The following is a 144,179-nucleotide window of genomic DNA, read 5'->3' as shown; positions in this document are numbered from 1 at the left end:
TTTTATTGACATGATTATTAATTATTTATTTATTTTTTTTTATAAGATTAATTTAAAACAAAGTAAGAATTAACTAGGTTTTGAAATTAGACGGTCGTAAAAGTCCTAGCTGAAATATCGATATCTTTTTACCCAACTATATCGATTTAGTTATTCATCACTCACTTGAATTATTTTTTTTTAAATTGATCAAGCTGGCTTAGAATATAATTATTTAAAATCATTACAGTTTAAATAATTTTTTTTTTATTAATGACTCGTTTTCATGAAGCAAATCCGAACGAGTCATTTTTAAACAAAAAAAAAAAGTAATAAATAAAACAAAAAGTATATTAGTTTTTATTTTTTTCGTATTTCGTTTATTTTTGGCCCAGGTTTACTTTAATTGCAAGTTTGGCTTGCTGCTTTAAGCTGCTCTGAGCATATATTTATTTACCATAACTTAAATCTTGGTATTTCTGCTCTAAATTCTCCACTACAGATCAAGTCGAAAACATGGTAATTGCATACTCCGAGCAATAACCCAATCTTGGCATGAATAGTTAGGGAATTCAAAAGCTCAACAATGAGTACTTGAATCTTTATTTTATTATTCACTTATCCCTTTTAATCAGACGAATGAAGAACAATTGAATGCTTCGCTGTATATATATGTATGCTTCAGCGGATTATTGACACAAAAGCACGTTACACCTCTTATTACATTAAGCAGTTATAACAGATGATTGATATCTTTACGTCTGAATATATTTAGTTGAATTCATTCGCAGATTTTAAAAATTCAAATAATGTGTCAGATTTCTGTCTGATCTTAAAATATTACTTGGACAAAATCTAATATGAATTTTCGGTCGACAAAAGGCACGATGCTTAATCTTTAATTTGTTTAACTCTTTATTTTCAATTTATAAAACGTCTTTTATCTTTAATAAATTTTATTTAAAAATATTATATTTTTAATTAATAAAAATTAAAATAAACTTACGTTACTGAATGAGCAGCAATTTCATGGCCTTCATTCCAAAGATACTGGACATCTCTGTAATTAGTGTATTGATGGCTTACATAAAACGTTCCTCTTATAGGACACCCATTTGGATTTTTTCGCTTGTCATTGAAAAACTCTATAATCAATCAATCAAATAAAATATTCATAAAATCACAATAATCATATAAATAAAACTTACTACTATAAAAATCAAAATTTTCTGCATTAACAGCGTCATTAAACGTTATCATTATCATTTGTGGCACTTCAGTATGTGTTAAATTATTCGGTATCCGTTTACCGTCTTGAGAACACCAACAATCTGGTAAATAACATTTTTGTGGATTGCAATTTGTCGCGGAATTTTTATCCGGGCCCCCATCTAAAAGTAAATTCATACCCTGTCATTTATTATTTTTAAATAATTAATATTCAATAAATTAAATTCGGGCTATTGGAAAAAAAATTTACCACACCAGCCTTCATCGGAACCATCGGTGCAATCAACACTTCCGTCACAAAAATATGAATTAGGAAGACAAGTACCGTCACCACAAGCTAGTGTGTTATCTTTACAGTCTCCTTTTTCTAATAATGGCTTAGGTGGTTGGTGTTCTGTAAAATTTGAATTTTATTTTAAAATAATTGATGGTAATTAGACTAATTAAATTATTTAAATCATGTCATCATCTTTATCAATGCTTTTATGTTGAATTAAATTAAATTATATACTTTTATATACCTGACGTTACATCGCAATTGTCTACATTGGCTTTGAAGTCGCATATCTGTCTCGTAACATCGAATAGAAGACCCTCTGAGCATTTAAACTCAAATACTTCATTGTCTGTAAATTTGATTGCGTATTTTTTAGTATTGAATAATATACATGTATATGTATGTATGTATGTATGTATGTATGTATGTATGTATTTATATACGAGAAAGTCTTTTGACAAACAATCGTGAGAAATTTCCTACGCTTAAATTATAATGACACCAAAAGAAAAGTAAAATTTTATAACAAATAAAGTTTTAGTTTCGCAATAAATAAAAAATGAACATTAGATACAATTAAACATATATTTACCTAAACATAAATAATATTTGGCACATTCATTTGGTGACCATACATTGTGAGCTAATGTATTTGGATTTCTATAAAATTTACTGTCCTCAATACACGGCACATCGATGGATGACCCGAGTGCTATTAAAAAAAATAATAATTATAAATAATAAATAGAGAAAGTGATCAATTGATTATATTTAAATATATTGCTTTGAATTATTTGTCCACTTAAAAATAAAACACGCGAGAAAATACTTTTACTTAAAACTCGTAACTGTTTATAAAGTTTATGCATAAAAAAATATAAAAAATATATAATCTATAGTAATATAAAATAAAACAGGAACAAAAATTGTGATTGTGAGAGAAACGTTTTGCACATGGAATTTATTTTCACTTGCGTATAAGAAAGGAAGTGAAACTTCCGGTTCTGCTGGACCTTTCCCTTATGATAAATTTATTATATTGTAGATAAATTGATGACAATAAAATTGATACAATTTTATAAATATATATGTACACTAATCGACTGGTGTATATTTATATATATTGAGTAGTCTTACCCGTTATGATGATCGATAAGATTATAAATACAGAGTCACATATCCAAGATCTCATGATGGATAAAAAAGTACGTCAAAGAGATTGTGTTCGTCTCTCGCGGCTCACACTTTCAAACTGATTCTTCCTCCCACCAAACAGTATACCTTATAGGTATGCTTATACGAGTCTGTTTCTGTTCGGCTTCTTTCGTTCTCAGCAGCTATTATTATATTACTCAAATACAATATACACTGAGTAGGGTATTTTCCAGCCACTGGCTAATTTCACTTGTAGCCTATTGGAGAAATTTAGATCAGCATCGACATTACATGTTTGAGGCTTCATTGATTTATACCAGGCTGATGACTTAGAATTACTGATTTTTAAATTTTATATTGTTATTAATATTAATGCGAGTCATTTGGGATCATGGATATCATTATCAAACATTTAACAAATAGATTCATTGTAATTATTCTTTATTATAATTTTTGTCAATAAAAATATAATATTTTTTTAATAATACGTTTATTTTTAAACTTAACAAAACGTGTAAATAATTTAATAAAAAATATTAATTTGCCCTGTAGTTTTTATTAAAAATAAGTATAAAGTAATAAATAGTTACTATAATATTTATCGTATATTGTAAAATGATATACGTTAATTGAATTAAATATGATATGAAAATTCTTGATTAAAAAACAGCCGAATATCTATACTAATAACATAAAACTTTCCCCCAATAAAAGTAAATTTAATTCACAAGTTAAAAACTAATTATAGGATAAATAATAATTATTATAATATTTATCTTAAACTGAAAAAAGAAAAAAAACGAAAGTTAATTTTTACTTTGAATTTTGAAGTTTTATAACAAATCACTCTGTGTTACAAAGTGAGACTAGAATTCTCATTAGCAAAGAAATTTCAGACATACGAGTATATAGAAAATAAAAACTGTTTTTTTTTTTAAATTAAGTTTTTTTCACATTTTAATAGTGATGTTGGATTTAGTTAATTATTTTCAAAGATTAAAAAAAAACGATCGTATAGTACCCTCCGTGCTTTCGCGTTTGAGGTATGCAAAACATATATGAAATCCAAATAAAGTCAGTTTTACGCTAGCAACCAAAGGGTTAATTCTTCAAAAGAATGAAAATCAAGTGTAATTGAACTAAAAACCATTGAAGGATTCATAATTAAAAAATATTTTAAATCTGTATCAATTATAAGGGAATTTAATAATAAAATGATATGAAGCGAAGTATATTTAATTTGTAACTGTTTTAATTAATTGAATACATCACAAATCAAGTATGTAAAAAAATCAATACTTATTTCATACTCTCCTTCTATGACAATTAGCTTTCAATTAAATTTCATGAATCTTTTGTGTTGTAGTTTATGTGATGCATGTAAAAAATTCCTATAATTATAAATAAAAAAAAATACTTTTTTCTATTTATTGTACATAATTTGAAAATGTATAATATATTGTATAAATGTGTAACATAATTTTTATTAACTATTTTTGAAAAATTTTATTACTTTCTTAAAATAAAAAAACTGCAAGCTAAAATGTTTTTTCTCTATACTTATTGGCAAATAGATGGTAATTAAGAAAAAAAAATAGTTTTTAGATCAAAATTTTTTGATGATCATCTAGTCTGATGATCTCTCTTTCGTTTTTTCAAGTTGGGGCTATATTAGTAGTATAGATAATAGGCTGTTCTGAAATATTTGTCATTCAGTATCTAATGACTTTTGTTGTTTAAATATATATTGTTGATGATTTTATCATCAAATCATTGAATTTAGGGCATGAACACTTTTGATTATTATTATCACGTAAAGTTTAATATATAACTAATTCCACTAAATGTAGATATCTTTTTAAATCATTAATATCACAATACCTCAGATTAATTAAATACGTTAAAATTTTTGTTTGTATACACGGAGAAAAATTTACGGCAATGACTGCAATATATTTTGGTGTACAATATATATACTACCATATTACTATATGGTTTATCATAATTTAATGACCATACGATACAGTAACTTTTACCATAATTATAGGAATTATTCTCATAGTTATCATGATTTTCTTTCCGTGTACCCGGAGGAAAAAAAATAGTTACTTTTCCTATGTTAGAATAGTATCGATGGTTACCTGACAGTTGTCCGAGGTCAGTTGTCTTCGGTTCAACGGTCGTGTCACCAGTAACGATTACTATGTAGATGTAGAAATTTAAGACAAGATAGTAAAATTTCCTGTTGAAATATAGTAAAAAATACTGTTTTACATGAAAATTTTCCTATATTACATAAGAATTTGAATATATTGACATAGGAAAAGTTACTATGCTAACACAGTAATTTTTTAAGTATTTGGTAACGAATCTAGTTAAAATGGTAATTGTTCAAAAAATTAATAATTATTTGGATTAATGTATAATTATCTCTGAATTATTTAATTTTCGGCAGTGGCAAATTTTGTAATTATAATTATTTTCGGGTTCTGTAATTCGAAATTAGTCTTCCTTTACATTATAATTATTGAAGTTATCATTAAAAAAAAAAAAAGAAATATTAATATGATAAATACTAGTATTATCAAGATGGTAAATGTTACAATCTGTGGATGATTTATACAATCATCAAGATAGTATTCACTCGAACGCGAAGCGGAGAGGTTGTGCTTTATAACAGACTTTAATGTATATTTTGATATTATTATAAATAATTTATGTATTTTTGACCGAGAACATCTTACCATTTCGCCAACATCACATTTTTATATATATATATTTCAAATGTATAGTATAATATTATTATAGATAATTTATATATTTCTGTTTTTAAGAACTTTTACTACTTTCGTAAAATCACATTTTTTTGAATATATATGTAGCTATATATGAGTAGTTGTATATATATATATATATATATATATATATATATATATATATATATATATATTATAAAGAGATATTAGACATATATAGATTATAAAGAGATATAGACATATATAGATTATAAGCTCATATTTTTGTAACATATATATTATTTTGAAAATTTTATAAGCGATAAATACATACCTAGGCTTATGGTGATGTCTCGGTCATAAGAAATAAACCATCAAACTTATGCAATATCTTTTATTTTATAGACTTATCCAAAAAATTCGAGAAACAAATACTTTTACAAATTTTTTAATGATATTTTGAAGGCTATATCTTCGTGAGAAACAGCCCTATCGAAACAATAAAAAAAATCTGGGCGTCGGTTGGCCCTGGGGGCCAGCCCTAAAACTTCCCGCTGTTTTCGAGCTCAAGTAGCTCGAAAACATTAGTGTGAATATATTTTTGAGCTCGAAAATGCTATTACATGCAATTGTTATTAATGAGCTTTTCAAGCTCCAACAAGTTATATTCTACGCTAGAGTTTGAAATTTAAGAATCGAAAATCATTAATGAAGAAGCGGTTTTTAAATTTTTATTCCCGATTGTGTTCAGTAAAATAAATGTGAGGCAGAAATCAATGTCAGTGAACAAAATCAAGATTTTAATGAATTTTTTTGTCTCCGTATTTATTGTTTTGATAGAGCTACTTTTCACCATTATACAAAAGCCATCCAATTATCATCAAAAAATTTCCCGGGTCGAAATATTTGGTCTGATTTTAGTCTAACTGCACTGCATTTGGACTAATTGGTCTGTATTTGAACTAGTTGATCTGTTTTTGATCTGTTGTTTTAAAAAACAATTGGGATACAGAAGGACAAAACTAGATTAATTCTGGAACTTAGAAAAATTTTGATTCTAAAATTGTGCAAGGACAAAACTAGATTAAATCGTGGACTCAATATTATTGTGGAATAATATTTAACGAAAGTAGTAAAATTGCCGTTAAAATCTCAACAAAAATTTTTCCAATTCACTGAATAAAGTCGAAATATATTCTGACATTAAGAACTGTGTCGAAATATTCCTCTGTGATATTGTAATACGAAATAGCAACAGCACGTTTTAAATATCAAGAAAATTTAAATAATCCTCTATACCTAGATGTTCCCGAATCACTTTCCATGAGCAGTAAGTTTAATTGAACTTTATTCATTCTTGTTATTTTTAATAAATCATGTAGTAATTAATTTTGTCCATAAATGGAAATATTAATTTTTTTTTAAATTATTTTTTTAATTCAAATTTATTACTTTTTGTTTTTATTATTTATCATTATAAAATAAAAATTTTAATCTGTTTTTCATTGAATATAGATCAAAATCAGACTAAAAATAATAAACAGAAAAAGTCGGATTTTGATCTAGATTAGAATAAAAACAGACTAAAAATAATTGACGGAAAAAGTCTGATTTTGATCTAGATAAGAATAAAAACAGACTAAAAATTATTGAAAATAAATCAGAAAATAGTCTAAATAAGGAATAGTAAGTGCAAAACCAGATTAAAATTCACATATTAATTAAATATAAATAAAAAATAAAATTGAATAAAAATATATATTTTTATTCAATTTTATTTTTTATTTATATTTAATTAATATGTGAATTTTAATCTGGTTTTGCACTTACTATTCCTTATTTAGACTATTTTCAGACTTATTTTCATTAATTTTTGGTCTGTTTTTGTTCTAATCTAGATCAAAATTAGACTTTTTCTGTCAATTATTTTTAGTCTGTTTTTGTTCTAATCTAGATCAAAATCAGACTTTTTCTGTCAATTATTTTTAGTCTGATTTTGCTTTAATCTAGATCAAAATCAGACTTTTTCTGTCAATTATTTTTAGTCTGATTTTGCTTTAATCTAGATCAAAATCAGACTTTTTCTGTCTATTATTTTTAGTCTGGTTTTGATGGTCTTTAGATCAAAAACACTTTTTTTTTTAATGAAATAATAATAATAATAATGCTAATAAATCATTAATTATATTTCTTATCTCATGACCCATACTCAATAGAAGCCAATCAACGATTTCCAAAATATTGCTCCGAGAATTCTTCCAAAAATCGTCACACTCTATGCCGACTTCAGTAAGCTCAGAATAGAGAAAAAAGGTTTACCATAAGGAATCAGGAATCATCACAGAAAAATAAAAATTAATTAACATTATTAATTAATTTATTTTTGAACAATAATAACGTAACAAATTGAAAAAATTACTTATTTTGAAACAATAAAAAATTAATATAGAAAAATCTTAATTAATAACTTTTTGTTATAAACAATATTGAAATCCTACTTATTAAGATGGTGGATTTTGATGATTGTAAGGAAAATTTTCATAGTATATTTTTCCGTTACTAGGACCGTTTTGTTGATATGAATAGTGATTTTCGGAATAATATGAGGGGTGGCTATCAGAAAACGTTTGTCGAGGTTGATTATGAATATTATGATGAGCACTTGAAGATGGTGTAACTGATGGTTGATACCGAGTGTATGAATTGGAGAGAGGAGTTGGTAATGATTGATGTTGAACGTATGGATCTGAATAGACAGGTCTGACTGTTGATGAGTACTGGCTGTGTGGATTTGAGTAAGGTCCAGGTGTTGATGAGTACTGACTGTGTGCATTTGAATAAGTGGATGTGACTGTAGATGAGATAGTTGGTTTGACTGTTGGTTGATACTGATCATTTGGATTTGAGTTAGCATGTGTGACTGTTTGTGTGGTACTTGGTGTGATTGTTGATTGATACTGGCTGTGTGGATTTGAGTAAGGTCCAGGTGTTGATGAGTACTGACTGTGTGCATTTGAATAAGTGGATGTGACTGTAGATGAGATAGTTGGTTTGACTGTTGTTTGATACTGAACATTTGGATTTGAGTTAGCATGTGTGACTGTTTGTGTGGTACTTGGTGTGATTGTTGATTGATACTGGCTGTGTGGATTTGAGTAAGGTCCAGGTGTTGATGAGTACTGACTGTGTGCATTTGAATAAGTGGATGTGACTGTAGATGAGATAGTTGGTTTGACTGTTGTTTGATACTGAACATTTGGATTTGAGTTAGCATGTGTGACTGTTTGTGTGGTACTTGGTGTGATTGTTGATTGATACTGGAAGTGTGGATTTGAGTAAGGTCCAGGTATTGATGAGTACTGACTGTGTGCATTTGAATAAGTGGATGGGACTGTAGATGAGATAGTCGATTTAACTGTTGGATCATACTGGATATTTGGATTTGAATAAGTAGTTGTGGATGTTGTTTGATATTGAATGTTCGGATTAAAGTTACCAAGTGTGACTGTTGATGTGAAAGTTGGTGTGATTGTTGATGAGTAGTGAACGTCTGGATCTGAGTAAGGAGCTGTGATTGTAGATGTGACTTTCGTTCGGTACTGCAGGACTGAATTGGAGTATGAAGGTGTGTTCATTCGTGTCGATGGTGGTGTGACTAATCGTGTGAATGTTGATGCGGCTGTTGTTTCGCATTGCATGGCAAGATCGGAGTAAGGTGTTACACTCCGTGTTATAGTTGGTGTATTCGTTCGAATGAATGTTGACTTGACTTCTCGTGTGAATTCTGAAGAGACTTTAGGTTCTTCATCAACTATTACCAAGTCTGTTGATAAAATTGATTTAGGTGATGATGATAAGGAACGTGGTAAAGTTCGAGTAGGAGATAGATTAGCAAAATCAAATTTTCCTGGATCTTCTGAGTATTCACCGGATTCCATTTCATCGACTTCGTTTTTTTCGTCTAACGGGACTATTGTTTTATTGAAGATTAACTTTCTGTTGGAAAACACCTTATTCATGGCTGAATTAAAAGCCGATGCATTTATTTTAGTTTCCATTTTTTGATTTACTAAATCTAAAATAAAACGATTAAATTAATATTATTTATTTAAGTAAACAGAAATTTAAAATGTTTGGAAATGATAAATTTTTACCGAAAAGTGATCGCCAAATTTTTGGGTGAAGTTTTAAATTGCCCCGAAAGCCTTTAACGGACATAAATTTGCAGTTATCACCAAACATTTGCACTAAAATATTGCTTATCAATTTTTTCCAATCACCATCTTGCTCGAAGAGAAGATCAATGCTAGTAAAAAGCGATTTACTCATAAAACAGCCTGAGTTAGGATATATTTCTACCTATAAAAAAAAAGATAAATTAATATTTAAGCATGCCATATTTGGTTTTAATATTTTAAACATTAAAGAGATTGAATTTATAAAAATATTTTATATTTTATACCTTCTCGGCAGAATTAGTTAAAACTTCTTTAGTTAGCTGTGAAATAAATTTTATTAAAATAAATCTTAACAATAATATTTGTTTGAAAGAATGTATCATACTTTTGACATTTTCTGAACAATATTCCCCCGTTCTGATTTCAAGGAATACTCCATTGATGCTAAAATAAATTTTTGGAAGGCCAAATTCTCAGTTGTAACTAAAACAATAATAGGAAATAAGTATAGATCTATTGTAGTTTAATCTATAAACGGAAAACAATAGGCGCTGCAACAGAACGCAGTCCTGTGGGAGCAACAGGAAAAATTCTGTGGGAGCAACAGGACAAAATCCTGTTGTAGCAACAGAATTTTCATGTGACAGCAACAGAAAAAATCCTGTTGCAGCAACTGGATAATTCCTGTGGGAGCAACAGGAGCAAAAAAAAAACAAATATACAAACCACCAGGAATGAAACAGACATTTTTTGATGATACCATATCTAATATTTCATCGTCTTCATTATTTTCATCATTAAGACTTGAATCTATTTCGCGAGATTTTAATTTTATTGATGTAGTTTTGTCTTCAATAAGTTCACTTGATAATTGACGTTTATTAATACTTTTTTTGGTCTCTCCTTTACATACTCTGATGTTAGCCGTTTTCGTTCCAGTCCTACCTATTTTACTTACGTTTGTTTTTGATTTTATTTTTTTTTCCGGAACTGAATCGTCTATTAAAAATGATTTGTTTTTAATAATTTCTTCTTCACGTTTTTTTTCCACGCTTCTTTTCCGATTTATCTCTTCTTTCTTTTCTTCTATTAAAGCTACTCTTTGAGCTAATATTTTTTTAGAGAATGCTTTTTTAGTGCGATCTATCACTTCTCCTGTCTCTTCATCGACTTCCAACTCATCCAGTTCCTTTTTATCATCTGTAAAATATTTTTATAGAAGAAAATTGTTATGGTAATCTTTACATTTTTTTTAGAGAAAAGAAATTAAATTCTATCTACTAAATAAATAAAGCTAAACAGAACTTACTGCTCATACGAATTAGTTGGGCATCAAGATGCAGCGTTTTATTTTTATTTTCTTGATATTTTAATCGCACTGTTGCTCCTTCATAACGAGATGCTACTGGAATTTTTGTAGTTTCTAATGTTTGGATATTTTTGGATTTTATCCAATAAACTAAAGTAAACTTTTTTGACATTTTAGTTGAAATTAAACTTTATGAATTGAATATTATAAATGTTAAGTCAAATTATTTAAAAACCAACTGTCAAATTTTAATCGACTGTCAACTTTTCGGACGTAAAAAACAACGCGCGTAATAACATTATTACATATAAACAAATAAATAAATATATAAATATATATATATATATATATATATATATATATATATATATTTGTAGTCTTCTTGTTTATACACATTCTAACCCACATGTTTTAGTGAGAGTAAATGTAGCAGTCATCAGAGAAATTTAAAATTTTAAATAAATAGAGTAAATAATTCAAAAAATAATATTTATAAAAAGGGCACTTGTTAATTTTTTTATTTTTTGAATGCGATGTCTGCTAGATTCACACTCATCATGTTTTAACGGATTATTAATTTAATAAAAATGCGGAAAAGATTCAACGAGCTTACTGAAAGTGCAAAAAATAAATTTATTAAACGTATAAAAGTATTAGACGCTAAAAAATCATGTGGACTTAATATCACCGAACTAACACCGAGAGGACAAAATGTAACTGCATTTAGGCATCGTGAAAACAGGTAAGGCCATTGCATTATGACTTCGATATCTTGTTACAGATTGGTTTCTGCTATATATATATATATATATATATATATATATATATATATATATATATATATATAACTCACAAAAGTACTCAAGAATTTTTTTTACAGAATTCTAGACGACACTGAACTTCCGTCTACGTCAAAAGAAAATGATGTTCAAGTAGTGATTGAGGAGCCAACGGACGAAACTCTATCTGATGGAATGCTAATGGTCGATGATAATTTAAATCTAGAAAAAGACATTCATTATCTTAATTTAGGGGTTAATAACTATCAAGAAACAATAGAACAAGAAGGCGGAGACGATAAAGATGACCACAACTATGACGATAATGGAGATAATAACAGAGCTGATGAAGAAAAAGAAGAAGACGACAGCGGTGATGACGAAGACGACGACGGTGATGACGACGACGATGAAGAAGAAGAAGACGACGGTGATGACGACGACGACGACGATGAAGAAGAAGAAGAAGAAGAAGGAGAAGAAGATGACGGTGAAGGAGACGAAGAAAGAAGAGATATTAGAAATGATAATTTATATAACAATAATGATTTAAATTATGAAGATGAATCGTACGAACGACCTGTTTACGAAGGTTCGCCGATAACAGTTGCTGAGAGTATGATGGTTATGATGAGCTTAGCCATGAAACATAATCTTTCTGACTCATGTATTGATGATATTTTTGAAGCCATAAGTTTACACTGTCCAAAACAAAATTTACGAAAAATTAATTTGTATTATTATAAAAAATTTTTCAGACAAGGGGATTCCACACAAAAACGATATTTTTGTCCCACGTGTACTTCTCCACTAAAAAAACAGTCGGACATTTGTGCCGTTTGTAAAAAGAAAATGAAAGCTCGATATTTCGTAACTCTTTCTATAGTAGAACAAACTCAGATGATTTTGAATAGACCTGATAATTATAATGCTATTTTTCAAAATTGCAATCAAAATGAAATTAACCCGAATATTCTTAAAGACTTATCTGACGGCCTTGTATACCGAAAACAACAGGAATATTTTTCAGACTTAGGTGCATTATCTTATACCTGGAATACTGATGGTGTACCGGTATTCAAGAGTTCGCAAGTTTCTGTATGGCCATTTTATTTACGGATAAATGAATTGCCATATGAGATGAGGATTCGCAGAGAAAATATTATTCTCGCTGGGTTATGGTTCGGGAATGATAAGCCGATACCTAATTTATTTCTTAAAGCGTTTAAACCGGAATTAAATATTTTATTTAAAGGAATTAACATAAAATTAACTTGTAGTGATCGAGTAATTTTCATTAGAGCTATATTATTATGTGGTACATGCGATTTACCGGCAAAATATTCCTTTTTAAATTTTCAACAATATAACGGAAATTATGGCTGTTCAATATGTAAAATTAAGACCGAAAAAACAAAGCTCCCAACCGGTAAATTTGTTCGTGTCTATCGGCATCAGTCAATCTTGAATTATCGAACTTTGGAAGAAACTTTAAATTTCGCCGAGCAGGCTGTGGAAAATAAAAACGACCCAAAAGTTCCAAAGCGTTTACATGTGATTAAAGGAGTGAAAGGCCCTAGTACTCTCAATAAATTAATGCCTAATTACGTTATTGGCACAGGCATTGATTCTATGCATGCTCTATATGAAGGTGTCACGAAGAAGCTAATTTTTTTATGGGTAGATCCATCTTTTAGTGATAGCCCTTTTTCTCTTCGCCCAGTTCTTGATGTGATTGATAAGGAAATCCTGAAAATAAAGGCCCCAAACTTTGTCCATCGTCAACCAAGAGAATTATCTAAATATAAATCATGGAAAGCATCTGAGTTAAAGGCTTGGTGTCATCAATACTCTGCAGTCGTTCTATCTACGGTAATGCGGCCAGAGTATTATAACCACTATTTATTATTTGTTTACGCAATATCTTTATTAAATAAAGATGTGGTTTTGTCTAAAGAAGTTGACATTGCTGGAGAATTGCTGGATAAATTTGTTGACAATTTCGAAATTTTATATGGAGTAAGATTTGCGAGTATCAACCTTCATCAGCTTCGTCATTTACTGAATGACGTCAGAAATTTTGGACCACTATGGGTAAATGATTGTTTTCCATTTGAAGATATGAACGGAAAAATAGTCAGTAGTGTGAATGGAACAACAAATATTGAAACGCAAATCATGAGTGGACACTGGCAATATTTAAAATTTCACACCAAAGCTCAAGCTTTACCAGAAGGATCCATGCAAAATTTCATTCTACGTCGTAAAAAGCAATATAAAATTTGCGAAACTTTTAACAGTGCTCAAAGCATCGGTGCGTACAAAATTTATAACCCGGTAAATGATTCAGCTGTACAAACTTTCGTAAATAATTTTAATAATACTACAACGCTAAGAAAATACTTTCGGTTAATGAAAGATGGCTTATTATATACTTCTGAATTATATAGTCGATCATTACGGACAATTTCATCATTCGTTCAATACCGATCAGCAGAGACATACAAGTTTGCTCAAATTCGTTACTTTGTTAAAGTTTCTCATTGTCGTTGTCAGTCCAATCAGTGCTTATGTGAAGGAACACATTTCGCGGTAATAAATTGTATAGACATTAAAAATAATATTAAATTCACATTTGAAGGTCATGATTTTAAACTTCCGTATTTATATGAGTGTCACATTACAAACAAGATATCGTCCATTCCTGTAGAAAATTTGATAAGTGTATGTTTTTGCATATACAATGATGATAAATTATTTTTAGGGTTTCGAGTTAATAGTCGTCAACGTGAATAAATAAAATCACGTAAGAGTACTGATAAATATCTGTAAATATTTTCTTTTATTTGTTAAAAAAAAAATATATTGATTAAATAAATATTTAAACTTAACAAAAATGAAAAACTGGTATTAAATTATAATTTATATTAATTAATTTTAATTTATTATGTTTTAATTCGTTAATTAAAAATTATTTCAATGCCCTCTACGCTCACTTCTATTTTGTAGAAATGAATTTTCTACGGAAAATTCAAGGTTATCACTAAGTCTAACACTTAATTTCAATAAATCTTATTGTTAATACGAAAAAATTCTAACACGACTAGTTACTGTCCACCACTCGACTAAGTTGTGTGTTAGAAAAAAATAGCTGAGTACACGACTTGTTCGTGTGTTTACAGTAACAGTTCATGTTCAAAGTTTTCCGTGCATATATTTACGCTTGCATAGTAATACTAACTTTTTAAAAAATTTACGTCAGTACGATTTTTAATTAAAAACTAAAAATATTTTATTATTTAACAGCTCCGTATCTTTTCTTCTCTCCAGTCTCTAAAAATAAATTAGCGACATCCACTAGTAAATAGTAAATATTCACTAACTTAGTTTTAGAGAGTATCCTTTTGGCAGTCGATTTTCGTTAAACTCATTTTTGTTACAACCTTCCACCTCTTATTATTGTTTACAAAACTCAGTTAGGAGATGACTGTATAGTATGTAAAACATCTGCTAAATTTTAAGTTTGTAATCTTATGATTTCCGAGGGTGAGTGATAAGTAAGTGAATAGTACGCAAAATAAGATTAATCCGGGAACTTATAATATTTTTTATAAATATTGCCCATAAATAAAAATATTACAAGTTCACGATTTAATCTAGTTTTGTCCTTGCAAATTTTTTGAACTAAAATTTTTCTAAGTTCCTGAATTAATCTAGTTTTGTCTTTCTATCATGTTCAGGATTAATCTAGTTTTGTCCTGGTATAAAACATTAGATCAAAAACAGCTTAAAAATTTCTACAATAGTTCAAAAACAGATTAACTAGTTCAAATACAGACCAATCAGACCAAATACAGTTCAGTTAGATTAAAATCAGATCAAATTTTTCGACCCGGGTAACTTAAAATTTTTAGTTGATTAAAAACAGATCAAATTTTTCGACCCGGGTTAAACGTCAATATAATGTAAATCGCTATCATCACTACTATTAGGTTGATCATCCCCATCGGAACGATCACGCAGTCTTAAATATTTACGCAGTGTGAAATAATAACACCGTTTTAGGTATGCTTCTACATAGGGGAATATATAATACGTAATAAAAAACATAGATATGATGAAAGCAAAGCCTACAATCATTTTGAATTATACTTCTCTTGTAATAACAAGAGTAACTGAATATATGATTTTTTCCAAATTACTTGCCACGGAAAAAACAAGTATCAAAAAAATTAATACTAATGGTAATACATCTGTAGATGATACATAATAAAAATAGCAATCAAAATAATAATCAAAATCATAGCAGTATTAATGAAGAGTTGAAAAACTAATAATAATTTAATTCGATTTATTTCCATACTGAAATAATAAAAATTACTAAAGTAAATAAAAATTAAATTCTTAAGATAGTAACAATAAAATATTTTTGTTACACTGTAAAAAATCACCGGGGTAAGTCCAAGCAGTGTAGGTGTTAAAATCAGCGGTGGTAAATTTTAACACCAAAAGCGGTGTAAAAATAACGCCGCCGCCGGTGTAGATATTTTTTACGGGTGTTAAAATATTATATTTTGTAAATATTTTTACGTTATCGATCACTATACTTGTTAATAAATGATATTTTTAATTAATATTTATAAAGACCTGACGTTTTTGATGTTTTTTTATTTTTAAAGTTAATACTCCAAGCAATCGCAGTTTACCCCGCTTTTACACCGATTACCCTGCTTTTACACCGATATTACTCTGCTTTTACACTGGTTACCCCGCTTTCACACTGGTTACCCCACTTTAACACCGGTGTAATTTTATTTTTACACCACGCGGAATTAGAATGAGACCTTTTTTTTTTTTTCTTTCTAGTCGAAGTAGTAAGAATATATTTTTGATATGAACATTAGTATTTCTTTCAAATTATAAGCAACCAGAATTATAAATAAATAGATTAATACTAAATTAACACCAGTTTCCGCCATTAAATTCATGTTTTTAACGATAAAGTAAACCTTTCTTCGTTTTTGATGGTATACGATCTGTAAAAAAGTTTTTATGTAGCTTGATGTAATTAAACGAAGTATATCTATAAGAAGGCCGGGCAAAATAGGACATATTAGAAATAAATGATGAAAATTATATACCACATACAATATTCTTTGTACAGTTTCTGTGCAATCATGTCACACCGTGCAACGGGATATTCCAACTAGTTCGCAATTTCGGGTACTTTTTTTTTCATATTTTTAGAAAATATGAAAATCATCAAAATACTTGAACTTTTAGTTTTTCCTGTTCGATAAGTTTCCAACTAAACTAAAAAAAAAGAAACTGTAATAAAATTAACAGATATAAAGTATCCTGTAATCAAAAAAATGTTTTGAAAAAAAAAAAAAAAATTATTTTCGTTTAGCTATGACGTCATGCGAGTTAAGTAATGAAAATAAATTTTTAGACGTTTTTAAAATTCCTCATTATTAAAAATCAAAATTTTTGACTTTTGTCATTTACTCTATTAAGTGTCCTATCGTACCCCGGCCTCCTCTGTATTTTCAATAAATATATGGATGCATATCTTTTTTTTCTGATACTCACGACTACTAGCTTTCCGTAAACAATTAGTTGAAGTATCCTTTTTTATCGCAATATACAATAAACATTGATAAGGCTATTAGTATAATAAGAACACCTCCGATAATTAATGTTGCTTTTGAGTCCTCGCTCAGCAACGCCATTACTATGTGTTATACTGAATTACGGATAAAACAAATTTCTATCTTCTGGTGAATTTTTTAATTTGAAGGATGCCGAATTTTCCACTTGGTATAATAGTTTTAAAAAGTATTGCTCAGCGTTACTCGCATTGGCAGTAAGATAACTTTGGCAGTTGGTGTAGCCTTGTTTTAAATAAATAACTATATTAATTACATTTTTTGCTGATACGGCTGACTAATTGTTTCATTAATTAAGTAAATAAATAAATATGTAATAAAATTAATTTATTTATACTAAGATCTCGATAAAATGATATACACTGGTGACAAAAATTAAGGGATATAAAAAAAATTATAATTTTTTTAGTGATTTTTAACATGCTGAAACTCGGTGAAAAATGGTCGTAGAGTAAAAAAAAAATAAAAAAGCTAATTGTAGCCTCAAGTTTCACGTTTTCAGATCTAGACTTAAATTTTTTTTATCATGCACGGTTTCGCAATAATTTTAAGAAAACCGACGAAAAAAAACATTTCCAAATTTTTGCTCGTCTTCCAACAAGTCCATGGGCTTCAATAATTTTTTTTGATAATCTGATCTTATGACTTTTTTAGGAAATTTTATGCCCTTTAATTCGCCGGCCTAAAAAAGTCTCTACAATGATTTCGCGCTGAATTATAATTTCAAGAAAACAAAATTTTTCAGGAAACTCAAAAAACATTTTTCTGGAAACACTTGCCATTGAAATGATAAATAAATAATTGAAGAAAATAATGTTAGCGTCCCCAAAAAATATTCAAACAAGAAGAATTCAATTTTTTAATTGAAACTACTTAAAAAAATGATTAAAAGTTGATTGACTTATGTGGGGTTTTTCAACCAAACGGAAGAAAAAGTTATAAAATCATTGTTATTTTTTATTTTTTCCACTCAAATAATTTATTAAACTGATAAAATAAAGTATATAATATGTAAACCCCCATTAAAAAAAATTTATAAAAAAAATATATTTTAAAATATAAAATAAATACATTTTTTATACAAAAAAAAATATATTAAAAATACATAAAAAATATATATAAAATATGTAGAAAAAATATATATATTCAATACCTAACTTCTACCTGATTTTCTTATATATTTTATACATTTTAAATATATTAAAAATATATCTTAGAATATATAAAAATACATGTATAAAAATATATTTTTTTTATATTTAAAAATATAAAAAAAATATAGGTTTGGTAATATAAAAAAATATATTAGTAATTTATTTTAAATTTGTCAAAAATATAATTATAGAAAAATATTAAAAAGTTATATTAAAAATATATTTTTTATATAAAATTTTTATATTTCTTTTTCTGTGTTGTTAATTAACTTGAAAATATATTTTTTATATAATTTTTTTAATATTTTCTCTACCTAGGTTTTTTGTTGAATTAAAAATATATTTTTTATGCAAATTTTTTATATTTTTATAATTATATTTTTTATAGATTTAAAATATATAAAATATATACGAAAATCGTCCAAAAGTTTGCTATTTAAAATATTTTTTTTATACATGTTTTATATATATTTATATATTTTTTATGTATTTTTTATATATTTTCTTACATAAAAAATGTTTTTTTTTTATATTTTAACATATATTTTTTTTATAAATTTTTTTCATGGGGGTATAAACTCTGAAACTCAGAAATAACAAAAAATAATAATTAATTTGAGTATTTTAATTAGTCATATTATTATTTTTTTTTTCCAAAAAACGCGCGAATTTTAAATAAAGCAGAAAAAATTATTTCTATAAAACTAAAACTGCATATGCTTATTTGAAAAACCCCATCATAAGTCATTGACTTGTAGGGTTTCTCGATAAAATGAAATTTCTGTCACTCCGTTAATTGTTTTTTAAACACTGATTTGATGTATATTTTTATTAATTTCTATGGAGGGACACCCAAAGAACCCAAAAATGCAACAACATAACTTTGAATATTTTCAATAAAATTGAAAAAAAAAAAAAAAGAATCACACAATATTCTTTACAAACAGATTTAAGTTGTAATATCACTTAATCTATCGAATAAAAGTAAAAGAAAAAAATAAGTAGATAAATTCAGCGGCAAAACGAAATTTCCTTGTAAGATCATACACCTGAAGAGCTTAAATCTTATGTAAGAGCTTATTTGAAGATATAAAAAAAAAAAAAAATTATTGACGAAGCATAAAATCCATTAATGCAAATAGAGAAAATCATTTTTGTGATTAATACCCGTACATTTGAAATGTTTTTTCATTAATATAACAACAATAAATTCATTAAAGTAGGCAAGAAAAAAACGTAAAAAAAAATTTATAATTTGAAGTTACCTCATTTGCCAGCAATTTTCATGTGACGAAAAAAAAAAATTCTTATTTTATAAATTTCTCTTTAAACTTCTGCAACTCTATTTCTTATAATTAAATGAAATAATATTGTGTGATAAATAAATATTTTAACATAATAATATAAATGTATACTCAATAGAAACTCGTTTATGAAGTTCAAATTTAAATTACATTTATTATCTAATTAATTTTTATTTGTGTGCTATCACTTTTTTATTGTAATTTAAAATAATTGTAATAAGATAATAATTGTTGTACTTAAATATTTTATACTCACTTGTGGATAGTGGCGATTGTATTTGTTGTGCTTCGATCGAATTTGGTCAGGAAGTCTTTTATCACTTGAGGTGTAAACTGAACTGACTACCGGGCTGCTCTTCAACAAGTGTATATATATCCGAAAACGTTCATTGCCCCCACCTAGATTGCGTACTCGAACAGAAGAAGCATGCGTTGTAGCAGAGTAGGGTAAAAGACCTGATACTCCATGTATTTACATATCTATATTTAGTAAAATTTAGTAAATATAGATATACAAATCCATAAATGATCGAGTACTAGTTCCCTGATCGGGTATGGGTTTCGTACCTCACTCGAGTTGTCACATAACAATCTCCAATAGGGAAAAACGGAGCAAAATGACCTAATTCAACAAGTAGTTAAATTTTTATTTTCGAAAAAGTGTGAAAAATTTTCGGATGAAATGCGGAACGGATGACTGTATTTATTTAATTTCCTCAGGGGTGCCGGGGTATCTGAAGAAAGGGTGGAATGATGAAAGATGGAACAGGGTAGCAAGATTTAGACTAGGAGATAAGCTTAGAGGAGGTAGATATTGGGAGAATGGGGATAAAAAGCTGTGTGTTATGTGTGGGAGAGGTGAGGAGAGTTGGGAGCAAGTGTGGGAGTTTCGCACTGAGGTCGGGACAGAAAGGGGTTGGCAGGAGATGAGGAAGGAGGTGTTGGGGAAGGAGGTTCAAAGGGAGGATTGGTTGAAAAGAATAGAAAACTTGAGAGGGGTAAGTGAGAATAGGAGGGAGGGGTAAAATCATGAAGCGGAAACGCAGGTCATGGTATGAATGTGATCGATGGAGGTATGCGTGGGAATCCGGAGAAGGCGATTTTTTTTTTTGGCCAGCGTGGCTTTTCTTTTTTCGCTAAAATGTATAGAGTGGTAAAGTAATGTAAGTAGTATGTAAGAAATAGGTTTTTAAGGAATATGTATCCCTATTTTTTGGGAATAAACATTTATATTATTATTATGCAATTCCCTCGGAGTAAAATTCACTCCGAAATCACTCGGCTAAAAAAAACTCCCTATTTACTCCGTATACGGAGGGATTTTTTCTAAAACTTCAGAACTCTAAGTGACGGAGTAAATTTCGATTTTTATAAAATTCGTAATCACTCCCGATTTTTACACTGAAAAAAATAATCGGTAGCAGCTACCGATTAGCAATCGAAAAAATATATATCCGGGAATATATGCTGGCAAAATAGCATACATACGACAATACTGAAGATAAAAGCCAGATATATACTACTTTGCCGGAATATATATTTTTTCGTGCGGGTGTGTAAATTAATACTTAAGATGACAAACATCGATGGATAGCTTAAAAGAGTTTATCAAAAACGCGTCTTCGGCCTACAGGTTTGAATCGTGGGTAGGGTAAAATTATTTGTTTGTAAAAAAAAATATTGTGAAGATCCAACATGTTTAATGTTTTTATAACAAAATCAAATTAAGTTCTTAGTATTAAAAAAGTAAATAAAGTTGCTACTCACCCACTCGTCGAACCCTATAATAAGTTATAATTATTAACTAATTAGTTCTAGTTATTCGATACCTGGAGAGGTCAAGTATTCGCTAATGATTTATTTGTTAGCTGTTCTACATGGATACCTTTTGATCCGTTACTACAATGAGCTTAAAAGCTGTACATTTAGATGTAAAACAAGTTGCTTACAATCAATTAATTTTCATTAAATTAATAATCTGCTTTTAAGCTTAACATCTTACTGAAAATTATTTTTAATAAAATTATGTATATTGTGCGATACTCTATATGTTATTTTTGTAATAAATCTTGACGTCATTGATAAATTAAAAAAAAAAAAAAATTTATTTGCTATGCGCACAATTTAAAATATGGAATAGAATAAACTCAAAAAATATACTACAAAAAAGTACTTGATAATTTTAAATAAAATATTGTTTTAGGTTGACTCTTAATATGTAGTCCTATTGTGACATAAATAGTTTGAATTAAATTTAAATGACAGACAGTGAATCGAAATCTAAAAAAAATTAAATTACTTTAGTAATTAAATTAAAACCTGATTTAAATTTTTCTATTCTTTCCGCTTTTCCATTTCTTGTAAATTAAAGAAAAAATAATTATTCTTCAATAAGTTTCAATATTATGTTACAATTTTAAATTAATTTAAAATAAATTACAGTATCGTACATTCTTACTTTATCAGCTGCACATTCTTTTTCAATTTATTGTTACTAAACAAACAATGTTATTTTCATTACTCGGCAGTCATCTTCTTCTTTTGTCAGTACAAAAAAAACAGGTACTCGATTTTTAATAAAATGTCGATAAATAATATTGAAGAACTGAGGAATTCTTATAGTAGCTTTGATATAATCTTACAGTCATTAATTATAGTAGAGGTAATACCATGATCCTGTCAACAAAATACGATAAATTTTTAATCATTTTCTTTTCTTTTTATAGAACCAATGAGCACTTGAGAAAAATAATAATTTTTTTGCTCATTGTTTCAAGTAAAAAATGCATCAAATCGAAGTCAAATTGATAAAATATACCGACCGTTTATATTGATTTTATTTTTTCGTGGTTTCATTTTAACATGAAGATTCGCTTCTTTTATTCTTTTAGTTTCGTAGTCTTCCATTTTTTTCAATTCGCGTGCTGTCTTGATTGAAGCTATAAAATAATTTTTATGTTTAAAAATAATACTGCTGTGAAGTTGGATTAAGTTGATATAATTGTCATAATAAAATAAAAAAATGTTCATCTTGCCTGCTATATTTGGATATTTTAAACTGTAGTTTAATTTTGGGGTTTTATTTTCTATTTCATCACAAATTTTCTCCCATATGAATAAACCAGACTCATGTGATTTACGCCCTTTACACTGTTGTTCGTTTCCCTCTCTAGTGAGTTTAGAAGGGAAACACTTCCTGACGAAGCGTATTAATCTAGTGACATTCAACTGAATAAAATCCATAATCAGTGATATATTTTGATTCCTGAGAAACCACCTCTTTTGATAGCTCCTTTAATATGACAACTTTTCGAAACTAAAAAAAAAGTTAGATGTATTACTTTAAAGGGAAAGTTTTCATGAATGAAAAATTTTTTTTTCACGTCTGAGAAAATTAATTTACTATATAATTCCGTAAAAAAAAAAAAAATGATTCTCTAAATTAGTTTAAAAGTCTCACCAAAGTTAAAGAAAACAAATTTCGCTTCATTATTTTATTTTCGATGTGAAAGATAGTAATGATCGTAATTTAATATTATTATTTCCTCTAAAAAAAAGAACGTCACCAGACCTCTTTCTCACACGCAGAAAAATGAACAGGGCTATCTTTGTTGCACTCATAGGGTAAATGAGAATTTTAATAGTATATTACACTACAAGGGCAGAAAGTTGAAGATTCCTACACTGCGCGTCACTCGGCTTCACCTCGGGCATCAGACGTGCAGTTCAAGGCTCTCCAACTTTCTGTCCGTGTAGTGTATACTATTTTTCTTTATGCCCGAACGAAAGTACGTTGACTAATCAAAGATGTATAAATTACATAACTACGTTTTAGCTTGTATTGATGCCTGCCTCGACAAAAAAAATTATCATTACACATGGTTAAAAGAAATAATTATGATTCTAAAGTTAATAGACACTTAACAATTTACGGTTTTTTTTTTTTTTAAATCAATTACAAAAAAATAAAACTAAAAATATGCACTTGTAGAAAATAAAAAAAAACTGTAGACTCAACTTTTTAAATTATTTTTTTTATTCATAATTTATCGTTTAAAAAAAATCAAACAATTACTAGACGTCAGCTAACTTCAGTATCATAAATAATTCCTAATTTTTTTTTTTTTTTTTTTCAAATTATTAAATTTATTAAGAATAATTTTTTAGTTTTTATTAATCTTTAGTAAATTTTACTTTTTAAAAAATAGAGACATATAAAATTTAAAATTAATTGTAAACAAGTTTTGAGGTTATCAATGCGAGCGAGAGTGTCAGCAAATCTTGTCAAAGTGACGATAGTATACGTATAACCAGTAACAGTTGCGCCAATGCGTGCAGAAAACTCTTTCGTCCCGCTATTGCTTTCTTTCGGCTTGCTGTTATAAATGACGCGCGAGTAATCCCAGCACGGCACGAATGTTAGATTTTCTGCCGTGAACTCGAGGCCGAACGTACGTAGAAAAATTTTTTTTTTGCATCTTACACTTAAAAAAAGTTATTTCCACCGTTATTATTCAATCGAATAATATTTTTATCAGTCAGAGATATCAGTTTCTATTACTTGAGTTATTATTTTTTTTTATCTGAAGCTAAATTGTACTTTAAATGAATAAGATATTGAATTACAAGTACCATTAAAACCGCTTGATATTTTCTAAACGATTTATCATTTGTACAATTACTTTAACGACTATAATAAAAATTAATTGTATAAAATAAATATAATATATTTTAAGTGGAACTAGTTATTTTTTTATACATTTAAATTTGACTAACTTTGATAAGAAAAAAATTTCATATAAGAGTCGAAATTGTTCTGTTAAATATTTCTTTCAATTATAGTATTATCAATCACTGATAATGATTGAGCTTTCATACGTGGACTTAAGGGTGGGCAGTACTAACCGAATTTTCAAATTTACCTTTTCTAATTACGTTTTGAATAATTACGTCACTCGAATGGTGAAAACCTTCCGAAAAAGTTTGTCTCACAGATTTTTTCGGAAGCTATAAAAATTTCCATAATAACAATTGATCAATAAATTAAAAAAAAATCAAAATTCAAAAATTCGTTTAGTACGGCCCAGCCTTAATCATCTACGGAGGCATAATGCTTTAGTCTGCCCTACTCGTCTGTTTTACTACTATGATTAGTAATCATTATTGATTACTATTCAGGAATACACAGTTAAATTTTCTAAGGTAAATGTGACTACATTTCTCAAGCTAACTGACCGGTCTATTTAAAAAACATTATTTCAATTATAAATATGAAAAAATAATTCTCACAATGATTTTAGATTTCCAGAGTTAAAATAATAATCTCCCCTTTTAAACATCACATTTGCTGCGTTGAATACAAATGCGTATTTACTCTAACAAGCTTTGAACTCGGGTAGGGAGAAGTGGAATGGGGTTTAGCGTCATTGTTTAACTACATTTCGACCTACTGAGCCTGTAAAAGTTGTAAATGTTACTTTTTTAAGGCATTAATTTTGTGAGTTAAAAAGGGGATTAAAGCTTGGAATCGGATTATTAAAAAATTTTTATAAAACTATTGTCTTCCATAAAATAATCAGCAAGATTTAAACCGTTGAACCTTAGGAAAGATTAAAAGGTTGAAAAAAAGTTCATATAAAGTAAAAAAATATTTATTTTTTAGAATTCAATTTATAGCATCAGAAAAGTAAATGATTTTCAATAATAAATAATTTTTTTTATTTACTCTCCAGGCTTATTTATAAATAAAAATCTACACTTAGAGGAAAAAACTATTGCTCAAAATAAAATTTTATTGACTCAAAAATTATTTTCAAATGATTTTTTTGATAAGTGATATATTTTGTACAAGAATAATTTCTTAAAAAAAAAAAAAAACATAAAACTCCATTTTACAGCTCCAGAAAGTTCTGCTAATTATTAAACATTAATGAAACAAAATATTATTTGTATCGTTTTGATAAATTTTTGAGACAAGAAAAAAAATAATATACATATTTTTGATAATTGTTAAAAGTGCATGTTTTCGGCTTGAGAAATATTTTCAGAAACAGTATTTTTTTTAGCATCTAAAGATCAATAAAAAATGGATCGCATGATGTTAAAAAAAAGCAAGAATAACTTTGCGTTAAAACAGAGGAACGCGGCCATCCCAAAATTTTTAGTAAAAGCTTTTAGTTTGGCTACTTCATCTCACTAGAGCAGGAGAGTATGACTGATCCTTTGAATTCAACTCCAAGTTTTAATCCCTTTTTCAATCTACAAAACCCACGCGTTAAAAAGTAACATTTACAGCTTTGACAGGTTTACTATGTCGAAATGTAAGTTACGCAAAATCCCACTACATGCCGCGCTATAGCGTAAAGCTCATTAGCGTGAAAATGATTTTGGGTTTAATGCAGCAAAAATCGACATAAATGAAGTCGTAGTTTTGGAAGCTCAAAAGCCATTTATAATTTTGAGTCTACTTTAAATAAAAAGTAGTTAAAAGAAAAAAAAGGTGTATTGCTTATATCAAGGATATAATCCATACTTACTTAATTATATTTATTTTATGAAGTCACTGTTCACTATCAGTTCTTCTTTGTAGACACACTATTAGCTCGAACAATACTTGTTCAGTGTTGAATATATTATTATTAATATAACTATTTTTATTATAACAAATATTAAGATTCTAATTAAAATTATTTTTTTTTTTTAAATTTATCTAATTCTCTATTAATATAATAATACACAATTACGCATCGACTAAGTTCTTATAAGAACGCGATGTCAATATAGATAAGAGTGTTTCTGCGAATGCTGCCATGATTCAAGCTGACAAATCTTCCCACTGTAATGTCAACAATAAGAAGGGTTGAAACTTGCGCAGAGAATTTATCAGTGACGCGGCTTCGACAATTCAAGGTTAATTAAATCACCACAGCATTTTGCCACCTTATATTTTATTTGAAACGTATTTTAGCACTTTTTAGTTTGTTTAATATACAATACTTATATTCTTGTTGTCTCCTGTAAAGAGCAAATGCGCTTATAAAATTTACGTGTCACAATAATATTTTCAATTTATTCAATTGAAAGTATAACAATAAAAATTGAATTTATAAAAAATATTTTTATTTAAAAAAATCTGAAAATTCCCCGGTTGAAATAAATCTATCAATTTAATCAAAGTTTTATCAGAATCGAATCAGTTAGGTAATAATATGTTTATAGAAATATATATCATTGTATCAATTTGGTAAAAATAAATTTTATCGGACGTACATTTTTTTATAATTACTCAAATATTTTTTATTTTTTAAATCACAGAGAGTCATAACTATCCATTGTAAATTTTATAGGGTGAAATTTTTCACATGCTGAAGTTTTTGTTAAATGATACAAAGGCATTTTTAATATTATTCATATATGTTTATTTTCACAATAATATTTTTTAAATTTGTATACATATATTGAACATCTATTCCAACTGCATAGAATCGATAATAATCTTAACCCTTCGTTGGTCGTGCTTCACTGCCCGCTTTCATTGGTCGCGTCGTGGGGAATCGCCGTGATTCGACATTTATTGTTTCATATATAATTAATATAAATAATTATAACTTTAGACACTCTTCTAATGTATGTTAAATAGATCAAATAAGGAATAGCTGAATTGTTGAAAGCTAAAAAAAATTATTTTTTTTTATGTTATTGTTGAATTGTGTCCATGACATGTACTCGATAATTTTTAATCTCAGGAATTTGGATGAGATCGAATAAAAGAATTAAATAATTAATTATTTTAAGGTTTCGTCAATTGTATTTTGACTTCATCAGTAAAACTTAATGCATACAGAATTTGTGTTAAATTTTGATGATATAAAGTCAAAATACAATTGACGAAACGTTCAAATAATTAATTATTTAATTCTTTTATTCAACCTGGACCAAATCCTTGAGACTAAAAATTATTTTTTTATGTTACAAAATAAAGAAAAAAAGCGGGGAATCGCTCAAAGCGGGACCAACGAAGGGTTAAATATTTATGATTTTTCTTTATCCTCATATTTTGATATCAAAATTTTTTAAATCCTTTACTTCACGTGACTAAAAATAGAATGATTAATTCGGTCTTCTACATATTTCTAACAAGAGATCGGATCCAAAAATTGGCAAAATTAACTTGTTAATTGATTGACCAAATGGAACTTAATCATCAATAGTTTCAATTAATTAAAAAGTTTTTAATATTTTTAAATATATATAAATAATAATTTTGATGAAAAATAATTAAAAAATAATAATTTTTTTTATTTTTATTATTTTTAAAGCCCTGATACCTATACAATCTAATCAGTGCGATGTTGCGTTATCGTCACACTATAGAGAATATTTGATAGCGTTCATAGATTCGTCTATATGTAACACATACATTCTATGTATCAAAGCGGTTAGAGTATATACTTAACCGACGATTCTACATTACAAGATAATTAACGCCAGTTCTCTGTGCATATCTGGTTATCGTAACTTTCCGTAGGCATCAGTGCGTAGTACCTTAATGGAGTTAATTAAATTAAACAAGTTTTATTAAGTAGTTATTATATAGATGTTTTCATGATACATCAGGTACATATAAATGTTTAAATTATCTGGTATATTTGATAGCACGGAAATTATAATATAATTGTATTGATACGTGAATCTAGAATTCAATATTTGTATGAACGATAAAGGGTATGGCATAGAATAACAATTTTATCAAATTAATTGAAATAAAAAAGAGCAATCAACTTCCGATTGTTTTTGATTTTTAACTTTATTTACATACATGGTAACGCTTATTCATAAATAAACGTGAAGCAATATGAATGTATATTTACATTCTTTTAAATCAATACTAAAATAACATATAACAAATTGAAAAATATTCCTCTACTAATTACTTACAATTGTAGTTTAATAAAAAAAAATTTTTTTTTAAAATTAATATCCTGTTTATCCAAACTTTCAAATGTTACCAAATTTATAATTCAATTTTTCTAACTTTGGTATAATATAATACATTTGAAATGTATTTATGCTGTAAAAAATCTTTAAATACTAATTAAGATCAAGTTAAATATCTATAATATACTAATTTATTTTTTATCCAATACTCAAAGTACTTTCATACTTAAAATTCTTGACAATACTAGTCAAATATAAAATATAACTCAGTATAAATTGTTATATTCAATTATCCAGATTTAATTAAATTAAAATATATGTCTATAAAAAATATATGTCATTTTCAAAAATAAGTTAAAGAACCATTAGAATAATAAATATGATAAAAAATTATGTAATCATTTTTTCAAACTTATTTGTACGATTAATTTTTCCGTTAATATAAATTGAAAAGTATAAAAAATTGTAATAATGCAGCTGCGTGTATGCGTATGCCCTTCATTACCTAGTTTACTAAAGCGGGTAATCAGAAAATCCATTATTTAGTCGTAATATTGGGCTTTAGGTCACAGTATAAGGTTTATATTAAATAGACGCGTTTAAAGTAATGAGTACATAAATTGAATCATGCGACAGAAACCTTTGACTTTAGCTTCACAATATACTTTACTGCAATTTACATTTAATAGCAATCTCATCTTTGCATATAGTGTTTTACATTAAATATCACATTCTATACTTGTATTGCCTCCCCCAAACATATCGGTCCGTAAATGAATCATTGTTCAGCTACAATAGTGTAATTAATACTTCATTTGTAAGCTTAAATATTAATTTCAAGAAAATGAGTTATGCCTTATGAATTAGAAGTTATTAGAAGACTAAGCTGCAAAACTAAGTTTGTTTATTTTTTGTTAAATTTTCGATATCATCAAATTGTTAGAAAAGATGCTTTAAAAAATCAAGTATTACAGTGAAAATTAAAGCTCATCGTTCAAATTTTGAGATACTTTTTACAGAATTGAGTTATCATTTTCGGTTCAAAAGTTATTTTAGGATAAAGCCAGAAAATTAATTTTCATGAAATTCAAAAAAAATTTCAAACATTAACTACTTCTAAACTAATCGACCGACTGGGCTCATCTTCGAACTTGATCAAAGTAATCGTCCAATAAATAAGTGTATAACATGTCATTAAGATATATATATAGATACATATATAAACTTTTGAGCGGATGGTATTTTTTGACTCAACGAGGTAAAATAAGACATATGGTGACAAAATTCTGTGATAATTCAATCATGAGACCCATTGCAATCGGCCGATTTCTAAAGAAATCTACCTAAAAATCCACGAGCGAAGAAAAATTAAATTTATGAATGACAAAAAATGACTATATTGTAAGCTATTCAGAACATTTTTTAAAGCATATATTTAAAGGTATTTTTTCTACTTAATAATTTGTCCTAATTTTTATCCTGGGTTTGATCAAGAATACTATCACCATTTTCCTGTTCCTTATTGTCCTCTATAGTCTTGATCGCTGCAAAAAGAGAATTTTTATATTTTAAATATTTTATTATGGATTATGAAATAATGTAAAATAACTAACACTAAATTTATAAGTTTTAAATGAATTATTTTAAAACAATATATTCTATTTACTCGAGGTGCAATGAAATGATAATGAATGATAAACAAAAAATTTGTTCAGATTTTTTTTTTTCAATTCGCCGCCGACGAATTGTTTGTTAATTTTAATAATACTTAGTGCTATATGTAGTAAAGATAAAACGTGATAATTATAATCAATCAAGCCGATATTTAGAGTTAAATCAAAGAAAAAAAAAATAAGCAACTACTCATACTAAATACATATCAAAATTGAAATGAATATTTAATTTATCTGAGAAGCTATGAGATCTTCAAATGTATTGAGAATTTCTTGATATTCTCGCAGTCCAATTGATTGAATATCATCAGATGTAGAATCTTCAGTGTTGAAATATCCTTTTAACTTTTACTTAAAAAAAATTGTCGAAAAAATTTTTCGTATCACGTTTATTAAAAATTTTGAAAATATTTAGTTTTTGCGATAATAAAAAAATCAATCGAAGTTTTTTCTGAACAGTATATGAATGGATGATATAATATATGAGTATTTATTTTTATGATAAATATAATTTTGTTTTTGAGAAATCAGTATCTTATTATTATGATGTGATTGGCTAGTTTTATTAAAAAATATTCTATTAATTAGTCATTACCATTATCACTTTCTGTACTCGAATCAGCAAAATGTAAGCTTGAGCTATCGGATGAGTTAGCTTGTTGATCAAATTCTAAGAGTGGCTCTTCATCATATTCTTCAATAGTTGCTAAGAATTTTTTCTCGGCGTCCAGCATATCCTGATGGTTTGATGAATCAGGTACAGTCAAATATTTCATTTTTTTTTCTGCATTACCACTCGCAAATAATGACTCTGTTAAAACATCCTCCGATATTAATGGTGAATTGTCACTGAAATTGGATGATCTTTCACTGAATGGAGATTCTGAGCTAATATCTGCATAATAGGATTGTGAACTCGGAGTTGTATTTTCTGAGAATAGAGATATACTGTCTGGATTTTCATTCGGTCCAAAAATACGTATTTCAAGATTAAGTTGAAAATTTCGGGAATTTAATTCACTTTTGTCGTTCGTAGCCATTTTCTGTGATGTACAAAATTTTAACCGATTAATTGGTTTATGTAAATTTAAATTACAACACAAAGGTGCAAGAGTGACGCTCGATCTATTTTAGTCAGTAATACTATCTTGTTCCGGTTTTTTACAAACAAAAAAAAAAAAGAATTTTTCAATAACTATCATGTTTTATTCTATATTTGAATGAAACTGTAGAAAAAAATCAAATCATTAATTTTACAACCGTATTTTTGGTAAGTGTAAATAAATGAAGCCTCACTTTAGCACTTTTTACCAAAATCATTATTGAAACAGTTCTTAAAACAGTTTTTTTAATACAGTATATTTAAATAGGTTTGTTCTTTAGAAATTTAATAGCCAAAGGAAAATAAAATAAATTTTATGATCACTAAAATAAATTTTGAATGAAAACCAACTTGAAAATAACAAAGTTATAAACTTTTAATGCTTTTAACTTATTACTTAAATTTTTACAATTTGATTTAGAAATATATATATATATATATATATATATATATATATATATAATACTGAAATATATTTTGCTTGCAAAATAAAATTTTTTATCATATAAAATATTTTGTCTTTTCTCGCGCAAAAGAATTCTTATAATAAATTTTTTTTCTCTTCTCTCAAGCTCTCACATATTAGGTTTGGCAATAGAATTTCTAATTATCCCACACGTGTGCAGCAACCCGAGAAACCTATCACTTGCTGCGTTGAAGGTATATCAATAGAAGTATGACACTGAACCCAGAAACAAGAGACCTCCGGCCCTCGACTCCTCATCACCCGTCGCAAGCCACCGCGTTTTAACTATTATATCGCGTGCCAAAAGGTAAAAAGGCGTATTGCTACAGGTTAGTAGGGAATTATACTGAAAGGACGTATAAAAAATTTTATTTTGCCATTAGCTTTGAAATTTTTCGAAACGCAAAGATCTGCAAAAAAAAAATTTGGGCATCCTTGAGCTGAAAGGGCGTATCTCAAGACATACGCCCTTTTACCTTTTGAAAAGTAGTGCCTAAAGGTAAAAGGGCGCATAAAAAAAAATTCTAGTTTTAATACAAAATACTGACAAATAATTTCACAAGACAAGTTAGATGAAAAAACACTCCTCCTACACTTTTTTTTTTAATTTATTAAAAATAAAATAACTGAAAAAAAAATAAAATCAAAATATCAAATTTTCAATTGAATAAAAAATTTTCATAACGACTATAAAAAATAAAAATTTATTGACTTTTTCTTTAATCAGTGTTTTGGATTATGGATCCGTCATGAATCAGAATATATGAAAAAAAAAAAAAAAAAAAAAAAAAAAAAAATCCAAAGTACGTGCGACAGACACGGAGGAAGAGGGTATAGGAATCGTACCTAAATGAACCGGTTATTTCTGCTTTTTTTTTTTTTCAATTTAGTATAAGAATTTTAAAATACTATTATAAACTCTAATAATTAACTGTGAAATAAAATAACATTCATACAATTTGCAGCACTTTTTTTTTTTTTTTTATTTTTTTTTATTTTTAGACTTCGGCTAAGCTTTTTAATAAATTTTTTAGAAAAAAAATTTATACGCCCTTTTACCTTTGGGAAAACAATATGTGATTTTCAAGCGTAGAAAATGTTTACTAATCAATTGGCGATGAAAAAAAAATTTATGCGCCCTTTTACCTTTGCAAAGGTAAAAGGGCGCATACATTGGTATACGCCCTTTTACTTTTTGGCACGCGATATATATACATATATATGTACATATACCCTCTAGCTGCTATGGCTCACTCGTATCCTATCTTTTATACGACTCTCAAGAGCTTGTACGCATTCTAACTTTTCTCGACATACCAGAGTAAAAGACCAGTGTCGACTCGAAATTGAAGGATTGTCATGTTTTATGATCCGTCTTGACGTAACACGATCTCGATTTTTATTAAATAATAAAACAATTTGTTAGTTTTATCTAACAACGGAATTTCAGTTAAATTTGTTATGGATGAACGTTATGCTTCCTTTGGTATTTAATTACTAATGTTTAGCTTAGTTTCAGTTTCAAGCTGTTGAATCACTCTCTCTTAAATATATAGAGAAATACACTGGTGCAACAGGTACATATTTCAATTTAATAACCGAATATATTAAATTTAAATAGCTAATTATTATTTATTTTATCATCGATACAATATAAATATAAAAATATTGCATCGTTAGAATAAAATAATTTGTATCATAGATGACTTGCCAAATATTCACAACATTTTTTATTTTTTTCACTCTTCACTTTCAGAGAAAATAGATACATTGCAACCGGTTCGGGAAAATTTTTTTATTCATTTTTTATGTTTCCAATAATATATTTTATACATTTTTGAATTCAATGAAATTATAAGATAACTTTTTTATTTGTACAGAAAAAATTTTGTCAATTTTATTTAAAAAAAAAAAAAATCTCAATTATCGGTATCCGCGTATTTCAATTTTGTTTCATAAAAAATAACGAACAAAATATTATACAATAGGTATTATTAAATTTCAAAGTATTATACTCTCAATTATTTATTATTGATTTTAAAGTGACATGTAATGTGAATGTATTAGCACATACATATAAACTGCCCTTAGAAAATAAAAGTTTTCCTGAAGCTTTTGCGCCCGTATCACTGTAAATTGGAGTGTTTTAATTCAAAACACGTAAGTGTTTTATTGTCACTTAAACACATGGTAATCCCTTTCCGAACGTTTGGCTGTGTTTCAAAATTGATTAAAATGTATTCAAACGGCAATAAAACACTTGAGTTATACGCGGTTTTGTAGTGTAATCATTTATATATGTTAAATACTTGCATATTAATACGATTGTATTTGATTTATGATAATTTAAATTAATACTGATTTTGGTTTATAATTTGAATTACGATAATTCATATTTTTTACTTGTAGGACTGTGGTATTTATTTTCAAGTGGTTTCTCTGGTATTTTCCCTTTGTAAATCAATTCAATTTAATTTTATTTAATTACTTTAATGTAATTAATATTTGAGCTGAGTTTTTTTTTTATCTTTTGGAGAATTATGAATTATTATTGACAATTTACTAAAAGCACTTACTCTGTTGAGTAATTCATGTGCTTATAAATATTAATATTAATCTGTAAAGACGTTAACTATATTTGATACACTCATGATAAGATTATCGATTATACATATCATGAACTTGTTAGTAATTGACTAACAAGCGTACTAGCTTTAATTGATGTACAAGAAAAGTACTAAAATTCTATAAGTGCATTAATTAAAAGTTTACAAAACAAAAAAAAATGAATTTCTACTTATTTGAAAAGGAAGGGACTCCCTTATTAAGTTAAGAACAATAATACAACATCAACCAGTCATCATAGTCGAGAGTTAAGTAGGCTTACCCCTCGAACTTGGTAATTGCCAGGCGCCACTTTCAACAGTTGATAACCGCTAATGGCCCCGGCAGTTAAAAAGCGATTATAAGTAAATAAAACAAAATAAAACAAAAAAAAAAATACATCTATATACTCAGTAATTGAGTCACTTACATATTATGTTAGTAAAATCTTCCGGGCTTGAATTTAAAATATTAATTTATGATGATTTCGATCGAAACATGCGATATTTTTTTCCTCTCCAACTCAAGATTCTATAGTATTGTCTTGTTGCTTTCCTTTTATAATAATTGCATAGATCTGTTATGGCATAAATTGTTTAAATTAATTGAAACGAAATGTAAATTAAATTCTAAAAAAAAAAATTTTTAACATGATCACAAAATAGTTTAGTAACCACCTGATAAACTTTTATTTTTACGAGGAAAGTCGGAATCGTTTGAAAAAGAATTCAAAAGTTTTTTTGTTTCGTTAGTTGGTAATGGAATTTCATCTGATGGTGAGTTCATTAACGAAAAATAATAATCATAATCCTCAATCGACTTAATTTCTGATGAAGATACAGTATCATCGGTATGGGATGACGAAGGATTATAATAATTTGTCATCGACATTAAGTTATTCAATTTTTTAAAAATATCAGCTTATAAATATTGTATCGTATCTAAAAGTAAAAATTACATATATTAAGATATTTTTAAAAAAAGCTTAATATTTTTATTTTCCCGCTGTACAGAGTTAAATTTAAAAAAAAAATCAAGTTATTGGTTTTAATCTGATTTATATATTTTTGTAGAGAATTTAACGCTCTACAAAAAAGTCTCTTATCATTTTTCGATAAATCCATTTGTTCAAAAGTTATTGGAGCTCGAAGTAAAGTTAGAGATCTTTTTACTTTTCCGGCGAAACTATCAGACTTATCACAAAATGTTGTAGAATCTTTTTTGTTGACAATTTTAGTCTCTACAAATTATTGTCAGTAAAATTTTTTCAAATTCCACATTGTTTTCTATTTATTTTTATTTTAATTACAAGCTCTTAAAAAAGTGGTTCTGATCGATTTCAAGAGCTCGACATAACCGTTGTCGAAAGAATTAAAAAAATTGTTTTTTTTTAGTATTTTCAAAATTTCTCAAAAACGACTCGATAAATCAATATCAAAATCTAATCAGCTGTAGAACTCAATAAAACGCGTCGATTGCCACTTTAAACATCTCAGTGGCTCAATTCGTTCGAGACTTCGAGAGATGTCGTTGGAGAAAAAATGGTAAAAAACGTTTTTTTCGAAAAGAAAGGCATACAAAAGTATTTTTGAGAAATAAAAGTTTATCAGGTGGTTACTAAACTATTTTGTGATCATGTTAAAAATTTTTTTTTTTAGAATTTAATTTACATTTCGTTTCAATTAATTTAAACAATTTATGCCATAACAGATCTATGCAATTATTATAAAAGGAAAGCAACAAGACAATACTATAGAATCTTGAGTTGGAGAGGAAAAAAATATCGCATGTTTCGATCGAAATCATCATAAATTAATATTTTAAATTCAAGCCCGGAAGATTTTACTAACATAATATGTAAGTGACTCAATTACTGAGTATATAGATGTATTTTTTTTTTTGTTTTATTTTGTTTTATTTACTTATAATCGCTTTTTAACTGCCGGGGCCATTAGCGGTTATCAACTGTTGAAAGTGGCGCCTGGCAATTACCAAGTTCGAGGGGTAAGCCTACTTAACTCTCGACTATGATGACTGGTTGATGTTGTATTATTGTTCTTAACTTAATAAGGGAGTCCCTTCCTTTTCAAATAAGTAGAAATTCATTTTTTTTTGTTTTGTAAACTTTTAATTAATGCACTTATAGAATTTTAGTACTTTTCTTGTACATCAATTAAAGCTAGTACGCTTGTTAGTCAATTACTAACAAGTTCATGATATGTATAATCGATAATCTTATCATGAGTGTATCAAATATAGTTAACGTCTTTACAGATTAATATTAATATTTATAAGCACATGAATTACTCAACAGAGTAAGTGCTTTTAGTAAATTGTCAATAATAATTCATAATTCTCCAAAAGATAAAAAAAAAACTCAGCTCAAATATTAATTACATTAAAGTAATTAAATAAAATTAAATTGAATTGATTTACAAAGGGAAAATACCAGAGAAACCACTTGAAAATAAATACCACAGTCCTACAAGTAAAAAATATGAATTATCGTAATTCAAATTATAAACCAAAATCAGTATTAATTTAAATTATCATAAATCAAATACAATCGTATTAATATGCAAGTATTTAACATATATAAATGATTACACTACAAAACCGCGTATAACTCAAGTGTTTTATTGCCGTTTGAATACATTTTAATCACTTTTGAAACACAGCCAAACGTTCGGAAAGGGTCTACCATGTGTTTAAGTGACAATAAAACACTTACGTGTTTTGAATTAACACACTCCAATTTACAGTGATACGGGCGCAAAAGCTTCAGGAAAACTTTTATTTTCCGAGGGCAGTTTATATGTATGTGCTAATACATTCAATGTCACTTCAAAATCAATAATAAATAATTGAGAGTATAATACTTTGAAATTTGATAATACCTATTGTATATAATATTTTATTCGTTATTTTTTATGAAACAAAATTGAAATACGCGGATACCGATAATTGAGATTTTTTTTTTTTTTTTTTAAATAAAATTGACAAAAATTTTTCTGTACAAATAAAAAAGTTATCTTATAATTTCATTGAATTCAAAAATGTATAGAATATATTATTGGAAACATAAAAAAATTAATAAAAAAATTTTCCCGAACCGGTTGCAATGTAACTATTTTCTCTGAAAGTGAAGAGTGAAAAAAATAAAAAATGTTGTGAATATTTGACAAGTTATCTATGATGCAAATTATTTTATTCTAACGATGCAATATTTTTACATTTATATTGTATTGATGATAAAATAAATAATAATTAGCTATTTAAATTTAATATATTCGGTAATTAAATTGAAATATGTACCTGTTGCACCAGTGTATTTCTCTATATATTCAAGAGAGAGTGATTCAGCAGCTGGAAACTGAAACTAAGCTAAACATTAGTAATTAAATACCAAAGGAAGCATAACGTTCATCCATAACAAATTTAACTGAAATTCCGTTGTTAGATAAAACTAACAAATTGTTTTATTATTTAATAAAAATCGAGATCGTGTTACGTCAAGACGGATCATAAAACATGACAATCCTTCAATTTCGAGTCGACACTGAAGTCTTTTACTCTGGTATGTCGAGAAAAGTTAGAATACGTACAAGCTCTTGAGAGTCGTATAAAAGACAGGATACGAGTGAGCCATAGCAGCTAGAGGGTATATATAATAATATATATACATATATATGTATATATATAATAGTTAAAACGCGGTGGCTTGCGACGGGTGATGAGGAGTCGTGGGCCGGGGGTCTCTTGTTTCTGGGTTCAATGTTATACTTCTATTGATATACTTTCAACGCAGCAGGTGATAGGTTTCTCGGGTTGCTGCACACGTGTTGGATAATTAGAAATTCTATTTCCAAAACTTATATGTGAGAACTTGAGAGAAGATAAAAAAAATTTATTATAAGAATTCTTTTGCGCGAGAAAAGACAAAATATTTTATATGATAAAAAAAAATTTTATTTTGCCAGCAAAATATATTTTAGCGTTATCTTGACGTAACAATCGATACGAGAAATTATAATTATTATAGTATTATATATATATATATATATATATATAATACTATAATAATTATAATTTAAATTTCTGATGAAGATACAGTATCATCGGTATGGGATGACGAAGGATTATAATAATTTGTCATCGACATTAAGTTATTCAATTTTTTAAAAATATCAGCTTATAAATATTGTATCGTATCTAAAAGTAAAAATTACATATATTAAGATATTTTTAAAAAAAGCTTAATATTTTTATTTTCCCGCTGTACAGAGTTAAATTTAAAAAAAAAATCAAGTTATTGGTTTTAATCTGATTTATATATTTTTGTAGAGAATTTAACGCTCTACAAAAAAGTCTCTTATCATTTTTCGATAAATCCATTTGTTCAAAAGTTATTGGAGCTCGAAGTAAAGTTAGAGATCTTTTTACTTTTCCGGCGAAACTATCAGACTTATCACAAAATGTTGTAGAATCTTTTTTGTTGACAATTTTAGTCTCTACAAATTATTGTCAGTAAAATTTTTTCAAATTCCACATTGTTTTCTATTTATTTTTATTTTAATTACAAGCTCTTAAAAAAGTGGTTCTGATCGATTTCAAGAGCTCGACATAACCGTTGTCGAAAGAATTAAAAAAATTGTTTTTTTTTAGTATTTTCAAAATTTCTCAAAAACGACTCGATAAATCAATATCAAAATCTAATCAGCTGTAGAACTCAATAAAACGCGTCGATTGCCACTTTAAACATCTCAGTGGCTCAATTCGTTCGAGACTTCGAGAGATGTCGTTGGAGAAAAAATGGTAAAAAACGTTTTTTTCGAAAAGAAAGGCATACAAAAGTATTTTTGAGCTCGAAAGCGCATTCACGACGATTTTTTCGAGTTCAAGTAGTTCGAAAACTACGGGAAGTTTTTGGGGCTGGCCCGCAGGGTCCACTGACAGACCGATTTTTAATAGACTTTTTCGTCGCACACATTTTTTTCTCAGTTGACCGTATTTTTCTGAAGTGTAAAGGTAAGACTAACAAGACCACCTTGTAACCGAAATTATAAAATTTAAATATTATCACGTAATGAAAATAGTTATTAATAACTATTTTCATTACGTGGTACTCAAAATTTTTCATTTTTGCTAAAAAATTTTATTAAGCAGTATCTTCAATTCAATACCTCGTTATATTTTTAATTGTCAAAAAATCTACCGTATGAAGTTCATCACAAATTTAAAAAAAATAATGTAACGTTTTGGGTTAATTTTAGTTCGTTTAATTTTATTAGTTGATTAAATAATAAGAATTGAATATTGTCCAGGTGGACATCATGAGAAAGTCGATAGATTTCTCTGTGATGTTACTGTTCAACTCTTATAGATTTTTTAAATTTTATTTGAAAGGTTTTAAATTTAATGAAACATTAAATTAGAAATCAGTTGGTTACTGGACGGAAGTCTAGGGCCTTAGTGCCCTTAGTTGTTCATCGGCTGACTGTTATGCATTCGCATACAGATCCAGTACAAAAAAATATAAAATTATTAATTGACTAAGGTCGGACTGGGGTTACCCGAGCGAACGTCGTCGGGGCTACGGGCCATGACGATGTTTGCGGAATAAGTTTATCTGTTTTAGTTACTCTATTGAAGAATTTTTCTTCATCACAGTGACCAAAGTTTTATTATATATTACTACAAACATTAGTTATAATTTTTTTTTTTTTAATTAGAAACTCGAGGGGAATGTCACAATAATTATTATAAAAAAAATTATTAAAAAAAATTTTTTATTAATGAATTAATTCGTACTATAGTTTTTTTTTTTTTTTTTCATGATAAATCAATGCTTTTACTAAAAAATATTATATAAGTTCATTTTTACCTTTTTTATGGTGATCTGCCAGAATGAAGGATGAATTTCAAAATTATTCAATTAGTTTGTTGATCAGACTTTGCTCGGCGCTTTTTACTATCTTTATCGATAGTCTCTGAAAAAAATTTTATGTGAGAAGTCAAAGTATTATTTTAATCAATTTTTTGGAAAAATATACCTACGTGTATTCTGTTTTTTTATCATTCTGACGCTTTTTAATTACAAATATAGCAAACAATATGATATACACCAACATTATAATTATATTGAATAACTAATATTAAAGAAACTATTGTTAATCTTATCGACTTTAAATTTTAAGGAGTAATTAAACAATCTATAACTGTAATTTGATTATAATTTTTTTACTAAACAAATTCAATGCTATCTTTCAAATTTTAAAACTTTTTACTCTAGTCACTGGTGTATTTATTAGCCAACTGTTGAATGATCTTTCCTGCTTTCATTGTTAACCCAGCGTTTGAGCATCCGACAGAAGTGGCGTAGGCATGACAAAACTAAACGTACGGAAATTTCTAAAGTACAAGTGAGACAACAACAAAAGCAGGAGGAACGATGGGGTAAACGCTTGCGCAGAAAGTATCGCAACTAAATCTGAATTTTTTTTTTACTGACGTAATGCACTACACTGTCAAAAATTTGCGGAGTATACGCAGATTAAATCTGGAGTAAATTCGAAGTAAACGCAGGGGGAATTATTGTTTATTCATTTAATCCCCTTGGAGTAAAATTATCTCCTAACAAAGGGAGTTTATTTGAATATTAACCCTTTCCCGGTTGACCTCGATCCTTACTCTCAATTTGAGTCGCATGTCTTCGTTTTAAAGCGAGAGGGCGCCAGCCTGTTGAGAAAAGAAGGGGCAGAAAAAATATTAGAGGGAAAAGCATGCATGCACTACTACGATTAAACCGTTACTCACACAGCCTTAACAACGAACTTTTATTGGCGCTACCCCCGTAGAGCTCACACCGATACATTTCGATACACACTTTCAAAAAAGGATTAAAGATCCCAGGATCCTACCCGTGGACAGTTTTTATTTTTTAAACTTATATTAGTTACCACAAAATAATTTTTTAAAAACCGATACATGGATGACATTTTGATATAATTAAAATTTATGTATATACTTATTTTTTTCTATAAAATAATTTCAGAATTAACTGCTTCAAATAGTTACTTTTTTTTAACTAAAATGACTCGTTAATTTTTTAAATTTAGCACTTGTAAATTAAAAATGTTAGTCCAAAGCTTAAAGTACATGAAAATAGAAATAAAAAATAACCATAAAAAAATGAAATAATCTCATAGATCACCACCGGTTATGGTGCTATTCAAAAATAGGTACACAGAAAAAAAAATTTCTTGGCGCGAGAAATATTTTGCAGTATGAATTGAAAACAAAAATTTTTTAAGACCAAAAAAAAATTTCTTAAAACAAGTAAAAACTTCTTGGGGTGGGTAAAAATTTTTTGCGTCAAGAAATTTTTTTTTCTGTGTAGTCAAAGCAGCTCAAGAATATCTCATTTCATTGAAAATTATTAAACGTAGAGAAACTATACAACCGGTACGGAATAAGCCCATAAAGTCAGATTATAACTCTACATATATTTTTAATAATGGATAAAGGAAAGCTTTCCATCATTTACATTATGTGCTCTATAGAGCATTCATTGAAGGAATACATTACAAGGAGATAAAAAAAGTATAAAATATACTTGTTGAATTTAAAGAGAAAAATTATTTATGACAGACAGTAAACGTCGGATACTTCAAAATAATATGAAGAATGAAGTTATCGTAAAGTGATCATTTTATTACGTGTCACGGCTTAATTTGCTTGCTTCAACGGGAATTCCTTCGTCAATCAATGAAGAAAAGCATCATAGTATTTTAAATTCAACATTTGCAAATTTAAAACGTTGATAGATATATAAGATATTTTATATAAAAAAGTTATAACTATTGATCTCAAAAGAAATAAACATTTTGATCAATAGTAAAATGCATTGCTTACAATAATGATCAAAGTCATGATTACGAAAATTTTATAGCGATTGAAGAACGATCGTAACCAAAATCAGATTAATCAGTAAATCCAAAATAATTCGAAGGATTAGTCCTAATGTACAGGAGTGGTAGGAATCTTCCATAATCATATCAAATGCTCTTCGTTAGCTTTACTATTCGAGTTTACGATTTAATTGATAATGCTTATGGCTATATATAGCCATGAAGGGATAGATATTTACTTAAGTTTATTCAGTATTTAAAAGAAAACATTAGAGATGAAAAATTAATACAAATACAGATTTGTATATTTTTAATAACAATGTATTTATTTTAATGATAACAAAAATTTTTATAATTATAATTTCGTGGAAAGTAATTGTTTAAATAATTGCTTTTAAATCCTTCATTTTATTGATTTACATCATAGTCATCTGCATGCTTTATTTCCGCAACTTCAGTTTTAAGAAGACTTGCTACTTTTGACTCTTTCGCACGTACATGGACGAATGATAATATCCTTGTTGCACTTGTACAGTAAATAAAAACGTCGTCTACGTTTTCCTCTTCATTTAGTGTTTGGAGTTTTTCATTGAGAGAAGAAGTTTAGACAGAAATAATTGAAAGCGCATCTTAATGAATTAATTAATTGCGTAGTTATGTATGTAGAGTAGCTTTTGATTTAATATGATTGTATAGAAATTGAATTAAATTCAGTAGGACAAATACCATGAGGTAGAATTAAATTACCAAGCTCTTATAAATGTCGGTAGTCTGAGTACTCTGTGTAATTTTACTTACCCAGCTTACTGAAAAACATTAAATTATAATTGATATTGAGTACATGTTCGAGACTTTGTAAATTGATGTCAGGCTGATGATGCAGAGTTCTTTATTCTTTTTATTTATTTTCTTCTTTTATGGACGAAAATTTTAAATTCATGATTGTACAAGATGAGCATACATTCTATAAAATACAAACAATTAAATATTTATTATTTGTTCACATTTATAACTATATAAATTTATAACACTTTTTAAAATTTTTAATATTATTTATGTTATTATATTACGTTTTTAGACAAATAAATTTATATTAATCTCATGAGAAATTTATTATAATCCCGACTAGAAATTACTTCGGGAATACCCAGAGTATATATCTGGACCCTATTGGGTTCCAAGGAGGCATTCCCAATAGGGAAATTTCTATGAGGGCCCAATCAGTTCCCAATTGGGAAATCCTCAGAAATAATTCATTAATTTGTAATTAGTTTTTCCCATTCAGGCTCTGTGTGGGACCTAATTGGGAATTCCCAAAACAACAGTAAAAATTTTTAACCAGTTTTTCCCAATTGGGATCTGCATTGGGCCTCAATGGGAAAACCCAAGATAAAAAGTAAAAGTTTTGGTCAGTTATTCCCAATTGGGCTCTGCATTGGACCTCAACGGGAAAGCCCAAGATAAAAAGAAAAAGTTTTGGTCAGTTTTTCCCGATTGGGATCTTCATTGGACCTTAATGGGAAGAACCCAGATAAAAAGTAAAAGTTTGGTCAGTTATTCTCAATTGGGCTCTGCATTGGACCTCAACGGGAAAGCCCAAGATAGAAAAAAAAATTTTCGTCAGTTTTTTCCCGATTGGGACCTGTGTGGGGCCTCAGTGGGCAATCGTAACGTGAAAATTAAATGCTTCGAGTGAAAATAAAAGAGGAAAAATTATTTTTTCCATGGTATTTGTGATCGGTAAGTGACTAATAAAATTATTTTAGATCAAATGATTTATTAATTTTATGTTTTGAAAGTTGTAATTTAAGAAAAATTTATTCTAGTATTTTAATTAAAATGAAGAATTCAGTACTTCTGCGCATGTTCTAAAAAAATTTTTTCTTTTAATTATTAGGTTATCTTTCATATTGTTTATATTTCTCGAACATATTTATAAAAGTAAAATAAATCTTGAGAATCTTAAATATTAAAAAACAATCTCAAACATAGCATGCATTTACGATGTATATATTTATAGTTTATTTAAATCAAATTAGTGACGCTCCACAGTATAGCACACAGTTGTTTATATGATCCTTTGTGTCTTGTATATATGTGTAGTGTAAATAAGTAACTTAGGATAACGCTCTTGTATATCGATATATAGACCGATGGCTGTATAATAACATTAAACAATCGAAGAGTTTTCAGTTAAGTACGGAAGGTTAACGAAGCGTGAGTGTAAGAAAAAACAGGTTATTTGTGATTGTTGATTTAAACTGTGCATTTATAATTTTTAATATTGTTAAAATAATATAAATAATAGAAATTTTTAATATCAATTTAAACTTCTAAGAGTATAATAATTATATATTACATATCGCGTTACTAAAACCATAAGGGCGTATCTCAAAATATACGCCCTTTTGGTTCTGCAGAACCAAAAGGGCGTATAAAAAAACTTTTTTGCTTCAATCAATGTAAAAATGTTGACAACATTAGAATCTATTGAAAAAACGAAAGAAATTTTTTTTTTGTTTTACGCCTTTTTGGTTTTAAGAAAAAATTTTTTTAAAATCATAAGGGCGTATCCTGTTTTTTCGATTTATTATCAATTATAGGTAAGAGTAAGAAAAAAAATTGCCAGCGTAATAAAAATTATCACTCCACAATTTAATTTATATGAACAAATATTTATTTAAGTGAAAAAACAAATAAAAAATAGAGAAAAAATAAATTCATCAGGGTATTAGTCCTATACCATCTCCATCGTCAGAATCATCTGTAGCTAAGAGTATGAAAAAAATTTTTTAAATTTTTTTTAGAACATAACTTGACAATAATAAAAAAATTTATAAACTATTACCATCGCTGAAAATTAATCTTTAATAATATTGATAATATTTTTGTGGGACGGTGCCTGATGCACAAAAATGATTTAGGTCATTAAACTTGCTTTGATATATTGGTATTCTAGAGCCATAACAATTCTCAAGAACAACGGTAATTGATTTTTGAAAATAAAAAGAAAAAAAAAACAGGAAACAGAAAATGAAACTTTGATTGAAAAATGAAAAAATGCACCTTTGAAAAATTGAACAATCTAAATGTGCATTTTTTTAATTTGATTAAATTAAATTTCACAGCACTCATAGAATTTAGAATTTTTTCGTTCCCAAATTATACATATTTTTTACATTAATTGTTGAATTAAAAAAATTGTGACAAACTTAAGATTCGATCAAAATTAAATAAAGAAATTTGGTTTTTTATTCAAATAAATATTTGTTCAGATAAATCAAGCTGTGGAGTGATAATTCTTATTACCCTTGCAATTTTTTTTCTTACTCTGACCTATAATTAATAATAAACCGAAAAAATAGGATACGCCCTTATGACTTTAAAAAAATTTTTGCTTAAAACCAAAAGGGCGTAAAACAAAAAAATTTTTTTTTTCGTTTTTTCCATAGATTTTAATGTTTTCAATATTTTTACATTGATTGGAGCAAAAAAAAAAAATTTTATACGCCCTTTTGGTTCTGCAGAACCAAAAGGGCGTATATTTTGAGATACGCCCTTTTGGTTTTAGTAACGCGATATATGTGTTTAATTGACTACGACGTCCCATTATAATAGTGTAGCACACAGTTGCTTCTTATTCTGCGACACCCTGTGTCATTTATATACATGTGTACTGTGAAGAAACTAAGTATTACGTATTGGTATATCGATGGATGGTGGTTTTCATACCAAACAAAAGACGATAGTTTTAAGTTAAGTACGGAAGGCAAACGTTACGCGAGTGCAAGTTAAAGCAGGTTACTTGTGATTGTTAGTTTAAATTATTTTTATTTTATAATATACTGTTAAAATAAATTTAATACTAAGAATCTTTAATATTAAATGAAATTCTCGAAGAAAATAATTTAATTTTTTAAAGGTGATACCAGCATTAGTGATTGAAAATGACTGAAGACAAATAAGTATTATAAAAGTAAGAAGCATAGAATAAATTGAAACATTAGTTGTTAGAGTATTTCAGGCAGTTTTTCTGTGTATAAACAATAGAATTTTAACGAACAATGATAGTTTTTATTTTTTGAAAAATATAAATTAAAAATATTTTGTATTTTCATACTTGGATAATATTTATAGATTATTTGTATTTTAAGATACGCGACTCAACAAAAGCAGACACTTTTCAAAAAGTAAATTCTTATAAAAAAATATTTTTTAAAATCCCATCAAGCTATTTTAAAATTTTTTCTTGCAAATTACTTAAAAAAAATTTTTTTTATAAAAGTATTTTTCTAAAAATTGTTAGATGTTGGTCTAGCTCAATGAAATTTTACTTCAAGTGTCACGACTTCTATTTTAAATATATACGATTATGAAATTAATTTTGTATAAATTTCATACAAATTATTTTCATAACCAATATGCTGCTTGATATACAAATTTTTTCTTTTCTGTTTAACCATTAAATAGGCACATGTCAAAAATAATTAACTTTTCTTACTGTTGATCTACAGATAATAATTTGATTATTTATTTCTAGGAAACTATCGCGATTTTACTTGGTATTATTTTCCAAAACCAAAGAAGACGGAAAAGTTGAAGAGATCGATATTGTCCCGGCTAATTGGATTTTCTTTGGCAAGAATAACAGTTGTCGTTGTAAATTTATGCCTGGTCCATTTGATCAGTCGAATTACAGCAAGCTTCAAGCGATGGTTAAAAATTGTGCTAAGCCTTCCTCTAAATGGCCTGATTATAATGTTGAAATACGCGGAAGAGCAAGTATGTCTAAATATTTATTACTGTGTATTATTCAGAAAATTTATTATTATGGTATATTTATTTTACAGATTCATATGAAGAAGCTGAAGAACGTTTGAAAATATTAAACAAAGAGTTGTATGCTTTTACGACTGAGAACGAAGATTCCGCTAAACTACAGGCCTCGAAAGATCTTAAATTATTAAAAATGAAGTCAAATAAAAAAAATATCGACAATTTACAAAAAGAATTGAACACCTTTGAAGTAGAATTTGATGATACAGGTAAAGTTTTAAATATTAAAATAATTAAATTAATAATACAGACAATGAATATTCTAATTTTTTCTGTAGAGCCCTCAGGGAGAAAAAATTCTTCATTGCAATTAAATGATAAAAGAAAGGGGAAAAAAAATGATGGATCATTTGACCTGGATAGTGATGATAATAATGACGTTTTTCGACAATCAACCCAGGATTTATCACACGAAACTAGTGACTCTTCACCTCCAACCAGTCGATCAAAATTGCTGAAGCGGAAAAGAGTGTCACCGCGAAATAAATTCAACAATAAGAAGTTGAAGTTACATAATTCTGCGAAGAACAGCAGTAACAGTAGTTTTAATAGCAGTCTACACGATGACTCAAATTCGAAGCAATCACTTACAACTAAGTCACCTACGCGAAGTTGTAAAATTGATAAGTTTAAAAATTCGATAAAGAAGACGCCTGTAACTTGTAAAGGTAAAATTTGAATATTATAATGAAAAAAAAAAATAAAACAAAATCGAGAAAATTAAACTTAACGAATTGTGAAACATATATCCTATAACTTTTTTTTTTACAGATTCAATAAAAAATATGGATGTTATTACATTTTTCACGAGCATAAGTAAACAAATTAGCCAATTGAACTCTACTGTTGTTCAAATTACTGCTGAGTTTAATCAACTAGCTAATGACACGAAGGAGATAAAAAACATCTTAAAAAAGAAATGTTTTGGCGACGGTGTTGATGGTGATGATTCTGTTGGCGATGAAATTAATGAACCGAATAATGTTGACGGAGAAAATCAAAATACTGGTAAAAAAATAAAAAAATTTGATTTTCCCATCGATGATAACGATACTTTTATTGATTTTAATAACCAACTTGAATCTAGTCCTACTTATCGTAAGCAAGTCGTAAGTGAATCCGATTTAATTGATATAATTATTATTAACTTTATTACATATAATTTATATCGAGCAATATAATGTTTTTTAGATAAAACGCATGTCTCAACTAATAAATAAAAATAATCTTTTAAATAAGAATATGACGACGTTAATTAAAGTCTACATTTCAAGAAAATTAGCCATTTTATATGTTCCATCTAAATCCGTCCTGACTAAACAGAAAAAACCAGTATTTAAAAATACTAAATTTTACAAATGCATAGAAGGTAAATTTCTTTTTGATTAATTATTAATGATGAGTTGAAGAAATTTTATTTTTCATTATTACTAATATTTTATCAAACTTTATAGAGGTTATGCGACAAAAACTGAAAAATTCTTCGGGAAATGATCTCACTGATAAGGATATTTTGGATGCAATGTCATTAACGATTCGAAATGCTCGAGACTGGGATGGTCATCGTTTACTGAGGCTGAAAAAACTTGAGGAACCTGCAGATAATGAAGTTGATCAATAAATTTTATTAATATCGTTTTTATACTTAAACAATAGTAAATGATTTTACTATATTAAAAGATTCTACTGGTTATATATGTACTAAGTAATCTAATGTTATTATTATTATTATTATTATTATTATTATTATTATTATTATTATTATGATATTAAAATTAATAATAACAGAAAAAAATTTAGTCCTGTCAATTTTTTTATGATAATTAATTTTTTTATTAGGATCTACTTTAAAATGCTCTTTATGGAGCCACTTTGGAATATTCCTATTAAGACTGAAATTGGGATGCCTTAATGAGATCTTTTTGTGATTTTTTTAAGAAATACAAGTAGGATTATGTCTTCATGGGACCTTTGTTGGATTTATTCACATGGACACAAGAAAGATTACCTTAATGGGATCTTCTTTTAATTTCCCTATAGGGGCTCAAGAAAGATTACCTTAATGGGACCTTTTTTGGATTTCCCTATTGGGGCACAAGTGGCAATGCCTTAATGGGACCTTTTTTGGATTTCCCCATTGGGGCACAAGTGGTAATGCCTTAATGGGACCTTTTTTGGATTTCCCCATTGGGGCACAAGTGGGATTGCCCAATCAGGGCCAGAAAGGTCTTTGCGTGACATCCCTATGTGTGGACCCTATAGGGCAACCCACAGAGGACCCAATAGGTCTCACATAAAAATTTCTAGTCGGGTAATTCGTAATGATTGTTTTTTTTTTAAATCCAAAAACAAAAAATATTATTCGATAAAATTAAAAAATTATGGAAATAATTAACCCTTTGGCATTAGTGAGTCTCGAAACATCTGTGTCAAGTGGGAAGAACATGGATCAAAAAACTTTTTCATATGCGTGCAATGGGAGAGTAGTGTTACTGTATGTTCATTTCCACTAATTTATCCCTCTTCTGTGTACAGTGACAGCGCCACAGTTAAGAGTGTTTACTACTGGCAATATTAACCTTTCCATCAATATTTACAAAGTAGCGATGGGTTGACTAAAAAACCAGAAAATGGCCATTTTTTCTGGGTTTTCCAAGTTGATATTACGGAAAAAAAATTTGTTTTTTTTTTCTAAATCGAAAATGGAGCTTGTAGGGATTTTATTCAAGTTTCTTAAACTGCCCTTTAAATTACTGTGCGACCATTAGTTGCTGAAATATCGATAATCAAAGACAAAAGGATCCTTTTTCATTTGAAGGCTGATATCTCAACAACAAATTGCCGTACAGAAAAACAAAAAAAAACAAATTGTAGCTGAATAAATTTCTTAAACGAATCATGAATTGGTTTTTTCAAAAAAAATTTCCCGGCCCTGTAGACCTAAAAAATTTAGAAAAATTTTGTCTCAACCTATTTCTTATCATTCCGCAAAAATCGTGGCTCAGAAAATTATTTTGAAAGATTTTTAAACTAGAGATTTCAAGCTTCGATTTGCTTTTTTTATTTTTTCGATAAGATCATTTTTCACGAAAATACAGCCTTCCAAAAATCACTAAAACATTTATAAAATTTTCTTGTTCCTTTAATTTTTTGGATAAATGTATTACAGCTGATTTAATCTCTGTCCACACATCAATTTTCCTCTTCATCTTCTAAATCAATATTAATATCTAATGTTATGTTTGTCGATGCTATTTAATTAAATACAATTTACCTTTTTAGTAAAGACAAATAATTTTAATTTGACGTCCTCTTGATTCATTATATTTATATAATGTAGTTCTTCGAGACTTCTAAGGTACACGAAGCTATTGACGTTTATTGTATGTGAACCTCATAACAACATCGTAACTCACTGCTTATAAATTAAGCTTTTTGAGATATGGATGTTTCAACTTTCCAAAATTCCCTTTAGACATTTGTTGGAAAGTAACTAATTAACAACCCTTCGACTCTCGCGTGGTGAGCGCTACGTCGGCTGAGACAACCCGAGCGCGGTGTTGCCAATTCTACTCACTGTTAAACGTAAACGAAAAAAAAACAGCTGTTGATAAAAAATTTGAATTTTGAACAGATTGTTATTTAATTACAATTACAAAGTACTCTCTTTTACAAAAAAATCAGCGATCCTGGTATATTTATCCTTTAAATTTTACTCGTCTTTTCAAAAGAATTATCAACTTATTGATTCACTGACATAAAACAAATTTATATTTATATAAAAAAAAAAAAATTATTAAATCCTTCCTGATTAACCTTTCGTCCGTCACATTATGAGGGAATCCCCGGCTTTTTTTTTAAATAATAATTTTAGAAAAATTAATCATTATTTTCCTAAACCAATTCAACAATGCGTATGTTAATGTCTTAGTAATTGATGAAAAAAGTTTATATAATTTTAGTTGCTTTATTTTTTTTTTACACGGAGAAAGAAATGATTATAATTGGAACGGTCTCATGTTATGAATGGAGCGATGCATAGAGCTACTATCCTGATCCATTCTAGTTTCATTCATGACCCAAGCTGCTGTCAGCATTGGCGATTATATTTTGTTCTATAATAAAAACAAAAATTGTCAGTCAGTATAACACATATATAAAAAAAAAAACGTAATGCAAGCCGGATTAATTTTATATTATTCATTTAATTTGAATTGAAATGTATCGATTAGTTGGGTTATTGTGTCCAAATAACCGAGGGGTTTGCGCATAACTGCTGCATACTGTATTTGGGGTTTGACGAAAGTTATCACTGTTTCTCTTTTGCTCTTGGCATGCTTTCACTTTCTAACCATGACCTAGGCGTATAATGTTCGATTTCCTCAATTTGACCTAATTCTATATCGTTTCATTCAGCTTTTGTTATACCGTTTCGTACGCACGTGGCTTTTCATATATCTATTTTACGTTGAAATAGGACCCGACGGTTTTTTCAAACTCAGATTTTTCTCGGAGACGAATTAAAATTCTTGAAAATACAAATTTTTCAGCCCTCTGTTCTAGAAAACCCTCAAGATTTTCTATTTAAAGTTTCCAATGTTTATCCGTGAATTAAAAGGAATTGAAAATCGGTTACCGTTCCACTTTAATGTAATATATTAATGTGTAAATTTGTATGTTGTCTTTAGCTAATCAGGGGTTCAGAAAAGACTTCACATACATTTCATCTCCTTCTTAGTTCAGAATGATGTAATATCCTTAAACTATATAATCTATTGAGAACAAGGCGCTTAACTTAACTCGAATATTTTTTTCATAATAAAATACATAAATTAAAATTAAGTGAAAACTAACTTTTGTAAACTTTTCGTTTAGGGTAACTCTTGGACGATTTAATCAATTTAAATGATTCTGCGACAATCAAAAGAGTTTAGTTTGTTGATAAAAAAGTTACATCTCAAGTTTTAGGGCTTACTTAATGGGTTTTTCTTAAGTTTTTTTACACTCTTCGATTCCCTGTAAATTATAGAAAAAATAATTACTGTTCAATTTATTTTTTTATTATTGTAAATTTTTCAATTAATTGAAAATAAATTACAATAGTTTACTTTCTTTGCTTAATTAATATCTCGTTTTTTTTTTTTATTTATTTATTATTTTTTTTTTTTATTTTATTTTTTTTTTTATTTATTTTTTTTTTATTTATTATTATTTTTTTTTAATTAATTGTAATATCACTCAGTGAGCAATGTTTCGGTGTAATATTCTAATGGTGGCTGTACGATTCAGCAATATCCTTCATATCTAATGGCGTACTAGTATCTATGGACTAACTGTATGTATGTCGAACCTAGTTTATCCCTTTCTTGATAATCCGTCTGGAGGATTATCGGTGTGAGTTGCTTTAGGATAAAATCAATCAGAGTTCTTAATAAGGTAGTGTGAGTAACGGTTCAATCATAGTAATGCATGCGTGAGCCCCTTTCTACTATTTTTTCTGTCCCTTCTTTACTAAACAGGCTAGCGCTCTCTCACTTTAAGACGAAGACGTACGATTAAAATTCAGAGTAGGGACTTAATGTCATCCGGGGAAGGGTTAATCGCACAACTTGTAAAATTATTTTATATTCATTATAGTTATTTATAATTCAATATACTACAAATTAATGAAACCCATCTGTTCTAAATATATACGTTCTTAATAATGCAATGGATAACAATTTAATTAGCATTTTATTTTTAAACACTTTAAATGTAAAGTTCATATTAGGTGTGCGCTATCAACCCAAATAATATGTAACAATCTAAATTTATAATTTATAATGATTTTTTGCATACATTTATCAATCCAAATCATCATAATTGAGACAAGCGATGGAAGGTTGCATGAATAGGGATATCTCCTCTGTTCCACGTTAATTTAATTGTCCTACCAAATATTAATTTACATGAAGTGGATCAGAATTTGCATACGTTAAGGATGAGATGGACAATAATTATATTCCTCCTTGAATGGGGAGTTCTCGAAGTTGATTGATTTATTAATTTACTGTCTGTGAAGTCTCTCAATAGAATTGAAGGATAGTGGAAATGTTTTAAATAACTCTTAAATACAGCCGACTTTTATAAGGGTATATTTTATTACAATTCATGTCCGTGTACTATTGGTATCAAGTGTTAGTATATAGGCAGCATATAAAGATAATTTGAAAGCTGGCATATGTTAACTTATGGATGTCATCATTAAGGTGATTCAAAAAATAACAAATTTTTTTTTTCTTCTCGCAAACAGGTTCAAAGGTTTCATTTAGATATAAGAAGACGCCTGTGAAAATTAGAGCTCTTAATATTAACATTAAGAGGTTCTACATTGCACTTTTCTATTTTCCGTAAGAATAACATGGAAAAATTTTTTTTTGCGTCTTCTGATTTTTATAACTAGCTAACGATACACAGTAAAAAAAATCAACAGATATTTTTTGTAGGGAATTAAATGCTCTACAAAAAAAGTCTCTTATCATTTTTTGATAAATCCATTTGTTAAGAAGTTATTCGAGGTTGAAGTTGAATTTATAATAAATTTTGAGATCTTGTTACTTTTCCGGCGAAACTATCAAACTTATAACAAAATATTATAGGACCTTTTTTGTAGACATTTTTATTTCCTACAAATTACTACCTATAAAATTTTTTCGAATTCCGCATTATTTTTTAGTTATTTTCATTTAAATCTCAAGCTCTCAAAGTCGATCAGAAGATTATTTTTTTTAAGAACTTGAGATTAAAATGAAAATAACTAGAAAATAATGCGGAATTCGAAAAAATTTTAAAGGCAGTAATTTGTAGGAAATAAAAATGTCTACAAAAAAGGTCCTATAATATTTTGTGATAAGTTTGATAGTTTCGCCGGAAAAGTAACAAGATCTCAAAATTTATTATAAATTCAACTTTAACTTCGAATAACTTCTTAACAAATGGATTTATCAAAAAATGATAAGAGACTTTTTTTGTAGAGCATTCAATTCCCTACAAAAAAAGTCTGTTGATTTTTTTTACTGTGCATCGTTAGCTAGTTATAAAAATCAGAAGACGCAAAAAAAATTTTTCCATGTTATTCTTATGGAAAATAGAAAAGTGCAATGCGGAATCTCTTACTGTTAATATTAAGAGCTCTAATTTTCAGAGGCGTCTTCTGATATCTAAACGAAACTTTTGAACCTGTTTGCGAGAAGAAAACAAAATTTGTTATTTTTTGAATCACCCTAGTCATCATATAGAGCTAAAAATGATTATGAGAAATCAATATGCTTAATTATAATAATAGTATGTGCCAGCATTATGAATACTGCTCAATGCTGGCTTAAGATGACAACCAAAAGAGGATTAGTTATTACTTTTATTATTATTAATATTGAAGTTTACCGTAGATATATACCTTGAAACTATAATCATAGCATATAATGGTACAGCATAGACTAGGGAAGTTCCTTATGATAACGATGTAATTGTCATCTTCGATCTTATATCTACGACAAGTACTACGAAGGTTCCAAAGCCACAAATACACAATATATATATATATATATATATATATATATATATATGTTCGACCCTTAGCCAATTAAAACTAATTGCGTACATCGCGTCACTAATTTCGAAAGGGCGTATAGTTGTTTATTGTAATTAATAGTTAATCACTAAATAGAATTTACTTCTTTTGACATAGTCGACATTTTTGTATCAAAAAAAGAACTCAGATGATCAGAAATTACTGCATAATCTTTTCGAATAAACAAAGTAAGTATTAGCTTCAAATGATCATAACTCGAAAATTAATTCTCTATTCCATTTAAAATTCTCACAATTTTTAACCAAAATATCTAGTATTAAAAAAGTGATAATGATAGCAAATAATAATTTAAATTCAATAATAGACAGCCTATTTAATTTAGGTATTTTATTTATGTTGAAAAACTCAGATTAGATTGAATAGTTTGTTTATTGATCATATACATAGTTGACCAAAATACATTAGGTACATTTACATGGTAGCATTTAATTATAATTAAATTATAGTTAATATATTAACAAAGATAATAGTACAAGTAATAGATTGATTTAAAAAATTTGGCTTTTTTTTTAAACTTCCCGTTATGAAAATAGAAAATTTAAAAAAAAGAGAAGTTATTGTTTTCGATCCGATTCTCGGAAATCGAGTTTTCATCAGATCTCGACATTTCGAGGTCCTAGAAAGCTATTCTGACCATTTTTATATAGATGTCCGTTCGTCCGGTTGTTTATGCGTTTTTAAACTTTTGTCCGACAATATATCGTCGGACAAAAAAAGTTTACACACGCTCAAATCGATCGATTCGTTTTAAAGATATATCTATATATATCTTTGATATAAAACCGATTTGAGCGTTCTTGGTGGCAATCGAAAGAGCTCACCAAGGCTTCAGACTGGCTAGATTTTGAAGATCTAAATCACTTTTCCCCGAAATAGCAATTTTTTTTTAAAAATTAATTTTTAAGACCTGGAAATTTTGAACTTTATTCAAAAATATAATTTTTAATATATCGAGAAAAATATAATTTCAATATACCGCAAACTATAGATTTAAACATATAAATTATGCCTTATATAAATATTTATATAGAGAAAATATCACTAATTATAGATGTCAAAGTACATATGAAAATATATATAAAGTTTGTTATTATACTTTATGAATTATAAATATACCATCCATATGTAACAAAAATATATTTAGCATTATATAAGATAATGTATATAGAAAAATATAGAACATTATACAAAAATAAATACATTATTATAAAATACATGATCCGGTAAATGTAAAAATTATACACGGAAAAAAATGATCTATATAAATTGAGAAACGACAAGTAATATAATAATAAAGTGATCAGTAGATACTATTGTTCTGAATCGTAAATCTTTGATTCATAAATTAAAATGTAAATAATTATCGAATGAATATTAAAATTTGATGTCTATGCAAAAAAATTACTATTTGAAATTTAAAAATCGTAAGTGATACTTAGAAAATTAGCGACACGTATTATAAAATTTATTATTTGGAATATTAAAATTCGAATTTTGGGGGTCAATAAGGGATCCCCATATTGACACCTGGATTCCGGATTATAATTTCAAACATTACTTTTTAAAGTTTATTTTTTTCCGTGTATATTTATCTCATACTAACAATATATTTTTTTATATATTTTTAACAATTTATAACTTTTTTATAGTGGTTGGGTAATAGCACAACTTGTAAGTTAAGCGATATTAGCTCAATTTTTGACTCCGGAAAGTACTGTAATTTTATGAGACCTCATTCAAAAGATATATGTTACGTCGTAAGTCTATGCGGAAGAGAAAGAGAGAAAGTGTTAGTAGATTACATAGTTTGTCACTTGCTATCATTTAATTGACGACAATTGGATGTACATTTTACTAATTTTTTAATATGCTGATAGTTATCTTCTACTAGATTGGACGACGAAAAAAATTCATCTTTTTCAATGATGACAGCTTATTAACAAAAGTAGCGTTTACCTATCAATATTCAATATGTAATACAAACTGTTAAATTTAATAGATAGTTATTTAAATCAATAAGTAGCCAAAATTAATAATATGTACAGAGTAGGGTGGGCCAAAAAAAAAGAATTAATTTTTTTTTCTTTAGTTACCATGAAAATATCATTAAAGATGATGAAAAAAAAGTTCTGGTAAATTTTGAGCTCTTAATATCAATGTTGAGAGGTGGCGCTTCGTGATTTTTGATTTTCTATTTAAATAACATAGAAAAAAACAATTTTTTTTGTTTGAAATTTTTTACCTCGACAATTGCTCATTGTACGAATAAGTCCAGTATATATTTTTGTAGAAAATTTAACGCCTTACAAAAAAAGTCTCTTATCATTTTTTGATAAATCTATCTGTTCAAAAGTTATTGGTGCTCGAAGTCAAGATAAATAGAGAAAATTCCAAGATCTCCTTACTTTTCCGGTAAAACTATCGGGCGTATCATACAATGTCATGGAATCTTTTTTGTGGACAATTTTATTTCCTACAAATTATCACTGATAAATTTTTATTTAATTCTGCATTATTTTCTAGTTATTTTCATTTTAATGCCAAGCTCATAAAAAAAATAATTTTCTGATCGATTTTAAGAGCTTGGCATTAATGGAAATAACTAGAAAACAATGCAGAATTTAAAAAAAAAATTCATCAGTGATAATTTGTAGGAAATAGAATTGTCTACAAAAAAGATTCCATGACATTTTATGATACGCCCGATAGTTTTGCCGGAAAAGTAAGGAGATCTTGAAATTTTCTCTATTTATCTTGACTTCGAGCTCCAAGAACTTTTGAACAGATAGATTTATCAAAAAATGATAAGAGACTTTTTTTGTAGGGCGTTAAATTTTCTACAAAAATGTATACTGAACTTATTCGTACAATGAGCCATTGTCGAGGTAAAAAATTCCAAACTAAAAAAATTGTTTTTTTCTATGTTATTTAAATGGAAAATCAAAAATCACGAAGCGCCACCTCTTAACATTGATATTAAGAGCTCAAAATTTACCAGAACTTTTTTTTCATCATCTTTAATGATATTTTCACGGTAACTAAAGAAAAAAAATTAATTCCTTTTTTTGGCCCACCCTAATGTGCAGTACAGAGTTGTGAATTCTGCTATCGACGTATATCCATCAGTCATAAAGTGACTTCAACTTTTGAGTGATTTTACTACATTTGTTTCAATAAAACAGAATAAGTAATGTACAATCTTTCTATATTATTTTATGATTTTTTTAGCTAAATATAGTATTATAGTAATATCTTATGCTATCATGAAAAGTAAAAACTTTGTTGTACTCATTGCTTTAAATAGGTATGTAAAATAGAATTTAATAAGTTCAAAATATGCATACCATTAAGATCAAATTTGAATTGTCGATTATTTCCAGGTCCATGAAGGCTTGCATTTTTGATGCGTTCATATTCATTTTTGCGAATTTCGAGTATTTTTTCAGCCTCTTTTTTTCCAGCTATATAAAAAATATTTTATATTTAACAGAATACTACACGAAAAAAAAAAAATCGGTAGCTGTTACCGATTAAATTTCAGTAGCTATTACCGATTTTTTTGGTATCAGTTACGTACACACACGCACACGCATACTCGTACACACATCCCGTGTAACATCCCTCAAAAATAGTTTTTTTATGTCCACTGAAATTTGTCAGTAGAACCGAAATAATCGGTAACGGGTACCGAAATAATGATAGCACGACTTGTAGATCAAAGATAAAATATCCACGACAGAATATCCGCGATAAAATATCCGAATACAAATTATCCGACAGACAAAATATCTCCGGACTAAATATTCAATACGAAGTTAATGGTACTTGATTTTTTCGCCATTATAAATAGTATAGACCGTAACACACTATTATGATATAAATAGCGTAAATTAAATAACATGTAGAATACAGTACAGTAAAGTAAATAACAAGTAAACAATACATAATTTTTTTTTTTTAATAAAAACATTTATTTACCACGAGGTGTATTGTCCCACTCATTCCAACGGGGATCCTCAGCATACGACTCTCTGATGGGTGGTAACGATGAGGACCTGCGCTTCTTTTTTATATTTTTGAATTTGTCGAGAGTCGAAGTTTTATTGACAGACATTTTTGAAGTTATATCTAGAAAAAATTAATTTCCAATCAAGTTTAAATACCAAAAACTGGAGATCGGTTGACCCTGTGGGCCAGCCCCAAAACTTCCCGCTGTTTTCGAGCTCCTTGGCACACACACCCACAGACGCGCACACTTATACAAAACTAATAATATAATTAATTTCGCTATATGATCAAAGACTCAATACTCGATCAGGGACTATAGTTCCTGACCACTCCACATATTTTTATATCTATATTTATAAATAAATTAAAAAAAAAATTTATCAATGCACTGTCCTTTACATTTTAATTCATAACTTGTTTTGCACTTTTGTATTTAATCATTTAATACTTACTTATCAACGATTTTTGATGTTTTATAGCCGTGCAACTTTAAACCAGAACGTGAAGAGGTCTGTAAGACATATGGTTGCAGACTGTAATGTCAATTTATATTTGTAGTGTAATCTGTATTTCTCCAAGGTCCAAGGTCACCGTTGGCGCAGGAGCAATGAATACATTATATCAGCATGTAATATCTGATTATCCTGCAGGATGTTTACGTCATAATTTCATTACTGAAAAATCGGGCATGCGTTCATCATTCTCAGTATTTACTTTAAGCGTTTTCTTTTCACTGATAACTCGATATCAAGTTTTATATTAATAGTAAAACCCGTACACTGTCAAATTTTGCGGAGTGAATGCAGAGTAAATCTGAAGTATTCGCGCGGAGCGGATGACTTTTTATTTATCTACACCCCTTCGAAGAGAACTAATACATATTGAGCTTAAGTCTTTGATATTTTCACATTTTTATATTATATTGAGTATGGAAATAATTACGAGCTCCTTTTATATATATTCACACGAGATAAATTTAAAAAATTATAAGCAGTTAATTATAAAATTTTAAAAAATATGATTCTACTGAATCACAAATTGTCGTATGACTTACATCAACCATAACACGAGATAACATTTCATATTGTACTGAAATATAAAATATTTCCATGAAAACTATGTCACTATAGCTATTCAATAATTTAATATTTTTACTATGCATTTAAAATTATAATTTAGTGAGTTACTAAAACATTTTATAAATTGAAAACACTATATTTTAAGTTTAGTTATTAATATCCGAAACAATTATTTGTTGAAATAATTATATTTCTCATTAACAGTTGCTTCTATTAAATATAAATTTATTCAAGTTTAAAAATCCCAGACCAGAGTGAATGCGGATTAAAATAAAACCACTTCGCCTATGAAAAAGTTTCTATCCACTCTGCGTGCGGAGTGATTTTTTTTTAAACTCCGGAACTCTGAGTGACGGAGTGAATTCGAATTGAAATATATTCCATATTTACTCCGAATTTTTTACAGTGTACAAACAAATATATCAAGTGGTTCTTTTAAATGTTCTCCACATAAATAAACGAATCCAAGTAAATTTCATAACCCACACGGAAAAAGATATACCCGAGAATATATGCCGACAAAAATACATACGACAATACTAAAGATATAAGCCAAACATATATTATTTTGCCGGGATATATATTTTTTCGTGCGGGAAGTCATGACAATTAAAAAAATTATAAACATTTGCTAGTCTGTTTAAATAGGAACAAATATTAAAATAAATGTAATCACAAACTTGGTATTTTATGAAACAAAAAAAATTTTTAAATAAAAAAACTATAAGTTTCATGGATGTATTAATCCTGGATAAATAGTATATATGCGGCTGATATCTTCAGTATTGTTGTATGTATGCTATTTTGCCGGCAAATATTCTTGGATATAGATTTTTTCATACGAGGAGTATAAATTTAAGAAAAACAAATAATATCAACTATTAGTTTTTATTTAAATAAACCAAAAAATTTCAAATGGACTTATAGACTAAAAGGAATTTCCTGTTGTTTTAATTACGAAAAACGGATTACCATTACAACCCGAGTAGAAGGTTTTGCCGTATTTGAATAATTAGATTTTTTTGCAGCTGTAAAAAAAGAAAAAACTATTGCGAGTTTGTGGAACGGCTGTGGAAAGTTTGTTCTAACGACTAATTTGTATTATATAAGCGTATAATTATATTTGAAAAAGCGAAGCTAAATTTATTTAAATAATAAATTTATAATGGGTTGTATGCATGTACCTAAGCGGCATAAAGAAAAATTTTTGAATTTAATTTAACAATTAATTATATGATAACAGATTGTCGCGTTAAATTTAACAAAAAGTCAATCATTTTTTTGTGCTGCTTGAAGTATAGCATCAGGTAAGAGACAGTGTGTCTCATATGCTCCTAGTAAAGATCAAGATGTAGGGGAAGTAACTCGAATTAGTGGCATCCGAATAAACGGAATTCTACTGTACTGAATAGTGATATTACTATCTCCTTCTATATTCAATTTATCATTTGAAAACATCTTTATCATCAACAATTTACCATTACTACAGTTAGTATCTCAAGCGACACAAAAAAAATTGTTGACTTCTCTGATAGCCAGACTTTCTGATCAGAAGGTTGGTGTACATTAGTTGCAACTAACTTGACGACAACTTTTCTAAAAAGTTGTCGACAATCTGGCCGCAACTTGTCACTAAGTTGGCATTTCCATAAATTGACGGCAACTTTCCGAAAAACTTGTCAACAACTTTCAATTCGAGTAACTGTTGCCAACAAGTTGACGTCAAGTTGCTCAGAAACTTGGTGACAAGTTGTGGCAGTAGATTATCGCCAAGTTTCTGAGCAACTTGTAGTCAACAGTTACACAAACTTAAAGTTGTCGACAATTTGTCGTCAAGTTGATCGCAACTCATGTACACCAACTTTCTGATCAGGAACTCTGGCTATCAGGGAAATTCAATAAAAAATAAAAATTTTTTTTGTGCCACTCAGGATACTAAATATTAAAATAGTATATAGAAAATCAACTAGATTACTGCTTAAGAACGGTTATCAGATAATTTTGTCCAAGCTTTTCTCTGAAATAAAAGCTCTAAACGCAAAATAAAGACACAGACCCGATGCTTTACTCTATGAACTAGCGAAGTGCGCTTCAATTTTTTGATAACTTCCATTTGTTTACGATAAAAGCTTGGATAAAGTTATCATTTACTGTACAAGTGCAACAAAGATAGTACTGTTTATCTAGTTGAGTGCGAATAGAGAAATAAATGAAAACGCGTTTTAAAAAAAATGCCGTTTGACGATGAATATTTTTATTAGCATAATTGATGAATAGAAACCACTTAATCTCAGCAGCAAAAATCAACAGGTAGTATGAAAACTCTTATCTGTCATCTATATCTCTACAACCGCGTAAAGATTGTTTTAGATACAGAAACATTAGCTAATTGTGAAACATAATAAGATTTTAAAAAAATGTAAGATATAGAATATAATTGTATGAATATTATTGACGACTTATTTTATCTTATACATAAATTAGGATTAATAAATAATAGTATTGATAAATTTAATTATTTAACATATTTTTCCATGAATTTTTTATGAAATTCACTGCGCAGCGAATCGTTTATGAAGACATCGTGTTTCTTTTTTGGCTCGGAACGTGCGCAATTCTTAAAAACAACATCGTCGTCCCAGCGCCTACGAACTTTCATATCTGTCCTTGTGACTTGAGACGAATAATTCAAAAGAGGATTTCCCGATAAAATATTTTCCATTCGTATTCTCTCTTCTTCTTGACGTTTTTCCATTTCCTGTTGATTAAAGAAAACATAATTATCTTTCAATAAGTTTTTTTATTAATTTAAAGTTTCCAATCAATTAAAATAACTTACTTTCTTTGCTTGATCAGCGGCGCGTTCTTTTTTAATTCGTTGTAACTCTGCGAGCAGAGTTGCAGTGTCATCTTCATCACTGTCGGAGTCAGATTCATCCTCATCTAATGGATCATCAGCATCTAGACTAGCTGCCGGTGCTTGGTCAACTTTTTGACGTTTCGAAGATGGTGCAGCTTCGCGTGCTGGTTCAATCATACGACGATTACTCGCTGATGACTTATCTTTTTCGCGTTCACGTTCTTCCAATTCACGACGAAAATCACGATTACGTAATTCGTCAACTGTCCCTTGTCCATGTTCTCTATAAAATTAAATCAATTCGATGTCAATGACAATTAACATATAAAAAACAGAGTTATTAAACCTGTTTACATGATTGTACTAATAAATTTTATCAACAAATAATTAATAGCAATAATAATTGAAATCTATACCTAGGAATTTTTTTATTGTAATTAAATTTCTACTGATTTGAAATTTGGAAATTAAAGCTGATAAACATTTTGTTATTTTCTATAAATACAAAGAAGAAATTCTTATACTTTTTCATGTGAATTTTTTTTCTCTACAACTTTTGTTTGAAAGTTTTTATTTTTTTTTCTCATCAACCCTTGAGTTAATGACTTGTGGGTGTTTGTACGTGAGACTATAGATCTTCAACCAAATTTCCACCAACTTTCGAGAATGTCTCCTATGAGTAAGGGTTGTGTAGGATCTTTTTTGATTTGTTACAGATATGTTACATTGGGTTAATTTCTAATAGTTAATTAATTCGGTCACTAATATTTTAACGTAATATTATGTTATTATTATTAATAATAATAAGTAATAAATATAAATACCTGTATTTTAATTTAGTGTGTGAAGGTAAATCACGACTACTATATTGCTTTGAAATAGCACTTAAATCTTTTTCACCACGTCCTTGTCCACCTCGTGCTCCATCAAACGTTGGTCTTGCAGCCGTGGACATTATTATTATTTATTAAATGTTTATTATTACAAACAGTAAATACTCTTTCACTTATTTTAAATTTTACTAATAAAAGCTAATTTTGCTAACTATCAATATATCAACCCAACCAACAAATAAAAATATGGAGATCGGAGTCCGTGCTGCCCTCAAGATTTCAAAATTCAAATTAATTTGCCGCCGTTTTTTAAATGTTTCTTTGTTAAAAGAAAATCATAGACAATTTAAAAATTTTCCACATTATTGTTTTAAATAATAAAATATAATCAATGTTTATGTATACAAAGAAAAAAATTTATTTATTATTTTCTATACGAAAAAAACTATAAGTGAGAATGTAACTGACAATTGACAATTTTTAAATTTTTGCGCGCATTTTTTTCAATTTCATTATTTGAATTTATTTATTTACTTAAAGTTTATAAATTGTGGCATATTCACATTCACACTTACAAAAAAAATGATCCTGAAGTTAACAGACAATTCATAATTTTCGGATTTTTTTTTTTCGTCAAATCAATTATAAAAAAAACATAAACTAAAAAATATGCACATGTAAAAAATTTAAATAATTACAGGCGCATATTTTTCAAATACTTTTTTTTTTATAATTTATTGTTTAAAAAAAAACCAAAAATTATTAGACATTGGCTAACTTTTGAATCATATAAAAAACAAAGTACACGATTGTGAATTAGCAAATTTGCGAAAAATTTTAAATTATAAATAAACAAACGAGACGATTAAAAAGATTGAATTAAAAAAATGGATATACCGATTTTAAAATTCATCGAGTGTGAATTTTTTATTTTTATTCGATATACATTTTGTTAATTTATTTAAAAATTATAATAATTGTCGGATGTCTGCTACATTTACACTCATCAAACTATAGGTATAAAAAACTGTACAGTATGTTTTAGTTTAGTTTGGGATTTATCCTCATCCAGCAAGTGAAGCAGTAGCGTCGTTACCGTTCATGGGTTTATGTCGTGCTACTGTGTGCTAATTTAATTCAACATCATTATTATATATCATTATTAATATACAGTAGCTATTAAATTAACTAATTTCATTAAATAAAAAAACCTACCCAAAGTGTCATCGTCTCAATATTATTTTAATTATTAGCCATCGGTGACAGTGAATACAAATAGTGTTGGGAGCATGATTAAATCTGATGCAAACATGTCGGATACTCGTCGACGTCGTCATAAATCTGATCAATCCCATGCATCTGATGATTTATCAGATTCATTTGATGAACTTGTAGGAACAAAAGAAACTCTGGTAAAAAAATATTCATTATTATTGCGACAATTGAATTCTTATTTTATTTATTATTTACATTTTTTTTAACAATTGTTACAAAAGTATTTAAGTTTTTTTTTTTTCTAGGACATTTATTAATTATTTTATTTATTTTGTTGCCGGTCATATATATGTAAATACATGCGTATGTATGTAAATATATTTTTGTGGTTATACATGTAATTATGTCGAAAGTTTAGTAGACTTATTTTAAAAAATATTTTAATTTGAAAGTCTACTTAGCTTTCTCTGCTTATCAGTTATAAGTTAATATAGGTTACAAAAAACTTTAGTTGCTATTTACTTTTTAAACTACTTGCTTTTTTATTTTATTTTCTAATACCGTTAGACGGTCAAGTTTTTTTTTTAATTTTATTCATTTATTTGCATGAAACTAGATTACTTCTTACCAATAAAAAAGAACAAGTAAATATGTAAAAGTCAAACTTTATTTTGGTCTAAAAAAATTTCCTTATGATCTTAGAAATTTTTTTTTTTTGCTTTTAATCTAAAATAAAATTATTGCAAAACCTCAAAGTTTTTAAGAATGGAGACAAAATGGATCCCTATCTGCATATTTACCAAAAAATATTTTAATCTTAATAAAACTTCTTTTTAGTTGAAAATTTTCATTCAAATTTTAAATAAATAAATTGATTCATTTAAATATTTTATATTATAAATTAATAATAATTATAATTAGACTAAAAAAACAAAAATACTCGAAAGAATAAGTAAAAGAAATGTATTTTAAAATTATGTGGCAGAATTTACCCAAGAAATTTAGTGCTGTGAAAATATATCGCTAACAATTACAATTATAAATTTATAGAGCAATGAGCCGACAGAAATTCATCGTGATTCGGAGTATGATACTGTCGGAAGTGAGGGCGAGTCCGATGGAGGATCGCAAGATGGTGTCCAGCGTGAAAGCGGAGACGGCCAGGAGGAGGATAAGCCACCGAAAAAGTTGGATGACGATGAGGATAGACGTAATCCGCAGTATATACCAAAACGCGGTACTTTCTACGAGCATGACGATCGTACGGCTGAAGAAACTGCTGAGGATACTGTGGAGCAGCCTGCTGAGAGAGAGTCTAAGGACAAGAAGGTTTGGAAGGACAAAGAAGACAGGTGGGATCATGACAGATATAATGATGACGAGCAGGCTCCGAAGAGTCATGAAGAACTGATAGCTGTTTATGGGTATGATATCAGGAATGAAGAAGGTCCACCTAGAGCTCGCAGACGCCGTAGATATGGGTGAGCTGAAATACTATAAAAAAAATGTTTTTTTTTAAATTTATCAATTATAATCAATTTTAATATTTTATTTAAAAACAGTCGCGGGCCAAATAAATATACACGTAATTGGGAGGATGAAGATGCTTATGGTAAAACGCCAACAAATATTTCAACAAAACAAAATAGACGGTCGAACAAAACTGGTGAAGAATTTCCTGCTCTTGGTGGTTCTACAAAGGTAAATAATTAAATCATCAATTTGTTTATTTAATTTATTGATAGCTAAAATAGTTATAAATAATTATAACAAAATTTTTATTTATATTTTTCAGGATAATAACCCAGATACAGCAGAAGAACCAGTAATATCATCAGCATGGTACAGTAACAAAAATAAATATCATAGTAATAAACAGCAAAATGCCTTTCCACCACTTCAATCTCAACAGGAAAATCATAGAATTGAAGTACAAACTACTAATAATACTCAAACGTAATTAATTTAAATAATTAAAACTATTATTGTCTACTTTTTTTTATTATTACTACAATGAATTTTTAATTTAGAAATGAAAATAAAGCTCCTAATGAGCCAACTAATCCAGCTTGGAAAAAGGATGCCACATACACACATCAGAGTTTAATGGCAAATATGACTAACGTTGCTGATAATGAAAAAACGACGACTCCAACAACAGTTAATGTGAAACCAGTTTATGTAAACAGGAGGCAGGTCCAAGAGAGCGTTAGTCTTGCAGCAAGTAGAGTACGAGGACGTGGTTTTAAACCAACAGCTAATAACAATCTCGTTACGAATAGAACTAGTGATAGTAAGCCAAAAGGTCGTGGCAGTGGACTGATAACTGGCGGCGATAGAAGAAATAATACGAGTCAACGTGATGATGAGCAGCTTGTTAATGAGGTCAAACATATGAACATTAATGATGGATCAATGTATCATCATGGACGACAGCAAAGTAAATTATTCAGTTATTCAATTATTAATTATTTGTACTAGTTCTGCAAAGCAATTGCTTATTATTTTATTTATAATATAGAAAATTTCTATGGACAAGTATCGAGTCAACAACGATCGAATGCTGCTTTACCGCGTATGCAACAACCTCCCATGCAACAGCAGCAGCCACAATCACAAACTCATTCTCATTCTCCGTCTGAGGTTGCAGGAAGTAGACCCAAACGTTACTCGAGTCTCCGTCAACGACCAGCCATTCCGGATGGCCCTGGGCAACAAAATTATCAGCCTCAACATGGACCACACGGACAGCACAACCAACATGGACCACATGCACAGCACAGTCAGCATGGACAACATGGATTTTATCCACCTCAAGGTAACTAATTGCATTCAATATAATATTATTTTTGAATTAAAAGCCCGATCCCGCTAGTTAATCATAGTTGTTCATAATTAGTACATTTAAATATTTTTTTATTAACACAAGTATTATTTAAAAAATTTACTTAGGTGGAAATTCACATGGTGTAATTGAATCTCAAGGTAAGGTTACATTAATACTCAGGTATATTAAATTATGTTTTCATGTGATCCTGCTTGTTTGTAATTGTAATGACCGTCCTCAATATATTTAACATGTGTGTAAAATTTAAATCATTTAATGTAACAATGATATTAAAATAAACATTAAATTATTCCAGGATTTCCACAGAATCATTTTGATCAAACTCCTCAAGTGCCGTCGCCCGCAAATACACTGACACCTCAATCCGTGATTCCACTGTCGACAGCCGGGCAACCTGGTTCTTTTGCACCACCTCCATTTTTGGTGCCAACTCCACAGTTTATTGCGCCTCAAACGGCTCCACCGAGTATTATTAATTACGTATCAGGCCCCAATGGCCCAGCATTTCCGCCTAATTTTCAGGGGTATCAAGGATATAATCCATCGGTTCAGGTATTGATGTCAATTTATTTAATCTCATATAAAATTGTATTTACAGTTTACATAATTGGTTTATAATATTACATATTATAGCCACCAGTACCACAGCCACCACCAGAATTATACCAACCACAGGGTTGTACATACTACAGTCCAGCTCAGCAGCCACAACAGGTGCAGCAAATAGCACCGCTTAGACGACCAAAAGCGGCCATTCCTATTTTGCCTCCTCCAGACAATTCGATACAACGTCATCAAAATAGCCGTGGTAGAGGTCGTAATACTTCTCAAACACTCTGTAATAACGCACCCGGTGGTCAATTGATACCAGGTGAGCAACAACAATTTCAACAAATCGATACACAGCAATGTGTACCTATAGAATCACTTGTTGTTAATTCCTCAAATGATGCATTTGATAATTCACCTGTCGAGCAAATAGAAAAAAATTCTGAAATTACTGTAACGCAAATGTCTTCTGATGAAAAAAATATTGTTGATGATAATACTTCTGTAGATAGTGCTGCAATTAATGAAAATGTTTCAGTAGATAACAATAAATTAGTAGAAAATGTTATGGTAGAAACATCAAATGAAAACATAACAGAAAAAATTGATGAAAATATAATAATGGAAAAAATTGATAAAAATTTAACAGAAAATATGAATGAAAATGTAACAGAAAAAATTGATGAAATAATTTATACTGAAGAAATAAAAGAACCTGCTGTCGAAATAAATAATTTAAATAACGATATTAAAATTGAGAAAACAAACGAAATAGACAATAGTGTTGTATCAGTCACACAAAATGATTGTAAAAGTAATATTGATAAAACAGCCATTATTGTTGATAATAATTCTAATAATACATCAGCTAAAAGTATTGAAGTAGAAGCTGCTGCTGTCAATGAAACCGAAATAAATAATAAAGTTGATAATGTAGTTCCGACTCCCGTTGTTGAAGAGGCGGCTGCTTAATTTATGTGTATTAATATTATATCAACTCTTGATATGAAAATTTTTTCTATTCGCCTTTATGTAAAAATTATTATTTTATATTTCAATTATAAAATGTATCACGAGTTTATTTCCTATTTGTACAAATTACTAATTAGGCTTATTTATTATTAGTTTCGATGTTGTAATTAATTAATTATCTGAAAATAGTATATTGTGTGACAAGGGATGAAAAAAAGCGATTTCAGACTATGGGTGACGTTGATATCGTTTTTTATTCTGAATTACACATAATATTATTCATGATTACCCGCATTGGAACTTGGAATTTTAGTGTCAACAGCCAGTCAGAAACAAGTTTATTTAAGACCAATGATGTGATAAACTACTAGCGTTAGCGTAAATTGTGATTTAGTTTTCAGTTAGCGGGCAGAATTAGTAAATTACAAATGAAGGAAGCAAAGTACAATTTTTGCATACGATTTTTCACCAGACCTGCAACTGAAAGTTTCAATTTTCGCTTCTGTTTATGGGAAGAATGGCGCATGCGCTAATTTTTATCTTTCGTTTTCTCACAAAAGAAAAAAGCGACTTTCTTCCCTCTAAACTGGGCGAGACTTTGAAATTTCGGTGCAGAATTAGGGAAAAAATATACATACACGCCTTCGGCCTGAGTAGGTAGCTATGCAATATATCATTTTTTCTTTCCAAGAGATGAAACAAGTTTGTTTCGACTGGCTGTAAAGACACTGAAACTGAGTTTCGATGCTGGTGTTATGAAAAATTTGTTTTGATAGTTCTATTTTCCAATCGCGTTACATTTTATAAATAAATTTACAATTTCAATAAAAATAATATTTAATTGTCATGTGATTAAATATACATAACTATGATGTCAAATAATTATTTAATTAATGTAGATTATATTATTATAAACGTTAATATTTTCATATAATTCTGCCTATAATAAATTTTAGTTTTGAATATTGATGAAAATAAATGCTGGTGAATTGGATTAAAATTAATAAATTTTAAATAATGCCATTAACAATTGCTATAAATATATAATTAAAAAATCCATTGATTTACGATACATTACAGTAGACAGTAAAGCTCAATGTATAGATTTCTGCACGCCGTTGACTATATTTAAAATTGCAGATTTATTTCAATAAAATATAATTTAATTCATTCAATTTTAAGCTTCATACTCTATTGTAAATATAATCTTTAGTATTAGGAGATTTAAATATTAATTGAACCCACAAAATTATTATTGAAATAACATAAATTATATTCATTTATTTATACATAATTAATATGTTATTGCTTTAACTAACAAAAGTATAAATATGTATTTTAATAACCACTCGATTCGTAATCATGAATAAAAATAATCAATAAATACTAATAATAATAACAAGTATATTTGTTATTATTTTCGTATTTAAAATAAATTTTGTGACATTTCTATATTATTTTAAATTTATATGTATGAGAAATAATGTTTTTTCAAATACAAAGTATAATAATCGTGGCAAATGAACAAAAGTTACAGAAAAAATAATGAAATATTGTATGTAAAAAAAAGCTAAATATTATTGTATGTAATTAAAATGAACTTCAGATTAAAAAAATTAAATTATAGATACTTAATAACATTTGAGTATTGTTCGAAATAATATTCTTTACACAATATTAATGATATTGTCATAAAAGTCAAAAAAAAAAAATATATACGTAAAAAATTATAAAATTGATGTTTTATTTATTTTTATTTTTATTGTAGTCACTTACGACAAGTCATAAAAATGACGTGAAAATTAAATGGTTTAATTAGTATCAATGACATGGTAAGTAGTAATTATATTTATATTATTAAAGATTTTTAATTATTATTTTTAATTATTATAGAATAGCGGAACCATCATCAGAATACAGTAGAATCTTCGTAATGTGACTCCGCCGTGTTACTCTCTGTCTAAATTTAAGGATGTACAAGCACTAAAGCTTCAAAAAGATTAAGGCTTTATTTTTTTATACGTAGTTGAAATGCATATAAATCAATTATAAAAGTTTCAGAGGGGGACATCGGGGTTTTTAATTAATTATTTAATGTTTAAGTTTGAGTTTTAATACACTGCTCTTATGGAAAAACCCGAGAGGGTCGACATATTTTAATAATTTTTACTTGGAATAAAAAAAGACGAATATAAAAAAAAACTACGTAATAGTAAATAGAAAAAAATATTAATAAAGAGATTGATCCAATAAAACTCCGGTATGACCAGCCTAAAAAAATAATATATTACACACCTGAGGAGGAAAGTAGAGTATTCCAAGCCGCGTGTACAATTGCTTACTTGAGCCGAAGACAAGAAAAAAGTTCTAGGTCTCTTTTTTGGTAGCGCTGTCAGTATGCATGTATACGTTCACACTGATAATTTAATAGCTTTAGTATTTTCATGCACCCGGTCAATCTAATTAAAATATACTTATAATTATTGCCTTACAGTAAACTAAAATTCACTAATATTGGAGTAGTATGACACATTATATATATTTTATTTATTTTAATACATTTTATATATACTATACTTTCATCAATAATATATAAGTTTATTTACAATAATTTATAATGATAAAAGGTAAGAGACCCAGTACCCGATCAGGAAACTAGTACCTAATCACTCATGTGTTTGTATATATATATATATATATATATATATATATATATATATATATATATATATATATATATATACTAAATATAAATATACAAGTACATGGAGTGATTGAGTACTAGTTCCCTGCTAGGGTTCTAGGTATATTATCTTATATTTAATAAACTACAGTGAAACTATAAATAAATAAAAATTCAATGAATTCGGGTTGTTAAAATTACATTTAAAAAAATATTCATCATATAATACAGTTATAAACTAATGTAAATGTTTTTTTAAGGAGAGTCTATGGTAATTTTTGTCCAAGCTGTTCTTTCAAATAAAACCTCTCAACACAAAATTATGACCGAGACCCGATGCATTACTCTGCCTGATTAAAAGCTCCGATTTAATCCGATTGTTAAAACAATCGGGTTTAATCGAATATTTCCGCTTGGCTTTCAAACAATTTTAATCAGGGCTATAATCTAGCAATCTATGTTTCCATTTTCCAAAAATTTTCATTTGTTAAAGAGAAAAACTTGGACAAAGGTTCCATTTATTCCGCAAATGCGACAAGGATAGTACTGTTTGTGGGTTTGAGTGTCGGTTTTAAAATTATCATTAATAATTTAATGAAATTTTATATCTTAGTAGGTAATGATAAGAAAATGATCCAGTTAAATATTTTAAAAGCTAAAAAAAAAAATTTCGATTAAATCTGTGATTTATTATGAGACTCAATGTTAAATGTATGAAAATCAAAATTTTACTGGTTTTCTGTAGCTTTTAAAAAATTTAATTTAATCTTTTTCTTATCATTAGCTACGGATAAGATAAATTTCATTAAATTCTGTACAGTAGTTCTAAAATCGGCAGTACTACCTGACTCCTTAGCTTTAGTTTCAGCTAGGCCATGTACCAGAAGCTGGACACGTTTAGTGATAATCCGACATACTTTTAAGAGGAATAACTTCAACACTACGTCGGCTTTTAACAAAATTATTATCCGACTGATTTGAATTTGTAGTGGGTACCAGAGAACGTTCGGCTATTTGAATAATTCCACTTATTTTTTGTGTCCCAGCATCGGCTGAAATCGGTCGCAAGCAGATGAACGATCGTCTGAATTCTTTGCGGAATTTACCTAATTATATTTAAAAAATTTATAACAATTGAAATTATCACAGATATCATATAACTTGAGAACAAATTATTTAAATACAATTGATTTTAATTTATATGATACCATTATCAAAAGATAATGCACGCTGAAAAAAAAGTGGTAATACTTGCCATCCTAACATTTTAATGATTCTTATTCTTTTATGTTAACTTTTCCTATCGGAGATGGTAAGCATTCGTATCTAGATAGTAACTATTCTTATTCGTGATAATAATTATTACTGTCTTGGAGGCAAAATTAAAAATTTTTCAGACATAAGAAATACTGCTATCTAGATGGTAACTATTACTATCAGCAATAGTAATTATTGATATACGAGAAACAAATAGTTAACATAAAAGCATGATAATGATTACTACATACAGATGGTAATCATTTCCTATTGCAAAATGGTAATAGTTTGCATTTTTTTTCAGCGTGTAAAATTTCATCATTGTCATGTTAAATATTATATATAATTTTTTGTTTTTTTTTTATTAATTATTATAGTTAAAAAATTATTTCCCAAGTTCTTAGTTTTTTAATTTAAAGATTACAATTCAGTGTTTATTTATGAGAATAAAATTTTTACCACTCATGAAATTGTAAATAACAGGATTGATTGCACTATTTAAATAACACAGCCAGTGGGCTAATAAACTACACGCAACTGTTATGTCATTTGATGGTAAATCCATTGAATGTCTGAAAAAAAAATTTTAGATTTAGAAATAATTTTTTTACAACCGATACACGGAAAAAATAATAAAGGAAAAATTGAAGTTTTTAGTGCAGAAACAGGGCCCTCGTATAAAAAAACTTGAAAAATATTATAGTTTAAATCTGTAATAATTGAGACTACTATTATAGGTACCAAATTTTACAGTTGCTCATGTATTTTGAACTAATGAAATTAGTAATTGCTGCGTCTTGTAATTCTTAGTGTCAAAGTAGAGGGACTTTGCTGATATTTGAAACTTTATTTTTTTTTTATTCTTTTTTCCGTGTACGTATATCAACCGTGAAAAATAAAAAATTTCTGTTTTTAATTTTGTAGAGAAGGTTTGAGGTATGCGCTTATGAATTTTCTTAGAATAGTTTCAATTACCGAAGGATGTTTAGTAAATGAACTGGCGCATAACAAAGCGCAAAAATGAAAACAACTACAACAAGCATTTTTGCAGCTTTCCGTCTTGATCCCAAATGTCCTTCATGATTGTCATTGAACGTCGACGTTGTCACCTGAGTATCCAGTGGGATTCGTTTATTTCTTCTGGATACTATATTATAAAATCAAAGTTTAATAATTTAGTAATAAATTCTTATTCTATATTAAGTTTATAATGATAATTATTTAAAGTTTTTAATTAAATTTGTCGTATTAAAAGACTATCAGAAACTTTATAACTTTGTAACTTCTTAAATGATCTAATGAAAAACAGATTTTACTACATTTAAATAGATAAAAAAGTTATTGAAGAGTTTAAAGCAATCGCGTAAATTTAAAATGTCCTTTTCCCAAGTGACTTGGTCTTTACATGGATTCGATATTTATTTTAATATTTGCTCATACGTTTTGTATCTACTAAATGTTTACTGTTTTATCTTTTCAGCAGAGTGATTTCGGAGTGATCTGGATTTTATTCAAATCCGCATTCACTCCAATTCGAAGTTTTAATATTAAAATAAAGTCCCCTTCGGAGTGAATTTTACTCCGAGGGGATTAAATAAATAAACAGTCATCTGCTCCTTATTCACTCCGAATTTAATTCGCGTTCACTCGGCAAATTTCTACAGTGTGCAGTCATATATTAGAAAAAAAATCTCATTAGTGTAATTAGTATGCGGCTTTTCTTTTCTAAATTAATTTTTAAGTATTAATTAAACTTACATTTATATCCAGGAATGTTACTTCTTCGTAGTACACGAATTATTTGGTAATATGTGTAGGTCATAAAAAGTAATGGCCCGAAATACAAAAATATAAATATAATAAAATTAAAAATTTTTTCGCTTTTAACGCTCCACGATCTTTCACATCGCGTTAAATAAATTGACTCAATTTTAAGTAGACTTGGAGTAACTTGTAGTAAAATCAAATCTGGTATGTCTGAAACATATTAAATTATTAGACAATTGTAGCCATTGTTAAATATTTACAAATATTAATTCATCATGATTATATTTAATAGTATTATAAATGTTGACATTATTTTTACCAAAAATAAATGAGAATAACCAAATATAACATATACATTTTTTTGCACGTTTTGTAGTCGATTTGAATTCCAATGGAAAACATATAGCGTACCAACGATCGATTGATATGAAAGTAAGGGTCAAAATGCTCACACTAACTGAAACTGTCTGTAACAATAATTAAATTAATTATTAAGACCATAATAAAGTATTATTGATGATAGTAACGTGGATAATACCAATTTGAGTTAATAATAATAAACTATATATAACAATTTTATGGAATAACTTTGAAATTATTCGGTGGGGTATATTAATGGTTATTTTTGGCACATAGTTATTATGTATTAATGCGTTACCACCAGAATAATGTATATGTGGATGTATATATATATATATACGTGATAAATGTAATATATATACGAGACACAATAAATTTGTATGTCCACGTGTAAGCACCAACACTTGTTTTGTTGCGAGTTTAGAGCTATTGTATTGATACTTTTTTTCATTTGTCCTCTACCGAGTGTTATTTATTTATATATATTATTCAATGAGTCTAATGCTCACTACACTCTAAGCGACCTATATTTATAAATTTACTTAATCTTTTTTCTTTTTATTATTTCCGGCATCACGCACACAAAATTCATGCTATTAAACAGAAAAAAATAATTTATAGAACACTGGGAAACTGATTTATGTACGCCAGTTTAATATAATTAATTTACGCGCGAACGGTAATTTGATTTTCTAAAATGCAGTCTCTGCGCTATTTTTATAGCAAAAAAAAAAACATATTCAAAATGATAAAAAATGTATCTACACATAGTATATATTTTTATATATATTTTAAGTATTTTATTGAACATACGATGAAAAAAATTTAATTACGATTTTTTTTATGCAAATATTTTAGATATATATATCTCATATTTGATGAAAAAAAAATTAATGATTAAAAAAAAAGTTGATATTCAATAATATTTTTTAGTTAAAGTAGACAAATATGTATTTTTTTTTTAACCGAATGCTTTCGATGAACTAATGTTACTTTTCAAAGGAAATTTGTATCAAAGTGGTTGTAAATCAACGGATTTAATTTTATAGGAATTTTTTTTTTCTATTTTATTAATAAAGTTTAAAAATTGGGTTTTTAATTGTGGATATTTTTATTCATATGTTGAAAAATTTTCATGAATTTTTAAGAATTCTTGTGAGGAATTTAAAAAAAATTATAGCAAATTAAAATGCACAGATTGATTTTTATCAAGATTTTATGAAAATATTTTTACGATATTTTTTTTCATCAGTTTTTAATGAACGGTAAGAGTCTGAAAAAACTTTAAAAACCAATAATTCAATTTGATCTGAATTCCATCGATAACTTCCTCTATAACATTTAAAGATTATTAAATTATCGATGTCTCCATGCGCAAAGTGTAGATACTGTATATATAGTAATTTAATAACTGGAGTATAATACAGTACTAAAGTGTCGTAAGTTATAGACTTAATAGTATAATGAGGTAATAAGATATCATATAGCCCGTAAATTAGATAAATAACACGTAGGATTATTGCAACTTCTTGCTTCAAATTATACAATGGTATTTTAACTGTAAACAGTTATTTCTGCTAATAATAACAATAACAATAACAATAACAATTATAATCAATTGTAAATACTTATGTATTTGTGAGTTTTCTCAGTCAGGATTTGAATAATTTGTGTAAATAAAAATTTATATGCTTTATAGAGAGTGATTTAAGACCACTAATGCAGTGGGATTAACTAAGTTAAAGTGGTTTTATCCTATAAAATGTTATTTCGACTTACTAATCCTGAGAAATAAATTTTAATCTTTGTTTAGATTATAATCATTTAAACACTAAATAAATAAAAAATCACCCGAACCGCATTCACTCCGAAAATTTTTTATAGTGTACTTACTTTCACGGCCCTAAGTAAAGCAATCAGTGATTTAACTTGTATTTGAAAAATTTTTTTTTTATTTTGTCAACTCATTTTTGAAAATATATATATATATATTTTTTTTTTAATTTATATGCCGAGGCTTAAAGCCAGATGGCGAAAATATAAAATTTATATACATTGTCACATAGAGTACTATATAAACTGAACATATAATTGATATTAATAAGATTTGACAAGCTAGTAGGTACTATCAATTTCTAGATTTAAAAAGAATTCAAATGCTTTATTTTTAAAAAATTCAAAATAATGGGTGTTTATTACATGTGACAGTAGCTCCTGCCATAACCTGCATATTATTGATCATTATCTAGAAAATAATTTCTTGAATTCACCAAAATTTATTGATATTTTTTTTTCCGTTAAAAAATAAATAAAAATTTGCGACTATAATTAAATCATAAATTTCATCGTAAAAAAAAAAAAAAAAATCTACTGAATAAATATGAAGCAGGAGGTATAAAAGCTCGATATGCGTGGTTGACTTTTCATGATAATATTTAATAGGGGTAATATTTTGGATAATTGAGTGCAGGTAAACGCACTTTATTACTTGGATGGCTATTATCAATGACGAAGGGCCGTACACGAGCCAATGTAATTACAAAGTTGATTGAGTTAGCTCTATTTACCTTTTAGAGTGTATAGAGCTGGTGAACAGTTTGTACTGATAAAAAAATGCTTCTAAATATTTTAAAATAATTATATTATAAAATTTTTCTAGTCTTTCATTCTATTCATGATCGACCATTTTACTCTAGAATGAAATATAACAATAAATATTTTTTTTTCTGGTAATAATAAAATAGTTACTGCAAGCTGCAAGATATGACAGAAACTGATAATTTCAGCTGGATAAAAAAACATTTTGAACATGAACTGAAACGCCAAGATAAATATTAAATTAAAAACTGACAGGCACGAAATAACGCAGGTACGCTTTATATTTACAAATAATCTTTACAACTTAATTACAATTCTATTGAATTAAAATTAAAAAATAAAAATAATTGTTATTATTTATTAGCATAATTTTATAAAGTAATTATTTTATTTTTAAGTGTTTATTAGTGAACTTTATCGCGAACTCACTGAATCATTCCATGAATTTTTTTTTTTATCACGTTAATTCAATCCCAGATTCTATCACGCTTGGATAGCAGTCTTTATTACGCTGAGTAATAACATCCAGTAGTGTAGTGTAACTTAGCTAGTGAAAAAAAAAACAATCTAAATAACGATTATCTCTTATAATAGTGAATATTTTTTAATTGGATATCTTGCTAATGGAAAATAATTTACAATGATAATGGGCTGTTTTGACTATTATAATAATATTAAATTATATTGTAAATTTTTCTTGATTTTTTTGTTGTTTTGACTAAGAATTAAAAGTGTTTTTGTAATAAAGAGGCGGAGGCGTCAGTGCAACTGGCAGCTAACAGCCTCACGGTTTCAAAAATTACGTACTGAGTATGTCTTGATTGCCATACCCCGCTAGTTCGCATAACGAACCAACGCGCTATTGAAGTAGCGAGCACCCTTTTTAAATAGAATCGCTCTCAAACTAGTACTCATAAACTCAGTATAACATACTGTGAGCGATAAATTTTTTTCAAGTCTGGCCACCTACCGGCATACGACGAAATCGTTTTAGAAATAAAAAAAAAAAAAATATTTTTATTCGTAAATTTAATTATTAATTGAGTGTTTTTAAATTTTTTTTCTTTTAAATTTTAATTAGAATAATAATTAATTTATGCAAGTGCATTGCTGCCCGATAATTAGTTTTGATTTTAACAATACTCCATAAATTCATAGGATCGATGTTCGTTTTTTTACACTGATAGAAGGATTTCTTAGTATTAAAAAAGATTTGTTAATATTTAACAAATTATTTCTTAACGGAGCTTTATTTAAGAAATATTTATTAATATTTAACAAATCATTTCTTAAACATCATTTTTTTGTATTTAATAAATATTTCTTAGCATCTAATAAACGATTTGTTAATATTTAATAAACGATTTCTTTCCATTTAAAAAATGATTTATTAGTATTTAATAAATCACTTTTTAACATTTAATGAATCACTTTTTAATAATTAATAAATGAATATTTTATATTTAATATATTTTTTATTATTTGAACAAATTTTTTTTTTATATTTAAGAAATTATCTATTAACTTATTTATTAAAATTTAATTCATAAAATCACACAGTTCAAGAATATATATCTATATATGTTTTTGCATGCAGCTACACACATTCATTAATATTTGTATTTATAAACAAAAATAACTAAAACAACCATCGTATAAAATTTTCTGTTCTTTTAATTTCAAAATACAATTTCATAGTAATTAACACTATAACTAGAATAAACAAATTAAAATTTCTTATGTTAAACTACGCTGAGAAATAACATAAAATCCGTTTGATAGTACATGTGTTTTTAATGGTTTTATATTTGATTAAAATTGAATTGAATAAAATTAACAAGGCTTCCATATTTTCATAGTTATAATATGGATGACAATTTACAAAATACTTCTGATATAAATATTATTTAAGTATATGAGAGCTTCAGTTGTAGGTTACGTTTAACCAACAATGCAAGCTAGAACGGAGTAAACAATATGACGTCGCAACGACACACACATATAGCTTTTTTAATACTTGTACACCACTACAGGCTCGTGTGTAGCCCTCTACCGACAAATTCGTCTAAGAAATATTTATTAAATATTAACAAGCCTTGTTTGGTGCTAACAAATATTTCTTTTATGTTAATAAGGCTTTGTTAGCATTAAAAATATTTCTTAATAATAAAGAAGTTACTTATTTCATTATAATAAATATTGTTAATAATTACTAAATATTTGTTAAATCCAAAAAAGTCAGTTGAGAAAAATTTAATAAATCAATTTATTACTCCTAAACAAATCCTTCTATCAGTGTACAGTATACTTTTCTTTCCAGCTAAAATAAACAAAGCTTTTTGACGTCAAATTCAGAAATTTTTCTATCAAAAGCAATAAAAAATATTGTATTTTTTACATTAATTTTTTAATTAGAAAAAAAAAGTAGCTTGTGATTATCTTTAATGATTTTAAAATTAAATCAATCCGAAAATTCGTTAACATCTCGGGATCGCTTATAATAAAATTTACACTGACAGTACGATTACACTGTCAGCAATAATTTTTTCAAATTAATAATAATATTTTAATACAAAAAATATTAAGCTATATTCTTTTTTTACATGGAATTAATCTGCATAAATATAAATAATAAAAATATATCTTTCATCTTTAAAAAGCCATCAGCGGTTATCCTAAAATTCATGAGATTTAACTTTATAAAAAAATTTTTTCCTATTTAAATTAATGAAATAAAATTTTATTTTATTAAAATAAACAATTAGTGGCTTAATGAATAATGAGAATAACAAAAAATATTGTTTACCTGTAGGTAGGGAAGCATTTTGCATAAGGTTTCACCGAGTAACCAAGTTTCAGTAACATCCCAAATAACTGTTGACGGTAGACAAAATATTATTACCATAAGATCTGCTACAGCAAGATTAACAAGGAAGTAATTAGTAACCGTTCTCATAGATCGATTTCTGTATACAGCAATACAGACTAATGAATTTCCCAATATACCGGCAATAAATACGGTAATGTGCATAAATATCAAAATCCAATCGTAGATACTTGGTGTTGTCATACGAGTTATTAAGAAATCGATGTAATCTTCATCACTTATACAAAAGAAATTACTACAGCTATTATTTGTGTTATTAACACTCCATAAATACAATTCTTCAGTGATGTTTCTGTATTCTGAGTCTTCTATGTCAATATAATCTACCGCCCTTGTTTGTGTAATAAAATCTGATAGTATCAGTCCAAACATCAAAGAGTAAATATTTAATATCATTATTGTAGAATGAATATGAGTTTAGCTTAATGTTCAATTTTATAAACTGTCAAATGACATGCGAAAGAGTATTTAAATAATGAAATCGAAATTTTGTTAAAAGATTTTTTAATATTTGATTTCATGTTTAATATCTCTGTTGTATATATATATTTTTTAACATAATGCAAATAAATTAAATTTATTAGGTATCTGAAATTTCTTTTAAGTTTTTAAATTCTTTTATTTTATTTTAAAGGTTTTTAGATGGATATATAACAATAAATATCACAACGTAAATAATTTCGCTTGTGATATTAAATACCATTGAAAAAAAGCAAGTAAATGAGAAGTAAATAAACAAAGATGCTAGAATATTTTCATATTTATTACAGAGTAAATAAAAAATGTCACGTTAAGCGCGATATTGCGAGATAGCTATTAAATATCTTTTTTTTCACACGTATCTATATATGTATGTTTATTTTTATAATAAAAAATTTCTATATACAGCAGTACAGAATTTAATAAGTCATAATTTTCTAATCAATCACAAATTCATTTATTTATTAACAGTCTTTACGTATTTGTAAGCTTTAACTTTTCTCAAAACGTAAAACTTATTCCGTAAAATTACTGTCCCCACGGTGTTCATTATTCTCTAAAAATTTTATGACATAACTCAAGATTTTTTTTTTTTTTTTTTTTTTTTTTTTTTTTATTAATTTTCAGGTGAGTAAATGAATTAACACAGTTACAACCTCTTGTTCAATAATTAAACTGACGAATTTAACTATGAAATGAAACTTATTTATAATCACTTTCCACATTCAGTAATTAAATAAATAATATTTCAAATCTCACAACTATTTTTAAAAACTGACCATAAAGAATTATTATTTTTTATTTAAAAGAAAATGCTTAAAAATTTTTACAATCACGCATACTGATAACTTGGTTAATGTAAGTATTTTGATGTAATGAATAATATTATAATTTTGAAAATTGCGGATGGATGCTTCTGACTTTACAGTTCGAGCGGAACTGATGGTTCAGCGTCTCTTATTTGCTATCAGCAGTTTAAAACCGAGTACTGCGCATAATCGAGTTAAAATATCCCATATGAATGGAAATAACAGTTTCATTAAGTATTATTACTATGTTTCTTGTTTGAACTGTCGCAATCGATTAATTTTTTAACACAAAAATTTCATTTTATACGAAAGTAACACTTTTTATATGTTACTGTCAAATCAACACACAAAACATCACAAAAATAATGTCGACTATTACAATAGAATTTTTGGGAAATTTTTACTTTTAACGTATACGTGTGTAATTTTTTCAAAACTCACGACATGTTAAAGTAACATATAAATAAGTGTAAAATGTTCGTTTTACACGCGATATGTGTTGATTTTGACAAATTCTTTTTTACTGTGTGAAATTTATACGACCATTACAAGGTATTTTATAGTTCGAAGGTGATAAATTAATTATTCTATTAACGTAAGTATTTAACATTTGCACCGTTAGCGGCGTGATCATTCTAATTCACACGGACAAAAATTTAACACTGTGCGTGGTGTAACTTTCATACCGGCGGTGTTGAAAATTTTCATACGAAATCATTCACACGACACGGCGGACTCTAAATTTCTTACAGTGTAGAACTTCACTTAGGTTTTTCCCATAGATTTATCATCTAAATATTGACAAATTTTATAAAATAAAGTAAGTTTATTATAAACAGCATAAATGAGTGATTTCTATTCGAAATAAAAAAAATTACAAGATTAATTAGAACAGTAAAATGCTTAAAACGATAGTCCATCTTCTGGTAAATTATTACCATTGTAGTATTGTTTATAGCCATTTCTTTTGTGTTCATTATTTTATATTTTAAGCTGTGACTATGATCGCTGAATGTCATATATTTTGAATATTTGTTACAAAAAATAAATTGAGTTATTTCAAAAAATAACACAAGCGTTTGAGATGTGCACTAAATATTTTTTAAAAATTTTAATATAGTTAATTAACAATAGTATAATTTTACGATTAATTTATGCATCATATATAATAAATAGTTTAAATTAATTTTGAGTTTTCAATGAAAATCTTCACTCAATTCTAAAGAATTTTTCTAAAGAAAAGTTCTTCGAACATTGACAGAAACAGCATTGGGAGTATTTAGGCTTAACATTTTTCCGTAAGTTTAATAAAACATGTTTTATACGTTGCGATGAACTGTATATATTAATAAATTTGTAGTAATGAATATTACACAAGCGCGTGATCCACTGAGAAAGAGAAAATCAAAAATTAAAAAAAAAAAAAAAACTGGAAAAAAGTTATTATTAAAAATGACTCACAGTAAAAGTATTTGAAACACCATGATATTTTACCAAGTCTTTCAAGCAAGGTATCTTTTGTAGCGACCATGCTACCTCTTTTTGGTTTATCGGTAAATGATTCTTCAAAACCGGATCATCACAGTGAATTATTCTTGTTTTCATTCCATTTAAAAACAATTTTTTCTTCAATAAATCTAGTACTGGTCGCTTAAGCTGTGGGGATACTGATGTATCGGTTAGTTTCAATGAACCTTGAGAAGTATTAGGTCGAGAACAATGCTCGTCAATACTCAAAACTGAAAGCTTTGAAGTTGAGCAATTGTAATTACATTCGTCCCTTGATGCGAGACTTGACTGAGGCTCAAATCCCAGTATTTTTGATAAATTGTTTAGTACATCAACAGTCTCAAAACCGACACAACACGTCTGAATATCTACACCTGCTTGTGTAAAATCACTCTTTGCTGATTTATACTTACATTTACTTATGATCACATCCAATAGTTTATCCTGATTTTGTTCAGCGACGAGGTCCGAGGATTCAAAATCAATATATAACAAATCATCAATAAAATCAGTTGTATGATATAGTTGATTGAAGGCAATAGAGGATAAGTCAATCGAGCTATCATTTAAAAGGTCTATATCTATATCACTACTGGTTGTAATACTTTGATTTGTACTACTTGCCGTAGCAACTGCAACATCATCCCAACTATTCTGATTTGCATTATTATTTAATGCATTACCTTTTATTGTATTTATATCATCTGGGATACTCATAATATCAAAATTTTGATTATCATTGGTGGTTTCCATGTTAGTATTGATGGATTGCTTACATTTGTATGGTTGGATTTCGTTTAGGTATTCAATGTCAAAATCATTCATTTCTACATCTATATCACTACTGGTTGTAATACTTTGATTTGTACTACTTGCCGTAGCAACTGCAACATCATCCCAACTATTCTGATTTACATTATCATTCAATGCATTACCTTTTATTGTATTTATATCATCTGGGATACTCATAATATCAAAATTTTGATTATCATTGGTGGTTTCCATGTTAGTATTGATGGATTGCTTACATTTGTATGGTTGGATTTCGTTTAGGTATTCAATGTTAAAATCATTCATTTCTACATCTATATCACTACTGGTTGTAATACTTTGATTTGTATTACTTACCATAGCAACTGCAACATCATCCAAACTATTCTGATTTGCATTATTATTTAATGCATTACCTTCTATTGTATTTAAATCATCTAGGATACTCATAATATCAAAATTTTGATTATCATTGGTGGTTTCCATATTAGTATTTATAGCTTGCTCACACTTGTACACTGTAGAAAAAGCGGTGTGTAAAAACAGGGTAAACTGCGTCCGCTTGGAGAATGAACTTTAAAGATTATAAAACACAAAAAATGACAGTTGTTTATGAAAATTAATTAAAAATATCATTTATCAACATGTATAGTGATCGAGAAAGTAAAATATAATATTTTAACACCGGTAAAGAATATCTACACCGGCGGCGGCGTTATTTTTACACCGCTTTCGGTATTGAAATTTAACACTGCCGATTTTAACACCTACACCGCTTGGACTTACCCCCGTGATTTTTTAGTGTATGGTTGAATGTCGTATAGGTATTTAACGTCAGAATCATTAATTTCTTAAAAAATATTAACAATCTGAAGTTTTTTCCTTAAAAGATTAACTGTAAAAAAATTTTGTATAGATTAGATTATTGACAAGCTTAGTAATATTATTAAAAATGAGCATATAACTTACATGGTATTCTATATTAGTTTTTTTTTTATAATGCATGAAAACTTGGTATTTTTCAAGTCACAGAGAGCTGTGTTACTACTTCAACAGATCGTATGATATTAAATGAGTAGTTTGTTTTCTTTTATCGTTAATTTGTGACAGTTAAATATAAAATAATAAAGATTATTGAGAAGTGGGAATAATCGATAGTGAGGGAGCCAATACTAATTTCTCTTTAATTAAATAAGTGAGAAAGGAGAAAAGTCAGTATTACTTAACCAAAATTTCGAGCAAGGTAAAATACCTATTAACTGATCACTTCACATATGAGTATATCTATACTTAGTAAAATTTAATGAATATATATTAAACGATTAGAAAATATTAAACTATTTGTAATTTTGAAATATTCATTTTAAACAATAACGTGCCACATGGTAGGCTATTCCGAACACAAGTTTTTTTCTGTATCTTTAGACACTACGTTAAATAAATAAACAGATATTTTAAGTTAGCATTCTGTTTTATTTAATTTTATACGGAGAAATTATTTTTGTTTGAAATGATATGGTGTCATAGTAAAGCCGAACCATGTTGGTCACCTGCAGAAATTGAAATAAACACTTACAAAAATTACTATGGCCATAGTAAAATTGTCAACGATTACATCACACATTACTGTAACCATCATAAATTTTACTATGGTCAGAGTGACTTTTGTATGTGTTTATTTAAATTTCCGTCAGGTGACCAACATGGTCCGGCTTTATTATGACACCATATACCATTTCAAACATGAAGCTGAAGCTAGCGGCCGTAATAAGTAGCGGCCACGCAAAAAATTGCTGGCCGCTACTTATTACAGCCGCTAGCTTCAGCTTCATCATTTCAAACGTAAATAATGTCTCCGTGTATTTAATAAGAATTTGATATTTTTTAGAAGTGTTATTGCTTTAATAACGCCTTTATATTTTAATAAAATTTATTATAGTATGGAAGATTATGAAATATCGAATTGTTTTTAATAAACCGTAAAAATGGTCTCGAATAAACGTTTTATTGATACTTGATAAAATTTTTATTTGATGTCGAACCAAATGTATGTTTTATTAATTACAAATAAATTTCATTAATATTTAATAAGCTTGTCACTCCGGGTATCTTAGCATCATACTTCAATTCCATCAAGTTCTGTCGACATCCCTTGGAATAAAAGTTTACTTAATTTATATCAAATAATACAATTATAATAATAATAAATAATTAAATACACAAGTAACAGCAAGATGTCAATATGTCGATTTCAACAGATAATCCCAGAGAAGTAATAATCAATAAATAAACAATACCACTCTTGTTTTATTAAATGATAAAATTATAACAATATGTATGACGATTTGCTAACTCAATTGAGTTAATTAACTATTAAAACATGACAATTGGCTAGCTTTGGGTGTCGATAGCAGCAGGATGTCCTACTGTCACAAAGATCTTCGAGCTTAATTGACGAAAATAAGTTATATTCTTCCGTAATTTACTAAAATCAGTAATAGTCTGCCAAGGCTGAATAAGTTAAGAAAATAAAACGATTTCAGAGGGTGGTCATTCGGAAATTAACGTTAATTAGTGTGAAAAAAACATCTGAAAAGATGTGTTTTAATCCCCTCAAGCAACCCTTCCAAAGATCCTACCTGCGTATTAGATTCTGTATAAATGATTATATAAGTCCAAAAGAATCTTCCACTTTATCATCATTTCTCACGAGTGTTAACCGCCTCATTATCTCTGGAACCGCTTGTCGATTCTAACAGTGTTGAAAATTGATTGTTACCTACAAATTTGAGCCATTACTGAAATAAATAGTCCGACGCGTGAGCAGGCTTTTAATGGATTTTTCAGACTTACAATAGATCGGAAATTTCTTCTTTCCAGAGGAATCATAACAGGTATTTATAAAAAGCAAAGTGCATAGATTTAATAGTGTACTCAGTATAAAAACTTTCCGTCAAAATCAACACAAATTACTTGCAAAACCAAAAGGCAACAAAAAATCGTTATAATATTTTAACAACTCATTTGTGTAAAAAAAGTAACACAAATCATTGATAAAATTTATAATCGAGCTTTAAATTTTCACACATTTAAATATTATCATCAGCATAAGTGTTGATTTGTGTTAGAATTAAATAGTAATAAGTCACATTTTTAACATAAAAATTATTAAGTGAAGTTTTTAACACAATTAGCCAAAATTTTTTACTGTGTATCGTGTGACAAAGGATGAAACAAAACAGTTTCGAACGAGGATGAGGTTATCTGTCACACTAAATCATAAATGGTGTTTACTCTCATATAGCATACACGTTTCGGATGATCGCCGGCATTGAATCTATGAATTTGAATGTCTGTAGCCAGTCAAAACTAGACGGTTGAAAACCAATAGCGCATGTACAAATTCAACCATCAACTTGGTTGGTTAGAATGACAATTACATAATTACTGTGAAGTTTACAATCCCTGGTTAAAAATACTGATTGAAAAGAATTGAGAAACGGTCCTTTCATGCAAACTGTATATATATATATATATATATATATATATATATATATATATATATATATATATATATATATATATATATATACACAGTTTTATTTATTCTCTTCAATCAATATTTTTAAACAGGGATATTAAAAAGTTTCATCGTTGCTAAAATTGAAGTAATCTCGAGTTAGCTTGTTTCGACTGTCTAAGAAGGCATTGAAACTCATGATTTTAATACAGGTCAAATGAAAATAATCTTTAACGTTTTCTGAAAGGATAATAGAAAATAACTTTAGTTTTTTACAAAAATTTTTTTAGAAAAATTTAAAAATCATCAAATATTTGACGACTGCAACAGAACAAGTTTAATCAATTTCGTGTAAAAGGATATGTGATGCTTCTCTTTGAGAAAATTTTATTAATTTAGAATAATTTATATTACTTATCCTAGTCCATACACACGTATCAAGTACATTCGCCTATTATTTACATTAAAAAATTATCAAAAATAGTCTTCACAATATTACAAGTTCGCGTGATAGAAAGATTTTATTAATTTCGTAAATAAAATATTTGTCAAAAATTTATCCGAAGCTTATCAAATTTAATTCTTTCTATTTTCATAAATGGGTTAAATTAACGAAAAGAAAATTATTTACTGATTTAAAATTAAAATAGAATGGCATTTTATCGAATTTTTTAAACAATAAATAATAATTTAAATCGAAATTTGAATTTATTTCAAACAGTTGACGTGTCTCTGCCTGGTGGGGAAATGACGCACACATAAAAAAATATTAGATTCAACTGTCAATACAATACCGTCGTCAGATCCAGTAGGAATCTATTCATAAGTACTGTAAAATGAATATAGATGGCTTTGGTCATAGAACAACTAAAACGTTCTCGCAAGCGCTCGTTAGTAGGGTGAAATGAATATATATAAATTCACAAGTATAGAATATTGGAAGTGTGTGCTAGTGATGGCACAGCTGAACATTGATCGCTAAGGTATAGATATATGGCAGATCTGCTCAGTGGGTGTTGTCACGTGGTCGCTTCAAGTAGCTTGTGTTCGGCTCCCGATTGCGCGTGTAACTCCGTATCCGTCTCCCACGAGACGCTACGAACTTGCACGCCTGCACGGTTGAGTCTTCACGTCGCTCCTCGAACTACCGCGATTTCCAAATTTGGGGGGCAATCGAATAGGTCAGACGAGGTAATTTGTCGCTTCCATATACAGGCACTGCAGTTTCGCAGTATGCCATGTTTTTTGTTATTTTATTATTTACTTTATTTAAACTAAATTATTTATTTATATAATTATTTATTTTTAAATTCATTATACATAAACTTAAATTATAATTTGCTCGTACGGATTTTTTATTTATTTATTTTAGTTAATTAAATTGTTTCTTTTATTATTTTTTGTTCTTCATTATTTAATTCTGAAGATACTTGAGCAAATAAATAATCCCAATTCCAAACATCATCAGTTTCTTTAATTAATTTTTCAGAATATAATTTTTCAGTGAGAATTGATAAATTTACGTTGTCTAAAAATGCAAATGATGCGTTTTTTAAAAGATCTGTGTCCAATTCTTTGTATGCAGCAACTCGATTAATTCCAGTGCTATTTTAATAAACAGAAATAATAATAATAATAATAATAATAATAATAATAATAATAATAATAATAATAATAATAATAATAACTGTTAATTCACTTATTGAGTAGATAAATAAATTAATTAAAGAATAACATACGAAGGAGCATTTGACACGTGGGAATTATTTTCTTCTTGAATTTCTTCGATATCCGGTATAACAGGAATATCTAAAAAAAAGTTTTTTTATTAATCCAATAAAGTAAATTAATAAATAATATTTATAGAACAATAATAATAGTCATTACCATCAATTTCATTTTTATCTTCTTGTAATTTTTCCCTTGAAAAAAATTATTCATTTAAATTTATAAAATTATCACTGTTAATTATTCGTAAAAATAATAATGTACTTACTGTTCAACTATGTTAACTGGTTTTTTACTAAAATAATGAAAAAAAAATTTATTCATATTATTTAGAATAAGAAATAAATTGAATTAATTAAAAAAATAAGTAAAGAATAATACAGACTTATTTGTTTTTAACTCATCACCCCATCCAGTTTTACGTGTGCGTGGAGGTGCTACAGGTGCTGTTCTTATAGATGTAGCAGAAGGAATAGCCAGTACAGGGCTATCAATGTCATCATCAAATTTAGATTCTTCTTGAGCTAAATTTTGTCCAGCTCTTCTACCAAGTCTTGGGATAAATTGCTGTAAATAATTCTTATCACCAATAAAATTAATACCGATACATTATTCATAAAATAAACATATATATTTTTCTATGCAAATACATAAAATTAATTGTACCTTTTTTGAATTTGTTTCATGATCATTTTTCCAATCCATTGATGAGATTTACAATTTTTTATTAATTTAAAAATTTCTGAGTTATACAATATTTATTATTATTGTTTATAACTAGTATCCATGACGACAGATTCGTTTATAAACATACACGAAAATTCGACATGCGCACAAGTGCTGAATAACGGTAATTGCGGGCTCTCTTGGATATACAGGTCAAATTTATTCTACAGGTAGGAATCGATATACCTAAAGTATCGATTAATCGTACTGTTGAAGTCGTTTCTTGTGCACCGGCAAGTGCTGACCTCGTTCGTTAAAAGTCTATATCTCTTTTATTATTTGAAAATATTTAAGTATACATAAATATATACTGTAAAAAGAGCGGCGTTAAAAATGAATTCAATTTAACACCGCGTGATATTAAAATGAAACAACCCCAGTGTAGGCGGTGTTAAATCGGTGTAAAAAAAAAATCCACGTATAGAAATTAGAAAAAAAAAGTTTTACCAATAATTTAATTGACTAATAAAAAGACTTTTTAACTGTAGTGATCGAGTAAGTAAAAATATTTACAAAAAATATTTTAACGCCGGGAAATTTTTCTTTACACCGCTTTCAGTGTTGAAATTTAACACCGAAATTTTTAACACCTACACCACCTGGACTTATCCCGTTTTTTTCTTTTACAGTGTAGAATTGTTCATTTAAACTTTAAAATAAATTTGAATCATTTGATAAGTATATTAGAGAATTTTTTAAAATAATTTTTACACAATTGTACTATTGATTACACATTTATAAAATGGTGTCTCCTATTGTCCCAATGTATCATTTCGCCTCATCTTCTTCTGTAGCAAAAATATCAAGAACCGTTCCTCTAAGCATTAGATTATGTGTAAAAACAATAAAAATCATAACGAAAATTTACAAAGTATCAAATTTCATATACAAAAATTTTGGTTATTTATTTATTTTACAGTTAATAAGTTATACAAGTAATTGCTCATAATAATTATTTATAAGTACTGCCGTTCTTTTGCTATAAAATAGTATGTGGGTTTCTATTTGTTATATGATACATTTTAAGAATATAAGGTGGACGACTTAGTACCCGATTACTCCATGTATTTGTATATTTATATTCATAAGTATAAATATAAAATATATTGTCATATGTTAAATAACAGGTTCGATTGATGACGTAACAAATTCTGGTTTAGTTATAGAGAGGACCTTCCTGCTCACCTGGAATTGAATAGGGAACTGATTGGATTGAATAGACAATAGACTTCATTGGTCATTATCTTAACGTAGATTCCATAAAAACACTAGTTGCTCAAGGCTTACTAAAAAACAAAAAAAAATAAGGAGATGTGATTTGCGTAAAGAGCCGTCAATACAAATACTGGTAATCGATTCTGAAACTTCATTTAAACAATATAAATATAATTATAATTTACGGACCCTTCAGACATTAATTCAGTTCTTATTAAATAGTCGTTAGAGTAACTCCTGAATTAATAAGCGACAGAAGTTTCAGTGACAAAATAATATAAATTATCAATAAGAAAAATCCATCTGTTTTTTATTCCTCCGATCGAGAGGAAGAAAATCTTTTAATTATTCCATAACCAATTAATGAATTAATTGTACGCGAAAACCTACTTCCGGAAAAAGCCAAAAAATAATTATGACTGATAACAGACAGTCGTCCATAGATAATTCTTACGAATATCTTGCAATACCAGGGACTTCGAAACAACAACCAGATAACGAAGTTCATGTCAGTGGAAATAATTATTTTGGAGATAAAAATAATACTTTCAAAGTACCGCTTGTAAAATCTACAGGGAAATCTACTTCCGGAAATAGCCAAAAAATAATCATGACTGATAACAGACAGTCGTCCATAGATAATTCTTACGAATATCTTGCAATACCAGGGACTTCGAAACAACAACCAGATAATGAAGTTCATGTCAGTGGAAATAATTATTCTGGCGATAGAAATAATAATTTCAAAACTCCGCTTGTCAAAGGTAAATTTGAAGAAAAAAAAGTTAACAATGAAGTAGTTTATTTTTTTAATTTACTAATGTAAAGATGGGTGGGGATTTTAATATTGAGCGACAAATTTGAATGTGTGAATATTTTGTTTGTATGGAAAAAAAGCAGCCATCTTAAAATATTTGAAAAAAATTTTTTTTTAATTTTCTAGTCGTATTTAGATTGACATAACAATACTGAAATCATGTTTTATCCGGTACCACACACTATACTTTTTATAATTATATATACATTGAAACTTAAATAAGTTTCGAATCGAGTTAATTTATGAGCAATAGCGTAAAAAAAAAAAAAAAATTAATTAAAAAATTTAGAGTGGCTGTTTTACTAAAGAATAATCTTAAAATCATAACAAAAATAATTATTCATCAGAACACCAACCACTGCAACAGCAACAAAAATATGAGTATAGAGAAATACAAGAATATACGGAACAGTTATTGAAACTAAAACAAGAATTAAATAATGGAATCACAAAAAATCCAATTTTATGGTGTAACGTTAGCACTTATTATTCAAATCACTGTCAAAAGATTCTCATTAATATTTCTTCAGATCTTGAATATCTTGCAATAATTCAAAGTAATTTAAAACCAATAAAACTAATTTGCTATCATATACTTATAATTTATTTAAATTATTTTCAGATATCGATGAGATTCACAACAACTTTGTTAATAAAAGAAAAATTCGCCTATTCCAACGATTGAAGATTGCTTCACAAATCTTCATTATTTTGAGAAAGGCTTATGATAAAATTGATCATTATTGTAAGCAATATGATGTTGATTATTATTGTTATTGTAAGAATTACTTATCGGTTTCGGAAAGTTATACTCAGAATATTAAATACAATAAAAAAAAAATATCAAGAGCGTTTATAAACTCAATTTGGCTTCGTCGTCAACTGATAAAGGTACACGTTGCTTTTGAATAGTCAACTTTAATCATTCACTTAACCAATTCAAATACTAATTATTAATTTACTTTGTTGATAAAGAGAGTCAAAGATAAAAGTGAAGAAATAAGAAAATTAATGGACGTTCTAAGGCAGACTATATTAAAAATGGATACCATGCTCGGAAAGTCACAAGGAAATTCAACTAGAATTTAATTAAGATTTTATTATTATATTATAATTTTTTTGAAATTATTTAATTTCGTATTTTACAAGTTTACTATAAATATCTCTACCCAATTGCAACCCTAACAATTAACATCACTATCGTATTGTATACGTTATAGAAAAAAATACTATAATATAATAATATTTAATAACAATATACTCACACATATACATAAATATATATATATATATAATACGTAAGTGCTTTTTTCGGTAGGGATATGATAAGATAGTAATATTATTTGATAGAGTTGAGTCAGGTAGAGTTGTAATTTTGGTAGATTCGTTTATAGAAAAGATATCAATAAGGGCTATTTATTTACATGTTTATTATTGAAAAAAATTAGTTTAATTATATACGTATATGGATATATTGAATACTTATATGAGTTTTTCAAATCACCTATATTAAAACTGCGAGTTTCAATGCCTGTTGTACCAGCCGAAATAAGACAATTTCAGACTAGTACGATTTAGCGGTCAGAAATTAATCAGTTTCTATCCTGTTGGGAAAAAATTATAATACTCTAAATGTTTATGTCATTATAATAATCAACCAAACTAACAGTTGAGTTTGAAAAACTAAAAAACAATACAAGTTCCGATAAAAATGATTGTTAAATTAATAAATAGCCATTGTGTTCTGTATTGAATTACTTGAATTTGCTGTATGAAGTAGAGCATTATATTTTTACAACGCTATAGGTCGGAAATCAGCCTACTTTGACTAATTCTAGACATTAAAATTATGTAATAAAAAAAATATAAGTGTGTGGCACACAATGAATCAGTGAATATTTACTGCAAATCAGTCCCAAGAATATCACTGATTCAATTAGTGATATACTTGAGACTATTTGTGTAGTGAATATTCACTGATTCATTTTAAGAGAGTGGAAATATATATTATGATAGTTTTTGCTATAAATGTACTTGATGATTATTAGCTTGTGAATAAATATAAAATGATGTAAAACAAAAATAGTTTATCAATGAAACATTGAAAAGCAAAAATCTACACCGTAAAAAAAAAAACCGGTATAAGTACACGTGATCCTAATGTTAAGGTGGTAAAAAGAAAAGCGATTTTATTTTTAAAATACCAGAACTTCCAATTTAGTTCAAATACAAACGAAAATTTATCGCTTCAAAAATTAATTCACGGAAAAAACTAAACTTTAAAAATTAATTATTATTATTATTATCATTATCATTATTATGATTATTATTATTATTTTACTAATGATAACAATTTTCTAATGACAAATGTAATTTTTAGTATAATAACTATTTAAATTAAGAAACGAAAAAAATTGTTGTTTAATAATATGAATGGGCAAAGATGATAAAGGTAAATTTGATTTTTTAAATTAAATTTCAGGAAAAGAAGAGAAATAAAAACAAGAATAATAACTACCAACATATTTAAAGAAGAATATCAAAAAAATAATTATGGATAATAATGAAGGATCACTAATTTCTAGCCAAATAAATGATGCTTGTAATTATTATGAGAGTCTTGCAATACCAGGTCCATCGAAACAACTATCCGGAAATGCAGTTAATGACAGTAAAAACAATTATGCCATACAGAGAATTCAAATTCCAATAGCTCTACTGAAGAAAGGTGAAGAACGTTTTATTTTATTGAATCGCATATTATCAAATAACAATGTAGGAAATTTTGTATTTAAATGAGGATAAATATACATTGAATAGTTCATACACTGTAAAAAAGCGGTGTTAAAATAAACTCACATCGGTGTAGCGATTTTATCCAACTGTGTATTAAGATCCACAAAACGAAAATAATAATAATAATAATATTATTTCATTAAAATTACGTTTATTTTTCGGGGTCAAATTTAGCACCGATAATTTCAACACCGGTAGTGTAAATTTACGTCGGTATTTTTTACAGTGTATTTGTCAGATTGCTGTGACATCAAAATCATTTTTTCCTCTAAAATTTATGAGCATTTCATTTTTCCTTGCTTTCATTATATTAATATGATAAAAAAAAATATCTAATCAATTTTTGTCATCAGCCGATAAAACAAAAAGCGAGCCAGATTTAAGGTTTAATAAAGAAGAATTAAACTACCACCACCACCAACAACAACAACAACAACAACAACAACCGCAACAGCGCGACTACCTATGTTATATACGATTACAACAACATACACTGCGGTTGATGCGACAAGAATACGAAATGCGCGAAAAAAATTTTTTAAATCTTAGTTTATGGTTCATGATTGGCAACGAATACTCAAATTGTTGCGCAGATATCGTCAAAACTGTTTCCGAAAACCTCAACTATCTCTCATTAATTAAAGGTAATTTTATTTAAACTGTATTTTGAGTTTGATTACACATAATCATCATCCCACTTTGTTTCTTTGTTATAATAAATTGATAATTATTTTTAGGTTTAAGTGAACACTTGGATGTTATAGAAAGAGAAAGAAAATTTCGATTGCTGAGTGCTTACAACCTACTTTTCATACTACGTGAATGTCTTAAACGGACTTGCAACCAATTAGATCAAATTTATCAACAATCTGTTATCAGTGTTCCGGCGTGCCAACAACTTTTGTTTTTCAATCAGGTGCATAGTACTTTTAAATTATTTATATTTTAACTTTCTCCTCATTTATTTAATCAGTTTTTAACTGATTGTTAATCAAATTCATTTTTATTATTTATTTATATGATTTTTTTCAATTTAGGATTTCAAGACTAAAATTAAATTTATTGAACAATTCACAACTACTGTGAAATGTACAATGGATGTTTTATTTAAAGAAGAAGTCACGAAGAATGATTAATAGGAATCATTCTTTTTTATTTTCCTACACCCGGGGAAAAATTCATTAACCGATTTTGACGTAAAAATTTACCATTTATTGGACGTTCGATTTACTGTCTAAAAAGACGCATGTATTGACAGTATAAGACGATACATGAAAACGAATACGATACAAACAGAGGTAAAATATTAATTATAGACAGAAAAAAAACTTGGTCCAAGAAAAATGAGCTTAAACTAAAAGAACTTTATTTTTTTATTTTCATTAATTTTTTTCGCGGCTGATACAAGTTATAGACGACTTACTTTGGACTTGATTCACTTAAATTTTCTCTTTAAATATCCGATCTTTGATATCCGGTGTTATAGAGCAATAAATAATTAATAGTGAGCTTTTTTATTAAAGTACGTCAAATTTAAAAATTTTGATTTTTCTTTCATTTTTTTCGAAAACTTTCTAACCAAAATTAAAACGTATGATTTATCTCAAAAAAATCACCAAAAAATTCTCTTTCTAATGGTATAAAATTTGTATAATTATGTTACTCTACACAACGCATAAGAGTAATTTAAGTGAACTAAATATAATAGAAAAGAATACAATCAAAACAGACTCGGAATTTTGACTCGGGATAGGTAAATGAAGTAACAAATGATATATCAAATGTATCTTAAATGGAAATGAATTATGTTGTATCCAAAATTTTTCATGGAGAATAATTTGTTTAAATTTTATGTATCTATTAAAATTAAACTGAAATGAATGAATTAGTAGTAGTTAAATTATCCATATACATCACTGTGCTAATAGAACATTATCTTTAAGATATGAAATATATAAGTATTCAAATTAATTGTTATTTGACATTTAAAAAAAATTTTGCCTTTTTTGCAAAAAAATGCCGCATGTTTTGAACTTTTTAATTTGTTCTTCCATGAAAGAGGGGTACGATTTTTTTCCCGCTGAACCGGGCCTACGAAGATAAATTTACGGTAAAAATTAAAATATCTAAAGGAAATAGTTCCCATATCGTATGTTGGAACAGTATTGTTGAAATATCGACGATTAACATTCATATTAATCACGCACAGAAAAAAAAGTTATTTTGAGTCAAGAAAATATTTTGGAAGACTAAATTTTCGGGAACCAAGTCAAGATTTTCATGAGCCAAGAGAATTTGCCTTGGTCAGAGTAGATTTATAAATTATCTGATAAAATTGAGGTTTTCAAAAAAATTTTCTTGAAAGCAGAATATTTACCTTCAGTCGAGAATTTTTTTTCCCGAAAATTATGGGTTCATATCTCATAATTCACATGGTGAAAAATTTATTTCAATTATTTTTAAGTTTACTAATTAACTGATGGTTTCGTGACGTCATTATGTCTCTACAATGAGGTGGAGCCATTTTAACTTCTTATATTTTGATAATCAATAGACTTCATTATTAGAATTGAATATGAATAAAAGGATTAATTTCATTGTATCGTCAAAAGCTTTACATGCTCGAATAATATGAATTATTTTAGTAGGACTTTGATAACAATAATGCTCGTTATAACAAATGATAATTATCATGAATTAAAAAATAAGATTTAAAGACAATAAGGGAATGGACTGGCGATAATCAATATAAATATATAAGTATAATTGTGTCACCATCAGATAAATATTGGAGAGATATAAGCATTTATGCCAGTTACATTTTAGCCGTCATCGCAGTAACTCGTAAGTTGAAATAACGAAAAAGTTTATTGTTAAGTATTATAAATGAATATAGATAACAGTGATAAAGGTGAGTTTAATTATTTAAATAACATTTCAGAAAAAGAAGAATAATCACTGTTGGCTCTTTCAAAGAAGAATAGCAAAATCAAAATCATGGATGATTATAAAGAACTTCAGACTTCCAGCCAGACACATGATGACCATACTTATTATGAGAGTCTTGCAACGCCAGGTACATCGACACAACTGTCAGAAAATGAAGCTAATGAGAGTCAAAATGATGCTAAAGATGAAAATGAACTATCAAAGACATCATTACAGCTAGGTAAAGTAAAGAGAGACCTTTATTTTAATTTTTTATTTGATAATTATCATTAATTATCAAATAAAAGTGCAGCGAATTTAACATTTAAAAGGAGATGAATATACATTGAATAGTTCATATACGTCAGATTGCTCCCGTATAAAAAAAAACATATATGGTCAAAATTAATTTGATGAAAAAAATAAAAAATAAAATATTGTCAACAGCTAATGCTACAATAAGAGAACCGGAATTAAAGTTTGGGAAAGAATTAGGCCATCGACAACACCAACAGCAAGGGCATAATGATCATGGTTATGAAAACGTACAACAACGTATACTGCAGTTGATGGAAAAAGAAGAAAAAATGCTTCATAAAAAAGACTCAAATCCTCTGCACTGGTGTCAGCTTGGGGCTGAGTTTTCCAATTGTTGCAAGATTATTCTCGATACTATTTCTGAAGACATTCCGCGACTTTTTCCGCCAGAAAGTAATATTATACGGATATTCGTTTATTTTATTAGACATGCTAGTTATATATTTTTAATACTGGAATTAATTTATAATTATCTTTAGACATTGATGAGAACCAAGATGCTGAAGCAATTGAAAGAAAAAATCGTGTGATGAAAGCATACGAATTGCTTTTAACATTAAACGAATGTTTTAAGCGAATTTATACTAAATTGAATGAGTTTTACAAGCTTTACCGTAAAAATCTCTACTACTACAAACATATTTCACCCTCCATTCAGGTAAAGTGACTTAAATTATTATAAATATTACTCAGTAGTTAATTGTTCTCTACTGACAATTTTTTTTTTTGTTTCACTAATGAAGAGTTTCGAAGCTAGAGCCAAACTTATTGAAGAATACATTAACTGTCTGAAACAATCTATAGATATGATGTTTGAGAGTAAACATAAAGAATGATTGATTTAAATTTATTTACTTTTTTTTTAATTTAAAATTTATCTTTAAAAAAAATTGATCTATAGTGAATTTAATATTAAACCAAAAAAAATTTAATTTAATTATTTAAAATTCACTCGAATTTTAAATAACCAGCAATAGAAAATGCCGAAAATATTCGGCCACTCAGCAGATCATGCACTTACTAAAATTTTTCTTTACATATATACAGGATATTTTATTATTCTTTACTTTTGTATTTAAATAAAAAAAATTTTTTGTTTGCTTGGTTTTTTGGAAGAAATATGAAACATTAAATTAAATTTTTTTTTCTTTTTTTAATAAAATTTAATCAAGTACGATGATTCGCGCTTTAACATTCGTAAAAATTATGACTAAATACAATTTGAAAATAAAAGCTTCAACAACAAATAGTTTTTGATAAAAAAAATTTCCATGTTTATGAAATTAATTTTAAAACAGTTTTAAAAATTATAAAACACGATTTAAAACTATTTTTAAAAAAATATAAAATGTGTAGAATACCTCGTTTTGTCCAGCTCTTTCTGACACCGTGCAAAAGAATAATTTAAATAAATTTTAAATACCAAAAATATATTATTATTATATTATATTAAATTATATAAAAATTATCTATAAGGTAAAAAATATCTAAGAGATTAAAATTATCTAGGGATAAAAAAATTATCTAAATTATCGAGGGGCTAAATATTGTAGAAATTAATTTTAATCAAATTGATTAGAAAAAACCTGGAGAAAAAAGTAGTCGTATTAGTTTATTTAATTAAATTTTATGAAAATTATCTGGTGGAGAGTTCTCCGAAACGTACAAACACAAAATTTCAAAGGTAAAATTTAAATTTTTATTTCAAATTAAATAAAAAAATTTTTTATAATAATTTTATATTAAATAGCAAAAAATAAAGCACAGCAACACTTTCCTGACAGAAGACAGTCATAAATAATACAAATGTTTTCAAAAAATGAACAACAAATTCCCATTGGTTGGTATGAACTTATTGCTAAATATTCTGAAAGCTGCAGGTATAAAAAAAAATTGAGAGGCTATAATTTATAAAGTTAATTTAATTTTAAAAAAAATAATTTCTATTGTCATTTCGTTCAATCATCAACCGGAAGTATTTTTACTGGACTAAAAACCTAATAAAGTTGGTTTTAAAATTTTCTTTTTTTATCTCTTATCAATAGGACGGTAACTTTCATCTTAAATAATGAGGGACATATAATAACCCGCATATTTACCAGAGACTTTGTCTACTTGTTCACACGAAATTCTATCAGTTTTTCTTTGATCACCACAAAATGAGGTTCTTACAAGTATTTATTTTAATTATTACCTTCAATTCTCAATTAATCGGTAAGTAATTTGAGAATATTAAATAAATAAAATTTATTTTTATAACAACATATATAAATATATATTTTTTCATAGAAATAAATTCAAAGTCACTCAATAATTCGTCGATAATAAAAAAATCGCAATTTTCAAATATTAGTCTATCAATTGAACCAAAAATAAATTCGTCATCGACAATTGATAAAAAAAAAACAGAAAGAGTTAAATCTGTTGGGCAGAATCGTAATGCTAAATTTTTTTACACACCATCATTTTTGACTGGCTTGGGAATCGGTAGTTTAGCTAGTTCTGCAGCATTAGCATCATCATCAAATCCAGAATTATTGATATCAGAAAGTAACCCTATAACCAAGCGACACCCACGGCCCATGCCCATATTCATGGATACTAATCAGAGCTTACCAATGCCTCCAATATCATCATTACAGGATAACTTTAACGTTTACGATTCAACTTATCCATATATTGCACTTTCTACGACTCTTTTCGATAAATCACTCCGTTCAATTTACAATATGCTCGATCACATAAAGTCACAGTTGGCTGGCAAAGAAACTTCTAGCGACCTTAATCAAATTTCTGTGAATAACTCAAACAATTATGAAGTTAACAATAGCGCTGAAGAAACGTCACCCATTAGAGTTATTACCAAAGATGATAGAGAGCAATTGGGAATCGTTAATCGCTCGCTCTTAAAAGATGTTATTAAAGAGTCTATTGAAGAAATAAATGTAAGTAAATAAATATTTTTATTAAATATTAGTTAAGGGTCTGAGAAAATGGAACGAAAAAAAAAAATTTTTTTCTAAAAAATGATTTTAAATTTACATTCATCACTTTTACGCTCGACATTAAATCCCCGCGGATTATTTTTTCTTCTAATACTTATTCCCAAATTTTTTTATCACATGCTCAAAATGTACGTCATTAAGCACCTATAGTCGACAACTAAAGTATTATATAAGACACAGTGGGTAATAAAAATACCTACTTATTCAAATTGTGACGTCAGCGGCGTAAAAAATAATTTTTGGTTGCGTGCACTATATTATGCGCTCAAAAAATATCGCAATAACTCATTGAGTTATCTTGTGACAAAATTTTTTATTAATCTCAAGCGCCTTTTATTATCTGCGATCGGTAATCTGCCGCCTATAGGTACTCATTAGTGTACTTTTTGAGCAAAGTAACCCTGATAGCCAAGTTGGCGAGAAACTGACGAGAAACTTGCAGCCGCAACTGGACACTAAGTTGACCACCAACAGTTGGTACCTCCAATAGCTGATAGACATTTTCTGAGAAAGTTCGTGGCAAAAGTTGGAAATTCAATAAGTTGACGAATACTTTCTGAGAAAGTTGGTGGCAAAAGTTGCTTGCAAAAGTTGGTGATCATAAGTTGACGGTAAGTTTACTTTCAATTTCCTCAAAAACTTGCATTCCAGTTGCGGCTCCATACTGGCGCCAACTTTCTGAGAAAGTTGGCGGTAACTTGTAGCCAAAAGTTGCAAAATCTAAAGCTGTTGACAACTTGTCGTCAAGTTGGTCGGAAACTAATGAATGACCAACTTTTTCACGATCAACTCGTGCTATCAGGGAATCTAAGGACAATTCCGGATAATACCGGGAGGATTTAATAATCCCTGGTAGCCACCTTAACCGTAAGTTAGCTTCAAGCTACAGCCGTATTCTGAAGCCAACTTAAAGGAAAGTGGTGGAGAACAAGCAGTTACCTTTAAGTTGACAGTAAATTGTCTGTAAACTTGAATTCAATTTGACTACAAGTGTTACTGTCAGACAATCACGTTAAGTTGATTGAAAATTTCACTTCAAATTGACAGCAAGTTCTTCAGTCAAATTACATTCAGATGACGGCCGTAGATTTGCATCAACTTGCACGCAAGTATTATCCAGCCGAGGCTTATCAGAAACTTGTCGTTAAATTAGCCATAGATGTTTCACTGCAAAATTTGCTAAGTAATTATATTTTGAGTGTGGCTATTAGGGAAGACACTCATACTTGATATCTAAACTACAATTTTATTTTTTTTTTTAATGTCCCATTTTCCCTGAAAATGTAGGAAAAAATTTTTCTTTTTTTGTTTTAGAATGATCTAGAACAAAGGCAAGGAACACGTTTTAATGTTGGTAATAGTAATGCTCCAATAGTTTCTAAGACATCAGGACCAACAGTTCGACAAAATAATGATAACACTAATAAAACCATTGATGATATTAATAAGAATGACACTCAAATAGTATCAACTACAGTACCTCCAGTCAATACAACTGTTCATCCTGGATATTATGGTGGAAATCCACAAAACATAAACAATATTAATTTGATACCCGGGATACCCGGATTGCCATCTCATTCATATGGTTATCCAAACGAAATACAATATGGTCCTCCGCCTAGTATTTACGAACATGGTTATGGACATGGACCTGGACCTGGATATGGACAAGGAGCGTTTAATCAAGATTACTATCATCCCGAATCTTATTATGAAATTCCAGTAGATCACTCATCGACCGGTTCTTTTTCTGCACCGACCGAACACTGGCCAATCTACCCACCATACGCAAGAGCACTTAAATTTCCTAATAATGATAAAAGCAGGAAAATTAATACCAATAGTTTTAAACCTTCGAGTAAAATTGAATAATTTTTTGTTGTTGCTTTTATTTTTATTTTTATAAATTATTTTTTAAGTATTCGATCGATAGTATTATTTAATATATATATATCATATCTTCGTTTGCTTTGAAACAGAAAATTTTAATGTAAGCAATAATTAATAATTGTCAATAGGGCGATTTTTGAATCTTTAATCGGCTAAGCGAGAAAATTAATAGAACAATTAGTTGGCAAACTTATTTACGTTAGATATGAAGCTTAATTTTAGTCAATACAAAATTACTAGAAATATTTTTAGGTGTTATCGCATTGACACTCTTGAGGAGCATTCTTTTATAATGGCGAAGAAAAACCTGGATGATCCAAGTAAGGTCAAATGAAAACGTATTTATGTGAGAGTTATTGATGTAACTGTTAAAAAATGCGGTTATATATGGAGGAAAATATGTAATAAGGTTTTTATATTCTTCTAAATCAAGACTATGGAAACAGTTGATATACAAAAAATTTTAAGCTCAGACAAAGATAACAAAAAAATAAAATGCACAATTAAATACACTTATTATCATTAATAAACTAAAAATAATTTTATTATATTAAATTATTGACTAAAATGTTACAGAAAAAAAAAAAAAAAAAATAATATATATGAAGAGTGAACTTAATAATGTAACCACATATTTTTATTGACACAATTGTATATGTAGATTGCACAGATGTACTGTGAAATTACTGTACTTAAAAACCTAAAAATATATATCATGATAACATTTTTAAAACTACTTATTGAAATAGAATTTTAATCAAATTTTTCTTTTGTTTTCAAATTATTTTTTTCGGCTCACTATTCTATATATCATAAAATATTTAAAATACGCGTAAATAAATGACGTAATATATATATATATATATATATATAAATATAAAAAAGTCGTCATTTTGTCTAATGGCTGATATCATCTGTCAGCAATACAGTAAATATGAGCAACTAGTGATTCTATGGAAAATTCAATTTTATTTTAAGACCAGATTGGGGGAAGACGAGCTCATCTATTTACAGAATACTGTCTCTAACTCGCCACGCATATACTTATACACACGCACATTTGTATACACAACTCATCGTAGTTAGTCGCGAGCAGACACCAAATGTCTGTCTTATTAAAAATTTCTCTAAACTTTATAAATTTGAATTATTTAGACTCAAACTCAAAAAAATTATGCAAGTCCCAAAATTATTTTATTCTAAAAAAGTATAAATACAAAAAATATATATATACATATATATATCTTATTATTTAAATTAAAATAACTAGAGAGTGTGGAAAAGAATTACAAGTAGGGGTTGACGCCCTCGGATTTCCGGCCCTTACGGTGTAGTGCGACATTTTTTGCGCTTTTTTATTTTCCTTCATCCTTTTTTTCACTTATACCACCTTCTGTCTCCGCTTTGCTGATACATACAACACGTTTTTACCCTCTTTATACTCTAATACACATATCCAAGGTAGTATCAACGGGCTTTGTCTTCTTTTTGTCACTCCACCGTATCCTAAATATAAAGCTCCAATAGAAACCCAATAGCCAAAGTGCCGTACTTGTACTTTAACACTTAACGAAACAAGAATATTTCCTGCTATATATATTATATATCCGTCACCTAATTTTTTTTACCTATAATGTATACGGTGTCGGGATAAACCGGACGAAAAACCGCAAATTCAATGCCATAGACAGGACTGTTATGTGTTTAATTTAAACATAATTTCAATCATGACTACACGCCGCACAAAGTTTATATAAATATATCCGCTGATGATATTAAGTATATGTATATGTAACGTAACTTAAACTTATAAAAGTAGTCCATGTGTTTTTATTACAATGACTTTCCATGCGTTATGAATTATGACATTTTAGTATCGATTTATATATTTTATATTAACAATAGGCCGAAACAAAATTTTCTGTTGTCTGCATAGTCTGTAGTTTTTCTTTATTGTCGGTCACATATGGGAAATGGGATATAGATTTGTATCGAGGATAAATGTGTTGCGTTACATAAAATAAGAATCGGTGAATATGAGGCCGCATTGTTATGTTGTTTAGTTTTGGTAAATGTCGATGTGGATGTGAATGTGAGTATAAGAGGGATGTGATGCGATGGCCTGATGCAGCATGCAGGAATACTTTTAGCTTTCGGTTTCTCTGGGACAGTGGGATAGGATGTAATGGGTAATGTGTGTTAGATATAAAGGTTGAGAAGTAAAACGTAAAGGAGCAAGAGCAAGAGCAAAGTAAGAGTCGCTTGGAAATTACTGAGGGGTAGGCTGTTGTGTGTATGTGTGTGTATGCATGTGTGTATGTATCAAGAGAGAAAAAGAAAGAAAATGTCGCTTTTAAAAGACAGCTGTGGGGCAGCTGGCAGCGCGTGCCACGAACCTATGGGGTCTTCTTCCTTCCATTCCTTACTATACCATACCAACCACACCATGCTGTCATGTAGCATACACCAACATTTGCTCTACTGCTATATCAGTTATTTTTTTTTTTTTTTTTTTTTTTATGTTAAATCAAATTTTATAGGCTAATTATTTTAAAAACATGTATAGCTTTCTTAATTATTTTTGTGGACAAAAAAATATGACCGGTCAATTACTCGTAATTTCGCAAAGTTTAAGAGATCTGATTTATTTTTATGGTTATTTTTATTTGAATTAAGCTTAAAAAATGGAAAACACATTGAAAAGCTCACAGAGTGGTACTGTGATTAATTTTCAAATTTTTTATCATTTTTTAACCCTTGTAATTTTTTCATTTTTTAAACCGCTTCAATCAAATAACGATTTTTACAGGCATTGAAAACTAGACCTCGTTGTTCTTTGCACTGCAGGGGTTATTATTTTTTTTTTTTTTACTTAAAGTTTACATGAATAAAAAAATTAACTTTACCAAAAAAGTAAAAATTTTGTACTTATTATTAATTGTAATTTTTAAATATTAAGTTGACTTTTTTATGTCCATTTAAAGAAAAAAAAATAACTCCTGCAGTGAAAAAAAAAAAATATGAACTAAAAATAAACCATTGAATAAAAAAATTTCAAATGTATCTTGTATTTTGAAATTTCAAACGTTAACTTATGATGTGAATTTAAAATTTTAAATTATTTGATCAAAAATTTAAAATGATTAATATGCAAAGTAAAAAATGATTAATTGTAATTAAATATCAATAAAATGAATTAATTAATTTTTTCTAAAAAATTTTTTTGCTCCAAAAATAATAATTTTTAATAAAAGTATAACTGAGGTAAATATTAAACAAAAGATTTTGTTTAAATGCACTGAAAAAATTTTTGAGTCGAAAAAATAAAACGAGGCACGACTCTCTCCTCAGAACAGCTGCCATCGACTTCAACGATTATTCCAACAGCTGATGTTCCGGCGTATCCCATACGTCTATACATACATATATGTTTTAAAAACTACAATATACGTGTGCTGTTGCATTGAGACGATCGACCACCTCGATCTTTTTATATTTAAGCCAAACAATGCCCATCACAAAGACCTCAGGAAAATGTGGATGAAATATCCAGCAAATAATTAAGATGAAAAATGTCCAATTGTCTGCAATGGAGACTCAAGAATTTCGCAATCATCAAGTAAAATATGTATTAATTGATATTATAATTTATTATGATGATAAAATATCTGGCTTCGGAAGACACAAAAGAGACATTTGGATGCGTGAACGCCAGTATGTGAGTTTTGATATACAAGAATAGCAACGGAAACCAGAGCCGGCTCACAACTCGCGTCAGTTCACCGATGAAAGTAGTTTATAGATTGGGCGCGTCGCGCTACGTTACTTAGAGTGTACAGTCGCGGTAAAAAAAAAAATAAAAAAAAAGAAGACAAAACAGAAAAATAAGATAAAATAAACGCTAATGTACATAATGTACTCTAATGTACCCAAAATACACATGCGCTAGCTTTAAATCAACTTGTAAAATTTATAAACTAAATCTCGTAATAACTTTAAGGCCTTGCTTTCTGTTTTGTATTTTTGAATTTAATTTCTTTAAAAAATAATTTGCGACAAAATAAAATAATAATTTAAAATGAAAAAATTTTCTTTATATAAAGAGTAGAGGTACCGTTTTTGACCACTTTAGGGCCAGTTTTGGACAATTTAAAAACTTGAATAAAATAATTTGTAAAGGACCCAATGACAAAATTAATTTTAAAAATGGGTATATTTTTTCATTAATTAAAATAAAGTATTAAATGTCCAAAAATTGAGCAATGGCTACAAGTGCTACTTCTACCCTATATATACATATGTATGAAAAAAATTTCCGAAGTAAAATTTAAGCCAATAATTATTTGGTTACCTTTAAAGAAAGACCAAAATTTTATTTTGAGTTGACGAAAAGAAAGGAGGGTGAATGTAACAGATATTAGACAAATTTAAAACTATAAATAAATACAGTAAATAGTTTAAAAAATAAAATTTAAAAAAAATGCACTTACTAATTTAAAAATTTTTTAATTGCGCATTTTTTTGAAATTTTATTTTATTAATTATTTACTCTATTTATTAATAATTTTAAATTCATCTGATGTCTGCTAAATTTAAATGATACTAAAGTCAGCCGAGGTTTAATCATTTTTGGATTTGATTTAAAATGATAAATTATAAAAAAAAAATATTTTGAAAAATTGCACTTATAGTTTTTTTAATTTCCTACATGTGCATTTTTTTACTTTTTTTTTTTTATAATTAATTTGTCAAAAAAAAAAAATTCGAAAATTGTTAATTGGCTGTTAACTTTAGAATCATTACATTCAGAAGATTCACGATTTTAAAAATTAAAAATCTATACAAATTTATATCAATTTTGTAAATTTTTTATATCAAGCCTGTACTTTTTTTTTTATATAAATTAAATTTGTTATTGGCTTATATTTAAAATCGGTTATATTTTGAAATTAGTATCACTATTGACTGATCTATTCTACATAATTAAAGAAAAAAAAAAATAAGTATAGAGATAAGAAAAAATATAATAAGTGAGGGTAGAAGATGTAAGATAAAATTTGTGTGCACAGAAGAGGTTGAGGAAACAAAAAGTACAGAGTAGAGTAAAAAGAAGTAAAAGTATAAGAAGCAGTAAGCGCGTGAGTATGTATTGAGTCTGTCTAGAGGGTCTAGAGTAAGAGTAAGAGTAAGAGTGTAATATAAGCTGAGAGTTGAGAGTTGAGAGTGAGTTGAAAGTTAACAGTTTTGAGTGAGGAACAAAGAGGAGACACAAGGGAGTCTAGGGAGCAGAGGGTAGAGGGCGACAGGGAGATTCGGTGAGTGATTGTCGGAGTAGGGGGGTGACCACGTGACCCACTCGGTAACCAATGGACGTCAGCACCCCAGGAGGCTTCGCGTTCTGGCGAACCAACATTCGTGTCGCAGCTGTCTCAGATCTTGAATCGTCATTCGCACGTGGATATTTCTCCGTGACGGGTGTGTGCGCGCGCGCCCTTTAAATAGTACGCCGCATGTTATCGCAATAATATTAATATATATTTTTTATACTCACAATAAATTTATCAATAAATAATTACACTTAATTATTTTGTGAGCAAGTTTCAAATTGTGTGCGAGTAAATTACTTGTGATTTACGGTGTTGTTGCGGTTTATTATTTTTTGTGCGGATTTGTGTCCTTGGGAATTTTTGTTTTAATAAAATAATTTGCTATAGGTGAGTCATTTTATTTTATGTGTTCATGATAACAATAATAATAATAACAACAGCACGTGAAATTTGTTTCGTAGTACAAGACGGAGTATGTAATTTTTTTTTTTTTTTTAAGTAGATTTTAATGACCAGTACTGTAACATATAATGAACATGTTAAATATCCCGCAAGTTAGTGCGCTGTGGGCACGTGCTACGTGTGTTATTAATAAACCTGAGCCTGAAACTCAAATTCAATGTATCCGTCTGCAGTCTAAATCTATACTATGTACATATATACTAACATATACATTATGTTTTAGATAATCTGACTTAACTTGGGCTGTATTAAAATAAAAATCTAAATAAAAATACCAAGTTCATCTAACGGAGTTATGAGAGTTAAACTTGAGGTTTATTTTTGGGCAAAGACGATACGAAAAATGAATCTGGCGACGCATATTATATTTGTGTTGGTACTGGCATTAGGGGACGGATGGTTTGAATTATCCCCAGGATCCTTACGGCAAAACTAAACCCAGTTGTCCCTTCTTTCACTTGTATTGAGTCCACCCTGCAGATAAACAGCAGCACAAGCGAGCCCTCTACTCTCACTACCCTGTGAGTCTGCAAGGTTTTGGGAAGCTCTTGCTACCCGTAAATTTTATCAAGTTTTGTTTAGCCTAGAAGAAGAAGAGGAACACTGTAGGTCCCCTGATATTTTTGTCCCCGGCTGTACTGGGTGTAGAAAGCACCGAAAGAAAAGTACAAACCCCCTTGTTGCTTCGTACTTATTACCTGCTTTCCCGCCACCACGAGGATACTCTGTTTCTGTTGTGATTGTATTAGTTTTGTCTGTACCGTTCCTGCACTGTTTCGTGTATCGTCTAACGTGTACTGTACATAATAATCGTCATAATAATAATAATAATAATGAAAAAATAATAATAATGTACAGAGGCACCGGTTCGTATAACGAACAGCAGAAGCAGCTGCCCATTGTCAGCCACACTCTGCTGGTTTGTGCTGCTTGTGCTCTACTGCTATAGCCAATTTTTACAGCTTACACTATACTTTACTGGTCGTTTAATGCTACTATTTTTTATGGAAATATACGACATGAACTTATTTTTATAAACTAACAATATTTAAATTTTTTAAATTTTAAATCAATTTTGGCTCTTTAATTCATGCTGACTTTGTTAATTTTTTTAAAAATAATTATGGGTATAATAAATAATTAAAAAATAATTTTTAATAATTTCGTATAGTTGACTGTATTATAAATAATAAAATGATAAAATTTTAGGGAGGTGGACAGTAGTTCAAAAATTATAATTTAATTTTGACCATAAATTGGACTTTTCGTTCCTTTATTGGGACCTTCAGTAACTTGATTATATAAATTCTATCGTTTACTATATGTTTTTGAGATATAAGTCATCTTGTTTAATGATATAAAAATTATTGCCAATATCATAGAAGTACTTATTAACCATAATTACTATAAGATAAGAGACCCAGTACTCGATCGGGGAATTAGTACCCTATTACTCATGTACTTGTATATTTATATTTACTAAATATAGATATACAAATACATGAAGTGATCGGATACTAGTTCCCTGATCGGATATTGGGTCTTTCACCTTAGTCTTTAGAATTATAATTTAATTTTTTTACTTAAAATAAAACTTAAATTTCAATCACGGTCGGTATTTACGTCAACTGCCACGAAAGCGCTTAATTAAATCACTCAAAAATAATTCGAATCAAGGTCGATAAATTACTGAAATAAAATTTCAACGGCTTGATCTGCAAGAAAAAAATGATAAAGCCTCAGTTGATTATTTTGATCTATCAGTAATCAGTCAGCGAAAAGTGCCCTAGGGTGTTATCTAAACTGGGTCAATGTCATGTCAAATAAGAGTAGAGATACAAAAAATAAATCCAATGTTTACTTGGTATTTAGACAGTTGCGATACTGGTTCGGCTCAATATATATCACATATTTATTAATATGTAGTATATGATATGGGGCTTTTTTACGAGTGCCTGACAACCGGTTGAAACAGCAGGTCATCCCAATTGGGCGGGAAAACTGCTGATACACACCTGGTTAGCTGGTCTTTTTAGTTCTTTATTCCTATCAACCGTTTTTTATTTTTTAAATATTAAAGTATATATATATATATGACACAAAAGTACATTAGCATTTATATAAAACCCTCATTGTAACAATGTCACTCTACACCCTTTAATATCTTTCCTAACATCTTATATATATATATAAAAGAAATAAATAAAAAAAATTTTTTTTTGTTTGTTGCAGAGTCTTTGCTCAGATGGCATCTGTGATACTTTGAGCTCAAGTAGGCTAGTCTTAAAAACAGCGATAATAATATTATTAAAAAATATTAGCAGAGGAAGAGAATTAGGATATTTAAAAATAAAAAAACAAAAGTAATTGCCCGTGAAAATGTTGATGCCAGGTGCAACAGGATTGAGTGCGGTTGCCGCAGGAGCAACTGGTCAAGATGAACTGGTAACAAGTCTAGGTGCATTGGCAGGCGTAACGCCCCAGCAAAAAGACACGACCTGGACAAAATTATTCGTCGGCGGGCTGCCGTATCACACTACCGACAAAAGTCTCAGAGAGCACTTCAATGTGTACGGAGACATTGAGGAAGCTGTTGTCATCACGGACAGACAGACTGGCAAAAGTAGGGGATATGGATTCGTAAGTGTGCAGTGGTTTATTTATGCTGTTTTATTTTATTTATCTTTTTTTTTACCACGACATTTTATTCTTCTATTCTATCTCTGTCTCATTTCTATGATGCAGCAAAACGTATAAACTACTCTAGACTTTCCCCGGGACAAATGTTTCGTTGGAAATGGAGTATGCAAAACGGTGAAACTCATTCATTATTATATTACTCCATTGCCAAAGAAAATTATAACTTATTACTATTCTATTTTTTTTTTTTTTTTTTTTTTTTTTTTTTCAGTATCTAGTCTCTAGACTTTAGCAAACTTTTTATTTATAATAATTAAGTATTAGCTTGCCGTTACACTGTCTTGGTTAACGTTTTATTTATTTTTATTTTTTGCTGACTTTTATATTACGCTTAAAATATATTTTCATTTGCTCTCATTGTTTTTTATTTACTTTTAATCAAGTGATTAGATCATTAATTTAAATACTGTAGAAAATTATTCCAAAAATTCAAAATAAATTCCTGTCATAAATGTCATATAAATTAAAACCACAATGCATTTTTTTTCTTTACTGTCCATAATTTAATTAATTTTAAAGCTGAATAATTATTCGAAAAAATCTGCATTTTAATTAAACTAATTAAAGTTCTTAGTTTTCTTTAATTAATACTGTATTTTAAAATTTTTTTTATTTGAATCCAATTCAATATTTTGATTAATTACATAGCACATATATATTTAAATAGTCGCATTGGATTTTCATAAAATATTATGCTTTAATTTTTATTAATTATGCTCAGAAAAAAAGGATTTTTTAGCGCAAAAAATTTTCGCATCATAAATTAAAGAAAAAAATTTTCTAGGGGTGAAAAAAAAAATTCTTACGCTAATAAATCATTTTTTTCTGTGTCAACAAATTGATGTTTATTTAAAATTAAAAATTTTCATTCAATTTCCATGATAATTATCCTTGAAAATTTTTTTATAATTTATTATTTATCATTAATTGAAAATCTATTAATGATCAAATCACAATTAAATGTTTTGTATAATGATAATTATTAATAATTAATTACTGTACAATATCTGTGTGCGCCATTGTGGGATTTATGTTTATGAAATAATTTAAAAGACCCGAAAAAAAAAATAAAAGTTGATTAATTAACCACAGGTGATTATGGGCGACCGACCAGCGGCTGAAAGAGCTTGTAAGGATCCAAACCCTATAATTGATGGCCGGAAAGCTAATGTTAATTTAGCAATACTGGGAGCGAAACCACGTGGCAATCTTCAAACCAGTAAGTCAAATATTTCGATTAAGAATGTAATTTAAAAAATAAAATTACTTATTCTACTTGCTTGCTATCACGTGAAAGAATTCATTCCAAAGTACTTTTGTAATCACAGTGATATAGAATAATAGGTAGATTAGAGTCATGGTTTTTTTTTTTCTACTACTAGACTGCAATATAACGTATAGAATTATCAGCAGCGCGTAATCAGTACATGGGAAACAATACCCGTTATTTTATTCATACTCACTTACTTGCATATATTATATAGTTATTCGGTTGCTTTCATGCTTACGTTTTTATTTATTTTTAGTGTGTCCGTTATGGAACACTTGTAATATTTCCCTGTTCTCTGTTCGTCACATTTTTAATAAAAGTTTAAAATCCGAGAATTGAATTATAAATTTTTCCAAAGCCCGGGAATTATAATTTTTTATACCACATGTTTATTTCAGCTAAAATTATATTTTATGATCAATAGATTCTTATAATTATTTTTTTTTATCGTTTTTTAAGTCAAGAAATCTATACCGAAATAAACAAATTATAATGACAAGAGACTTAAATATATTAGATATATGTCTATATATTATTTTCGTAACAGAAGGTTAAATAATAGTGATTTATAAATAAATAATTTAAAAAAAAAAGTAAATTTATCAATGAATAATTATTCTCGGAATAAGACTCACTGACAAAATTATTTATTTAAATTTATAAGCAACCTGGAGGGAAGAAATTGATTTTTCTTGTTATGAATTTTTAATTTTATCAAGGGACGACAACTTCCGTTAATTTGTACGTACAAATTGTTTGGTTACATAATTTTTTTTTTTTAAACTTAATTTTTCTGCGTCAGAGTATTGAAAGCCTGCCAAAATTAGTTGATTCAATAATCATAATATAATTTGATTCAATTACTATTATCATGATTTAATGATTTTATATTTTAATTTATAGTACTTGGCATGGACATATTTTTAGTTTATGTGAATGTATATATTTTGGGAATAAACTTGCGTGTAGTCGTAAGTAAAAGCTACACAGAATAACTTTTTTGTTTAGCGTAGTGTATAAAAAAAAGAGCATTCGAGTATAAATTGTGAGTTGAAATGATAAAATGAAAAATAAAATGTTAGATAAATAAATAAAAAAAGATTTGTTGAGAATTTAAACGAACTGTCTTCTGAGTCATTTGCTCGACTGATTCGTACATTCTCGGGTCTGTTGCAAATAGTGGCCGTTTGCCAAAATTACTTTGCCTGCATAGCCTTTCGCGTCAAAAATAATTAAACTGATCATATGTCTCTTTGTTATTCGCTTATATATTAATATTATAATCATCTGGATTATTTTCTAACAACCGACACAATAAATTATTCTTATCACGACAACTTATTTGAATTTGATGACATTTCAGTGAATGCACAAACTTGAGAAAATTTTAATTTTAATGCTAATGATAAAAATATAAAATTATTTTTATTTAAAGTATCTGAGTGTTAATTATGATAATTAATATTTTTATAGAAAATTTATAACAATAAATTTAGTGTTTTAATTTAACGTAAGATTTTATTTTTCGTTTATTGCCAAAAATTACTCACGAGATTGTGAAATTTAATGAAATTTTATTTTTCGAGTATTGTTTCATACTTTTTCATTTACTTATATATTTAATTCCTCTATTTACGATTATTCATTTTTTATTTTATATTAAATGCCGGCAGTTAGATCTCCTTTAAAAAAATTTCTGAAAATTTTCAAGTCTCATAATAAAAATCAAAAATTTATAAGAGAAGTAGCCATGAAAGTAGAATTTCTGTTATTTTGAAAATTTAAAATTCCCGCCATTTCTAAACTAATCTACTGATTTTACTTATCTTTGAATTTGATCAAAGTAATTTCTGAAAGAACATTTGGAAAAAATTTATTCGGGTCCGATTAGAGTTATGAGCAATGTAAACAAAGCGCGTTATATTTATTAGGAAAAATGCATCAGTTAAAATTCTATGAAATCCACTGAAAATTTAAGAAACCATTTTAAGTGAAGACTGTAACAAATTATTTATTTAAAATTTTCTAGCATTTCCTTTTGCTGCTGGCATAAGAACTGGATACCCTGCAGTACTGCCTAGTCAATATGGGTAAGTTTAATAAAAATTCTTTAACTTTTAAACTAAAGTAAAATAATAATGTATTCTTATACGGAAATCTTTGAAAAACAAACATTCACTTTACTCTCATATAAATAATAACCAAAAATGTAAAACAATTTAAGGAAAAATTAATTTTCGGCAAATTTCTCTCAAAAATTTTCGGGTGAAAAGCAGTTATTCCAACGGAATCAAACAAAAACGACTAAATTTTAAATTTATTTAGTTATTTATACTATTTATTTTATTATTTGTTCTTTTTTTTTTTTTTTTTTTTTTTTTTTTTTTTTTTTACGTATCAAAGTTTCTTTTACGGAAATTTTGTTTTGTTTTTCTTTGTTCTGTTTAAAGCAAAAATATGAAATGACATTTCAGCATCTCGAAGGTGCAAGAAGGCACTGCGAGGAGTGAAAGGGAAAGGGGTTGAAAAGGAGGATTGAGAAGAATCGCGTGCAATTGATAGCAAAAAAAATATATCGATTATGAAAATGAAAAAGAGAAAGAGAGAGCAAAGTCGAAAATTCTATGAGTTGATGAGAAAAGCGGGCGGGAGAGAAACCGTAATAATCATGAGTACATACATATTATTATCTTCAATATATCTAATAATAAACGTTATTTTTTTTTTTTTTTTTTTTTTTGTTTACGAGGATGAACTCAATTTTGTTGGGGTGTGGTTTTTTTTTAATTCTCTCTTCTTTTTATTGACGTGAAAGATTGGTTGCGACTGCCATTGAGAGATTTGAGATTTGAAATTTAATTTTGTTTGTTTACCGATTGTTTCTCTTTTTTTTTAATTATTTATTTTATTTTATTTTTTTATTTTATTGTTTTTACTTTTAATCTTCTACTATATTTTACCTACTGATTTTGTTTTTATTTTTAATCAACATTTGAGTAGTGATTATTATTAATCTACTGATAATACAAAAACTTAATTATTAATTATTAATAATCAGATAATCATGATAATTAAAACGAATATTTCGGCGCGATGATAAAAAATTTTTAAATTATGCCGATAAATTTATTATAATATCACATAAAAATGCTTTTTCCATCACAGTATTATTTTTATGTCAGTAAATTATCGAAACGAACCACAGAGACAAACTGCACTACATACGAGCTTTTATCACGCAATGGCACCTACTTATTACTCAAAATTATTATTCGGATGAAAACTTGTTTGCTTTTTTTGTTATTCTCTCATCGCGACACTTTTCTTCACGGTCAATGTCACTATTCATTTTTTTCAAATTTTATATATATTTAGTTTTAAATTATGCAGCAAATTCACATATAAATATATATTTTAGAATACCGATAATTTTTTTTTTTAGAATAAAATTATTGTTAATTTTTTTGAAATCATAAAGGGTGTGCGAATAATTTGAATTGACGAATAATTTGGGTTCCGGATCAAAAAAATAACTTGATTTTGGCATAATTTTGAAAATTAATAATTAAGCAAGTCTCGTAAGACAATAGCAAGTCAAGTTTAAGTTTTTCTTTTAGTAAATGAAAAACATACTTTAAAATATGAAAGTTAAGTTTGACTTAAATTTTTGAGTTAAAAAAATTATAATAGTTAAAATAAAGTTAGTTAAGTCAAAATCAAGTAAAAGTAGAGTCAAAATAAAGTTATTTTTTTGACCCGGGGTCGGATCGAATATTAGAATTCAATTCTAAGTTCAAATTAATCGTTAATTTTTAAAATTATACTGAAAATCCAAATTATTTGACAATTATTGTCAAAAATTATAATGTATTACATGTGAGTTGAAATTGAATATTAATCAAATACTTATATATATTTTTTTTTTCAAATTTTTTATATTAGATATCGAAATAATTTTATTATTATAAATAATAAGGATTGATTTGCTCTCTCTAACAATTTAAAAATATTGAACGATATAAAAATAATAATAAATAATTAACTTTTGCGTGTGTGACGAAAGCTTAAACTACACTTGATGTCGCTATTGGTGTGATTGTTAGTGTTTACTGTTGTTTTTTTTTAATTTTTATCTTTTTTTTTTACTCTCCTCACTTTGTTTCCGTAATTTGATTTATTATTGTTATTATATTATTTTTTGTGGGTGTTGTAATTTGATTTGTTTAACCCGTGTCGCGGCGCCTTGGACTCTAAATCCAAATAATTATTTTTAGCATAAAAAAATTGTCCAAGACTGAGTGACTCTTGCGTTGAACAAACTATCGCAAATAAACGAATAAATAATGACAACAATTACACGTAATTGGTATTGCCTGGAATATTTTTTCAGCAGACATGCAAGGGAAAGTAAACTAGATTCTTAGTCCCTGGAGATACTATTTTTATTTTTTTCTCTTTTCTCTTTGTAAAATGTTACTGTCCAGAAACTTTACGTGTCCTATCAAATGATCTTGTCATCGATCCGCCAATTATCGTGTCCCCAATGTAATTTAGACAAACACCTCACTCATTTATACTCCAAGTACATCAGAGCACTTCATACTAAATAAATATATACATTTTTATTACATAGACATAAAAGTTTATTGTATAAGTGCTAGGGTTAGTGAAAAAATATTTTTACAGTATGATGTCGTGAAAACATTTTAACAAAATTGAAATTCATTACAATATATTTTATCAAATTTATTTTTTGTTATTATTTAGGGGAGGGTCGGTTAGAATGGGGGCGTAATTAAATAAATATCTTTCCTTTCATGAATACAGACATTTTTAACTTCTACTTACATTAAAAAAAAAAAAAAAAAAAAAAATATTTAATTACTGTTAGAAAAAAAATATTTTTTATTTTCGGACAAAATGAGGTAGTCTCAAAAAACACAAAATAGATTTTTTTTCATATTTAAAAAAATTTTTACGGTCTGTTAATTCAGTCGTTGACTTGAGTAATAAATCTGGATTTTAATAAAAAAAAAAAAAAAAAAGAGTTTCTTAAAAGAAATTTATAAAAATAAAAATTGGAATTTATAACAATCTTGTTTAATCTTCCAAAGTATAATTAAAAATTCTATTTTTTTTTTTTATTCTTGATAATTTAATTTAACATTAACAGAATAAGTGAGTAAATTTTTTAGCAACTGCACTAAGATACTTAACAAATGTCATTTAATAAATTTATATATAAATATACATATAAAAAAAAATGAGGATTCCGTCTAGATTTAAACATTGACAAATGGTTTATTTAATGCTAATGGTTTATTTATATTTACATTATTATTATTATCGAGATCTGAAAACATTTAAAACCGAAACCTAACACTCTAAACTCATCACCCCGACAAACATGTAATTTTTTTTTATTTTCTATTTCTTCACTGTCGTCGCGAGTCTGAGATAACGACGCGCGTATATATCGGCCATGTTGGTAGCTGGCGTCGGTCCAGGCTTTATTTAGATCCACCTGTCCAACCATGTCGGAGGTTGACGCGAGTCGCAGCATTTAAGATTTCCCGCCCACATGTGATATTTTTTTTTCTATTTCCTTACACTCATTTAGAGATTTAAGGGTCTGTATTTACTAGATATACACATATATTTATACATTTACTTGAAAGTACACTAAAATAATATTCGCGACTTTCAACATTCAACTTTATTGTCGCGCGAGAAAATTCAATCACGTCTATATATATTTATATATAAATATGAATAATATTAAGACACCTGTCTACTAATTTTCGTGTCTCGCTAAAATAATTAATCAGACATAAAAATTTTTAAATAAATTATTAAGGTCCTCAGTAATTCTTCGGTCTTAAAAAAAAAAATTATAATTCATGCTGGCAATATGATTTATACTTATTAATTAATATGATTAATTATTTAATAAACAATAAATAAATAATCACCACGCCCAAGTAACGAGGTATTGGCCAATTCCAAGTTGCACGGATTGGTAGATGATCCCATTGGATTATCAGTTTGGCGCCGGCGCGAATACTCGACTGATAGCAACAAATTTAAAACTGATAATACATTTTTTAATGTTTAGTAGTAAATTTTACTCATACATTTGAGTAATTGCACCGGTAATTAGCTTTCTTTCCACCAACTAATCGTTACATCACATGAAATTTCACTTAAAAAATAAAATAAATACCGGGTACATATTTTTCGAATGGGTAATTTCAATCTATTTACATAATTCATTTACCGTGTCGCTCTAATGCATTTTTTATTTTATATTTTTTTTAATTTTCTTTATGAGTTGTTGAATAATCGATAGTGTCCTAGATAAATAGACTAGTGGAGATATATACATATATATGTATATATATAAAAAAATATAAATAATAAATAATAAATATCCATGTTATTGCAGTCCATTAGAATTGAAACAGTTATTATATAACCATTAGACAATGTAAAATTCATAAAGAGGGTAAGAGAGAAAGATTGCAATCATTCGAGCCACTTTGCGTCGGAAATCGAGGGTGCTTACTTACTTCCGTCACGGAAGTTGGCGCAAGCTCGCGTTTATTGTTATTCGTGACCACGTAAACCTCTTTAATATATACTCATATATATGTATAAACACTCAAGTACTACTTAATAATATATGCGCTTAATTAACAAGTACTTCTTCATCTCGTACTTGCTTCAACGCCGGTTTAGTAATTTAGCAACAGGTTAAACGTTCATTTTTTTCGTCTTGTAATTAAATAGATCTTATGATTAAATTGATAAGATTTTTTGTCGAGGTTTTAAAAAATATTTTAATGGTGAATATAAATAAATATATGAGGGAGTGCCGAAATTAAGGCTGGCCAAATATTTTGTGAGAAATAATTTTTAGCTGTAATTTTTTATCGGAACTGAGAAATTTATTTTTTTTTTAAATTTCTCGTGGTGGCTATTTTTAAATTTTAGTTCTACTTAAATTTTCACCTAGTTGATATATTTGTTAAAAATAAAAATTAAAAGAAAATCATTTCCTGCATTTTAAGGGAAATAAAAAATTATTTTTCATGATCTTTAATTATAAATCGAATATAAGATTTAGTATATTTAGAATCAAAAGAGTGTATTTTTTTATCAATCTCGTTTTGCCTGGCCATCCCCTATATATATGTATATGTATATATATATATATATTGTATATATTATAGAAGATTCCCTTGGTTGAATGATAGTAGCACGCGATTTTTTCCATCCATAATGCACAGTGACCGCATTTGAGATACAACCGATAGATAATTCCAATAGAAAAAAAAAAAATTACTCATAAATATTACTAGAAGACTACAAAAATATTTACTTTTATTACATCATATGATAGTAATTTGTTGATGTTTATTTGAATGAGTAGAATTTTTTTGATTAATAAAAGGAATGAGGGTCAACACGTTCGTGGTTGTAACAGGGAAATAGATAAAATTAGTAAAGTGTTGGGTCATTGTTGACACATCGGTCAGAATTGAGACCGCGTAAACAAAAAATATAAAAAAGGCAAAAATACGTAAAGTATATTTTTAAAAGCGTGTAAGTTGTGAGTCCAGGGAACGAAGGGAATGAAGGAGGATTGAAAAAAGGGGCATAAGGTAGCGCAGATCGTGATCGTACACGTGTATGAGAAGGGCAGTTGGTTGGTTTTGTTAGTTAGTGTAGTTTATGTACACCGAGGCCACAGGACTCCGGAAATATTGATTTCTTCAGCAGACTCGACTGGACATACTGAGCATTATCGATCGTGTGAATATAAAAAAAACCTTCACGGCTGTCCAGGATGTCTGAATACTTCCGTCCGACTCGTTATTTAATTTTTTTACGTCACTTTGAAAACACTTTTTTCCTCATTATCGTGTTATTTAATGGTTATTTTTAATTTATTTTGACGTCTCGAGTCCCTCAGTCCTTGACCAATTTTATTATTTACGGCTATTCAAATTTTATTTACTGATTTAAAATAATATTTTATCCCTCCGATTCCTTCGGCGCCTTTGTGTCTTACTTTTAAAAAAATAATAGTCTATACATAAATATGATAGATTTTTTTTAAATTAATTGCGTAGTAAAACGTAGTCTATTAAATAAATAATTGATAAATTACCATTTCATTAAATTATCTATATATTTTTTTATAAATCCGTTCAATAGTTTTGGGAGTATACTAATTTTAAAATAATTTTTCAGAGTACCACCAGGCTACATGTACCAGTCGCCTTATCTGACAGCAGCAACACCCGGAGGTCTTATGCAATTACCGACGACGCAATTGAGCCACGCGGCAGCTGTTGCCGCGGCATCACAATTCTACGAGTATCAGAATGCCGCGGCGGCTGCAGCCGCTGCTGCAGCGGCCGCTACCTATCCCGGTACGTCGTCTTACAACTTCGCTGAAGCCGCTGCTTATCCATACACCAGTGCTGCCGCGGCCGGTATGTCTTTAATAAAACTCAAGTGAGATAGACGCGATTTAACATCTAGGTCATCAAAAATAATCATTTAACACAAATTAATTGATTTGATTTTTTTAATTAAATCATTTACTCAAAAAAAATCGCGTCTATTATTTTTACGGTTGAAATAAAAATAAAATATAAGGATCAATTGTATTAAAAAAGATTTTTTTTTTAGCGAACGCAGCAGCCGCAAGCTACGTAACTCCCTATACATACGCGACATTACCAGGTGCAGCGGCATTGCAAGGAGCAACAACGACGGGTGCAGCGTTTCCGGGATTGCCTTATCAGACGACGCCCCAAGAAGCACGACTCCAATAGACAACAGTAGACTACTCTACTGCTACGACTACTTATAAAATATGAATTTGCGGCATAAGCCTAACTTAAAATATTATACATTAAATTACATTTAAACTTTTCTGACGAAATAATAACCGTCTGCGTAAATCTATTATTAGAGTATAAAGTATAGATGTTATAGAGCAACGATATTTAAGTGAGAAAGCGATATTTAAGTAAAATAACGCGAGTGAGAAAGAGCGCGAATGTATTTAAAAATATTTGTTTAAAAGAAAAAAAAATATTTATGATTTTTTTTTTTTTTCATTACTTTATTTATTATTTATTCGGCTTTTGTTATAAATTTTGTTAAAATCACTGTCACTGAACCTCTATCTTCCTTAATCTTCCCGGGAGCCAAATGCGGAACGAGCGGGAAAATTAAAAAAAAAATGGCTCGTACGAATAAAGTCAATCTCCAAAGAGTCTACTAATTACAACTTATTTAACACAAATAATAACAATAATATTTAAATACTTTATCTATTATTGTTATTGTAATTTAATTATTAATTATTAATGAAAAGAAATGATGAAAAAAAATGTCGGTGTGTTTGTCCAGAATCACTAATTTTTAAAAAAATTAAAACGAATTTTTAAATTGACGTACGTTAATTTATGTACAATAATTGTTTACTGTAATTAAGATATTAGTTAATTTAATTAATTAAGATATTAATATTCATAACAATAATAATTTAAGATGAATTAAATAAGTAATAAATATTAAAATAAAAATAATTTAGTCAATCTATAGATTGTAGATAGTTCGATAATTATAATCATTATAAAAAATTGTTAACCAGAAAGAGACAGTCAAATTATTATTTCCTACTAACTTAATTGTAATTGTTATTATTTTTTTTTTTTTTTTAATTAATACTCAAATGTGGCCTTAATTAAAAAATTAATTAAATAAGTGTCTTATTGAGGCCTTAATATATTGATAAATTAATAAATATCAACCATCGCTCAATAAATATACAATCATATGTTAAATATATTTAAATAAAGTAATGATTAAATAGATGGTACAGTAGAGAAAATAAAATGAAATAATTTTTGGAAGCTAGTCAATAAAGGTTTAATGATTGGTCTCGAGACCTCGTAAATAAAAACACAAATTTGAAATTTTTAAAGTCAACTTTTCGTAATTTTCAATGCAAATTTAATCAAGTGTGCGAATTTTATTAGAATCAAATTATTCAAAATTATAATCGAATTATTTTTTATTTTTAAATTGCACTGAAAATTCTAGTGAAAAAAATCTGGAGATTTCGCTGCTCGAAATTTTGGAAATTTAAGAAAAATTACTCCGCGAAGTTTTTTTTTTTTAACGGAGTGATGGGAATTTTATTTCAATCCACATCGACTCTGAATTTAGTCTGCATTCACTTGGCAAATTTTTTCTTCAATGACTTCATACATTTTTGAATTGTCTATATGTAATTTTTTTTTACTTATCTGATAAATTATAAAAAAATTTTAATTATAATTTGAGAATAATTTGAATTTTTCAAACAATCTAAAAAAGGTGGATTAATTTAATTTTAAATTGATAATTAAAAAAGTATCGAAATAATTCAAATTATTCGATTATAATAAAATATTAATATTCTAATTCGCGAATTCAAATTATTTCCACACTCAAAATTTATCAAAAAATTAATAGACGGTCAATTAAATTTTTTTGAATATTTAATAAATAATAATTGATGGTAATTAATTAACAATTTTTTATAATTACAAGTAAATTTAAGTTTCAAATTTTTTAAATTTATCTAAAATTGTTGATAAATTTTTTTTTATCTCAACGACGGAAAGTAATAAAATAATAAATTGTATAAAGCAACGAATCGTATTAATAAAAATACATAATGATAATAAATATGAGAGGAAATAATAATTATAAAATTAGTTTAGGTGGTACGTAAATAAAATAGCTGAAGAAAATACATTAGAATAATTATTGTCATGTAAGACAATTATTTTATTACAATGGCAATTTAATTACTATTTTTCATTACTATTGTTATTATTGTCTACTAGATAAGTGACGTCATAATTGCCATCTTTCATATATGTTAGAATTGATATATCATTTTTATTAATTAATCACTAAGTAGAACTCTTATACTTATCATCATTATTATTAGTTGATAATTAATTAATTAATTAATAAATATAATTTCAATCTCAACTCTAATTGACAATCATTTATGATAATAAATGAAAAATAAATATGTATAGCTAAATTTACATTATTAATTATTTTAATTAGCTAATTAAATTAATAAATTAATATTCATTTCATTATTATTTATTTGTTATATCTATTAATTGTAATTATTGATTAATTTAATGTACCATTAATAAATAATTAATATTTAAATTTAATAAACTGATTACTTCCTTATATTTTTATTTTTAAATTAAATTATTTATTTTAAAAAAAAAATTTATTGTTTGAAATAAATTTTAAAAAATTTTTTTCTATTTAGCTACTGACAATTTTTTTTTTTTTATTAACAAAATGTTAAATTTGGTGTGTCGTTAAGTGATCCCAAAAATTTTATACCACAAGTCATCCCTACAAATTGATCCCACCGACATCTTATCCTATCGATCTACGGTTTAAAATGATGAAAATAAAGATTTTGAAGATGATAATAATGAAAGTTATGAAAATCTTGATGAAACTGATGAATTAGAAGATCAGTCATGGAATTATTCAATTTGAATATCTGGCAAATTCATTTTTATCAACAGCCGTTAAAAAAGTAATTTAATATAAAAAATTCCGACAAGATGGCGGTACACTGCAGTTAAATCCTTTGGCGCCTACATTTGCGTTCTATTTGAATGAGTTTAGAATGTAAGTTCTACGCAGGAGAAAAAGTAATCCGTTGATTTATACACAATATATATGCCTGTATATGTATATATATATATATATATATATATATATATATATATATGTATGCAAGTATGGTACTGTTATTACGGAGGGGGCAATTGTGATAGGTACTGTTTGTGAAGAGGCCAAGAGCAAGAAGATTATCATCATAGCGCAAAGTCTCCTCGTTCTATAGTAAGCCCGTGATTAGCCGTGAGATCGTGTACTTGAAGAGTAAACTCATGAGAAGTTGTTACTAATAGAAAAAAAACATTACACCAGTGAAGTAGTTGTGCTTTAAAAAGATCACCCTGGCTAAAAAAAAATAATTTAATCCCCAGGCTTCCTAAGCACCAGGGATATTATGGTAAATAAAATTTATAAATATTTTATTTAAATAAATAAATAAATAAATAATAATAATAATAAAATTAATACTATTTTTAGTATAATTTATCGTCATTTTTATTCTTCAGTAATTTTCTTTTTAACGTCCTTAACATATCATAATTCATCACGTTGACATTCAAACTCATCATCATCATCATCATCATCATTATTCTTATTATTATTATTTTCAAATTAGTATCTATTCTTTGTAATTTTTTTACAGCAAAATTGGGACAAAATATCAATACAATCTGTTCTTAATTAACTGTTATCATTACTCTAATTTTTTCCAGATAGTATAAATATAATTATCAATATATTCGATTAATATCAGCCTGATAGAGAAATTTTAGGTATAAAAATCTAAACTAATATTGCAATCATTTTTTATACTAAAGATAAGAAATAACGATAATACTATTTAAATATTTTAAAAAAATAATAATTTTAATGTACATTGCAATTGCAAGTCATCGGAGTTATGTAGATAATTATTGTAATATAAATTTTCTTAATTTCCATATAATCTGATTGTATAGAGAAAAATCTCGCGCACGTGATGTCATTACAGTAACGGAAGTATGCTCCATGAACGCTTACGAAAAATCCCGTCAATTGATTGTGCTTACACATGTTCAATCTATACATATTCATATATATATATATATAGAATCATTTATTATATAAAAAGTGAACAAGCAATATTTGAATAAAAAAATTGAATGACTATTAGAAATTAATTCATAAAAATTAAAACTTCCACTGATAAAATGATAATTTATAAATTGTTTACTTTGTAATTAATCATTTAAAATTTATTTAGAATGTATAAATTTTTAAATTTAATTAATATTTATTATAGTAATTAAGCTGACAATGATCTTGTTCAGTATTTATATCTCATAATTTTAATTTAATTATTTTTAGTTAAAACTTTTAAGTCAATAGTTACTAAATAATCACAAAAAATTTTTTTTTATTTTTATGACTTGTCAGTAATGTTTATCATCAAAACTTTTAAGTAAAAAAATTTTTTTCAAATTAATAGTATAATGAGCAATTTGTAATTAGCAATAAATAAAATTTTCGGAAAAATATAAAATATTGAAATTCCATTGAATATGGTAATTTTTTACTGATAAAAAATATAAATAAAAATAATATACATGATTTGTATATATATATGTAAATGTATAGTCTGTTTAATATCAAGGTAAGAGACGAGGAGATGTCAAGCTGTCAACCAATGTCGAGAGGCAAATAAAAGCGAATAGTAACCGTGGGCTTTTGTGTTTAACTGCACGTTTCCGCAACTAACTAGCCTGAAAGTGGATCACAATAGATTACATTTTTTTTACCTTAATCGAGTTTAGATTTATTTTTTATTTCATTACAAGTTCATCGTCATTAATATAATCAATTATTTTCTAAAATAGTGTAAATATTTTTTTTTTATTCATTTTTATCAAACAATGTCTTAGTAATGATAAATAATAATAATTGACAAATAAATTTATGACATTTTAAATTATCATAAGGTCATGTTTGTTATGAAAATCTTAGCGAAAAGTATTCTGTCATTGAAATTGAGACGACAGTATTATTATTACTTACAAATACTTATGTAAGATCAATTTTTTAGTAAAACAATACTACAGTATATATATATATATTAAATTCAATCGCGGTTTTATTTAATTATTATTATTATTCATTACTTGAATCAATGGTAATTAAAAATTACAGTAGATATAGAAAATATATGTTGTTGGAATTTATATAAAATAATTTATTTTGCATAGGGCTTGAAAGCTGAATGGGAGATTGATAAAAACGCAAGGACTGAGAATAAAGTTATGACTGAACCAACACCGACCCACTGTGGGCTGTGCGGTATTTATCCAAAATGGTTACAAAAACGTGCGACACCACATACATTTATTTTGGTCTATGGTTTTCTGGGGCTCGTTCAAGCTATGGCCTTCATTTATATCGTTGTCACGCTGACGACGTTAGAAAAACGATTTAAAATTCCCAGTCAGACGACAGGTAACTTTTTTTTTTAAGCTTAGGGGATGCACTACCGGACATCTTTCTCACACTCAGGAAATAAACGGGACTATTTTTCTCGGAGACGAATTAGAATTTTTGAAAATACGAAATTTTTAGCCCTGTGTTACGATTTTAAAAAACCCTAAAGACTCTTTATTTTAGGTTTTCAGTGTTTGTCCGTGAATTAAGTTGATTTGAAAATCGGTTAACGTTACCCCTTAACGGAGGAGTAAAAGGGAGTTTAAATTTTTAACAATTAATGGGGCTAATTGATTATCCAAAATTTTGATTCATAGTAAAAATTCCATTCACAGTAAATTTTTTAAATTTGGGGTCACTTTACCCTGAGTGTCCAACTTGCCTCAACCTCTTTTACAAATTTTTTTTTTTTATTAAATTGTGTAACTTCGTCTTCTCCAGTGACGTAATTTAAATTAATTTACCCAGAAATAAAAATGATAATTATATTTACAGGTATAATACTGTCGGGTAATGAGATCTCACAAATACTTTCACTGATACTGATGTATTACGGTGGTGCAGGACATCGTCCAAGATGGCTAGCTGCAGGTGTAGGATTCAGTGCATTATCATGTTTTATTCTAGTGATTCCCCATTTAATCTACGGTCCCGGCAAGTCAGCACTGTCATTAACTCAAGAGTATTTAGATCGGAGTGTTTTTTTAAATTCAACTAAAACAGTTTCAACTAATAGCCCGACTTACTTGTGCCCCGGTTCAAACGAACACGACAAATGTGACGAGGAAGATCTCATGGACGGAAGTTTATTGCCGCGTTTTTTGGTATTTATGTCACAATTTGTTCTTGGAATTGGGACGACCCTGTACTTTGGATTAGGGCAAACTTATCTTGATGATAATACAAAAAAATCAAACACCCCAATGTTACTCGGTGAGTAATTCATTTTTTCCTAAATTATCTAATAAAAAAATTTAATTTAAAAATCCAGGCTTTATTTCAAGTTTTATGTCTTTGACTCTTTTTGATGTTCATTAATAAAATTATATTTTTAGGGTTTACATTTGCATTAAGAACAACTGGACCAGCACTAGGTTTTATTTTAGCTTACGCTTGCTTGAAACTTTACATTGTACCGAATTTACATCCAGTTATAACTGATAAAGATCCACGTTGGTTGGGTGCATGGTGGCTAGGATGGATTATTTTAGGTTGTTTGCTTCTAATTTTCGCTCTGCTTATTGCTATGTTCCCAAAGCATTTGCCGAAAGAAGAAAAAAATAAAAACAATAATAAAAATAAGGTAATTTTAATATAAATATTTACTATTTTACTTTTTTATAAATAAATATATGAATTAAATGGGACAAAAATAGATAGAAGGTGAATTGCCTCTAAAAATCCACAATGGGATCGAAGGGTTGCCCGAGATAACATCCCGAGTTGACAAGAACCACGAGGAAGAAAACGTACACCAGCCTTCGTTGAAAGATTTTCCAGTGACACTAAAACGTGTTTTTTCAAATAAAATTCTTTTTTGTAACAATCTAAGCGCGGTCTTCGGAATTTTTGGTCTACTTCCCTACTTCACTTTCATGGCCAAGTATCTGGAGGTACAATTTAATACTTCGGCTGCGGGTGGTACAGTTATAACAGGTATCACATTAATTACATTCATTAATTTTTTTTTCTATGCTCTGTTTTGTTTTTGATTTACTGGCTGATTATTTTTATTGTTATTTTATTTTTTTTTTAATTTATCAAGGTCCGATTTCACTAGTCGGTATGGTACTGGGCTTTTTAGGCTCGGGGTTTTTTATAAGCAAAGTTAAGCCTCGACCATCAAGACTTTTGAGTTGGAACGTTTTCGGGGGATTTGTTGCTTTTATTATACAGATCAGTTATATTTTTATTGGTTGTGACCAAGTTCCTATTGAGGGAGTCAATGCTATTACTATGGAGTAAGTTTTTATAATTTTTTTAATTTTTTAAAAAATATTTATAAATAAAAAAAAAAAATTTCACTTAATTGAATTCCGGTAAATAATTTTGAATAAGTAAATCCACTTACACAAAAATTTTTATATAAAATAATATTTTAAAGGGTAAAGTGGGCCATACAAATTTTCTTTAGATATTTTTTAAATTTAAAACCAACAGAGCTCCAAAATTTTTAACTTTCGAAAAAATTAAAGTAGTAAAAAAATAATAATAATCTTTATCAGGAAGCTCATTTTGAAAAAAATATTCAGTTAAATTAATAATTTTTTTTGTTAATGAAATTTTAAATTTATCAATTCATGAAAATGAATAAAAATTCATTTTTTTTTTTTAAATATTTAAATTTTATTTATATTAAATTTGAACCCTCGAATTAAATTTAAAAAATTTGTATTTTAAATTCTGACAAATAATTGTAATAAATTAATCGTAAGTATGAATCAATATATTAATAAATAACATGCAGCAAATATTGATATTTAAAGGGTTAATTTTACAACAGTATGTAATCTTGGTTGTAATTGTGAGGGCGTTAAATACGCCCCAGTTTGTCACGAAGCATCAATGACATCTTACTTCTCAGCATGTCACGCTGGATGCACAAGTTTAATTGACGCACGGCACTATGGCAACTGTAGTTGTGTACCAAATGCTGCAAACTATCGTGACAATAGTGAAAAATATTATAATTACAATAATAACAATAATTATAACTCGACGACGATATCAAAAGATTCAGTTGTCTTGGGACCATGTTTAGGAAATTGTGTTAAATCATACATGACATTTATTGCACTGAGTATGATTTGTCATTGTTTGATGTCAACTGGTAAAATAGGAAATGTACTGATTAATTATCGTTGCGTCGAGCAAAAAGATAAAAGTGTCGCCCAAGGAGTTACACTGATGTTCATATCACTGTTTGCACTTATTCCTGGTCCCATAGTTTATGGTTTTATTTGTGACCAGTCCTGTCTAATTTGGGAAAAATCATGTGGCACTACCGGAAATTGTTGGTATTATGATAAAGATAAATTTCGTTATCTATTCAATATAACTGGAGCCTGTAAGTATTTTTTAAATTTTATTTTTAATTACGTAGGGTGAAACGGGCACGGGATTAAGCGATTAATTGAATTTTAAGAATTTTAATTACCAATCATCTCTCAGTTCTTTCAGTAAAAAAAGAAAAAAAATTTTTTGAACATAACAGAATTTTTAAAAAATCGCTAGTCGACACCTTAAGTGCGAATCTCTGTCATTTAATTATCTTATTATTTTTCTGATTTTAACGACCGTAGATAAATTAATTTTAATTAAAAAAATTTTATCATGCCTAAAATAAATAATTTTTAAGTCACCTATTTTACCCTAGAAACGCTATGTCATTTCGAAATTAATAACAATTTGAATAAAAAATTTTGGCAAATTTTAAAGGTACCCGATCTAAGATAATTAATTGATTAATTAAATTTATTATTTATTTATTTGACGAAGGTTTCACATTCGTTGCCGTAATATTGGACACGTGTGTCTGCTATCTCAGCAAAGATTTGGATTTATATGGAGCCAATGAAGATAAACGTAAAAATTTTATACTTGAAGATACGACAATAAGTGATAATAAAAAAGATAAAATAATTATTGAATATAATGAAAAATTATAAATAATAATTTTTGTTTTATAAATATAAATAATATATAGATAAATATTATTTTTTTAGTTAAATAAATTTATAAAAATATATTTTATGTTTTATTTTTATTTTTAAAAAATCCTGGGATGAGGATCCTCGGATAAAATTCGTTTTCAAGGGATGTGACTGAAAATGCTTGAAAAAACAAATGGAAATAAGGGTTTGCGTTTTTGCTGAGAGCCTTTTAGTTTTTAAGCCTTATAGATCTCAGGACTAATGAATTCTCTTTATTCCGTGGTGTTCGTCAATGAAAGTAGAATTCTTAAATTTTTTGCGGTTTTAATTTTGAACAGAAAAGTAATTACTTCGAATGAGAAAAAATATGATTTTATTTAATGCAAAATAAGTTGAGTGGGGCATTATGCAGATGACCTTGACCCATTTTAGGTATCACTCATCAACATCTTCCGAGTCAAAGTACAGCAAGTCTATAGACAGCCAGTCGGAGAATAGAGTACCGAAAGCAGGGCATACATGACGATCTCAGTGTACGTCTCTTCCGTCGTCACAAATACTCGATTGAATGTCGTTACGTCTTCACCAACTATTAAACGCTTCTCTTTATTCGTTCCATTTAACAAAAGTACCTGTAGCGTCTTATATACTGACGCTAATATTTAATGTCCAAATCACTCTCAACAACTAAAATACTACTCTCTAGTATTTCTTAGAGGCCTAATAAATATTGAAAAAAAAAAAAATTTTTATTTTATTTTTAGTTTTCCATGACTTAAATTTGACATTAAAATAAAATCTGTTTTGAAAATTTAATTACAATTTTTGTTTTAAAATTTAAATTCATATTCATATTGAAATTTTTTTTTTTTTACCAAAATTATTTGTTGGGAATCAGAGTGAAGCTAATGATCAATAAGTTATAATATTTTTTTTATTTTTCTGTTTAAAAAATTAACGAAGCTTAAGAATATGTCTCGGAGTTTAAAAACCAGAGGTTAAAAAATTTTGAAAAAATAGTGTTGTCTATATTTAAAATAAAAATTATTAAGGAGTAATTGGTGATTCGGCCTAATTTCGAATATTAAATATTTGACACATGTAATAAATTATTTTTTAAAAAATTTGATTTAATACGAATATGTATTGATTAAAATTATAAGCTATCCGTAAACCGCGAAATTTAAATTTTTATGAAAATAATTAATCAAAATGTAAAAATTAAAAAAATTATTAGTGGAGAAAAATAAAATATTTTTATACATATTAGATTATTGTAGGAAACAAAAAAAAAATAAAATAAATTTAATAATAAATACAGACAGTAGATTATATCAACTCACATTTTACGACTTTTTTTAAAGCCCATATCTATTATTATTATTATCGGTCAAATTTGTCTGATAATCAATTACCGTAGCTTGAGTTAATCTTGTCAAGATTGTATTTGTTATGATAAATTTAAAGATAAGAATTAAATTTTCCTTAATCTGTAAATTTTTCCACTTATTATTTGTTGTGTTTTTAATTAAATTTACGTCGGAATAGATTTAAATTTAAAAAATTTTTTTTATCTTGATAAAAAGTGTGATGATTAGTTTTATGAAACTAAATGTTATGATTAATTTAAAGAGCCCAAGACGTTTTAACGTTTAATCTACGTTAACACTTGACGAATCTTAGTTCAAATTTATTCTTTACATATTAGTATGCAAATTGCCATTACCGTTTCTATGTAATATTCAACGAACATTAAATTTATTAATGAAATTTTTACGACGATTGGACAGTAATCATTACCTGGCGACAGATAACTGATTAAAAATAAAAATAAAAATATATTAATATTTATTTTTAATTAATATTGACGCGTTTGACTAATTTCAATAATTTAAACAACAAAAATTAATTAAAAATATAGATAATTAACAAGATAATACAAGCTAGCTATTTTAAATAATTTACGACATTTTTGTTGTTATCACTAAACGACATTTTTTTTTATTTTAACTATTTACACAACAGCTACGCGCATTATTGTCGCTACATGTTGCTGCCGAGCCATCATCTTTAGCAAATATCACGCATCCTCATAAGCCCAGTTCAATAATTTTCCATAAGTACATTTCTCCTTATTTCTTATCCACTTGTTATAGATCATAAATATTCACTAATTATTTGCATTATAATAATTAAATACTTCATTATATATTTTGCTTTTTAAAAAAAAAAAAAAAAAAATACTATTATCAGGGAATATTATGCAATTGAGAAATATCATGAAAATGTCTGGGAATTTTGAAAAGTATCCGGGAATTTAATTGCGGCAGTTAAAAATTAAAAAATATTTTAAAAATTCAAAATTTTTAAGTGATTTTGAACAGGTTGTAACACGAAAAAAAATGGTCATACAACAAAAATAAATAAGGCAAATTGTAGCCCTGAGTGTTTAGTTTTTTTATCTGGTCTTTAAATTTTTTCCCGAAGTATTCCTGAGAAAACCATCGAAAAAAAAAATTTACAAATTTTTGCTCGTCTCAAAAACAGTCTATCGGCTTCAATAAATGTTTTTCGATAATTGTGATTAATTTTTAATTACTTCAAACCCGTGTATAATGAAAAAATTTCAAAACCAGATCAGAAAACTAGACACTTAAAACTAAAATTTATTTTTTTTTTGTTTTTGTTGTACGACCATTTCCCTTTGAGTTACAACCTGTTAAAAATTTGGAATTTTTTAAATATCCTTTAATTTTAGTGGCTGGTATAATTTAAATTATTTTAATCATAAAATTTCTTATTAAATATTTAAACTTACATATTTTTAAGATCAAATATCAAAAGTAGGCCATGTTAAATTATTTTGAATGAAAATATGATAAAAACTGAATATCTTAATGATACGAATTAAATTTCTGAATCAGGAAAAAATGTGAAAAACTTTACTGAAGAACCGGGAAATATCAGGGAATTTTGAAATAATTTTTTTGTGGCCATCCTGACTTTTTGATTTTTGCTGTTGCCCTGAAAAAAATTTCCGAACACTTGCTAATTAAAATTTTAAAAAATTTATAATTTACCGCGGCCATAAGTATAAAATATAATGAATTATAAATGCAAAAGTGCATGGTATTTATTTTTAAGTCTGTAATATATGTAAATATACATATATATATATGGAAGCGTATATGGAAGCCCAAGTGTATGAACCTTCGTTCTATTAAATCATAATGGACTCACAATGTGATCATAGTCAAGACGGTTGGTCTACTAGCGTAGGATAGAGTGCTCGAGAGCTAGAGTCAACTAGTGATCGAGTTTATGTTACAAACTTGGTTAAATTATTATATACATTTTATAATAAACAGTTTACTTGGCTTTCTATTAATAACAATTACTCCATTATTTATTCAATTAATATTAAATATTAAATTTAAGAACAATTAATTATTTAAATTAAATTTTAAAAATCATTTTTCAAATCTTGTCATTGAATTGTTTTTTTTCTACTGTTGACTTGAATCGAATTTTTCAAAATCGTATAAATAAAAAAAAATATACCCGTGTTTATTATATGAATGTACAGGCGTTCTTACTCCCACTTAAAAAATAAATATGCTTTTTTAAAAGACCCTATCATGATCTTTGAAGCTGTTTGTATTATAGAATTAAGTCTAGACTGTAGACCTCTAATCAGAGGTACTGTACAATATCAAAGTGGGAGTACTGATGAATTTACGGGTGAGAAGTAGTTTTATATTATTATCATGGATATACGTATACATATACATATATGTCGTATATGTACACATCATAAGACGTGAATGAGCTCAGTCGATAAAGAATATTGTGTCAAAGCGCATTCCTAAGCGAGAATTTGTCTTGCACGTGTGTCCTATCGTCTTCACCACTCAAAGCTATTTTACTCTAAATAGAATTTAAGTGTATCTAGTTTCGTTAATTTATTTATTTATTTATTTATTTTATTAACACGTCGTTGATTGTTATACAATATAGTATTTGTATTTATGTATGCTATATTTTTTATTTTATTGAATAATGACTGTGCTGATGTGAAAAATCAGTAGAATACTAAAAAAAAATTTTAAGTTCGCCCGCTGGGCATCTGTGATAATGAGGACCACTTGATATATTTTAGTGAATTGGTAAAATTTATTTTGACTATTTATTTCATTTATTTTTCGCAAATATTTAGTGCATGATGAATAACAAAAAAGTAGAAGCAAATTGTAAAAATGGACCGGAGAGCAAGCTTTTGTTGGATAACTCGCGAATGGTGGACAGTAATAATTTAAAAACAGCGTCGCCGACATCACTACGCGGTATTGATGATATTTTTCGCGACCTACCACTAACTGATGACACTTCCTGTGGTATTGGACTTTTTCGTGGTCCAAATTTACAAAAATTTGCCAATAAAAAAGCTTACGTATTTCTTTACGGTGTCCTTGGATGCATATTCAGTGCTAGTTATGCTTATTTCAATGGTACTATTACGACTATTGAGAAGAGATTTAAAATTCCGTCAAAGACCACTGGTAAATTGTATAAATTTATTTTAATTTTTAAAATTACTGATAGTCAACTTTTTTTTTTTTATCTTTTGTGATAAAGTTTAAAAATAATTTATAAAATATTTACTGTACTTATAGGTCTCATTACTGTTGGGAATGATATTTCTCAACTGTTTGTGTCAATTGTCTTATCTTATTATGCTGGTCGTGGGCATCGACCTCGGTGGATTGCCGTTGGTATTTATACGGTAAAAAATTTAAAAAAAATAATTAATTAATTAATTAAATTTAGATTTTTTCTCAACAAAAAAAAAAAAAAAAAAAAAATAATTTCCATTAAATTTAGGTGGTGATATTTTGTTGTCTCACAATGCTTCCACATTTTTTGTACGGCCCGGGCGAAGACGCGCTTTTATTGACCAAGGAATACGGCGGGCAACCGCTAAACTCATCGAATAATAGCAACACGAATTGGAGTGGGAACCGCGAACTAAAGTTTCTATGTCAAGCTAAGGAGAACCGTACAAATATATGTGATGACTCTCACGGTAACTTCGCACCGCAAGCACTCCTTTTTACAGCTCAACTTGTTTCCGGGATTGGCGGCTCGCTATACTACACCCTCGGTGTTTCCTACATGGATGACAACATTAAAAAGTCTAAAACACCTGTCTTGATAAGCTTTTCTTATTTTCTACGGATGCTGGGACCCGCGATCGGATACGGTCTCGCATCATTTTCTCTTAAATTTTACATCAGTCCCACTTTGACACCCTCCATCACAACTACAGATCCTAGGCAATTAATGATAAAATTTATTACTCGCAAAAAGAGTTCAATTTTTAATAAATTCCGGAAATTATTTGCATATAATTTATGCCATTAAATATTGAACTCTTTTTGTTTTATTTTTGAAATTAAATTAATTATCTAATCATTTTTTTTTTTTTTTTTTTTTTAATAAAAATAGATGGTTAGGCGCATGGTGGCTTGGTTGGATAATATTAGCAATATTACTAATGTTATTTGCAAGTATAATTGCATTGTTTCCAAAAACGTTGCCACGCGCAGCGGCGCGAAAAGTTTTGGCTTTAGAAAGAAGTAAATCGACGGCAAGTTATCGGGAGCAGGAAAGACTTCAAGCGAAGAAAGAAAAAAAAAATATTGATAATAATGGTGATAAAAATGATGATGATGATGATGATGATGCTGATAATTGCAACAGTATCGATGAAAATGAAAAAAGTCCAGAAGTTCCAGCCTCGTTTGAAGATATGATTAAAACCTTCAAACGTCTTCTGAGCAACAACACGCTGATGTGCAATAATTTGGCGACGGTGTTCTACTTCTTGGGATACATGCCCTACTGGATTTTCATGCCGAAATATATTGAAACGCAATACAAACAATCGGCAAGTGTCTCATCACTTATTACTGGGACTGTCGGTTTGGTTTTCAGTGCATTTGGTATCCTGTTGTCGGGGTTAATCATCAGCAAATATAAACCCCGTGCGCGTTATTTGGCAGCATGGAATATTATTGTCGGCGCTGTTTCGGTTATGGGAATGATTTCTTACGCATTTCTTGGCTGCTCGGCAAATGATAATCAGGTTATGAGTATTCAAGATAATAGCGGTGAATTGAAAACGCAATTTCCGTGCAATGAAAATTGTAATTGCGATTACGTTACATACAATCCGGTTTGTTCGGACGAAGGAAAGATATTTATTTCTGCCTGTCATGCTGGATGTCGAAAAATTACGGTATGTAAATGAACAAACTTTTTTTTTATATTTTTTATTAAATCGCTAACATAATAAATTAAAAAAGAAAAAAATTTATCGAAACTTTTAACAAAAAAAAGAGTAAACTGTGAATGAGTTATTTAATTATTTCTTCACCCTTGATTTAAAGCAATATAAATTCAGTTATATTGTTATCTTTAACTTTTTATATCAAGTAAATATTGGATTTTGAAATAAAAACTTAGAAATATTCGAGATAAAAAATATAAAATAACAAGTATATTTATTTATTTTTAGATAAATCCAAATGGGACTAAAATTTACACAGACTGTAGCTGCGTAAGAACGAGATACTCGCGCGCTTCATTAAATAAATTGTCAATAAATGGGTCAACGTCAATAAATTACAGCGATTATGGTTCCGAAATGGGGACAGCGACACCGGGACCATGTCCGGTTGACTGTATGCACAAATTCTATCTGTTTTTGGCGGTTGTATGTCTGCTGAAATTCAGCGGAGCCACGGGACGAGCGTCAAATTTCTTGGTATCCGTCAGATGCGTAGCTGAGAGAGACAAAGCCGTAGCAATGGGATTCGGATTGACGATAATGAGTCTCTTCGCGTTTATTCCTTCGCCTATACTCTTTGGCTTCATTCTTGGTAATTAATTGATGAGCGACGTCTATGTAATTTTACACGCGAGCTCTATTGCGTTGTTGCTTAATATTTATATGTATAGATATAGTTATGATGTAAAATTATATTATGTTATTATATCGTGTCGACAATTTGTGGCGAGATATAATCATCAAGATATGGAATTTGTGGCACTTTAATATATTATTTGCGTGGGTGTTTTGTTACAGACAAGACTTGTCTCGTTTGGGGCAAAACCTGTTCTGGCACTGGCAATTGTTGGCTATACAATGGTGAAGCTCTTAGGTATTTACTGAATTTCACGGCTGCAAGTAAGTACTCTACATTTTATTTATTATTTATTTATTTACTGATTGATAAAAATTAAATTATAATTTTTCAAATTTTTTTAAATGGATGTTAATACACACTGTAAAAAATCGGGAGTGAATTCGGAGTGATTATAAATTTTATTTAAATCCAAATTCTCTCCATCACTTGGAGTTTAAAAAAAAATCACCCCGCATACGGAGTAAATCGGAAGTTTATTTTTACCGCGGAACTGGATTTTATTTGAATCCGCATTCACTCGATTCCGAGTTTTAGTATTAAAATAAAATCCCCTTTGGAGTAAATTTCACTCTGAGGGAATTAAATAAATAAGCAGTTATCCACTCCGGATTTAATCCGCGTTCACTCCGAAAATTTTTTACAGTGTACAGTTCATTTATTTTTCTAAAAATTCACTTAATTTTACCTCTTATTTCTTATAAATATTTAAACATCCGTCCTATTGAATTTTTTTTTTTACAATACTCAAATTCTGAAGTTAATCCGGCCTGTATAATTTTAATTAAAAATATTAGAAAAATCATAAATTTGAATTCGATACTCAACATGTAATTTTAGTGAAAAAAAAAAAATTCAATTCCCGGTTCTATACACGGATTTCGTAATATTTTTAAATAAAAAATGGACAGAGTAATCTCATGTGTTTTATCACGGACATAAAAATTTATAAATTTTATAACTCATCGTTACATTTTTATATTTACAGCTTTTGTAACAATTGGTACATTATTTGATATCGGAGTATGGTATTTTGTGAAAGATGTCAAAATTTTTGATGACGATATCGAGTTAGATGATGTGAAAGAAGATCAACAATGAGAATCACTGTAAAATATATTTTACCATTTATCGGTTATATATATATATATATAAAAAAAAAGTGTTAGTCATTTTTTTTCTTTTTAGAGAAATTTTGAGTTTTTACTCAGTGACTTTATCCGTACCTTAAGCATCTGCTGTTCGTTTTTATCATTACCATCTTATGAATTTATAATTAATATAATATTCAATTAGTGATGTAGAATAGTGTAAGGTAATAAATAAAAAAAAATGTATGTGATAAAATGTTAATTAATAAATAGATGAATAGTATGAAAAATTTTATTTTAAAACAATAAATTTACTTATCAAAATACTAAAATTTTTAATTGAAAGTATAAGGAAATATTTTAAATAGATCTTATAAGGCAGTGGCAAATCCATGAAGTTTCGGTTTTCGTGCCGGCTGGCCAAGGTTTGATGTTGACTTTGAAAACTGCCTTACGTCAGAAATATTGGGATCGTTATGCAAGTCGGAAGCTGAACTTTCGAAACCGGAAGACGTGTGCTGAGGAGACAAGGGTCTGTTTCTCAAGCCATCACTGCCTGGTTCCGCTTTGCGACGTCTTGGATAGTTTTTTGATCTAAATCTTCTGGCATGCTCGGTCATTTCTGGAGAAGTTAAAATAGATCCAATGCTTCGCGAGTTTACTGAAGTTAATGGATACTCAACGATCGGTATTCCTACTTCATTAAAGTCACCGGTTTTGCGTTTATCTTCAATTCTCACGAATTTTATGTCATCGGTACGCGAGAATCCAGCGAGTACCGGAATCTGTTTAACTTTTGTGTCTTCTGTTTTCGATGAAATTTCTACAATAGATTTGTGCGCATGAAAATTTTTAACTGACCCACTAGAGTCACTAGTTTCGTTATCTGAATCTAATTTTAAACGTCGATAAGAAACTGTAGTCAATGAAATCGGTGCACGTTTATTGTGAAATTCTAAACTCTGGTCATGTTCATCGGTGTCATTATTTTGATCCGAGTCACCAGGTCCTACAGGTCCGTATTTCAATGGGCCGTTAACTTTACGAATCACTCCGGAATCAGTTATTTCAATTATGTCTGATGAATTGTTTGTTGCATGAGAACTTTGTCCACTTACTCCTGCACCAGTTGCGACTGCGCTACTTGATGTTACCGCAGAACTAGAAACATTTGGCACAAAACTAGAATCATCTGGATTTGAAAGTGTCTCAAGTGGTATTGATCGTATTTGTGATGAATTTTCAGCTGCGTCACGAGATTCGAATTCTATTTCGCGATAAATACGTAATTTTTTACAAAAGAAGAAAGTAAGTACTTGAAATATTATTGCGAGTAGTAGTAAAAAGGTTGTTGTATATGACAAATAAGAGCCGAGATTAGTATTGTGTAAGTGGCACGATTGAGAATTTCCTCTATGAATACATGTCCAGTCGGTTATTTGCCAATAAAACATTTTTCCGGGTATATATGTTATGAATGTTGTCAAAGTTATCCAGAATCCTATCGCAAGTGCTTTGTCTTGGATAAATACTGAGCGTAAACTGATCAAAAAACTTGATATTGCTCCTGATGATAGCAGAGTGTAAGCTAAAATGGTGCTGACCTAAAATAGTAGATAAATTAATAATAATAATATTTATATTTGTAAAGAATCTATTTTTAAACCTCAAAAATAATCCAGCCGATTTGACATGTAGTCGAATCACAAAGACCTTCAATAACTTCAGGACTATTCGATGATTCAGGAAGTTTTTTAACACAGCTGCAGCCTGTGAATTTTTTTGGTTCACTTGTTGTATCGATGCCTGTACAGCCAGCGTGACAAGGCGTGAAAAAAATTGCAACATTTTTTGTGTCACAAATTGGACGGAAATTAGCATCCTTTGAACATCGACAATTTCTATTGCAATATTCTAATAAAGAGAACCTTTTAAAAAATTTTATAAATTATTAAATAAATTTTTGTAAAAATAAAATATATAACTCTAAGACTTTTGGAGTTGGGATTAATTTGAACATTCTTGAAAGCAGACAATGGTTATCAAGCTCAGGTTATAATTTTTTAAGTTAAGAGGTAATGATGATTTTAATACTAAATAATTATACTGCCATGCTTAGGAAGAAGGCGGTAACTTCACTTACTGCTTTTCTATTCAACTAATGTTAAATTAACATCGGTAAGGTGGAAAGGCAGTAAGCAAAATTACTGCCTTCTTCCTAATCACAGCAGTATATATGCTTGAAGTTTTTCATATACTCTAAATCTTTAATGAGAAGCTAATTGCAGCTAAAATCTGACGTATAAGAAAATGAAAAGCTTACGGACCACAATAGCTTTGGTACTAAGAGTACACAGCAGACTTGAAGATAATCCCTGATTAAGAGAAACCATTCAAGACGATTTACAATTTTAAATGCCCATAAGATGAGCGATTCAAAAATATTCAAAGTATTCAAAAGCATTAAAATGTATTTAAAATTTTTTTTTTCTAATCGATTTCAATCGTTTTTCGTAATAAGAGAATTCAAGAATATCAAAAATAAAATTTTCTAAAAATATTTAAAATTACTTACGATCCATAAGACTTTGAACCAAAAATAGGCGGCTTCTTGCAATCAATAAAAGCCAAAGAAAAAATAATTGTTGCTGCTAAAATTGCAATCACAGTATTGTAAGACACTAGCCATTTGGCACGCGGACGGACTTTAGCGATTATAAATCCAGATGCAATAATAACTGACCCAATAATTATTGGACGAAAAATAATCGCAACTATTCGCGATGTGAAGGGGTCGCTGAAGCCCAAAAAAATTCCCGAGGGCCGAGGTACATAGAAACGGGATTCCAAAAATAAATCTTCGTTGTACGCAAAATTTACAATCGCACAGATACTAAAAATACTGGAAAAAGTATTGCATAGAAAAATTTTGTTTGTCAGAAGTCTTTTCAATGAAGAAAAGAAACCAGTGTCACCAAATTTTTTCGTCTCATCAGAAACTGTTGATTCGGTAAGAGGACTAGTGCGACCGGCAATGTCAAGAATAGATGCTGCGGCTTGCTCGACAACCTTTTGTTAAAAAATAAATCAAATTCAATAAAAACAATAAAATAATTAGTTCTAAGAATCAAAACTTTGAGAAATTTTTTAACCTCGGAAGGAAGTCTTCGTGGCAACAATGCAAGAGCTAATGCAGGAATAACGAGCAGAATCATTAAAATTGGCCATCCGAGCCACCAAGCGCCAAATTGTTCACGATAGGATTGAATCGTAACTGTCAGATCATCAGCGTCTATCCTAACATATATCAAAGTAGATAAATACATTTATTAAGAATCAATAAAGTTATATAAATTTGAGTTTGAATTTTTTTGAAATATTTCTCACCTAAGACATCCCCAGGCCATCAAATAACCCAATAGCATTCCAATTATTTTTACGGCCAATAAAAATCCAATTGGAATAGCAACATGTCTTTTTCGAGTGTTGTCATCCAAATAAGATATTCCTAGTGCCAAATATGCAATGTTACCCATACAATTGATTATTTGCGAAATAATAACAACTGTCAGAGTGAAATAACAGGTTCCCTCTTCTTCTACAAGCACTCGAGCGAGTCCTGGTACTGAACAAAGCTCGGGATTGTCTTCTGAAGTTGACGAAAATAAAGAAAATTTTAAGGTAAAATGATTTTTTTTTTATATATATGGGGGAGGATTGGAGACCAAAAATTTTATTTTAATTATAATTTCGTACTTTCGAAATTATTTTCAAGCAGTTTCAGATTCCAAAAATTTTTCTTTTATGTTTTGACGCTACCCCATTTTTTTTTTTTTTTATAGATGAAAAAAAAAATTATCAATGGAAATTGAAATTTGTTGTCACTCTCTTTAAATATAAGTGACAAAAAAAAATTTCGTATTTGCAGGATCAAAAGGAATTATATATTTTTTTTTTTTATAACCATCCCCATTTTGCTCGGCCTCTACTATGCGTCGTAGAAATAAATAATAAAAATCGATAATTACCAGAATAAAGAGATAAATGAGTAACATTAGTAGTTTCCTCAACAACTCGTGGAGATGAATGACTAAAATGCGGAATGATGATAAAAAAGAAACCAACACTTTGGATTAATACTAAAGCCCCTGTCCAAGCTGCTCTGTGTATTCGGTCACCCCAATAGGCAATAGGGAGAGCGAGAATAAATGGCACGACGCCTTCAGTAAATAATGTCATCCATTCTATTAATAATTACAAAAAATTAGCTATCGATTTATTTATTTATTAATAAACAAATTAAATTACCAATAGAGTTTGATGGAAAATTGAACCTCCTTGCAATAGTCGAACTGGTGAGTGAAAAATATGCCTGACCAGCAGCCTGAATAATTCCAATCCAACACAAAATCCCAACGTAAAATTTCCTCGTTGCATATTTGGCTAATTTGGGACAAGGTAATTGGGCGCATCCACAATCCAACGACTCATTGGGAATCGGATGGGCTGGCCCAGATAACTCACCCTCCATTTCATCCGACCTCATTATCTCTCTTGTCCCCAAGACCATTATTCTATTTATGTTTTTATTTATTAATAATTTAGTAATTTACTAACCAACCAGATTTCAAATTTTACGCGACACCGAGGCTGATAACACTTTTATGTGAGTCATAAGCTCTGTCATGATCCGATTCCAGAAACTTGGACACGTAAAGAGTTAGTCAGCACGAGATCATTTAAAATTTTCATTAATAAAAAAAAAGGTATTAATTTTTATGTTTTTTATTCCTTTTATTTTGTCAACTATTCAATTACTGGTAATGATAACTTTGATTGTTTTTGTAGTTTTATTGAATTATAAGTGTGTATGGTATAGTTTTAAATGTAACATTTGTATAAAGACTGATTCACAGACAGCGAAGATACTAACCGTTGGATATGGATTTTCTTATCTGAGTATAGTTGTAGATATGAAGAAAGATACTGATAAAAAGATAAAATATCTCGGTCGTATATATATTTTGTTTTAAATGGTGAATGAGAATTACGTATGTTAGTTGAAATCTAGAGACATTAGTCCGGATAATCAAAATGAGAATAATTAAGCCTAACAAACAATTACTCCAGTATTAAAATTCATTTTTC

General features: G+C 28.0%; 11 protein-coding genes, 1 long non-coding RNA gene and 1 other non-coding gene across 17 annotated transcripts in view; 6 read left to right on the top strand and 7 right to left on the bottom strand.

Moving 5' to 3' along the window:
- The window catches only part of LOC128667435 (chitin deacetylase 1-like), a 5,325-nt gene extending 2,532 nt beyond the window's left edge, over positions 1-2,793 (bottom strand). Inside the window, exons 1-6 of the mRNA XM_053737329.1 lie at positions 2,624-2,793; positions 2,079-2,198; positions 1,731-1,835; positions 1,460-1,603; positions 1,188-1,370; positions 986-1,124 (exon numbers count right to left, since the gene is read on the bottom strand). Of these exons, the coding sequence (XP_053593304.1) occupies positions 986-1,124; positions 1,188-1,370; positions 1,460-1,603; positions 1,731-1,835; positions 2,079-2,198; positions 2,624-2,678 (746 nt within the window). The 5' untranslated portion in view covers positions 2,679-2,793. The remainder of the gene's footprint in view (positions 1-985; positions 1,125-1,187; positions 1,371-1,459; positions 1,604-1,730; positions 1,836-2,078; positions 2,199-2,623) is intronic.
- Positions 2,794-16,576: 13,783 nt separating this feature from the next.
- LOC103577393 (uncharacterized) lies at positions 16,577-20,102 on the bottom strand. The gene is made up of 3 exons (XR_549415.1): positions 20,026-20,102; positions 17,235-17,536; positions 16,577-16,678 (listed from the first exon to the last, which is right to left on the bottom strand). It is a non-coding gene; the product is annotated as an uncharacterized LOC103577393 (long non-coding RNA).
- Positions 20,103-46,963: 26,861 nt separating this feature from the next.
- On the top strand, positions 46,964-48,978 carry LOC128667460 (leucine-rich repeat and coiled-coil domain-containing protein PF3D7_0703800-like). Its single transcript, XM_053737443.1, has 6 exons — positions 46,964-47,243; positions 47,312-47,506; positions 47,576-47,965; positions 48,069-48,406; positions 48,489-48,666; positions 48,752-48,978. The coding sequence occupies exons 1-6, from the start codon at positions 47,129-47,131 to the stop codon at positions 48,916-48,918; spliced, it is 1,383 nt and encodes a 460-aa protein (XP_053593418.1). The 5' UTR covers positions 46,964-47,128; the 3' UTR covers positions 48,919-48,978.
- Positions 48,979-62,246: 13,268 nt separating this feature from the next.
- On the bottom strand, positions 62,247-64,004 carry LOC103577558 (protein CWC15 homolog). Its single transcript, XM_008558248.3, has 3 exons — positions 63,699-64,004; positions 62,854-63,157; positions 62,247-62,772 (listed from the first exon to the last, which is right to left on the bottom strand). The coding sequence occupies exons 1-3, from the start codon at positions 63,827-63,829 to the stop codon at positions 62,530-62,532; spliced, it is 678 nt and encodes a 225-aa protein (XP_008556470.1). The 5' UTR covers positions 63,830-64,004; the 3' UTR covers positions 62,247-62,529.
- A 778-nt stretch (positions 64,005-64,782) lies between these two features.
- On the top strand, positions 64,783-70,924 carry LOC103577557 (protein CASC3). Of its 2 annotated transcripts, XM_008558247.3 has the most exons (9): positions 64,783-65,119; positions 65,973-66,403; positions 66,485-66,623; positions 66,718-66,878; positions 66,953-67,362; positions 67,444-67,740; positions 67,875-67,907; positions 68,066-68,322; positions 68,404-70,924. In XM_008558247.3, exons 1-9 carry the CDS (start codon positions 64,997-64,999, stop codon positions 69,289-69,291), a joined length of 2,739 nt encoding a protein of 912 aa, XP_008556469.1. In that variant the 5' UTR covers positions 64,783-64,996; the 3' UTR covers positions 69,292-70,924. The 2 variants fall into 2 exon arrangements, with proteins under 2 accessions (XP_008556469.1, XP_053593138.1); XM_053737163.1 differs by lacking the exon at positions 67,875-67,907.
- A 1,143-nt stretch (positions 70,925-72,067) lies between these two features.
- LOC103577555 (orexin/Hypocretin receptor type 1) lies at positions 72,068-81,941 on the bottom strand. Its single transcript, XM_008558244.2, has 6 exons — positions 80,763-81,941; positions 75,318-75,465; positions 74,990-75,208; positions 74,207-74,378; positions 73,691-73,803; positions 72,068-73,080 (listed from the first exon to the last, which is right to left on the bottom strand). Exons 1-6 carry the CDS (start codon positions 81,237-81,239, stop codon positions 72,872-72,874), a joined length of 1,338 nt encoding a protein of 445 aa, XP_008556466.1. The 5' UTR covers positions 81,240-81,941; the 3' UTR covers positions 72,068-72,871.
- On the bottom strand, positions 78,709-78,841 carry LOC128667500 (U11 spliceosomal RNA). Its single transcript, XR_008403475.1, has one exon. It is a non-coding gene; the product is annotated as a U11 spliceosomal RNA (small nuclear RNA).
- Positions 81,942-89,279: 7,338 nt separating the features above from the next.
- Positions 89,280-90,519, bottom strand: LOC103577567 (intraflagellar transport protein 43 homolog B). Of its 2 annotated transcripts, none has more exons than XM_053737455.1 (6): positions 90,327-90,519; positions 90,046-90,239; positions 89,929-89,955; positions 89,820-89,854; positions 89,672-89,741; positions 89,280-89,537 (listed from the first exon to the last, which is right to left on the bottom strand). In XM_053737455.1, the coding sequence occupies exons 1-6, from the start codon at positions 90,363-90,365 to the stop codon at positions 89,309-89,311; spliced, it is 594 nt and encodes a 197-aa protein (XP_053593430.1). In that variant the 5' UTR covers positions 90,366-90,519; the 3' UTR covers positions 89,280-89,308. The 2 variants fall into 2 exon arrangements, with proteins under 2 accessions (XP_053593430.1, XP_014299714.2); XM_014444228.2 differs by having other exon boundaries at positions 90,046-90,227.
- Positions 90,520-100,851: 10,332 nt separating this feature from the next.
- LOC103577566 (uncharacterized) lies at positions 100,852-103,340 on the top strand. Its single transcript, XM_014444227.2, has 2 exons — positions 100,852-101,405; positions 102,780-103,340. The coding sequence occupies exons 1-2, from the start codon at positions 101,043-101,045 to the stop codon at positions 103,338-103,340; spliced, it is 924 nt and encodes a 307-aa protein (XP_014299713.2). The 5' UTR covers positions 100,852-101,042.
- Positions 103,341-108,447: 5,107 nt separating this feature from the next.
- Positions 108,448-122,228, top strand: LOC103577554 (RNA-binding protein 24-B). Its single transcript, XM_008558242.3, has 6 exons — positions 108,448-109,072; positions 111,380-111,787; positions 112,940-113,066; positions 115,147-115,207; positions 121,374-121,618; positions 121,818-122,228. Exons 2-6 carry the CDS (start codon positions 111,527-111,529, stop codon positions 121,961-121,963), a joined length of 840 nt encoding a protein of 279 aa, XP_008556464.1. The 5' UTR covers positions 108,448-109,072; positions 111,380-111,526; the 3' UTR covers positions 121,964-122,228.
- Positions 122,229-125,031: 2,803 nt separating this feature from the next.
- LOC103577553 (solute carrier organic anion transporter family member 74D) lies at positions 125,032-131,049 on the top strand. Of its 2 annotated transcripts, none has more exons than XM_008558240.2 (8): positions 125,032-125,247; positions 127,073-127,319; positions 127,797-128,234; positions 128,357-128,604; positions 128,678-128,957; positions 129,067-129,262; positions 129,788-130,368; positions 130,800-131,049. In XM_008558240.2, the coding sequence occupies exons 1-8, from the start codon at positions 125,245-125,247 to the stop codon at positions 130,967-130,969; spliced, it is 2,163 nt and encodes a 720-aa protein (XP_008556462.2). In that variant the 5' UTR covers positions 125,032-125,244; the 3' UTR covers positions 130,970-131,049. The 2 variants fall into 2 exon arrangements, with proteins under 2 accessions (XP_008556462.2, XP_053593282.1); XM_053737307.1 differs by lacking the exon at positions 125,032-125,247 and adding an exon at positions 126,518-126,707.
- Positions 131,050-134,709: 3,660 nt separating this feature from the next.
- On the top strand, positions 134,710-139,239 carry LOC103577552 (solute carrier organic anion transporter family member 74D-like). 2 transcript variants are annotated; one of them, XM_008558239.3, is made up of 8 exons: positions 134,710-135,513; positions 135,628-135,737; positions 135,836-136,287; positions 136,460-137,252; positions 137,532-137,895; positions 138,102-138,203; positions 138,929-139,049; positions 139,129-139,239. In XM_008558239.3, the coding sequence occupies exons 1-7, from the start codon at positions 135,174-135,176 to the stop codon at positions 139,039-139,041; spliced, it is 2,274 nt and encodes a 757-aa protein (XP_008556461.1). In that variant the 5' UTR covers positions 134,710-135,173; the 3' UTR covers positions 139,042-139,049; positions 139,129-139,239. The 2 variants fall into 2 exon arrangements, with proteins under 2 accessions (XP_008556461.1, XP_008556460.1); XM_008558238.3 differs by having other exon boundaries at positions 138,929-139,239.
- Positions 139,240-139,305: 66 nt separating this feature from the next.
- Positions 139,306-143,929, bottom strand: LOC103577551 (solute carrier organic anion transporter family member 1A6). Its single transcript, XM_008558237.2, has 7 exons — positions 143,340-143,929; positions 143,060-143,275; positions 142,419-142,680; positions 142,184-142,328; positions 141,607-142,100; positions 140,698-140,959; positions 139,306-140,635 (listed from the first exon to the last, which is right to left on the bottom strand). The coding sequence occupies exons 1-7, from the start codon at positions 143,599-143,601 to the stop codon at positions 139,403-139,405; spliced, it is 2,874 nt and encodes a 957-aa protein (XP_008556459.1). The 5' UTR covers positions 143,602-143,929; the 3' UTR covers positions 139,306-139,402.
- Positions 143,930-144,179: the final 250 nt, after the last annotated feature.

This window comes from Microplitis demolitor, chromosome 3 (assembly GCF_026212275.2).
Source record: "Microplitis demolitor isolate Queensland-Clemson2020A chromosome 3, iyMicDemo2.1a, whole genome shotgun sequence".
In the NCBI taxonomy this organism is placed as follows: Eukaryota; Metazoa; Arthropoda; class Insecta; order Hymenoptera; family Braconidae; genus Microplitis; species Microplitis demolitor.
The sequence above is the reverse complement of the archived record's forward strand: the minus strand, read 5'-3'. Positions and strand labels throughout refer to the sequence as shown.

Bases quoted from the DNA above. Each gene is read 5' to 3' on its own strand.
- LOC103577554 (XM_008558242.3), top strand. From the start codon at position 111,527: ATGTTGATGCCAGGTGCAACAGGATTGAGTGCGGTTGCCGCAGGAGCA. The intron at 111,788-112,939 runs GTAAGTGTGCAG...AATTAACCACAG, and splicing joins AAAGTAGGGGATATGGATTC to GTGATTATGGGCGACCGACC. The intron at 121,619-121,817 runs GTATGTCTTTAA...TTTTTTTTTTAG, and splicing joins CACCAGTGCTGCCGCGGCCG to CGAACGCAGCAGCCGCAAGC.
- LOC103577551 (XM_008558237.2), bottom strand. From the start codon at position 143,601: ATGGTCTTGGGGACAAGAGAGATAATGAGGTCGGATGAAATGGAGGGT. The intron at 142,329-142,418 runs GTGAGAAATATT...GATATATGTTAG, and splicing joins ATGGCCTGGGGATGTCTTAG to GATAGACGCTGATGATCTGA. The intron at 142,101-142,183 runs GTTAAAAAATTT...TTTTAACAAAAG, and splicing joins CACGAAGACTTCCTTCCGAG to GTTGTCGAGCAAGCCGCAGC.
- LOC103577566 (XM_014444227.2), top strand. From the start codon at position 101,043: ATGCCCATATTCATGGATACTAATCAGAGCTTACCAATGCCTCCAATA. The intron at 101,406-102,779 runs GTAAGTAAATAA...TTTTTGTTTTAG, and splicing joins AGTCTATTGAAGAAATAAAT to AATGATCTAGAACAAAGGCA.
- LOC103577558 (XM_008558248.3), bottom strand. From the start codon at position 63,829: ATGTCCACGGCTGCAAGACCAACGTTTGATGGAGCACGAGGTGGACAA. The intron at 63,158-63,698 runs GTATTTATATTT...TTAATTTTATAG, and splicing joins CACACTAAATTAAAATACAG to AGAACATGGACAAGGGACAG. The intron at 62,773-62,853 runs GTAAGTTATTTT...TTTAATCAACAG, and splicing joins CCGCTGATCAAGCAAAGAAA to GAAATGGAAAAACGTCAAGA.
- LOC103577555 (XM_008558244.2), bottom strand. From the start codon at position 81,239: ATGATATTAAATATTTACTCTTTGATGTTTGGACTGATACTATCAGAT. The intron at 75,209-75,317 runs GTAAAAATAATG...AATATGTTTCAG, and splicing joins GTTATTCTCATTTATTTTTG to ACATACCAGATTTGATTTTA. The intron at 74,379-74,989 runs GTAAGTTTAATT...TTTATAATATAG, and splicing joins TAACATTCCTGGATATAAAT to TATCCAGAAGAAATAAACGA.
- LOC128667460 (XM_053737443.1), top strand. From the start codon at position 47,129: ATGCCTGGTCCATTTGATCAGTCGAATTACAGCAAGCTTCAAGCGATG. The intron at 47,507-47,575 runs GTAAAGTTTTAA...TTTTTTCTGTAG, and splicing joins AGTAGAATTTGATGATACAG to AGCCCTCAGGGAGAAAAAAT. The intron at 48,407-48,488 runs GTAAGTGAATCC...AATGTTTTTTAG, and splicing joins CTACTTATCGTAAGCAAGTC to ATAAAACGCATGTCTCAACT.
- LOC103577553 (XM_008558240.2), top strand. The intron at 128,605-128,677 runs GTAATTTTAATA...GGACAAAAATAG, and splicing joins AAAACAATAATAAAAATAAG to ATAGAAGGTGAATTGCCTCT. The intron at 130,369-130,799 runs GTAAGTATTTTT...TATTTGACGAAG, and splicing joins ATTCAATATAACTGGAGCCT to GTTTCACATTCGTTGCCGTA.
- LOC103577557 (XM_008558247.3), top strand. From the start codon at position 64,997: ATGATTAAATCTGATGCAAACATGTCGGATACTCGTCGACGTCGTCAT. The intron at 65,120-65,972 runs GTAAAAAAATAT...ATAAATTTATAG, and splicing joins TAGGAACAAAAGAAACTCTG to AGCAATGAGCCGACAGAAAT. The intron at 66,624-66,717 runs GTAAATAATTAA...TATATTTTTCAG, and splicing joins CTCTTGGTGGTTCTACAAAG to GATAATAACCCAGATACAGC.
- LOC103577567 (XM_053737455.1), bottom strand. From the start codon at position 90,365: ATGGATTGGAAAAATGATCATGAAACAAATTCAAAAAAG. The intron at 90,240-90,326 runs GTACAATTAATT...ATTGGTGATAAG, and splicing joins ATGAAACAAATTCAAAAAAG to AATTATTTACAGCAATTTAT. The intron at 89,538-89,671 runs GTATGTTATTCT...TTATTAAAATAG, and splicing joins CACGTGTCAAATGCTCCTTC to CACTGGAATTAATCGAGTTG.
- LOC103577552 (XM_008558239.3), top strand. From the start codon at position 135,174: ATGATGAATAACAAAAAAGTAGAAGCAAATTGTAAAAATGGACCGGAG. The intron at 136,288-136,459 runs GCAATTAATGAT...TAATAAAAATAG, and splicing joins ATCACAACTACAGATCCTAG to ATGGTTAGGCGCATGGTGGC. The intron at 137,896-138,101 runs GTAATTAATTGA...GTTTTGTTACAG, and splicing joins ACTCTTTGGCTTCATTCTTG to ACAAGACTTGTCTCGTTTGG.